Source organism: Mustela lutreola, chromosome 6 (genome assembly GCF_030435805.1).
Source record: "Mustela lutreola isolate mMusLut2 chromosome 6, mMusLut2.pri, whole genome shotgun sequence".
NCBI classification, from domain to species: Eukaryota; Metazoa; Chordata; class Mammalia; order Carnivora; family Mustelidae; genus Mustela; species Mustela lutreola.
In genome coordinates, this window is record NC_081295.1 from 45,731,126 (window position 1) to 45,875,304 (window position 144,179).

At 38.3% G+C, this 144,179-nt stretch overlaps 2 protein-coding genes across 8 annotated transcripts; both read right to left on the minus strand.

Moving 5' to 3' along the window:
• Positions 1 to 574: 574 nt before the first annotated feature.
• Positions 575 to 105,428, minus strand: LOC131833639 (cytochrome b5 reductase 4). Of its 6 annotated transcripts, none has more exons than XM_059177167.1 (17): positions 105,174 to 105,428; positions 95,264 to 95,417; positions 75,118 to 75,218; positions 70,973 to 71,054; positions 60,983 to 61,012; positions 57,499 to 57,559; positions 56,022 to 56,079; positions 54,245 to 54,338; positions 52,206 to 52,238; positions 50,213 to 50,335; positions 30,539 to 30,679; positions 28,946 to 29,098; positions 26,645 to 26,795; positions 26,248 to 26,334; positions 15,849 to 16,013; positions 1,649 to 1,868; positions 575 to 697 (listed from the first exon to the last, which is right to left on the minus strand). In XM_059177167.1, exons 2-17 carry the CDS (start codon positions 95,388 to 95,390, stop codon positions 590 to 592), a joined length of 1,734 nt encoding a protein of 577 aa, XP_059033150.1. In that variant the 5' UTR covers positions 95,391 to 95,417; positions 105,174 to 105,428; the 3' UTR covers positions 575 to 589. The 6 variants fall into 6 exon arrangements, with proteins under 6 accessions (XP_059033150.1, XP_059033148.1, XP_059033149.1 ...); XM_059177165.1 differs by lacking the exon at positions 105,174 to 105,428 and adding an exon at positions 99,401 to 99,628; XM_059177166.1 differs by lacking the exons at positions 60,983 to 61,012; positions 105,174 to 105,428 and adding an exon at positions 99,401 to 99,628.
• On the minus strand, positions 101,440 to 106,064 carry RIPPLY2 (ripply transcriptional repressor 2). 2 transcript variants are annotated; one of them, XM_059177172.1, is made up of 3 exons: positions 105,456 to 106,047; positions 105,071 to 105,135; positions 101,440 to 101,715 (listed from the first exon to the last, which is right to left on the minus strand). In XM_059177172.1, the coding sequence occupies exons 1-3, from the start codon at positions 105,810 to 105,812 to the stop codon at positions 101,568 to 101,570; spliced, it is 570 nt and encodes a 189-aa protein (XP_059033155.1). In that variant the 5' UTR covers positions 105,813 to 106,047; the 3' UTR covers positions 101,440 to 101,567. The 2 variants fall into 2 exon arrangements, with proteins under 2 accessions (XP_059033155.1, XP_059033156.1); XM_059177173.1 differs by lacking the exon at positions 101,440 to 101,715 and adding an exon at positions 101,722 to 104,668 and having other exon boundaries at positions 105,456 to 106,064.
• Positions 106,065 to 144,179: the final 38,115 nt, after the last annotated feature.

Sequence of the window (144,179 nt, forward strand, 5' to 3'; positions counted from 1 at the left end):
TTGTAGGCTGTAGAAGACGGAATGCTTCCCCCTAAAGGTCAGTGCCCTAATACTCACAAATTTTGAATATGTTACATTAAATGGCAAAAGACCTGGCAGCGGTAAGCAACAAATTTTACGACTGGGAGATTATTCTGGATTATATGGGTGGGCCCAGTTGAATCACAGGAGCCTTTCAAATCACCAAACTTTCTCCAGCTGGGGCAAAAGATGTAGTGGAAGGGAAACTGGGCAATATTCAAAGCCTGAGAGGGACTGGACCAGCCTGTGGCCACAGAGACAGCATGAGAAAGAACACAGGCAGCTTTTATAAGCAAAGACTTGTCCCCACCTGACAGCTGGGAACTGCATCCTACAACTGCAAGGAATTGAATTTGGCCAAAACCTTAATGAGCCTGGAAACACAGTTCTTTCCGAGAGCCCCCTGGGAAGAGCGTAGCCCAACAGACAACCTGATTTCAGCCATGCGAGGCCTTCAACAGAGGACCCAGCTGAGGCCCGTTATGCTCGGATTTCTCAACCATGAAACTGTTTTGGCAACAATAGAAAACTAATACATAAACCCATTTAAAAAAATTTTTTTTATTTTTTATTTTTTTTTAGAACCAAGCAAGCAACCAGAATTCTTAAGCAAATGTGACTTTGAATACAATCCCCTTTCTTCATTGCCAACACGTGATGTAGGAGTCTTGGAGTCCTTTGATCAAAAAAAAAAAAAGTTACCATCTATACTCCCACCTATGCCCTTCAGTATATGGCTGTAGACAATGGAAGTCTGAAGCTCTATCTAGAGGATTTTCTTCTACATAGTCTCTGTTAGAAAACCCTGGAGTAGAGAATGGGATTCAGTGAGATCAAGACTAACCAGGGTACCATCCTACCTAATCCAGTTGAGGGATGACAGGTGTGGAGAAGTCAGGTTGGAAAGGGAGATACCCAGACTGAATGGTTCTGAAGGGCCAAATAGGTGGAAGGTAGTCCCAGTGAATCCAAGAAATGCAAGAGAAGGGGACTTGGGGTGAGATGCTCATGGTGGGAGTTGAGTATGGGGGAGTTTGTGGAACATCCACAAGGCATCCAAGAGGTGCCTAGATATTCAATTAAAGACTACAATTTGGGCATGATTATTATATAGGTCCAGAAGATACTTATGGATTTCCTCTTGCTATAAAATACAGTAAGAGAGGGGATGAGTCAAGATGGTGGAGAAGTAGCAGGCTGAGATGACATCAGGTAGCAGTATATCAGCTAGATAGCTTATCAAACCATGCCAAACACCCACAAATCCAACAGGAAATCAAAGAGTAGAAGAGCAAAAGTTCTAGAAACAGAAAATCGACCACTTTCTGAAAGGTGGAGAAGTGAATCCAAAGCAACAGGAAGATAGACCGCAGGGGGAGGGGCCAGCTCCCGACAAGCAGCAGAGCAACGGAGCACAAAATCAGGACTTTTAAAAGTCTGCTCCACTGAGGGACATAGCTCCAGAGGCTAAACTGGGGTGATGCCCATGCGGGGTCAGCGTGGCCTCAGGTCCCGCGGGGTCACAGAAGGATCGGGGGTGTCTGAGTGTTGCAGACCTCATAGGTATTAGAGCAGGGAAGCCAGCTACAGAGACAGAGCGAGGAGCAAGCTCTCAACTCAGAGTTACCTTGAACTGTAATCCATAGCACAGGCCACTGCTCTGTGAGTGGGGTCCCCACAAGATCCGGGGAGAACCCCCGGAAGAGTTCAAGGATCTGCGGGGTTCAGAGACTCCAGGTGGAGCTGTGTGCCAGAAACAGAGATGCTTGGTCACAGGCTGGGTAAGCTTGGAGTGCAGCCGGAGGCTGGGGAGATGAGAGTGATTGAGCACTTTTCTCCAAGCACACCTGGAGGCCAGGGAGACAGGAGTGATTGAGCGCTTTTCTCTGAGGGTGCACTGCAGAGTGGGGCCCCGAACTCTCAGTTCCTCTGGGCCGAAGATTGGGAGACTGCCATTTTCATTCCTGTCCTCCGGAACTCTATGGAAAGCGTTCAGGGAACAAAAGCTCCCGAAAGTGAATGTGAGCGGATTACTCAGCCTGGCCCCTGGTAAGGGCGGTGCAATTCTGTCTTGGTCAGAGACACTTGAGAATCACTACAACAGGCCCCTCCCCCAGATGATCAACTAGAAATCCAGCCAAGACCAAGTTCACTTACCAAGGAGAACAGCGGAATTCCAGAGGAGGAGAAAGCAAAGCATGGAATTTCATGGCTTTCTCCCCATGATTCTTTAATCTTGCAAAGTTAATTAATTTTTTAAATTTTATTTTTTTCTTCTGCTAATTTTTTTAAACTTTTACCCTTTCCTCTTTTAACATTTTTAACTAGTTTATCTTAACAATACCTTTCATAAAAAAATAATAATCTTTTTGAAACTTCATTATTATAATCATATTTTATCCTTCATTTTATCTAACTTTATTTTTTATATACACATAGGGTTTTTTCTTCTAAAAAATTTGGAGTACAACTTCTAATAGATCAAAATACACCCTAAATCTAGCACTGGGCTTGTTCTAGTCTCCAGCCCAAGCAAATTCTCTCCACTTTCTTTTTCTTTCTCCCAACCAACTTACCTTATCAACTGCTTTTTTAGAAATTAAAAAAAATTTTTTTTTCATCTTCATAGTCATATTCCATCCCCTCATTGTTTTTACCCTTATATATGTTTTTCATTCTTTAAAATTTTGGGAGGTAGTTTCTTCTAAGAGACCAAAATACTCCCAAAATTAAGTGGGTGACCCTGTTCCAATTACCTAATATATATACATATATTTTTTCTTTATTTGTATTCATTTCTTAAATTTTTTTTTCTGAACTTTTTTTTACCCCCTTTTTCCCCCCGATGATTTGGGGTCTCTTCTGATCTGGTTAAAGCACATTTTCCTGGGGTCTTTGCCACCCTTTTAGTATTTTATTTGTTCCTTCATATATTCTTATCTGGACAAAATGACAAGGCGGAAAAACTTACCACAAAAAAAAGAACAAGAGGCAGTACTGAAGGCTAGGGACCTAATCAATACGGACATGGTAATATGTCAGTTCTAGAGTTCAGAATGATGATTCTCAAGGTTCTAGCCAGGCTTGAAAAAGGCATGGAAAATATTAGAGAAACGCTGTCTGGAGAAATAAAAGCTCTTTCTGGAGAAATAAAAGAACTAAAATCTAACTGAGTTGAAATTTAAAAAAGCAATTAGTGAGGTGCAATCAAAAATGGAAGCTCTTACTGCTAGGATAAATGGGGCAGAAGAAAGAATTAGTGACATAGAAGACCAAGTGACAGAGAATAAAGAAGCTGAGCAAAAGAGAGACAAACAGCTACTGGACCACGAGGGGAGAATTCAAGAGATAAGTGACACCATAAGATGACACAACATAAGAATAATTGGGATTCCAGAAGAAGAAGAAAGAGAGAGGGGAGCAGAAGGTATATTGGAGAGAATTATTGTAGAGAATTTCCCTAATATGGCAAAGGGAACAAACATCCAAATCCAGGAGATGCAAAGAACACCCCTCAAAATCAATAAAAATAGGTCCACACCCCGTCACCTGATAGTAAAATTTACAAGTCTTAACGACAAAGACAAAATCCTGAAAGCAGTCCGGGAAAAGAAGTCTGTAACATATAAGGGTAAAAACATTAGACTGGCAGTGGACTTATCCACAGAGACCTGGCAGGCCAGAAAGAACTGGCATGAAATATTCAGAGCACTAAACAAGAAAACCATGCAGCCAAGAACACTATATCCAGCAGGCTATCATTGAAAATAAAAGGAGAGATAAAAAGCTTCCAGGACAAACAAAAACTGAAAGAATTTGCAAACACCAAACCAGCTCTACAGAAAATATTGAAAGGGGTCCTCTAAGCAAAGAGACACTAAAAGTAGTAGATCATAAAGGAACAGAGACAATATACAGTAACAGTCACCTTACAAGCAATACAATGGCACTAATTTCATATCTCTCAATAGTTACCCTGAATGTAAATGGGCTAAATGCCTCCAATCAAAAGACACAGGGTATCAGAATGGATAAAAAAACAAAACCTATCAATATGCTGCCTACAAGAAACTCATTTTAGACCCAAAGACACCTCCAGAATTAAAGTAGGGGGTGGAAAACAATTTACTGTGCTAATAGACATCAGAAGAAAGCTGGGGTGGCAATCCTTATATCAGATCAATTAGATTTTAATCAAATCAATTAGACTATAATAAGAGATGAGGAAGGAAACTATATCATACTCAAAGAGTCTGTCCAACAAGAAGATCTAACAATTTTAAATATCTATGCCACTAACATGGGAGCAGCCAACTATATAAACCAATTAATAACAAAATCAAAGAAATACATGGACAATAATACAGTAATAGTAGGGGACTTTAACACTCCCCTCACTGAAATGGACTGTTCATCCAAGCAAAAGATCAACAAAGGCCTTAAGTGACACATTGGAGCAGATGGACATCACAGATATATTCAGAACATTTCATCCCAAAGCAACAGAATACACATTGTTCTCTAGTGCACATGGAACATTCTCCAGAATAGATCACACCCTGGGTCATAAATCAGGTCTCAACCGGTATCAAAAGATTGGGATCATTCCCTGCATATTTTCAGACCACAATGCTCTGAAGCTAGAACTCAATCACAAGAGGAAAGTTGGAAAGAACCCAAATACATGGAGACTAAACAGCATCCTTCTAAAGAATGAATGGGTCAACCAGGAAATTAAAGAAGAATTTAAAAAATTCATGGAAACAAATGATAATGAAAACACAACGATTCAAAATCTGTGGGACACAGCAAACGCTGTCCTGAGAGGAAAATATATAGCGATACAAGCCTTTCTCAAGAAACAAGAAAGGTCTCAAATACACACCCTAACCCTATACCTAAGGGAGCTGGAGAAAGAACAACAAGGAAAGCCTAAACCCAGCAGGAGAAGAGAAATAATAAAGATCAGAGCAGAAATCAATGAAATAGAAACAACAACAACAAAAATAGAACAAATCAACGAAACTAGGAGCTGGTTCTTTGAAAGAATTAATAAGATTGATAAACCCCAGGCCAGACTTATCCAGAAGAAAAGGACCCAAATAGGGGCACCTGGGTGGCTCAGTGGGTTAAAGCCTCTGTCTTTGGCTCAGGTCATGATCCCAGGGTTCTGGGATCAAGCTCAGCATTGGGCTCTCTGCTCAGCAGGGAGCCTGCTTCCTCCTCTCTCTCTCTGCTTGCCTCTCTGCCTACTTGTGATTTCTGTCTGTCAAATAAATGAATAAAATCTTTAAAAAAAAAAAAAAGAAAAGGACCCAAATAAATAAAATCATGAATGAAAGAGGAGAGATCACAACTAACATCAAAGAAATACAAACAATATAAGAACATATTACGAGCAACTCTGTGCCAACAAATTGGACAATCTGGAAGAAATGGATGCATTCCTAGAGACATATAAACTACCACAACTGAACCAGAAAGAAAGAGAAAACCGGAACAGACTCATAACCAACCAGTAAGGAGATTGAAACAGTCATCAAAAATCTCCAAACAAGGGCACCTGGGTGGCTCAGTGGGTTAAGCCGCTGCCTTCGGCTCAGGTCATGATCTCAGGGTCCTGGGATCAAGTCCCGCATCAGGCTCTCTGCTCAGCAGGGAGCCTGCTTCCTCCTCTCTCTCTCTGCCTGCCTGTCTACTTGTGATTTCTCTCTGTCAAATAAATAAATAAAATCTTTAAAAAAAAAAAAAATCTCCAAACAAAAGCCTCGGGCCAGACAGCTTCTCAGGGGAATTCTACCAAACATTTAAAGAATTAATTCCTATTCTCCTGAAACTGTTCCAAAAAATAGAAATGGAAGGAAACCTTCCAAACTCATTTTATGAGGCCAGCATCATCTTGATCCCAAAACCAGACAAGGATCCCATCAAAAAAGAGAATTACAGACAAATATCCTTGATGAACACAGATGCAAAAATTCTCACCAAAATACTAGCCAACAGGATCCAACAGCATATTAAAAGGATTATTCACCACGACCAGGTGGGATTTATTCCAGGGCTGCAAGGTTGGTTCAACATCCACAAATCAATCAATGTGATACAATACATTAATAAAAGAAAGAACAGGAACCATATGATACTCTCAATAGATGCTGAAAAAGCATTTGACAAAGTACAGCATCCCTTCCTGATCACAACGCTTCAAAGTGTAGGGATAGAGGGCCCATACCTCAATATTATCAAAGCCATCTCTGAAAAACTCACTGCAAATATCATTCTTAATGGAGAAAAACTGAGAGCTTTTCCCCTAAGGTCAGGAACACGGCAGGGATGTCCATTATCACCACTGCTATTCAACATAGTACTAGAAGTTCTAGCCTCAGCAATCAGACAACAAAAAGAAATTAAAGGCATCCAGATCAGCAAAGAAGTCAAACTCTCACTCTTTGCAGATGTTATGATACTGTATGTGGAGATCCCAAAAGACTCCACTCCAAATCTGCTAGAACTTGTACAGGAATTCAGTAAAGTGTCAGGATATAAAATCAATGCACAGAAATCAGTTGCATTTCTTTACATCAACAAGACAGAAGAAAAAGAAATTAAGGAGTCAATCCCATTTACAATTGCACCCAAAACCATAAGATACCTAGGAATAAACCTAACCAAAGAGGCAAAGAATCTATACTCAGAAAACTATAAAGTACTCATGAAAGAAATTAAGGAAGACACAAAGAAATGGAAAACATGGATTGGAAGAACAAATATTGTGAAAATGTCTATGCAATCTACACATTTAATGCAATTCCTATCAAAATCCCCTCCATTTTTTTCAAAGAAATGGAACAAATAACCCTAAAATTTATATGGAACCAGAAAAGACCTCAAATAGCCAAAGGAATATTGAAAAAGAAAGCCAAAGTTGGTGGCATCACAATTCCGGACTTCAAGCTCTATTGCAAAGCTGTCATCAAGACAGTATGGTACTGGCACAAAAACAGATACATAGATCAATGAAACAGAATAGAGAGCCCAGAAATAGACCCTTAACTCTATGGTCAACTAATCTTCTACAAAGCAGGAAAGAATGTCCAATGGAAAAAAGACAGCCTCTTCAATAAATGGTGTTGGGAAAATTGGATGGCCACATGCAGAAAAATGAACTTGGACCATTTCCTTACACCACACATGAAAATAGACTTAAAATGGATGAAGGACCTCAATGTGAGAAAGGAATCCATTAAAATCCTTGAGGAGAACACAGGCAGCAACCTCTTCCACCCCAGCCACAGCAACTTCTTCCTAGGAACATCGCCAAAGGCAAGGGAAGCAAGAGCAAAAATGAACTATGGATTTCATCAAGATCAAAAGCTTTTGCACAGCAAAGGAAACAGTTAACAAAACCAAAAGACAACTGACAGAATGGGAGAAGATACTTGCAAACGATATATCAGATAAAGGGCTAGTATCCAAAATCTATAAAGAGCTTATCAAACTCAACACCCAAAGAACAAATAATCCAATCAAGAAATGGGCAGAAGACATGAGCAGACATTTCTGCAAAGAAGACATCCAGGTGGCCAGCAGACACATGCAAAAGTGCTCCACATCACTTGGCATCAGGGAAATGCAAAAGCACAATGAGATACCACCTCACACCAGTCAGAATGGCTAAACTTAACAAGTCAGGAAATGACAGATGCTGGTGAGGATGTGGGGAAATGGGAACCCTCCTACACTGTTGGTGGGAATGCAAGCTGGTGCAACCACTCTGGAAAACAGCATGGAGGTTCCTCAAAATGTTGAAAATAGAACTGCCCTATGACCCAGCAATTGCACTACTGGGTATTTACCCTAAAGATACAAATGTAGTGATCCGAAGGGACACATGCACCCAAATGTTCATAGCAGTAATGTCCACAATAGCCAATCTATGGAGAGAAACTAGATGTCCATCAACAGATGAATGGATAAAGAAGATGTGGTATATATACACAATGGAATACTATGCAGCCATCAGAATGAAATCTTGCTATTTGCAACAACATGGATGGAACTAGAGGGTATTATGCTTAGCAAAATAAGTCAGTCGGAGAAAGACAACTATCATATGTATGATCTCATTGATATGAGGAAGTGGAGATGCAACGTGGGGGGTTTGGGGGGTAGGAAAAGATTAAATGAAACAAGATGGGATCGGGAGGGAGACAAAACATAAGAAACTCTTAATGTCACAAAACAAACAGGGTGGCCAGGGGGAGGGAGGTAAGGAGAGGGTGGTGAGGTTATGGACTTTGGGGAAGGTATGTGCTATGGTGAGTACTGTGAAGTGTGTAAACCTGGTGATTCACTGACCTGTACCCCTGGGGCTAAAAATACATTATATATTTATAAAAAAATTAAAAAAATTTTTTAAATACAGTAAGAGGAGGAATGAGGAAGAGATACATATAGAGATAAAGGATTTTGTGAGCTTGAGGTGATTAGAAGAGGATTGAAGAGAAAAATGTTTATAAAAGATGAGAAAAATTTTGGCTGGGGTGGAAATGACTGACATATTCACTAATAAACTACAGAAAGGTTGTGCCCAGAGAGTTTACAATCTCTCTGAGGAGAAACAGGAGGTGGCAGGCAGGCAGAAGATATAGAATGTTCCCGTTAACCAGCAGAGAGCGCTGGCAGCCAGGACAACTGGGTCCCGCCAGGCTCAGGGAATGGCAGAGGCAGGTAGAATGGGCTGCAAGAGCAGGAGGCCAGGGAGATGGGTCCCTCAGCCACCAGAACACGTGCAGCCACATCAGCTGGGGGTTTGTCATTTCAGCAATGTTAATATTGTGTTCCTGGGGAGTACCTCATTCAGTGAAGATGTGGCTATTTGTAACATTTTCAGGGAAATTGGAGACACCTCCCACCGTCCCCTTTCTGGGAAAACCGGGCCACTGTACTGAGTAAGAGGGAAAAATCTCAGTTCCTGTAGCAGCCACTTATGCATTCAACAGTTTCCTCATGAAAAGCTCACAGTGACTTTTCTGGATGTCCTTTGCTAAATCCCAGTCTGGGAAGGTACTTGGAGGCTGCAGGCAGCACGGGGTAGGGAAGAGAATGAATTGCCTACACACCAGAGCACCGAAGGGCTCCCTGCTGAACTGCCAGGTGTGCAGGAAGCAGCCAGCCAGGGAAGGCAGCATTTAGGACACAGTGTGCCTCTGGATGGGCTCAGTGAGAATTACAGTTTAACCCATCCCCAAGCTCCAAATGATTATTTTAGGTCATGGGACCAGATGCCACTTTCATGATCTTTCCTGACACCTCTAATTTTGGCTAGGAATCAAAAGAGTTGTTAAGATTCTCTTCCACTCTCTGACACATCTAATTCAAAACCGCGTATGTGAGGTGTCTCCAGAATCTTCTATTGTTGCCTTTTAAATGCCCCTTAGACACAGAATGGATATTGCTGCATTCAAACACATTTCCACCACAAGAATTAAAAAGTACTAAGTATACTTTTATTCTACTCTGTATCAATGAGACACACACACACACACACACACACACACACACACACACACACACACAAATGTTTGGATCATTTGATAAGTTGTAACATTCCAAGTTTTAATAGTATTACAAGGACATAAATGATCATTTCCTGAGTTAATAGTGCAATGTAAAATTTAATCTGTATTGCTAAGAAGACATTTTACGGCATAGAAACATGATCAAAATGATCATTTACCTTATCATGTCATAAAACACAAGAGCTTACTGTAAAACAGTGATACACTTTAAATGGTAAGGAAATTTGTGACTCATCACAAAAGACTCCTGTATGGACTTGTTGCCATGATTGATTCCAGGTCAGAGATCAGTAGTAAAATAAGTTATGGTACAAAATAAAGTCAACAAGTCATCTATATGGAAGGAACATTTGATTTCATTGAAGAAACTGAAACCTGGATTCTAGTTGACCTTTTAGTATGTACAAAAATGTGCTCTTAAAAAATCCTAAGTAATCACAAATTTAGACAAAAACAGTTGAATAAAGGACAATGACAGCTTTTCATTATGCTGTAAAACTATGGATCTCATCTTTGGAAAAGTTCAGCTCATGCAGCAACCTGAAAAACAAATACAGAGTACATGTTTCTTTGGGAAAATGTTTAAAAATAAGTAAGATCAAAGTTTATCATCTTAACCATAGTATTTTTTTTTTCATTTTCCCTGCTTAGTATGTATTTTCTAGAAAAAAAACACAACACTTCTAAAAAAATTTATTATTTTTCAGTATCAACAAATATCTAGTCAGTGTTCAAATTTTTGATTATCTAATAAGTGCCATTATTTTTAAGTTTGTTTAATGCCAATTTAAGTCTACTCATTGTGACTGGCTGATGTCTTTTAGATACCTTTTGATCTACAGTATCCCTTCTCTCTCTCTGCTCTGCAATTTCTTTGTTGACAAAACCAGGTTTTTATGTGGCGAGCCTTCCAGAGTCTTCATTTTGCCTCATTTTTGTGGTGTACTTTAATAATATGTTCTGATGCCCTCTTTTCAAAATATATGTTCTGGGGTGCCTGGGTAGCTCAGTGGGTTAAGCCTCTGCCTTTGGCTCGGGTCATGATCTTGGGGTCCTGGGATCGAGCCCCGCATCGGGCTCTCTGTTGGGCGGGGAGTCTGCTTCCCCCCGCTGCCCTGCCTGCTGCTCTGCTTACTTGTGATCTGTCTCTCTCTCTGTCAAATAAATAAATAACAAATTTTTAAAAACTTAAAAAAATATGTTCCTAAGTCCTCTTATTTCCCACAATTTAATACCCTGATCCAGAGGCTTGATTAAATACAGGTTCAATTCTTTTTTGATAAGACTACATCATAGGCGGTGTTTTTCCATCAGAAGGCACATAATACCTGACTGCTCTCTTTTTGGATGCTAATAACCATTGGTGATTTACGTATACATCCATTAATTCATTAGGAACAGAAGTTGGTGACACATACTACAATTCTTTCTTCATTTATCACCTAAGGAATTCTACAGAGAAAAACAAACTTCTGCAAATTTATTATGTAGTTACTCAGTAGGAGAGCTCATACAGAAAAGGCAAATAATGTATATTTTCCCCCTTTATTCACCAGTTTTCAAAGTAAGGAGCTGATCCCCCTGGCATTCTATCTTCATTCTCCCAAATTGAACAAGACAAGCAGAAATACTGCTCAAGTATATTATAATTCAACTTGTAAAACATATAAATAGAGACTGAAATCTTAGAAGTAGCTCTTTAAAATGCTGCTGGAAACAGAGAAAGACAACGACCATAGGGTTTCACTCATGTGGAGTTTAAGAAACAAAAAATGTACAAACAAACAAACAAGACCAAAAAAGAAAAAAAAAAAAAAAAAGACTCTCGAATACAGAAAACAAACCAGGAGTTTCCAGTGGGGATGGATGACATAGATAAAGGGCTCAAGAGCCCACTTATTGTGATGAACACTGAGTAATCTATAGAAATACTGAATCATTATCATGTATGCGTGAAACTAACATAACTATGTTATAAAAAAGAAAAAAAAGTTGCTGAAAATAAAAACATTTATTTAGTAATCACTGTATGTAGTCCCTGCGCTAATCATTTCACATGCCTAAGTATTATTTATTCCCTTGCACAGATAAGTGTACTAGCTTGGAAAGGCTGAATTGGCTCTACAACACCCACTTAGTGATTTCAAGATCACAGTAAGTGCTAGGGTTGGGACTCAGACTCAAGTTAGCAGCTTCTAGACATACACACATATTCAGACAAAGTAACAGTCTGGCACAGGAGCCATAGGACCAATGGGGTACAATAGTCAAGCCTCTGGCTGGCTGAACTCATCCAACCCTTCCAGCCATGCTCGCTGTCCCTCACTGGCTAGTGGCTTCATACTGGCCACGCCAGTCTTGTCTTTGGAATATCTGACTCCTCAGTGTGTCTGCTTGTTCCTCTACCTACCATACCCTTCTCCACTTCTGACCGGCGACATTTTGGCCATCACTCAAAAAATGGGTCTTCCTCCTCTCTCTCCAATACATACCCCTAGGTAAAAGTAAATTGTCTCTTCCTGAATTTTCAGAACACTTTGTTTTTACCTCTTGTAAGAGTGTTTGTGATATTCTGAGTCCTATTTTACTTATCAGTGTGTGTATCTGTTTCTACCACTAGACAGTGTGGACCTTGAAAGCAGAGATGGTTTTATTTATCCATGTACTCTATAAGTGGGTACTGTGTAGATGAAAGCACATTAACTGAGCAAGTAGTTATCTTGCTCTTTATCTATATTACAGTAAGATCCGTTTCTGAGTCTTTCTCTGTTATCACATCATACAAATTTAACAAATTTTCACCAACATGGAGAGTATGTTTGATATGGTTACACATAAGTAGCAGACATGAGATTAACTTTGGAGGGCCTCAGGGAGGGGGCCTCAGAGTCATTTTTCAGGACAGCAAAAACTATGATAGAATAAGAGACCCAAGTAACTTCCAGGTAAGAGATACGCTGCATCCATTAAGATGGTTAAGGCGAGGAAGTCAAAGAAATGAGAGACCTAAATGAAATGCCACAAGGGCAGGTGCTATGAATTGCAGGTACAGGCAATCTTCAGAGATACTGTGGACTTGGTTCCACATGACTGCAATAAAGCAAATAGTGCCAAAATGGCAAGGCAAATGAATTTTTGTTTTCCAATGCATATCAAAGTTATCTCTGCACTACAGTCTAGTAAGTGTGCAGCAGCACTGTCGAAAAAAACAATGTACATGCTTTAATTTAAAAAATTCTCTCCTGCTAAAAACTGCTAGTCATCATCTGAGCTCTCAGCAAGCTGTAATCACTTATCACAGATCACTGTAACACACATAATAATAATGAAGAAGCGTGAAATATTATGAGAATTACCAAAACAGAGACACAAAGTGAGCAAATGCTGCTGGGAAAATAGCACTGACAGACATGCTCTCTGCAGGGTTGTCACCAACCTCCGATATGTTAAAAAAAAAAAAAAAAAAAAAAAGGCAGTATCTGCGAAGCACAATCAAGTGAAGAGGAGCAATGAAACGAGATGTGCCTGTACTAATGTGAATCAGGCCACATTTCACAAGCAACTCCATGCAGCATGCTTGAAGGTGAGCAAAAGCAGAGGCCCATACATGACAATCAGTGACAGCCCCGAGCAATCCTAGGCAAGCCAGCTGGGGCAGCACAGAAAGATTAGCTCAGAGGTAAAGCTGAGAAACTAAAACTGGAGAATTATAGTCAATTTTAAAAATGTAGGTATATGAGGATCTTGGCTACCTTCTATTTAATTCCACACCCACCGAGGCTCCTGTGTGCAACGTAGTGGGCTAAGCCTTGCACACACGGCACAAGAATGAGAGGGAAAAGCCTGCAAATAGCCCATCATTCAGGGGAGAAAACAACCCACTTATTTAGGAGGCTGGACAAGGGATTCTTCCTCAGTCAGTTAACTGCATTAAGTGGTCTTAAAGACAGTCTCTCTTTCAATGCTGAAGAGTTTATGATTCCCATCATGTAAAAGGATTATTATGCTGCAATCTATAAAGTAAGCCTTAAGATACATCTAAAATAGCAGTGCCAATAAAGTTGAAGAATGTATCTCTTAACCTTTTTCTTCTGGAAAATTATTTTACTTCAAATCATATAGTTAGTTTTCACTATAATTTTAATAGTTTTAACTCTAAAAGATTTAAAAAGTTTAAATTATAATATTTTAAAAAATTTAAATTGAGAGTGATTAAAGAACATTTTTCTGAAGGTATTAAAATCCACAAACACACTTAAATTTAATTAAAATACTTTTAAAATGTAACATGAAAAGAAACAGTTCTCTATGTCTTTATTTATTGAGGTTAGTCTTTTTCTTAATTAAAATTAAAAATAAGATAGCAAGAGAGGAAACTATCCAGAAAATGGTTGGTGTAGCCATATTTCAAAAACAAGGAAAAACCAGGCATTTAAGGCAGTCATATTTTAAAATCACCTAGACTGGGATGCCTGGGTGGCTCAGTTGGTTGGACAACTGCTTTCGGCTCAGGTCATGATCCTGGAGTTCCGGGATTGAGTCCCGCATCGGGCTCCCAGCTCCACAGGGAGTCTGCTTCTCCCTCTGACCTTCTCCTCGCTCATGCTCTCTCTCACTGTCTCTCTCTCAAATAAATAAATAAAATCTTAAAAAAAAATAAAATAAAATCACCTAGATACCTAATAGTAGCTACATTTAATGAATTATTTTAAAGTGTCATTTTATTTATTTATTTTTAATTTATTTTCAGCATAATAGTATTCATTATTTTTTCACCACACCCAGTGCTCCATGCAATCCGTGCCCTCTATAATACCCAACCACCTGGTACCCCGACCTCCCACCCCCCCGCCACTTCAAAGCCCTCAGATTGTTTTTTAGAGTCCATAGTCTCTCATGGTTCACCTCCCCTTTCAATTTCCCCCAACTCCCTTCTCCTAACTCCCCATGCCCACCATGCTATTTGTTATGCTCCACTAATAAGTGAAACCATATGGTAATTGACTCTCTCTGCTTGACTGATTTCACTCAGCATAATCTCTTCCAGTCCCGTCCATGTTGCTACAAAAGTTGGGTATTCGTCCTTTCTGATGGAGGCATAATACTCCATAGTGTATATGGACCATATCTTCCTTATCCATTTGTCCATTGAAGGGCATCTTGGTTCTTTCCACAGTTTGGCGACCATGGCCATTGCTGCTATAAACATTGGGGTACAGATGGCTCTTCTTTTCACTACATCTGTATCTTTGGGGGAAATACCCAGGAGTGCAATTGCAGGGTCATAGGGAAGTTCTATTTTTAATTTCTTGAGGAATCCCCACACTGTTCTCCAAAGAGGCTGTACCAACTTGCATTCCCACCAACAGTGTAAGAGGGTTCCCCTTTCTCCACATCCCCTCCAACACATGTTGTTTCCGGTCTTGTTAATTTTGGCCATCCTAACTGGTGTAAGGTAATATCTCAATGTGGTTTTAATTTGAATCTCCCTGATGATTTAAATCAGGGCAAGGTGATTTTCAGACAAGATGAACACCACCACTGATATTTCATTATGTAGACTCGACTCTTGGTCTTTGCTTATTTATGTTCTAGTCTCTCCTGTCTTGCTGTCTGGCTTTCAGTCACTGTAATTTACTAGCTTTTGCCCAGTTGCAGGGAATGAAAAAAAGCCAAAAGCTACAATGAGATGAACAATGCTTACTAATCACTCTATGTTCTGAAGCTGTGGTGTAAGAAGAGGTTGAATCCTATGTCACCTAAGGCTGTGGCACCAAACTCATGAGTATGTATCCATACTGCCTGTCCTTAGCAGAGATCTTCACTCCCATTTAACTCCACGCATAAACCTGGGCTCCAACTTCCCCCCTGCATGAAGGTTAAAAACTTTACTATTTTCTTAGGCTGTAACAGACTATTGCAGTGCCATTGTGTATGAATGGGAAGAACAGAGAGTTAAGTCAATTGCTTTTTATAAATGATATGCATTTCAGAGTTTTGGAAATTCTTTTTTTTTTTTTTTTAAAGATTTTTTTGTTTATTTGATGGACAGAGATCACAAGTAGGCAAAGAGGCAGGCAGAGAGAGAGGAGGAAGCAAGCTCCCCGCTGAGGAGAGAGCCCGATGCTGGGCTTGATCCAGCATCCTGGGAGCATTACCTGAGCTGAAGGCAGAGGCTTTAACCCACTGACCTACCCAGGCACCCCTAGTGTTGGGTATTCTTTTCCCTACCACAGTACTACTCACCTTATTCCTTGTTCTGTGAATGGTGTTGGTCCACAAATGCAGATGAGGACTTTGGATTTGTCTAAACTTCTTTTCAAAAATTCAGAAAGAAGAGCTGGTGAAATGTGTCCCCGCTTGCCATTCCATTCAGAAGTAGGTGCTGAGAGAACAAATTCAACATCAAATCTAGAGAAAAGAAACATTTTTTTAAAACAGACCTGGGGATAAAAATATATGTATATAAAAAATATATGTTTATAAAAAATAAAAAATTAAAAAAAAAAAAAAATCTATTATTTTAAACATATTATTAGCATGTTTCAAGTTCATGAAAATATTTTCTTTTTCCCCCTTGAGAACAACTTAATGCAAGAAGAGTGATACACTTCTAAAAAAGCACTAGAATACATTGAAAGCAAAGACAACAAAAACATACAGGCAAATGCATATTTACTGAGGATTAGCTTTCACTACGGATAAGAAGAGTAGTCTGGCATTATTTACAGGATTCACTAGAAAGAGACTTCCAAGGGATCTCAGAGAACTCCACATTTCTATTAATAATCTGCTTGTATAACCATAAGAGACTCTTAATGTCACAAAACAAACTCAGGGGGGCCGGGGGGATCATGGTAGGTAGAGGGTGGTAGGGTTATGGACATTGGGAAGGCATGTGCTACGGTGAGTGCTGTGAAGTGTGTAAACCTGGTGATTCACAGACCTGTACCACTGGGGCTAATAATATATTATCTCTATTAAAAAATAAAAAAATTAAAAAAATAATCTGCTTGTATAAATCATAGTACAGGGCGATTACCAATGACATGTGCATTTTAACACATAAGTGCATGTGCTATTAACGACCTGAACCTCTCCAATGAATTCCAGACTCAAGGGCCTATTTGACTTCTTACTATTGCTGTCAATCACTTCAACCTTAACTTATGACCTCCCTACCACACTCCTGATGTTATCCTTATGAGTGGTGCCATTGAACTTGGTTGCCAAAGCCAGGGATTTATTCTGGATACCTTTTCCTGCCTCACCCCTCATAGGCACACCCTCGCCAAGTCCTCGCTCCTAACCGTGTGTCTATCTGATTCTGTCTTCACATGCTGCCCATCCTCTTTCTTTCTGCCAATGTTCCTACCATGCCCCACTCTTCAGTTCTTAGCTCAAGCATCATTTCCACAGGGGGAAGCACTGCAGCCCATCAGTCCTTTGTTATATGTGGTGGAGACATGTCTCCCTTTCCCTTTTCTTCAGCTTGTAAATATGTGGTCATCAAGATGACAAGTCCATGAAGTCCACCTTCCCCATTAGATCATGAGCTCCATGAGAAGAATGCTTTGGCTGTCAATGTGCCCCTAACGGCTAACACCCAGGAGGTGCTCAAACACTAAGAAATGATACACAGGAAAAAGGAAATGTACAGAATTAAAGTCAGAAAGAAGAACATCAAGCTAAGTCTCACCACGTAACTACAGACCATTTTCCCCCGTAGTTCTGTAATCTGTTGAGTGAATTACTGGTAAAGAATCACAGTAAATTAAACATTTTATGTTGTACCTGCTCTCCAAAGTAGCAAATGCCAATTAATTCTTCCCATTTTTAGTAGCATCAGATCAAATGATTTTCTACCATTTCCAGTGAATAAGATATTTTCTCAAGACCAGCAGAAATGAAATCATCCATTAATGTCAATCTTAAGAAAAAGCGGAAAAAAGTTTCCCTTGCGAGGGGGCCAAGGGAGCCAAGCATCACAAGAGAAACAAGAGGGATCTGGTGCTGCTCTCCCTCACATCGCTCTGCTGCCGCTGAGTCCCCAAAACAGACTGGCATGAAGCACAACAGACCACCTCAGAGTGCCTGCCAGGGGTGAGAAAACCAGTCCTAGCTCTCACCCAGACCCCAGCCTCTAGGTCTTATTTGCCCATGTACAGGACAAGGTGGGAGAACTCTATGATCCTTATTCTAGTATTCTGATTTTTATATTTAAGAACCCTAAAGAATTACCTTTTTTTTTTTTTTTTTTAACCTCTGAGGCTCCCAGGTAGTTTCAGCAGCACTCTAATCTACTCTGTACAAAAGAGCTTCCCAAGGGGTGCCTGGGTGGCTCAGTGGGTTGGGCCTCTGCCTTCGGCTCAGGTCATGATCTCAGGATCCTGGGATCGAGCCCCGCATCGGGCTCTCTGCTCAGCAGGGAGCCTGCTTCCTCCTCTCTCTCTGCCTGCTTGTGATCTCTCTCTGTCAAATAAATAAATAAAATCTTAAAAAAAAAAAAAAAAAAGCTTCCCAAAGACTTCCTTTTACTAACCGATTTTTTCCTTGTTAGCATGTAAAATTAAGATAGTTTTAGATAATTCTAGAATGTTGTATTTGTTTACTGCTCCATGAGGGCAGGAATGCTTGGCTGCCTTATTTAATACTGGATCTAGGCTTGGCTTGAGGAAAGAGTGCAAAAATGCCAGATGAATGAATAAAGAAATGTATTTACAAAGCCATATTGGTCAAAAATAAAAACTGTACTTTTTTTTTTTTTTAAAGAGTTTATTTATTTATTTGACAGAGAGAGAGATCACAAGTAGGCAGAGAGAGAGGAGGAAGCAGGCTCCCTGCCAAGCAGAGAGCCCCATGTGGGGCTTGATTCCAGGATCTTGGGATCATGACCTGAGCCGAATTCGGGCAGAGGCTTTAACCCACTGAGCCACCCAGGTGCCCCTGAAACTGTACTTATTTTTTAAAAATATTTTATTTATTTATTTGACAGAGGAGAGAGAAAGCACAAGCAGGGGGCAACAGGAGAGGGAGAAGCAGGCTCCTGGCTCAGCAGGGAGCCCGATGAGGGGCTCGAGTCCAGGACCCTGGGATCATGGACCTGAGCCCAAGGCAGACACTTAAACAAATGAGCCAACCAGGCACCCCTAAAAACTGTACTTAGAAGAACAAAGTCATGTGTTGGCATCTATGAAATCACATTAAAAAATGTACATGAACTTGTAAGTGCATTTTTCTGGGAAGACATAATCCTTCATCAGATTATCAAAGGAGACCCAAAACAGCTGCTGAACTACTATCTTAAGACATTCCCAATTACACATAGACAACTGGAGAAAAGATAGAAACTGCCTTGTTAAATTAAAGATAAAAAAGTGTCTCCTCTAGCTCTATTTCCAACAAGTCTGTCACTGGAACAAAACTATGAAGACATATAAATCAATAGTGGTGTCCCTCTCATCTGAAAAAAAACCTCACAATTTTCTTTTACTGAGATGTTTAAAAAAAAAAATAACAGCCTATCATTGGCATACTTTCTGCAGGTGTCCACTGAAGGGTTGTAAATAACTGAGATCCTTACATAAATGGTGTAAACTTCTCATACATTTCATATTTATTCACACAATGGTCCCTTGACTGTAACTTTTGGGCACTCAATGAAAAAAGTGAACAGTCACACGGATGCAATTTTTAGGGATATTGTGAAAGGCTACTATCTTGCTTATCCCCTTCACAGGACTAGAAGAGCTTACACTGGAGTAGGAGCCATATCAAGTTAAGACTCAAGAACACTTAAAAGAGGGACTCCTTTTTACCCTATCAAGACACAGATGGTTACTATGGAATCCTCTCTTCTGGTTTATTCTGGAAGAAGGCCAAATTGCCACCTGAAACAATTACAGTCTTGAGGCATAAGAATAAAAGTTCTGAAATTCCTTCCTGCCCTACGATTTCAAAATGCAGGAAAGGTCTAGAACTCTTGAAAATGTTACCGACAATAAATTTAGATCATCTATAAAGTGCAAAGCAACATAAAAATAGAATGAAGAGAGAAGAGACCTGCTCCTAGAAAATGCCTGTGTGTTCTAAATGTCAATGGCAGTAAATAAGCTTGTGAAAAAAATTCTTTTAGAGTAGATGGATAATGATCTGAGATGAAATATCTTGACATACAATTGTATTCATTCAGTCTAAATCCTATGCAGAGCCCGCAGTCATCCAACAACCAAGTCCCTCCTCCAGGCACTCAGCTTCTGAAACCTACCTCCTTCATAGTTCTTACATGCGTCCCCTACCCTTCCATGTTTACTACAACAACTTCACTGAAGCCCTTAGACCTCTTATCTAAAATACTGCCCTAGGGGTGCCTGGGTAGCTCAATCTTAAGCATCTGCCTTTGGCTCAGGTCATGATCCTCAGAGTCCTGGGATCGAGCCCCGCATCAGGCTCGCTGCTCAGCGGGAGGCCTGCTTCTCCCTCTCCCACTTCTGCTGCTTCTGTTCCCTCTCTTGCTGTGTGTCTCTCTCTGTCAAATAAATAAGTAAGATCTTTTAAATAATGAAAAAGTAAAATAAAATACTGCCCTAATACCCTCAGCCCAAATCTATCTGACACATCATTGCTATTAGTTCTCCTAAAAACCCTGATCCCATCTTACAACTTTGTGCTTTTGAAGCTTCCGTGATTGGTAACTACCCAGAGAATAGTATTTTAGGGTATCCAGGGCCTAAAAGAAAAATACTAGATCATATGGTATCTGTCTTTCTCATTTTCTCCATTCCCCTTACTATTATACTCTCCAGCTCCATCCATGTTGTTGCAAACGGCAAGATTTCACTTTTTTTTTTTTTTTTGTGGCTGAATAATACCATATGATTTCACTCACACATGGAATTTAAGAAACAAAACAAATGAGCAAAGGAAAATAGAAGAGAGAGTGAAACAAACCAAGAAGCTGACACTTAACTACAGAAAACAAACGGGTGGTTACCAGAGGGCAGGTGGGTGGGGGATGGGTGAAAAAGGCGATGAGGAGTAAAGAGTGTACTTATCATGGTGAGCACTGGGTAATGTACAGAATCATTGAATCACTATACTCTATACCTAAAACTAACAGAACATGTTAACTATACTGGAATCAAAATTAAAAACTTAATAAAAAATACCAGAAACAGCAAGAAGACTTGTTATTTGCACACAGGAAAATAACTCACAAAATAAATAGCTAGGGATTAAAATTTGATAAAATATATACATTATGGAAACACTTCTCAAAATGAATCTGATGAAATACTGTGTGCTTCCTGATGTTGAATGGTAATCCATGAGAAAAGGCTAACCTATCAAATGAGTTTGGGACTACTGGGTTAAGAAAACTTAAATAGATTTCTTCAGAATTTCTCAAAACCTTGCATATGCTAATTTCCCAGCAAATCTTCAAGGAGGTAATATGGCATATATTCTTTTTCAAATTTATTTATTCACAGAGCCCTTTAGCGGGGAACACACACGAACACTCTAAGAAACACACCATTTGAGGACCATCTGGGAGGAAGAGAGTGCTTAAGGGTCCAGATTAGGGGTCCACATATCTGAACACATCATAGGCTGGAGAAAAAGAAAGGGGTTCAGGCACATTTTCCATTTACTTTTGACTCTCAAATCATCAGCTTTTGCTAGATCAACTGGACTGAAACACTGCGAGTCCTAATGTGGATACCAGAGTAGAGAAACAGAGCCAGTCATTATCCGCAGAGCCTGTGGGTAATAAAGGGAGACAAGCTTCCCTCCCATGTGGCCAGAGCTTCCCATGCCCACTTTGTACACACTTACTTAATATATGAATTACACTCAAGGTCTTCCATTCCCTGATTTTAACCTACCCTGTTTCTTTGGCTGCAAAAGGAGAGGATTTGAGGTGATCACCACTAAGATTCCTTCTAAATAAATCTAATTAATGGTTTTATTTTTGCACAGAGTTATTTCACATTGTTCTCCATTATGCAATGTATATAGTTCAACAAAACTGGACCGGGCTCTTTTGCTAAATGCTAAATCACTCAACATACTGGCCCTTATGGTTTTTTGCTCCTAAAATCCTATCACCCAAATTTCTTCTCCTGTTCACAGAAATGCTAATTGCTTCCCAAAGCTCAGCTCCAAAGCCCCTTCTTCCATTGAAGTTTTGCCATCCCCACCCTCACAAAAACAGAATCACTCTATAACCTTTGTAACATAGGATTTGTACCTCTCAAAGTACGGTCTTTGCTGTTACTACTGACCTTCGGGACTTCTCCACCACTAGGTCCTCTTACTCGCTCTGTATCTTTTCCCAACATTAAGAATGCTTTTCACAGACATGTGAAGTGAGGCACATGATCCACTGGTGCCTATAACGGGGTACACAACACCGTCCTTTGTGCCCCCATTCCTTTGCTGCTTGGAATCCCTTTCCTTTTCTCTTTCCCATATGCCCTAAACATTAATCTCATCCTTTCTAGGGAAAATAGACACTAACATATTGAGTGTGTGGGGTGCAACATTCTGTGCTGGGTATTTTATCTTTCTAGAGCCCATTTGCCAAAATATATCAATAGTCTTGGTATTCTCTGACCTGTTGATTCTTTTGATGAATTTTTATCCTTTATAGAGAGGTACAGAACAACTTCTAATCTCTAGACCAAACAGCAGGGGGTTGGTTAAATAAATCATGGTATGCTTACATGATCAAATACAATGTAGCTATGAAAAATCATGGTATAGTGCAAGTTTTCCCAAGTGGCAATACTGGCCTTTGGGGATGGGTATTTCTTTGCAGTGAGAGTCTGTCCTGTGTGCTGTAGGAAGTTAGCAGCCTTCATGGCCTCTACCAACTAGATGTCCTCAGTGGTGATGATAAAAATGTTTTCAGACATAAATGCCCCCTGAAGTCATGGTGGCAGACAAAAATTACTCCAGATGGAAAACCACTGCTTTAAAGTAGTCTAATGCACAGAATAGGCATAATACACTAAGTAGAAAATGTAGTTATAAAACATACAGTCAGTATGACTACATTATTTAAAAAAATACAAAACAAAAAGATCAGTATGGGGGCACCTGGGTGGTTCAGTTGGTTAAGCAACTGCCTTCAGCTCAGGTCATGGTCCCAGAGTCCTGCGATCAAGTCCCACACTGGGCTCCCAGCTCCATGGGGAGTCTGCTTCACCCTCTGACCTCCCCTCTTATGCTCTCTCTCACTTTGTCTCTCTCTCTCTCTCAAAATAAATAAATAAAAATCTTAAAAAAAAAAAGATGAGTGTGTGTCTGTGCACACGTGTTTGTGTGTCAGAAAGAGAAAGAGCGCTTAACTAAAAGAAGGTTATTTTCTCCAAAAATGCTCTGAAAGTGAAGGAAAACACTTGTTATATTTCTATATTACAAAATGTTGCCCAGAAGTCAATCTCCTTGTCAAGCTATCCTACCCCTCAAAGATCATTCTGCAAAAGCTGAGAACTCAGAGAGCTAGAGCATTCTGCTGGGGTGGGACCTCATGCATAACACTGTTCAGTAGTCAAGAGAAAGATAAGTGAAGTTCAATTTGCATTCCAGTTTACATAGTAATTAGCTACATCCACTACCATACATATTTGCTTTCTGTTTTCTCTAGAAAAATAAATGTGTGAGATTGTGCTAGATTTGAAAAAAATTTTTTTAAAGATTTTATTTATTTACTTGACAGACAGAGATCACAAATGGGCAGAGAGGCGGGGTGGGGCAGGCTCCCAACTGAGCAGAGAGCCCAATGCGGGGCTCAATCCCAGGACCCTGGGATCATGACCCAAGCCAAAGGCAGAGGCTTCAACCCACTGAGCCACCCAGGCACCCCAGATCTGAAATTTTTTGAATGGAGTCTTAACCACTGGAGTTAAGTGTCAAGTGTAATAACATATTTAGATAAAATTCAAGTAAGCTATTTTCTGTTCAAATTCTACACTTAATGGAACTTGATTGAAATAGAAATATCCAAAAAAAGTATTTATGATATACCTGTGTTCTGCAATCCTGTGAAGTTTAGCAATGTGGGTCAATGAAGAGATATATCCCCTGGATTGCATGGGAAAATAAGCCAACACAGTATGCTGTTCGCTATTGTGCCCCTGTATGCAGGCACATGGTAGAAGCTCCCATGTATTTAATGAATGAATGAATGCTACACATATGCTAATTCTGGGTGAGGCATCTATATATACAGTACCTCACTGACCTCCATACCCAAACAATTCTATGATGTAGGTATTGATATTCCTATTCTACAAATGGAAAAACTGAGGCCTTAAATGCTAACAGAAACACAGATGTGAGTATCTAAAATAACTTTATATCAAATCTGAACTTTTACTTTCCTTTTTTGTATGGGACTTAACAATCAACAGTGCTACAAAACCCACCAATAAGCTTTTAAGGTTAGCTTTCTTATAAAGCCTCAGAATATGGTAACATTGCAGAGAGACATTCCACAGCCATCTATACATCTTTATGTCTCCAGGGACCATAAACTATACAATGCTAGAGGTCAGCCTCAAGCAAGGACAGCTGTGTCTCTAGGAAGAAGAAGGAGGAGGTAAGTGAGCAGAGAGAGAGTGAGAGCACAGAAGCAAGAGCGGAGAGCAAGAAGAGAAGGAGAAGGAGCAGAAGAGGAAGGGTAAAGGCAGGCCAGAAGTCCGAACACTAGCACTTTTCTCTGCAAGGTGGAGAGGAGCACAAGCCTGGTGAGTGCTATCAGTCCAGTCACCCAGACGTGAGAAAACAAAAGTGGGGCCTTTCCTCATCCTCAACACTTCAGCCTATGCAATCCACCAACCCAAATTCTGATCATGTACACCAAAACAAAACAGAATGAAAGGAAACACACTCTATATTTAGAGGCTGTCAACAGATTTCTTTAGACCAAATACTTCTTAAATCAAGTTTAACTCCTACTGAAAGACTAAAAGGACAAGGTCTATTCATTCAAATACTGGTAAATGGATCTTCTTGTACAAGGGAACTATCTTAAAAAATAGCTTTGTCAAAATACTGCCAGAAATACTTTTAAGAAACCCTAAAGTTAAAAAAAAAAAAAAAAAAAAAAAGCCTAGCTATGCTGTTTAAGTTATTTGATATAGGAAAACTGGAGCTCGAACAGTTAATACAGAAATGAAACACATGTAGGTAAAGTTCTTCGAAACCCAAATCCACATATCTGAGGTAGGGCTTCCCAGTTTTCAAGGCACTTATACAATCTTCTCTAGTCCTTGCATTATAGCCTTATGAAGTAAGTAGGAAATATATCATTATTTTATTTTGAAGAGACAGGCTCAAAGAGCTAAGTAATTTTTGAATAAGTTCCAAACCACTGAAGGATAGAATGAAAACTCAAAATTAGGGCTTTAGGCTTTTTGATACATACTCTTCTAATTTTCCACTTTGAAAATAGTGAAAAAGACACTTGTGAACCCAGGAACTGGTATTTCTTTAAACCATGATCTAAACTGCCATATAGCTATCTGAATCATAGTTAATATTCTTAGGTTTATGGTGTAAGTTTGTAAGAAGACTAAATACTTAAGGATAAGTAAGTTCAAGTCATCCTTAATTTGTGAATATTACTTATGAAGAGAGAACGATGGAGGACAGAAGGAGGAAAAGCAAGAGGAGGCCAAGGCTTCCCTTAGCTAGGACACTCAGAAAGTATTCAATGAGAAATGGAGCCCCAGAATAGCTGAGTTTCTGACATCTTTAACTCTAACTTTCAAAAGGGCCTAGAATTTTATCTGTACTGCATGATCCTCAACCTATTTACTTCAGATATTTTGTGTGAAGTCTTTCAAAGGACTGAATTTCTTACAAAGAGCTTCAGAAATGCTTTAGAAAGTATGACAGCTAGTCCGAGCCACTCTTCTAAAAAATTCCTTTAAAATTTCCTACCACTTTTAAATCTGTTTAGAGGACTTGGGAATATGCCCGTTTCAAAAATCTTATTTCAGCTGACAGTGCTAGGACTTTTTTTCAATGAAACAGATTTTCATGTTCTCTTGTTTTACCACAGTTTGGTCTGACTCAGACTTTTCTCTATTGCCTATTCCAGCATTTCCCAAGGTGTGTACTGAGGACCACAGTCATTAATAAGCATTAATGTAAATAGACAAAAATGAAGAAAATCTTAACACTGTATAAAAAAGCCCCCCATCTTGAAAAGTCACAGTGGACATTAGCATATTAAATGCTCTAAGAAATTTTGTACTAAAGAAAAATACTTATTTTTGCTTGGTCTATCTCATCACATTTATTTGATCTGTGCCCACTATAAAAAAAAATCTTGAAATATCGAGTTGGGTACACTACGTCATTTTCGATGAAACCCAACTCAGTATAAGTCACACAATGTAAAGCCCAGTATATATTTTATTGATACATATATGATATCATGTTAATCTTATTGAACAATACTTCTTTGAAGGAAGGGTATTAACATTACTTACACTGAGAGAATTATTGATTAGCTTATTTTGTTTTTGAAGGAGCTTCCTGGCCAATTAAAAACTCCAATCAAAGGAGTTAAGGCCTAGACTGACTACATATTTTTGAACATTGAAATGTGGAGCGAACACCAGTTTAATACCTTTTATCTTTAAATGCTAATTTCTCCAACTGGCTTCTCCAAATTATATCATCCTCTGTTTTATTGAAGAACATCAGCTTCACTTTCCTTAAAAGAAAAAACAACAACAACTCAAAAAGAACTATTTTGATTACATTTAAGATACACATGAATGGAAAAGTCTTAACATAAAGTGGCATGAAATGTTTTCTTTAATGCCGATTAGGTAACCAAAAGTATCCAAAATAAAAGAATCAAGTTAGTAAAACAGCTAGGACTGGAGGACATAGGGTAAGAAATGATATATTAGGGAATGAGCATATATCCATTAAGGTCCACTGAGTAATTAATTTAGAAGACCTTATACTAATCTAACAGCCTCACAAAGGATAGTAATTAAAAAGATAAAATTACATACCTGAGACTGGGTATGTTAGTCAAAGCATAATTCAGTATTTTAGCCATTGGTGTGAAGCCTGTTCCAGCTGCCAATAAAAAGAGATCTTCTAATTCTTGGAACTGGGATGTTTTAAAATTGCCCTCAGGATTGCTTACAGAAACAGAATCTCCTAAACAATGAAATATAAACTAAATCAGAAAAAAAAAAAAATCAGGGAAACTGAAGTTAAGCTAGTTGCATTTTGAACTCTGATGAGTAAAAGTGTGAAAGCATAACTTTCAGACTATTAATCTTAAGTCTTTTAAAATGTCTAAGGAGTTTTGAGAATACTCATTAATGTCCCCAAGTATACTTGCATTATATCATTCTAACCAAATTAATAATGCTCATTTCCCACCATTATTTTCCCAAACCATCTGGAGTATCTAATTTACAAACTACTGACAAGCATTTAAATATAATTTGTTATCAGAAAATTGATTGCTAAACTAAACTATAAGCACCTCAAAAGCAAAGTCCAAGTATACCTCCACCACTACAAGGTGGAGAATATATACTCAACTATTTTCATATTGATTCTTAGCTAGAGCAATAAAGCTAGGAGAGAAAATTGAAATAGAAATGTGTTCTATAGTCATACTTCAGTAAACGTGCTAACTTCACCTCCATCAAATCTTTGAAAAGACCTATTGATTAGAAAAACTCTTCTGAATTTAATGCTTATAAAAACAAAGGGCAGAGACCATACTTAGAGCATGCTACTTCACAATCTAGAATAAGAATATTCAAGAAAAATTATTTGCAGTGAATTTGATATAATCACTATGTACCACTCATATAAGAGAACTGCCTTTAGGACATTTCAGAAATTTACAATGTAATTTTAAAAATAATTTAAAAAAGCAAAACATTTAAAAAACATTTTAAAAATTTCAAATACTTTTCTCCCCCTGCCCGCAATGGTCATAAATCTTCCTTCTTGTCCATAGCAGGATAGTAAGAATCCTGCAGTAACTGATGAATTAAGTATTATAAAGGAACAGAAGCTCCCTGTTCTAGTTTAAAAGGACCGTTAAGATCAGAATATCTTCAGGAAAAGGTCAGTCGGTTTTTTTACTAAAGATGCCTCAAAGAATGATGCTAGCTTGAGAACTTCTGTGAGCACGCCAGTCCTCGCAATGTCAGAAAACTGATTAGACTCAGGCAAGGGGCCCGATTTTAATCAAGTTCACAAGATATTAAAGTAAACCTGCCAGAACAGTGACTGATTTATGGAAGGCTGTCTGCACCCAGCGACCTGAACCCTACACACCCCAACCAGGGCATCTCATTCCCAGAAGCAGGGCATTTGAAGAGCCAAAATCATTATTAAAGGGTTGCTTGGTGAAATGGAATTGAAACAAAGAAGTGGATAATTTCATAGGGGAGCTCATTTAGGCCGTGATGAGGCTTCGTGAGTGATCACTACCCTCTAAGTGGCACAAGTATTTGTGCTATGTCTAGCTCCCCTGGATGAAGCTGAAAAAACCACTGATCTTGTTCTTTGGGCTTTCCCTTTCCACACTCTAGGCTAATTCTCCACCCTGCTCTGTTTACACAGTCTCTATAACTAGGATATAATAACACGGGTTCACTTTCCACAGGCTGTGTTACAGTCATGTGTCCATCTACCACAAGAGGAGAGTCACTTTCACTAGATTTGCAGGCATTCCAAGATTCTTTAGACTCACATTTGACTTATGTAATCAAAGAGGACTAATCACACCCACTTTGTAAAGACTGGCTTAACTTTCACAACACAACAGATTTTCTTTATTTCCAAATTTTAGTGAGCTACTTCACTGGTACCTCGATGTTACTGGTAATGTTGTGTTAGAAACAAGAAGAGCACTTTTACTATTAAACAAAAGGCAGTGAAAAGCTGCAGATTCAGGGGCGCCTGGGTGGCTCAGTGGATTAGGCCACTGCCTTTGGCTCAGGTCATGATCTCAGTGTCCTGGGATCGAGCCCCACATCGGGCTCTCTGCTCAGCAGGGAGCCTTTCCCCCTCTGTCACTGTGAGGTGGACTCCTTAGAACTTAGTGGTGGACTGGACTTTGGAGGGAGAAAATGGGAGCCTGCAGACTGGGCTAAGGATGATCCAGTTATACTGAAGAATGCGGGAATAAGAATAGGTTGGTGGGATAAAGAGAACATGACTTTGGTCATAGACATGTTGAGTTTCACTATTTCATGGACTCCCACATGGAGGTAACTAGAGGACAGTGTAACATGTGATCCAATCTAGAATACAAATGAGGTTTAAAAAAGAATACTAACCAATCTGAAGATGATCAAGCTCTGGTGTGAAGAGTCCATCAGGATAGACTTTGATCAAAAAGTAGATGTATTTATTGTTGAGAAGAACTGGTTCCTTGAACTCTGAGAGTAAGAAATCAGATACAGGTGTATATGGCTTCACAATTTCAGTACCTAGAAAAAGTTATGACAAAGAAATTCAATTCTAAAAATCTCAAAAGCTCTGAATAAAGATGAAACATAACTGATTTTATGATGCTATCAGTACATACTTAATCTAATGTGTATATAATTCTATATATATTATAAGTGTGTGTGTGTGTGTGTGTGAAATGTGTATTTCAGCCTAAGCACGCTGAAATAATTTACACAAATCAATACTTTACCCATCATATAAACACTGTATATTTATTAAGCGGGGTATAAGATGATAGGGGTTTATGGTAATAAACTTAGACAACCATCTGTTCTATCAGGATATAAACTTTGTAACGGGCTATGAATAAAAAGGCATCAAAAGTTTACATTGTAAACAATGTAAACTACAGACTCACATAATAACTTTGATTATGCACCAAATTGTAATAATGGTTACTGATGGCCACAGTGATCATTTGGGTTTAGAAAGGGAAGAATTTCACTTTTTGCTTTATATATTTTGAATCGTTTTAATATTTTAATACACAATATATTACTTTGGCAACTGAAGGAAAAAGATATTAATACAACTACCTCTAAGAATATAATATTAAAAAAAAACAGGGTAATTTTAATAAGAATTCATGTTATATTTTAGCTAGCCAAATTCCACACAAAGAGGAGTCACCACACATTGAAAAGATCATTTTTTTACATGACTCCTTGACATATATAGAATTAATCTATGTGTAAATTCTAATCCATCGACAGTAACTGTGCTGGGGAGCATACCAGCTATGGAATGACATCCTGGTACTGGTGATGATGACAGGAGGAACGTCCTAGCGCCATGGTAATATGGTGTACCAACCAAGTCAGCTAGACTGACTGAGACTGATGTGAGAATGTGAACTTCTGCAGCTCCAAAAGGCCAAGAAAACGTTAGACGTGGTTAAGGGCATTTAAAACAAGTACATAAGGTAACTTCAGGATGAAAATGAGGGGAAAATTTCCCAGTGAAATCTTTACAGAGCTTCTTATCGCAAGGGCATGTTTAAGGAAATCATTTATAATCATCCACTCATTTTGAATTTCACAGATTCAACTCCATAAGTGACCCAAGCAGACATGGTTACTAAGAGATATGGCATGTTTTTCTAGTAGTTTCCCCCACAGGACCACTGGGCACTGCCTCACCTCTTCCCTTGAGGGTTCTGTGAGGAATATATCCCAGTGATGATGGAACCCTCTCTCCCTGACTAGCAGCAGTGTCTTTGTTCTCCACATTGCATGGTATGGCTATGGCTCCAACACATTGGAATGTTGCATTTACAAATCTAGAATTAGGCTATCACTCAATCAGCTGCCAGAAACACGTATTAATAACCTTTTAGGTTATCTCCTAAAAGATTAGTACTGATTTGGAACTGCTTATCAATAAAGAAAATGTTTCCCCAAAGCCTCTATTTACCTTACCTGTAATAGTTAGCTTGAGGTAAACATGTTGCCCAGTTGGCACCTGGAGATGAGCACTTGGTGGTAGCATCAAGCAGAAGAGCTTCGTATCATGAGTAACACCTTCCTTGGAAATTAACTGGCACTTTCTATAGTACAAACCTAGAAAGCGATTCATTTTCTCTTATTGATGAATAAATTAAGAAGTAACACTAGACCCACTAAGTGACAGCCCAGACAGATTCAGCTTCTATGCTTTTGCAAGCTTGAATTTCACTAAAATGCCTATGTACTTTGAAAATTCATCAGGGGTCTGAAAATCTTACAGTTGGAATTTCATTTTATTTCCTGAGATATCTATTTTCTAAAACCTGTCAAAACTTCAGTAGGTTGAAAAACAAACTCTACTGAGTCTTATTTCCTCATGTTTAATTACAGCATATTATAAGCATTATATTCTAAGAAATTAAAACCTAACTTATTTCTTCATAAATTCACTTTTTACATAATTTCATCTTTTAAGCCTCATGTTCACAGTTACATAAATATATTACATATGTAAAAAAATATTTTATAATCAACAAACTTACATTCTAAAGTCTTTTCTTACAGAGTGGTCTTGAAATTTAAGTATTTAACATTTAACAATATTAAGATTATTAAATTTAGAAATACTTCTTTGATAAATCCAGGAAAAATAAACAGTCTATTTCTCTATGTTTGTGAATTATAGAACAATTATAGAACAATTTAACTGTCAAGAAATGATTAAAATTAAAAAATGAACTTTTATGTTTAAGGGTGTACATTCTCAAGACCTGAAAAATTAATTTTTTAAAAGATTTTATTAATTTGAGAGAGGAAGAGCACACAGACAGAGAGGGAGAGGAAAAAGCAGACTCCCCACTGAGCAGGGAGCCCGATGTGGGGCTCGACCCCAAGACCCTGAGATCATAACCCGAGCTGACGCCCCATGGACTGAGCCACACAGACATACCTACTTGGAAAATTAAGTGAAAAATGAAAATTCCCAATCTGTGCTACTAATATACATATAAACAAAAAGGAACAAAGTGTTCTATAAATACTGAAAATATTTGAAATTAATATCCCAAGCACAGGAAATATATACTATTTTTATACAGAGTAAAATAATACCATTTAGGTTAGAAGAACTTATTATAGAAATTCTGAAAGCATTAATAGTTTCATACAGAACTCCTGTAGACATAAAGAGCATGCCAGACTACACTGATAATATTGGTTTGTTTTATTATTTCCTCTCTTATAAAACAGCATTTATAGAGATGGAAACGGATTAACTCTGATAATGTATTTCTTTTCTTTTCTTTTTTTTTTTTTTTTTTTTGGCGACATCCATGTTTTTATTTAGTTTCTAACCTCCATTAACACTAAGTTAATATTGCAGAAAATAGACACATTTGGAAATTGATCTGAAAAATCAGAACCCATTGGAACAGAAACATGGAAAGTCCCAACAAGAACGACTGCATGATACTTCGTGTTTGAAAGGCACTTCCCCCTTATCTGAGTAATGTTCATGATTAGCCAACTACTCCACGTTTCTGGTCTACCCTCTGTACCATCCACGTAACAAGCAGGAAGGGTCCTAGCTCCGGCTGTGAGCACACAGGAATTCTCTAGAAACTTTGTTTTGCATCCAAGCCCACTGGACAGCTGGCAGTGGCTGGATTCCTCACAGGACAGATTCTCAGGAAGCTTTGACCATCCATGGTGGGGCTCCTGGGAGCAAAAAGCAGATGCAGCGGCCCCACAGCAGGAATTCCAATGAAGGTGAAAATATGGGCTCCATCACTCAAATAATAAAAAGAAACGGTGCCAAGAATCATGTCCAAGAAAATCCCTAGTCAGTGTAAGTGGGGGCTCACCGAGAGAACAATCACAGGCCTGGTGCTGGCTGGGAAGAGATCTCCTTTTCTCAAGCCCACTGTTCAGAAGCCAAGTTCTGCAGATAGCAGAATGGGCCCTGGTCGATCAGCGGAGTCTCTGCAAACACCAATGTCCCATTTCTTGCTCGTCCCCATGTCCATCTCCCAGTAGTGGTGGCCAGAGGGGAACCCAGGATGCAAAGGGCATAGTAGAACCTCTCGGCTCTGGCCCTCCGGTTCTGTCTGGAATACCCACAGCGGACACTTCTCAGGTCTCAGAAACAATGAGGTAGTAGTGGTTGGTGATGTCGACATCCAGGGTCACCTCCATGTGACCTTGTGCATGTTTGGGTTTGTCGGGAGCCAGTACAGGAGGCCTACTATAAGAGCTATAAGGGACTGAATATGATTGGCTGTTCATTTAGGTCCACTCAGGTGGGAGGTGCATGAGCACTGCGGTGATTGGCTAGGCGGGCTAAGCTGCCGGTGTATATATGCTTGAATGTACTTGTAGAGGGGCGGGCCTGCCGGGAGCCAGGCCGCGCCGCGCCGCGCTGGCCGGCCGGAGGGGGCCGCAGCCCGGACCATGGCAGCGGCGGCGGCGGCGGTGGCAGGCGCCAAGGGGCGGCGCGCGGTCTGGGAGGCGGCGGCGGCGCCCGAGTGGGGCGGCGGGAGCTGCGTGCTGTGCTGCGCCAGAGGGGGAAGAAGATAAAAAGAAGCCATTAAAGAAGTTTGCCTCCACGCGTGTCTCCGAGTCGTTCTTGCGGGCCGAGAGCAACAAGTGGTGCCGAAACCCGGGAACTCGTGCAGAAGAGACGCGCGGAGTTAGGCAACGATCAGGTAAAGAGTGTACCTATTTCTGTCTAGTGACAGGGAAAGATCCTCAAGTCGAGGACGAGCGTAGAAAGCTTTCCGGGATGGGAAACGAGATGGCTGCAAAGTTCCTAGGATAAGGACGAGAGTAAAGCTTTCCGGGATGGGAAACGAGATGGCTGCATATAAAATGTTGGGGCGGCTAACTGACATTCTTAAAGCAAATGGGACCCCTTTGAAAAATAAGAAGGCTCGCTTATTTCCAAAAGAAGTGGGTCAAACCACTCTGTGGTTCTTAGAGGAGGGATTGCTTAATATTCCCCAATGGGAATATCTAGGGGAGGACCTCAGGTGTGACCCGCGCACTATGCCGGGAACTCTCGCTGTTTGGTCCTTAGTGAAGGTCTGCTTACAATCCTCCCGCGAACCCATATGCAAGGCGGTTCTACAGGGAGGAGAGATCTTAGAACAGGTAAAAGAGGAATCTTGCAAAGGATCCTCGAGATATTCCAGTTCTGAAAGTGAAAGCTTAGAAGAAAGCTCCGAGGAGGAAAACGCCTGTCTGGGTGATAAGAGAAAAGTGACGGGAGGGGGTCCCTCCGATGATCAGAGAGTGGAAGAAATGAAAATAGAGCTTGCAAAAAAGGAGGAAAAGCTAAAGAAGGCTATGGCGCAGCTCAAAATGCAGGGGGAAGTTATGGCGCAGCTGAAATTAAAAGCTAAAGAAGGAGCTATGGCGCAGTTACAATGCCCACGCGCTCAGCTCCAACAGCGCCACCTTAGGAGGGGCCTCCTCCATATAAACCTTGCTGCACCAAGGCCTGCTATTGTGCGAGCTGCACCGCATGAGTGGCTGCCATAGTAGCCTCTCAGGAGTTTGGGTGGGAACAGGATTCTCATTCAGTCCTAAAATCCCCACTTACTCTAATTCCACCTTTTTTGGCTATAATTACACCTACTAAGACCCGGCGCAAGGCACGTCTGCCCACCTCTTAGATAAGTGGCTACTCTGTAACACTGCACAAGCATGTACCGGTCTGGAAAGCCTGCACTTCCTTAATGGGTCTATATGGCACAACTGTGCATACAAGGCACACCCTAGCGCCACGTTTGAGACGAACGTTACCTGCAACTGCACCACAGCCAAAACAATATCCTATCCGCCCACATCTGTCTGCCTCAAGCCCCCTTTTTTCTTTATAGTATTCAATGCCCCCGCCACTAACTATGCTTTTAGTCTCTCTTGTGAGTCCCAGAATTGTCTGCTATCAGAATGTTGGAACACCACGGTGGGAGACTCGGCAGTAACAGCCAAGATACCGACGTATATCCCGATGCCAGTACAGGTGAACCCCGACAAGCTGCCGGTGCTGCTTCGACATAAACGAGACTTTGGAATAACAGCAGCCATTATTGCAGCTATCGCAGCATGCGCCGCCGCTGCTACTGCTGCCGCGGTAACGTTGACAACGTCAGTACAGACAGCAGCTGCACTCAACAACGTCACAGGAATGGTCGCTGAAGCATTGGCTACGCAAGAACAAATTAACGGACATTTGCATGCTGGGATCCTTTTTGTAAATCAAAGGGTTGATCTTGTACAGGAACAACTTGATATCCTAGAGTCAATTGTGTCGATAGGATGCATACATAATATGGCCGGACTTTGTATCACCCCTATAGCTCATAACAACTTATCCTTAGCAGCTAACCTCTCAAGACAGTTAGGAAATATGCTTAATGGTACCTGGAACCGTCAATTTCAAAATTTAACTAGGCAATTACGAGCTCAAATTATATCCATAAATTCTACCAAAGTAACTATTGCACCTGTTAGTGAGTGGAAAAAAATGTTACAGCAATCTGTTTCGTTCCTCAAACAGTGGGCCGGACTTGGTGCCATGGCTGTTCTCTTAATCACAGCTAACGTACTAATGTTACGTTGGGTGTGTGGCCATGTCCGTCGCAATCAACGACAATAACACCTCATGGTTCAAGCCATGATGGCTCTTGAAGCTGGTACCTCCCCTCAGATATGGCTAAGTATGCTAGATCGGTAGTCAAAGACGGGTAAGACTGATCCCACACCATAGCAACCTAAGACAGGGGCTCTTCGACCAGGGAGAGTACCCGATGACGGGTAAGCATGTGTGCTGAGGATTGGCAACCTAAGACAGGCACGATCTCAGCCATTATAAATAAATAAAAAAGGGGGAGGGTTCTTGTGCAGAATGGCTTTCTGCTAGGGCTCCAACTCCCTCATCCTCAAAATCAGCCTCCCAAGATGGGTGCTGGGCCAAAGGTCCTTCTTCCAAGAGAGCACGGAGGATGAGGGGCACCAGAAACCCTCCCCGCCAGGCTCCCTCTGCAGTGAGTCGAAGCAGTGGAAGCAGCAGGTGAAGCCACACTTCAGGTTCACCGGCGTCTCCAGGTAAGTCAGGCACACAGGTGTGTGGCCATGACCATTCAGCCCTGCTCTGGCCCCAGTTCTCCCCCTGATTGCAGTTCTCTGATAATGCATTTCTTCTCTTAATTATTCCTTCTTTTTTTAAATTTAATTAAAAATATTTAAGTAGGTCAAGATTGACTCCCGATCTTAGGAAGTGAATGCCCAACACCCAATAATGGTTTGTAGAAAACTGAAATTCACTCATAATCCTAAGAAATCATTTTGGGCATGGTTTCATCCAATTTCTCTTCTTCCCTTATCCCTTTGGATCTTAAAGACCCTGGTCACTAAATCTTTCCATCTGCCCCCATGGTAGCTCAGTATGCAGATGAATTTAGAGTGCAGCATTGCACACTGAAACCAAGGGGCATTACTGAAGTCACCTCATTCTAGTGCCAGGGCATAGCTCAGACCAAATTAAAGCTAAAGGAACGACTGTAACATTATCCTAAAACACCTAATCCAGTATTAGACTGACAATGAGATCAGTGGACACAGGCTCACCTAGAAGGACAAATGAAGGTTCAAATGATCTCCTTGTCCCTTCCTTTCTGGGACCCAGAGTGAGAACACAATCACAGACCCATATACAATATGTCTGAACATTTAAAAGTTATAAGTCAGATGAATAACTGTTAAATAAAATATGTTCTATGCTGCATCTTGAAATAGACCTTTGGGGGTTAGGTTCAAATTCAGGATTCCTGAACTCTTGAGTTCTACAAGAAGATGGCAGAGGGATGAGAGCTGTACCCCCAACTGACTGGCTACAGCCTTCTCCCAACCCCTTCTTCTCTCACCTCAGGCTCTGTCTGATACTGAGTGGAGCCTTAACACGGGTGTGGACACACTAGCCCATGTTTAAGCTCATCCTCTTGCTTTCCTCATAAACAGCCTTGGCCATTCCTTGAATGCAAGTGGATTTGGAGCCATCTGAGCAGGAATTCTGGGTTGCAGATACCTAAAGTGCAGCTGCTGAAGGAGAGGGTGAACTGAGGTGGACATATCTTGGCCTTACATACTTCTCATCCTGTGGGAAGGGGTGGGACAAGTAGCTCTCTTACAATGACAGTGAACGCATGCCCTTCTGAAAAACGCTACTGCTAGATGAAAGGTTCAACTTCTGACCTTCAACTCTAGCGTTTGCCAGAAAGGATTTGCTACCTGAAGTATGCATTTCTTTAGTTACATTTCAAACACAATGAAAGCCCCGTTACAGTCATTTACTGACACTTCTTGTTAAGTCCATAGAGTATCCTTACTATTTAACACCCAAGAGATAATTTCAACATCTTGCCTATTAGTCTGCCATAATTTTAAAGAACATCCAGGTTCTAAAAGTTTAGGAAACACTGAAGAAAGTTTTCATCTTTTAATTACGCTGCGGAGAGAGATGGTACAGACAGACAGCTGTGAAACGTATGAGAAGAAAAGACTAGGGAGGAGACACACTGACTATTTCAGGCCGCGCGGTGCCATTATTTAAATGTCAAGTCTCTGGCTTTGTAAGCATAAATAATTATATAAGATAATAAGAAACTGAAATAAATATAAGATGGTGAAACAGAAGCATTAAGACAAAAAAAATTCTGTCCCAAACACCTGACCTCTCTTAATAACACACATATGATATTACTCATGGTAATAAATATTAAGGATAACATGATTAATTTGGGCATACTCTTTTCTTCTGGTTGAAAAGAGATGGCATTTTTCCTTCTAAAGAATAGAATTTCACAAGGCTCAAGTCTAGACAGTCTTCAGTGGGAGAGAGAACACAAAAAGAACCCTGGTTACAAGTCCACACTGCCTTCCATCTGGTCTTCCACTCCTACTTGAACTTAGTACACTTTTAAAGCACCTATACACTCTACTTTCCCTACTAGAAAAAGAGGCTTAGAGAAGTTAAATAGCTTGTGCAGAGGCTGAGCTCTGCTCTCACAGAGCAGCTGGAGAAGATGCGGGAAGAGGCAAGGTGTGATTAAGAGTTTCTTGCCCCAGTTCATAGGCTTTGCTCAAAAAATATGAAAAGCCACTGTTCTAGAATAGCTTATGATTTGGTGTCTTCCTCCCTGCTCTAACCACGTCAGTTTAAGCATAAATATAGACTAAGCCTCCACCCTTTACAACCTCCTACTAACTATTTAATGTACAAATTAAGGAATCAGTTCAGCAAGTCAAAACTCACCCCAGGTATTTCTCTTTTTGAACATTTCCATTCTCTACTGTTCTCACTAACTGTACTTTTTCTTAGCACTCATTACTACTTTCCATCACCTAAATGTCATTTGCTTACCTCCTACTTTGCAATCTACCTTTATTCATTTATTCCTCCACGATCTTCTGGAACCAACGTAGGGCAACCAATTAGTGGGACTACACACTTAAAAATGCAATCCATGGAAAAGAAACAACCCCAAACACACTAACATCTATAATAGTTAAAAATGTATTTATGTACATACCTAGATATATCCACATAGGAAAAAACACAATCTATAGCCATTCAGTAAAATACACATTCCACTTAGAATCTGTCACAGTTCACATAGCAGAGACCAGGCTCATTTAGCCTTGCTAGCTATTTCTGCCAAGACAGTGATCTTGATGAGCAATGAAGTGACTGCAGGGATGATGTCCAGAACACTTAAGTATAAACTATTTCCAAGTACTGTAAAATGTTTAACATTTTGACTACTGAGAAAATAATTCAATCTTATGAAGTTATCAGACTATCTTCCTATACTGAAGATGCAACAAAGTTGGAATATTACTCTTAAAAGAATTACATAACTTCACTTATTTTTTGTTGTTTTTAAAAAATTATTGAGGCTTTTCACTAATTTTCATAAAGCTTCCACTTAATCTCTAGTAGTTTAATTTTAATATCCTCACTCAAACCCCTTTGTATATATGAATAAGAACTAGGTTTCCTGGGTGGTTCGGTCGGTTAAGCATCTGACTTTTGATTTGGCTCAGGTCATGATCTCAGGGTCATGATATTGAGCCCCACACTGGGCTCTGTGCTAGGCATGAAGTCTGCTCAAGACACTCAATCCCTCAGAAAAAAAAAAAAAAATCCACAACTTGTTGTCAAACACTAAGGATAATACATAACTGTGGACACATGTCTATTCATATTTTAGAATAAAACACAATGAAACAGAATGCTCAAATACTGAGAATTTTCATACATAATTGTTAAATTAGTATTATCAAATCGACAGGAAAGCACAGATTCCTTCTTGTTTCATATTAAGATGTTTTACTACCTCAGACTGATGGGAACTGAATCTTCCAAGGTGAGGATTTTACAGAGTTAAACTAGGAGAAAGGCAGCTCTTTCTCCAAGACTAGATTCAGTGGAGTTTTTTAGACCACACACCATTTAGGAAGATTGTCACAAAATCTGAACACCGCTATACCTAACACCTTTTGTCTCTTGTTCCGTAACTAATAATGCAGCCAACACTGTATACTCGAGTGCCTGAACCCCCTGCATTCTAAGGTTTTAAACCTCTTCCATTTTATTTTTTTAATACAGCAATATTTCTCACTCAGTTATAGCCTGCCGCATCTAGTCTGTGTTTCTTCAGATCGCACATTTGGGCCATTCTAACAGAGATGAAAAAAGACAGCAAGATGCCAAAGCACTGTATTGGTTACCAAGTTTGAGACAACTCCATGTGTGCTGGGCAGAGGAGGTAACTGAAGAGAAAGAAGCACACAGAAGTTTTTCTTTGCTACTTGCAAAACTTCTTCATTTCTCATAATTTTGAATGCTTATTTTGGGGCAGCAAAGAAACATGGATGTACAGGCAAAGAATAGGGAGAGGGATAAGGGTGGCTCTTCTGACCCCAGCAAGAAAATCTGTTCCATAGCAGCTTGCCTGCAGAATCACAGGCCCCACAAAAAGGCTCAATTAAACGACTGCTTACAGTATGTGTCCATAAGCACATTTATGAGCACAGATAGTACCTTGGTGTGTGAGTGCACACGTGTGTGTGATATCTGCAGTTAAGAAGCCATTACGACAGTATAGGTCAAACCATGTGAAACGTCAGCTTTCTAGGTTAAAAATAGTAAAATATGAACAATTTCACATAGTTCAACTTAGATTAAAAAGACTAAAGTTACAGATTCAATGCATATATTTAACACAAAGGTTTATAAGTGGCTGCTGACATCAAAATTGTGACAAAATTTTTTAATTTTTTTTAAATTAAAAAAAAATTTTTTAGAAAATTAAATTAATTTAAATTAATTTAATTAATTAAATTATGACAGACAGACTTCTTTACAATTTTGTTTCCTGATGTTCACTTACTGAGGTGTTTGTTGGCAAATCTATAAAACTAACTCTGTCTCGTGAACAAAGGCCCCACAGTAAAGGCAACTACAACTAAAATAAAATTTTAGGTTGGCTATAGAAATAGTAACCCAATTGCCTATCAGGGAATGATAAGCAAACAACTTAAAAATGGTAATCTAATTCCACTGATAGTTTATGTTATCACCTGTTACCTGTGGATTAAAGGTAAAAATGAAGTAGTTTCTCTTCTCAAATTATGTTCTTTGTTTTATTTTAAATCTTTAGTGTAAGTAAATTCTGAATTTGACATGAGAAGGTATCGCATTAAAAGTTTTAGATTTTTACATGTTTATTTTCAAAACTTCATTTAGCTAAGAAATTTTAATAAGAGGAAGGCAGGATGCTAGTATTGTAAGAGTCAATAATTTCAACATACTGAAAACCTAGGACCACATGACAGACTATGAACATTTGACATTACTGATAGCAAGTTAATCATAATAATTTGATAGAAGTATTCAGCTTTACTAGTGACTAATCGACAATTTCTGTCATGATTTAAGGAATGGAAAGAACAAAGAAGAAATTACCTTTGCTAATTCAGTCACACACATAAACGCCTCCCCTAAACTCTGAGTCATTTTCCAAAGTGGAAAACCCAATTCAATGAAAAATACCTGCATTGCTCCAATTTCAGACAAGAAACCTAAAACTTAACTGTGGGGATTCATGACTCAAGAAGAAATTTATGGCAGAGATAAAGAGTTCTTGGCAAGCCTTGGGAAATTACTGAGAAAACCTGACTGATGCCCATTCTAACAATTTCCAAATGGAGGTCACCCTTCATTCTTAGTATCATTTATTTCTTGGACTTAGCTTTTATCTGGTTTGCTATGATTTTTCAATCACTAGATAGATACTATCAGGGCAAGAGATTTCACTTTAATAATACCTCTTTTCATTACCACGGTCTTCTATCTATTTTCTTCTGATCTGCTGGATCACACTATTATTTCTCTATGTTCTTTCTCTCTTCCTAATACCACAAAATTCAGACCTCTGCTCCTATAAAAGAATTCTATTTGGCCTTTCCCCACTTGTGGCTTACATTTTTCTTTCTCTACAACTTGCAAAATGCCCTGCACAATAAGTACCTAGTTAACAATCTGAGGCTCTTCCTGGAAAACCATTCCTAGTTCTTGTTATGTGTTTGAAAGTTATTTTCACAGCATTGCTGGAAATTCACCTCGTTCAGGGAGTGGCTCCCAATGAACTCATCTATATCTGTTTGCTTGGGGTTACTTTGGAATATGCTCAGTTTGTATTACAGAACTTGCTCTGTAATACAGAATACTTTATAAGTACAGAACACTTTATAAAAAAGTATTCTTCAGTCTGTCAGTGTGTGTTCTTTCACTTGGGAAAATAATTAGCACAGTGCCTAAAACAGCTTTCTACTGACTGTGGCTATACAAATTAATACTACCTGATAAATTTCCTGAAATTAAATATCCACAAATACAACTTTATAATTTTAAAAATATTTATAATAATTTTAAATATTTAAAGATGCTAAAGTGAATACATGTAGTTAATTCCTTCTAACTCCCCTAAAATAATAACAAAGGTGTGTGTGTGTGTGTGTGTGTGTGTGTGTGTGTGTGTGTGTGTGTTTGGTTATTTTTTAAGGCATAAGCCTGCAAGGACATAAAGAATGGAAATAAGAAAAAGCAGCAAAACTCTAAGAGCTGACAAGGCAAAGAAATGACTGGTAACTGACTCAGCAGATTCAATAATGCTGATCTTAAATTAGAAGTAAAAAAAGTGAAGATTTGACTCACTTGTAACAAAAAATCCCTGAAGGCTCAGAAATTGGCAGGACCAATTATATCTGAAATCAGAGTGACGCTGGAGCTGAAACCACTTTTTGGGTGAAAGTGCATTTAAGAAATCTAGATTGCTCCCACCTCCACCTTTGCTCAAGTCTTCCCCTATTTAGCATAGCCACATGACTAAACTTCTCCTATTCTGGGAAAATATTAGAAGTGTATTCTCGAGAGTGGGTAAAACAAAGGGTCTCTGGGTTTGATATATGTTATAGGCTGAATTGTGTCCCCCTCAATTTTCCTATCTGGCAAATATAACCCCCGTACCTCACAATGAGACTACTTGGAGACAGGTTCTTTTGAAATGTGAATTAAGTGAAAATGAGGTCATTAGAGGTGGTGATCCCTAATCCAGTGTGATTCATATCCTTGTAAAAAGAGGCAATGGGGGAACAGACACAACAGAGGGAAGATCATGTGAAGATGGCCACCTACAAGCCAAGGACAGAAGCGTCAGAAAGAACAGACTCTGCCAACACCTTGATCTTGGACTTCTGGCCTCTGGACTGAGGAAATAAATTTTTGTTATCAGGCCACTCAGTCTGGTACTTTGTTATGGCAGTATTACCAACTAATACAGTATGCTAGACAACAAACAAAAAAAAATTAAGTTTACAGATACCTAGCCTTCTTTCCCCATAAGACTTCTGAAATTCTAGGTGCAAAGTAGGAGACTGTCCATTCTCAAGTCTCTGACAAAACAGTCATTGAACTTGGGAACAAGAAAACAATCCACCCATACAGTTAATATAACTGTCAATAAGTCATACCAACATTCACAATGCTTCTGCGCACCTTTTGGTTAGAGTGACACCCCCAGAAATATGATCAGTTAATCAAGGATCAGCGACCTTCAAAGAAAGCATCTAACATGAAAGATAGACTAAAACAAACAAATGAACTTTGGGGCAAAGGTTACATGGGAAGAGGGAAACTCAAAAGCTCTATCAGTAATTATTAAAAATATAAGAGAGGCTATTAAGAATAGGATACTAGGGGCACCTGGGTGGTTCAGCTGGTTAAGGGTCTAACACTTGATTTCACCTCAGGTCATGATCTCGGGGTTCTAAGATGGGAGACCTGTGTCGGGCTTCGTGCTGGGCATGGTGCCTGCTTGAGATTCTTTCTCTCCCTCTGCCCCTGCCTACACCTCTCCTTCTCTCTTAAGGAGAAAAAAAAAAAAAAAGGATGCTAAAACAAAAGAACAGAAATCAAGAGTTCTTAGAAGTTAAAAATAGGGGAGTAGAAATGAGTAACTCAGTAGAAGAGCTGAAAGATACAGCTAAAGAAATCACTCAAAAAATAGAACAAAAGGGCAAAATTGAAAATAAGACACCAAAAAATGAGCTATTTATAAGTTTAAAAGGTTTAAAGTAAGAATACTTCCACACAGGAAAAACAGACTATGAAGAGAAGGAAAATCAGTATTTCTCAGAACTGAAGGTCCTAAGTTTCCATAATGAAAACACAGCACAAAGGAGAAAGAGCCAGCATGAGAAACGAAAACAGACCCACATTAAGGCATATCAAATTGTGAAATTTCAAAATTCTTGGAACAAGTTCTCAAACCCTGCCAATTTTCGAAAAGAAAATATAGTGCCCATTTACTATACGAAAATTCATCAGGTAGAACACTTAAAATATTAATCTCCATCTATAAATGTTATACTAACATTAAAAACCTAAAAAAAAAAAGTAAAAAGGGAAATGAATGAAGAAGGAAATGAATTACATCCTTTAGGAATAAAGTGAGACAATGGTTTAGATAAGCAGAAAGACAATAAACATATCTTCCTTAATATAAAAAAATGAGATGTGTATACAAGGTATAAACTTAAACTTGGCTACACATCTTTTATAAAAAGGAACCTGAAAGAGTAAATGGTTGAACAATAGTCTAAGCACAAGTTGGCTTCCCCATTTAGGTATCACTATCTAATAACTTTGTAATGCCTAAATATTAGGTAGTAGAGACTAAAATTTAATCTCTATTAAAAAAAGAGTTTTCCAAACAAGTGAAAGCTAAAGGAGTTCATCACCACTAAACTAGGCTTATAAGAAATGTTAGAGGTACTTCATTAAGCTGAAAAGAAAGAGCACTAATTAGTAACAAGAAAATATATGAAAGTATAATTTCATTGATAAAGGTAAATATATAGTAAAGGTGGTGGATTAATCACTTATAAAGCTAGTATGAAGGTTAATGACAAATGTGATAAGAACAACTAATTGTAATAATTACTTAAAGTTTACATAAGAAAAGGTTCTTATTAAATGTAACATCAAAAACATAAAATGTGGGTGTGGGGAAAGAGTAAAAATGTAGAGCTATTGAATGCATTCAAACTTAAGTTGCTATCAACCTAAAGCAGACCATTACAAATACAGATTTTTATATGTATGCCTCATGCTAATCATAAAGCAAAAACCCACAGTGCATATATGAAAGGTAACAAAAAAAATCTGAAGTGTAACACTAAAGAAAGTCATCAACTCTTAAAGGAAGAGAGCAAGAGAAGAAGAACGGAACAGAAAACTACAAAACAGCCAGAAAACAATTAAAAAGATGGCAAAAAGTATATACCTATCAATAATTACCTTAAATGTAAATGGACTAAGTCTACTAGTCAAAAGACATAGAATGGCTGAATGAATTAAAAAACAGGATCCATCTATATACTGTCTAGAAGAGGCTCACTTCAAATGTAAGGAGACACACAAATGGAAAGCAAAGGGATGAAAAAAGATGTTTCATGAGAATGGAAACCCAAAGAAAGCTGAGGTGGCTATATCATATTACACAAAATAGATTTTAAAACAAGGACTATAATCAGAGACAAGAAGGAATTATTATATAATGATAAAGGGGTCAATCCAACAAGAGGAAATAACATTTGTAAACACCTATGTATCTAACAGAAGTTACAGTACCTGAATATATCAACCAAATATTAATAGACCGAATGGGAGAAACTGACAATACAATACAATAAAGTAAGGGACTTTCCTATACCAGATAGGAAATCAATAAGGAAACATTGGCCTTAAATGACACATTAGACCATACTGACTTGATAGATAAACAGAATATTCTAACCAAAAGTAAGTAACAGAATACACATTCTTCTCAAGTACACATGGAACATTCTCCAGGATAGATCAAATGTTAGGTCATAAAATAAGTTTAATATATTTAAGAAGATTAAAATCATATCAAACATCTTTTCCTGCTATAATGGTGTGAAACTAGAAATCAATTACAAGAAAAGTGAAAAATTCACAAATGGGTGGAGATTAAACAGTGCACTGAACAACCAATGGATCAACAGAGAAACCAAAAAAACTTTGAGACAAATGAGAAGGAAATACAACATATCAAAATTTATGGGATGCAGCAAAAGCAGTTCTAAGAGGAAGTTCACAGTGCTAAACCCTACCTCAATAAACAAAAAAAATCTCAAATAAACAAACTAGCTTCACATTTCAAGTAACCAGAAAAAGAACAAATGAAGCACTAAATTAGTAGAAGGAAGAAAATATTAAAGATCAGAGTGGAAATAAATGAAACACAGACTAAAAAGACTAAGAGCTGGTACCCCAATTAGGTAAATATAATTGACTAACCTTTAGCTAGACTCACCAAGAAAAAAAAATAGGGCCCAAACAAACAAAATCAGAAACAAAAGAAAAGATGTTATAAATGGTACCACAAAAATATAAAGGATCTTGAAAGAGTTCTATGAACAATTATACACCAACAAATTAAACAACCTAGAGGAAGTAAATAAATTCCTAGAAACATACAATCTTTCACGCCCAAATCATGGAAAAATAGAAAATCTCAATGAACCAATTACTAGAAAGAATTGAAATTAGTGAGTAAAAACCTCACAACAAACAAAAGTCCAGAACCAGATTTCTTCGCTAGTGAATTCTACCAAACAAAGTAAAGTTATAGGCTAATACTTTGACTAACATAAATGTAAAAATCTTCAACAAAATATCAACAAACTGGACTCAACAATACATTAAAGGGATCATACACAATAATCAAGAAAGATTTATACTAGGGACACAAGAATGGTTCCACATCCACAAATAAATGAATGTGAATTAATTAATAGAAATCATATAATCATCTCAATAGATGCCAAAAAAGCATTTGACAAAACTCAACACCTATTTATGATGGAAACTTTTAACAAAGTGGGTAGAGAGGGAACACACCTCAATGTAATAAAGATCATAAATGACAAGTCCACAGCTAACATCATCCTCAATGGTAAAAAGCTGATGAGGAACAAGACAAGGATGCCCCTCTCACCACTTTCATTCAACATAATACTGAAAGTCCCAGTCACAATAAGTAGGCAAGAGAAAGAAATAAAAAGCATCAAATTAGAAAGGAAGAAATAAAACTATCAGTATATTTGCAGATGACATAAAATTACATAGAAAAAACCCCTGAAGACTCCACCAAAAAGCTGTTAGAAATAATAAATCAGGGGCGCCTGTGTTGCTCAGTGGGTTAAAGTCTCTACCTTCGGCTCAGGTCATGACCTCAGGGTCCTGGGATCGAGGACCGCATCGAGCTCTCTGCTCAGTGGGAAGCCTGCTTTCCTCTCTCTCTCTGCCTGCCTCTCTGCCTACTTGTGATCTATCAAATAAATAAATAAAATCTTTAAAAAAAAAAGAAATAATAAATGAAGTAGCAGGATACAAAATGCAATCAAAAATCTGCATTTCTTTTTTTTTTTTTTTTAAGATTTTATTTATTTATTTGACAGGATCACAAGCAGGCAGAGACAGGCAGAAAGAGAGAGAGAGAGAGAGAGAGAGGAGGAAGCAGGCTCCCTGCAGAGCAGAGAGCCTGATGTGGGGCTCGATCCCAGGACCCTGAGATCATGACCTGAGCCAAACGCAGAGGCTTAACCCACTGAGCCACCCAGGCGCCCTCCAAAATTTGCATTTCTAAAAACTAATAATGAACTATTGGAAAGAAAAATTGAGAAAACAATCTCATTTACAATTATATCAAAAAGGAATAAATCTAACCAAGGAGGTGAAAAGCCTGCACTCTGAAAACTGTAAGGTATAGATGGAAAAAATTGACGATGACATAAATAAATGGAAAGAAATACTATGCTTATGAATTGTAGGAATCCATGAATTTTGTTTTAAAGAAATGTCACACTACACAAAAGAATCTATAGATTCAGTGTAATCACTACCAAAATACCAATAGCATGTTTCACAGAACTAGAACAATTAATTCTAAAATCTGTATGGAATCACAAAATCCTCAAGTAGCCAAAGCAATCCTGAGAGAGAACAAAGCTGGAGGTACCACACTCCATTTTCAAACTATACCACAAAGCTATAGTAAGCAAAACAGGATAGTAGCCATAAAAACAGACATATAGATCAATAGAACAGAATAAAGAGCCCAGAAATAAACCCATATTAATATATATATATGTATAGATGTATCAGTATGCATATACAATATAGGTGTATATATCTATATATAGATATCTCAACTGATTTGATAGATATATCAATTAACTTATGACAAAAGAGGTAAAAATATATATAATGGGGAAAGGACAGTCCCTTCAAATAAATGGTGCTAGGAAAATAGGATACTACAGGCAAAATAATAAAAATAGCCTATTATCTTATACCATACACAAAAATTAAAGTAGATTAAAGACATGAATATAAAGACCTGAAACCACTCACTCCTAGAAGAAAACAGATGGTAAGCTCCTTGACATTGATCCTAGCAATGATTTTTTGGACCTGACATCAAAATCAAAGGCAACAAAAGCAAAAATAAAGTAGGACACTACATCAAACTACAAAAGCTTCTACGTGGAAAAGAAAACCATCAACAATATTTTCAACAAACTCAATACCAAAAAACAAATAATCAGTCAAGAAATGGGTAGAAGACATGAACAGACATTTTTCCAAAGAAGACATACAATGACCAACAGACACAGGAAAAAATATTCAACATCAGTTGGTATCCAGGAAATACAAATCAAAACCACAATGGTTAAAATTAAAAAGTGAGATGTTGGCAAGGATGTGGAGAAAGGGGAACCCTCTTACATTATTGGTGGGAATGTGAACTGGTACAACCACTCTGGAAAACAGTATGGAGGATCCTCAAGAAGTTAAAAATAGAGCTTTGACCCAGCAATTGCACTATTGGGTACTTATCCAAAGGAGATTAGAAGGGGCACATGCACCTATTGTTTATAGCAGCAAGGTTTACAATAGCCAAAATATAGAAAGAGCCCAGATATCCATCAATAGATGAATGGATGAAGACAGTGTGTGTGTGTGTGTGTGTGTGTTTGTGTGTGTGTGTGTGTGTGTGATGGAGTATTACTCAGCCATTAAAAAGAATGAAAGCCACCCAATTGCAATGATGTGGATGGAACTACAGGACATTACGCTAAACAAGATAGTCTGAGAAAGATAAATACTATATGATTTCACTCATATGTATTATTTATTTAAGAAACTAAAGAAATGAACATAGGGAAAGGGAAGGAAAATAAAATAAGATGAAAATAGAGAGGGAGGCAAACTGTAAGAGACTCTTAACTATAGGAAACAAACTGAGGGCTGCTGGAGGGGAGGTGGGTGGGGAATGCGGTAAGTGGGCACTAAGGAGGGCACTTGATGTAATGAGCACTGGATGTTATATGCAACAATGAATCACTAAATGCTACCCCTGAAACTAGTAATACAATATATGTTAACGAAACTGAATATAATAAAAAAATTTTTAAAAAAAGAAAACCACCAAAATGAAAAGGAAACCTACTGAATGGGAGAAAATATTTGCAAATCATAAAAAGCTCATACAACTCAACAACAAAAACACAATCTGATTAAAAAATAAATTAAAAATCTAAAAACAAAATTCAAAGGACCTGAAGATATATTTTTTCCAAAGAGGATGTACAAATGGCTAACAAGTATATGAAAAGGTGCTCAACATCGCTAAACCACCAGGGAAATGTAAATCGAAACCACAATGAGCTATCACCCCACACCTGTGAGAATGGCTATTATCAAAAGGACAAGAAATCACACATGTTGGCAAAGATGCGGGGAAAAGGGTATCGTTATGCACTGCTGGAGGGAATGTAAATTGGTGCAGCCTCTATGGGAAACAGCATGGGGGTTTCTCAGAAAATCAAAAATAGAAGTACAATATGATTCAGTATTCCACTTCTGGGTTTTTATCTGAAGAAAATGAAGACACTAATTTGGAAATGTATGTGTACCACCATCTTCATTGCCACATTATTTACAGTGGTAATATGGAAGCAACCTAAGCATCCACTGATAAATGAATGGGTAAAGATATGGAATGTATGTATCTATAGAGAGATATGATGGTATACTATTTAGCTATTTTAAAAAAGAATAGGGGCGCCTGGGTGGCTCACTGGGTTAAAGCCTCTGCCTTCGGCTTGGGTCATGGTCCCGGAGTCCTGGGATCGAGCCCTGCGTCGGGCTCTCTGCTCAGCGGGGAGACTGCTTCCTCCTCTCTCTCTCTGCCTGCCTCTCTGCCTACTTCTAATCTCTGCCTGTCAAATAAATAAATAAAATCTTTAAAAAATAATAATAAAATAAAAAAGAATAAAGGCCTGCCACTTGTGACATGGATGGATCTTGAGGATACTATGCTAAGTGAAACAAGTCAGACATAGACAAATACTGTATGATCTCACTTACATATGGAACTGAAAAACAAAACAAAACAAAACAAACAAACCCAAACTCATAGATACAGAAAATAGACTGGTGGTTGTCAGAGGTGGAGGTGGTGGGGTGGGCAAAATACGTGAAGAGGGTTAAAAGGTACAAACTTCCAAATATAAAATAAACAAATCATGGCAATATAACATACTGCATTAGTGATTACAGTTAATAATACAGTAATGAATATTTGAAAGTTGCTAAGAAAGTAGATCTTAAAAGAGCTCATTACAAGAAAAAAAAAGTTTTTGTGACTGTACAGTGACAGATGTTAACTAGACTTACTGTGATGATCATTTCACCAAGTCTATAAATATCAAATCACTATGTTATATACCAGAAACTAGTATAATATTATATGTCAATCATATCTCAATTTGAAAAAAGGAGGAAAACTGATACCACGTCCTTTTATAACTTCTTACAGGGAGATACAAGGGCCCTTCAGCTCCTCCCAAAATAGCCTTCCAAACTCTGGTACAATTGCACTACTGACACAATTTCATCAATACAGGACTCAAAATAATAGCACAGCATACCTGTATCTTTCCTTGGAATAAGTGAATTATGATTCTCAAGGGAGTGACCAAGACGTTTCCAAGAAGTAGTCTCTTTTTTCTTTAGGACAATCTCTATTTTTCCCACATTCTCAACAACTCGCACTAAAAAGAAGATAAATTTCATTTGTATTCACTGAAACTAAATATAACACATTACTTTAAAATCAGTCTTCCTCAAACAATACAAATGTTCTGATCTGATATGAATAACAGGGATCATTAGTAAGATAAGACTTCATATACATATTTGTCAAAACTGTTTATCCCTTAAATGATATTAAATTTAACTTATTTTATTATATGAATCAAATTAACTTTTTTCAAACTAATTTATCAAGATCCAAACTAATAGGTACTGCTAGTTTTCACAGAAGCCCAAATATGTCCATGGCAAGTACTTAACACATAGCTTCAGAAGCGAAAAAAAAAGGAGTGGGCTGACATATACAAATTAATCACTGAGTGGACCTATAAAAGCAAATTTAATTTATACTCTTCCATTTCTTAATTGGGATCTGAGAAGTTCTTATGAGTAAATTCAGTAGATCAATTCTGAACTGAATAAACAAAAGAAAAAGCTTCATGAATAATTATGAGGTACATATGAATCTTAAAGAATTAAAGGTCTTTTAGGGTATCTTTTAATTTTTGACTGAGTTCAGAATATATGGATATAATATAATAATAAAATACAGACTTTTATATACTGGTTAAATTTTATGAATTGAACATGCTTTTAAGGCCCTAAAGTGTATTTCAGTCTGTCTTCAGACTGACTGAAAACAGAAAACAATCTGTTCTTCCTCAAGGTAAACACATAATTCAACAGCAACTTAATAATACTTTTTAAGACAGATCAGTCAAATACATTCATTTCAATGAGCACTGATTTGAAGCTTAACAAATACAGAAACATGATCCTGTCTTTATACAATTTACAGAGCTTGCTACCACATATAGGAAAGAGAAAGCACAGAACCAGTATAAGGTATTCTGACAGTACTTTGAAACAAGAAATTACATATATACACACAGATATATATATATATTTAAGTATATATATTTACACATATATGTGTGTACTATCTCTATATATCTATATAGTGAAATATAAGTGAAAAATAATATAAGTGAAAAACAGAGAAGAATGGTTGGCTGGGGGGGCGGGGCGCGGTAAGGGATCGTGAGAGGATGACAAAAGGGTAAAAACTTCCAGTTGAGACATGAATAAGGTCTGAGGATCTAATGTATAACCGTGGTAACTACAGTTGATAATATTACAATTCCAATTTGCTAAGACAGTATTCAAAAAAGTAAATACGTGAGGTGAAAGATGCGTTAACTCGATTGTGGGAATCTTTTTACAATGCATACATATATCAAACCATCATGCAATTAAATATATTACAATTTCGTCAATTACATGTCACTAGAGCTAAAAACAAAAGACCAAAAGAAAAAACAATCAAGAAACCACCATTCTGTGAATCTTCTGCTGTTAAACAGCTTTGTGAAATCCACACTGTACTTTTATATTTAGCAATATTATAATTTAATATGCTCTGTCAATATTACACATTTATATCTATACACCTAAGAAAAATTTGGATGGTCTAGTATATTTCTACATATTGCATGTCAGGAGGAGGGCAGAGATAAGGAGAATGGAAAGAAGAGAAGAATTTTCTTCCAAGGAGAGAAAAAGGAAGGGTAAAAAGATGAAAGGAACAAGGAGAAAGAAAAAAAAAAAAACAAACAGAAAAAACCTGAAACCAGCAAGAGAACATATTTATAAAAAAATTAATGTATTTGTTTCTATAGAAAATGTTACATCTTTGTTTTGTAATATGAAAATACACATATGAAAAAAAAGACAAAGGCTGATTTTTCTCTTTCTCTCTCTCTCTCTTCCTGTGTAGGTATGTATATATGTTCATGTATATATACACATAATTATTTTTTGGTAGCTTACCAGAAATATCTTCCTCAACTTCATGACTTAGCCCTAGGAAAGAAAAATAGTTTTAGTTAAAATCCAACTTCAATTCATACGATCTATGAACACCATGTAAGATCATCTAAACAGTTCATATATGCACTATGTACTATTTCAAATCTCTCCAGATAAATAAAACATATTCTGACAGCCAGGAGAAAGAAACTGTATACAACCAAAATGTCCAACTATCTGAATATAAAGACATACAGTTTTCAATTTCTCTCCTTATTAAAAAGCAAATACCCAATTGCCCATAAGTGAGAAGCCACTCTAGTCCAAAGACGGTCCCAGCCTGACAAACCTACAAACCAAGAAGTGAGCAGGCAGGTAGGGACGCAGCCCCTGCAGTGTGCATGCTCTAGTGTGTTCGCAAGTAGATGTGTGTACAGGCCAGGCTTGGGTCTGGCTGTTTTTTCTTATTGTTCTCTAAGGCTGACTATGTATTCAGTTATTGAAAGAAAACTATTGAGTGTATGTTATCTTCTAGGCATTATCGATACAACAGTTAATGAAAGAGAAAAACCACTGCCTTATGGAAATTGCATTCCAGAAGGGGGAGAGAAATGAAAGAAATATTTTTATAGACACCTGCTCTAAACTTCACTATGTTAATATGGTTATCTGGAACTTACAGTTCCGCATTATTTTAGTCCTTCCGACCCAATATTGGCATCCAAATCTCATATTTTTTGACTGTGGAATTTTTTTTTCTTTTGTATTGTGCGTTACATATTGTTAGCTGTAGTGGGAACAAAATTAGCCATAAAGCCTTTGAAACATAGTAGATGGTGGTGCAGAGGTTTTACTTAAAGAAAAATCAAGCAGTGCTAACAAGTAATGTGTACTTTTCTAGACATCTGAGTATCTCTCAGTGACTCTCCCAATATATATTAGATCTTTTATTTTCTTTTAAGATTTTTTATTTATTTATGAGAGAGAGAGGGCATAGGTGGGGGGAACGGCAGCAGGAGAGTGAGAAGCCAACTCCCCTAAAGAGTGGAGAGCCAGATGCAAGGCTCGATCCCAGGACCCCGAGATCATGACCTGAGCCAAAGTCTGACACTTTATCGTTGGAGCCACCCAGGCATGCCTCCCTACATGTTAGATCTTACGCTAAGAAAAAAATAGGATGAGTTATTATTTCTACAAGAAAAGTTCAACGTTCCAGTTTGATTAATCTACTAAATGGAGAAAATAGGAAAGAAAAAAACATTTATCAACTCTGATCAAATTCAAGACAAAAGGAACATCATTAATATAGTAAAGCAGTGAACAGAATCCTCAGTCAGCTGATGTCTGGGCAATCAGTCTCTGTTTTGCAAAGTAAATGATATAAGAACACCTGCTTCACTCATAATTTTCTTGTTATCATAGTTTCTATGTGCTTCATTTCTACCTTCTAACTAGAATAACATCACCTTCATTAGAGTAGAAAAGGGTAAAATCCTAAAGTCATTTGGGTGAAAAGTAGATTAAGAATCTGGTACTTTTGATTCCAGATTTTAGTCCTAGTTTGTTTCTTCTGATCTCTTAATTTCTCAAAGCAGACAGAAGTGACTGTGTGGTTTATCTCTGGTCATGAAGGAACAGGAGGCTGAGGAATACAGTACAATCTTAACAATCTCTACTGCAGCCTCTGACTTCCCATGACAGAGCAGGCAAAAAACAGGCCCATAGAACTAGCACTTGGTGATGGCTGCTCGGTAGAAGCTCATGACGGGCCTCCAGAGATCTGTCTGTAGGTGTCAAGTAAAAGACACTTAACAAAGCTAGGGCAAAAAAAAAAAAAAAATTGGATTGCATCCAATTATTTAAACTTGGGAAAAATGAGGTCATGCTGCCATTTCCTAGCCCTATCTTTAATATAAAGAAAAAACAGAGTAGAAATTGATCAGAAATGACAAACCAATTGACAATATCAGATAAAATATTATAGCTCTCTAGACTGCAGACTGAGTCATTGCCAAACTTAAAGGAAACTGGAGTTGTTTCCATTAATATAAAGTACTTACCAACATGTAAAATATATGAATAATCCTTGATAACTGTTTCTGCTCTAAAGGAATTATCCTGATGATCAACTATTATTGAGTCTAAATTAATATCCTTAAACAGAAAGCAAAAAGAGAAAGATTATAAAGTAAAATTTTTCCCAAATTTTTAAATTAAACTTTTAAGATAATCCACAGATGTTCATATGGCCCTTCTTTATAGGATCCACAAGATGAGTAAAGGTTACACCTGTTTTTTTCTCATACAACACAGTTCTCCTTCAAAACACACAGTGCAATTTTAATTATAAATTTGTCTCTCCTTAATATCTACGTCATCCACTCATCTCTAAGCTCTAAATGTATGGGACTGTCTAGAATAGTGCTTAGTACCTAGTAGGTGCTCGATAAATATTTATTGAATAAATAATTTGGAAAAAATTAGAATCGGACCAGCAATCAAGATACATGTTGATTTTAATCTTTCTACTATTATGTGATGCTGGGCAAATTACACAACCTCTGACTTCAGCTTAAAAAATTCACTAAAAAATTTTTAGATAGCTCTAATTTCTGCATAGCCTTTTCCAAGCTATTTTGGTACCTATCTTTTATACCATACATGAACACATTATTCCACATAGAAATCTTCCACCTTCCCTCAGTCATTCATCCCCTGTGCCTCACTGATACTACCAAAAGAAGTAGACCCCAACCTCCCTAGGCTGTGCCCTCTTGATTTTGGACTGCGTGAGGAGGAGAAGACAATAACAAGAGGGAGTGGAAGGGGTTCAAGTGGTGTCTCTAGCCTTCCAGGCTGTATCAGGCAGAAAACAGAGCCTGGTCACTCCACAATTCAACAGCTCATATGTGATTCTGCTATTACAGAAGTAACATGCAGTCTCAGAAATTCCTAGCTGCCAGAACTTGTCTTTAAATTTACATGGTTCAAGTGTGAGAACCTTGCCAATTGCTGAAGGATCTATTTGGAGATGTTATATGTTGTCTGTGTACTTATCTGATTTCCCAGACAGACTAATAAGTCCCATGAAAGCCAAGTATCTACATATCTGGCTCATCATTAGATCCCTGAATTCTTAAATAGTATTGCAAATAAAGTAGGAGTTTGATAAGTACTTAGTAAACCAATTGTGTCCTTAATTTTAGTTTCAAGGGGGCATTTGAATCCCATTAGTGGCTTAGTATTACTAAACCACAGTAATACAGTCTCTACTATATTCTCAAATCCCAATTCATGTGCAGGAAGTTAGTTCTTACAATAAAGTTAACTGCAATTCTCACTTTTGTTATCCATGCTTAAAACACACACACACACACACACACAGTGTGTAATATACTTCCTAGTCTAGCATTTTTTTTTTTTAAAGATTTTATTTATTTGATAGAGAGAAATCACAAGTAGACGGAGAGGCAGACAGAGAGAGAGAGAGGGGAAGCAGGCTCCCTGCTGAGCAGAGAGCCCGACGCGGGACTCGACCCCAGGACCCTGAGATCATGACCTGAGCCGAAGGCAGCGGCTTAACCCACTGAGCCACCCAGGCGCCCCCTAGTCTAGCATTTTAAAGAGGCTACAGCATGGTTGTTAAAAGAGTGTATACTCTGGAGCCAGCCTGCCTGGGTTCAAAATGCTAGACCTACCATCACTTACTGTGTGACTTTGGGTAAATTATTTAATCTACCTCATGGAGTTTCTATGAGTAAAAAGTTAATATAAGAGTGCTTAGAAAATAGCTAACATTTATTGAGCATTTACTTTTTTTCTGATTTTAAAGTTTACCTTCTGTTTAGTATATATAACAATGGTGACTAAAGAGTCTGTCTGGAACCAGTCATAGCTGTGAAATAGTAAAAGAATGAATAATTACATTGACAATCATGTACTAAAATATTAAATCATTAAATATATGACTTAAAAATATATATGGCTTAAAAATACACAATATGACTTAACATAAATATATGATTTTAAATATATGGCTTAAAATCTGCTGTAAGAAATATATTTCTCTAGGTAAACATTTTTCTAAATAACGGGGGGGGGTGTCTTACCCTTATATAAGTGGTAACTACTTCTGAATTTAAAATACCTATACTAACACATATTCCAACTTGGATTAAAACAAATAATATCCTTGACAAGATACTTTTTAGAAAGGTTACAAGTACCACTAAAATCTTTTATCAGAGTAATAACATATTTTCTTAAGAAGCATGAAAAAAATCTACATACTTATTACCTTCACTCCCTCCCTGTCACAAATATATTATTATTCAAGATATTAATTCATCAAGGTCTTTTAATGGCTCAACAATAAAACTTAAGGTAAAACTAAGTCTTCTGTTTTATAACAGTGGTTCATCAAACTGATACTGTTTTTGTACTTCTTACATATATAAGGACACCCACCGGTAAACCCTAGAGATATCCTTATGCCCTTACATTAAAACTGTATATGAAATACTTTAATAGATTTAACAAATATAGCAGGATGCTGCTGTTATAGACTGACAGTAGAGAGAAAAACAGAAAGAGAAAAAAAATGGCAAAGAATGTTTAGAACCCTGAAGGCATCCGCAATGTTAACATTAACAAAAACACATATGGATCAAATAATTTACTAAGACTGTTGCTGTGCAGTGCATTTTAAAAACAAAATATAGTAATTGAGTAAATAATGGTATGGTCATTTGATAGCAGGCAGACAAAAAATGCTTTCGCAGAACATTTAATGACATAGGAAATTGCTCATAGAACACATTGCAATGCCAGTATTATCAAAATAGAGTAATACAGAAATAGGGGTTAAATGAATCTAAGTGGGTAGAATAAACCAAATATTAAGTATATATCTAGATAGAATATGACTAATTTTATCACCTACTTTTTTGTATTTCTCCATATTTTTCAAGTTTTCTACCATGAATGTAGACTTTATAATCAGAAAAAATTTTTTTGAATAGTTTGTTAAAGTTAAAAAATATTTTTAAGTTTAAAGTTTTTTAAATATAAAGATTTAAACACCGCAGTCTTTAAATTGGATCAAACTTCAGTTATACTAAAAATTCACATTAACAGGAAACAGCTCATTCTCCAACAATGCCTGATAAATGGGACACTACGCTCTTATGTCAAAGAAGCATGATTAATATAGTAGGCAATAACTCAAAGTCAGAGCTGTTTATTTTTTTTTTTAACGTGTATGTTTTGGTGTAGAACTGATTTAGCTTTAAAAAAGCATAACAAGAATGCATACCTTGGAGAACTAGGGCCTTCTTTGACAAGTGCATCTGACACTTGGCTCTTGGGAAGCATGCCTTCACAAAGAAAAACAAAACAGCCACAGTTCATCTAGAAAGCATTTATCTTTTTTGTTTTTAGTAAAGGTATTAAAACATCATAAAAGGACACAAATCACAGATGTACTACGTAATGAATTTTCATAAAGTAACACATACCCTTGAAGTAAGTGCCATTCTCTGCCTCCTTCCAATCACCAGCCCTCCTCCAAGCACCCATTATTCTGACGTCTAGTAGCATCATTAGTTTCTGCCTATATTTGACCTTTATAAAAATGTAATCATACAATATTTTCTCTTTTCATCTGGCTTTTTTTGGTCCTGCATTACAGACCTTACATTAAATAAGAATGATTGATAGTGAGCAATAAGTCAAACCTTGAGGTTTCTGAGATTTTACCCATGCTGTTGAAGTCAACAGTAGTTCATTCCATTTTATTACTAAATATTACTAAATTGTATAAATATATAGAATTTACACATTCTCCTGCTGATGGACATTTTAGATGTTTCCAGTTTTTGGCTCTTAGACACAAATAGCACTGTTATAAACATTCTTATATATGTACATGTACATTCTTAAAAAACGTGTATCTACATTTCTGGTAAGTTTTTAAGGTGTGTGTATGTTCAGCTTCAGTAGATGCTGCTAAAAGCTTTTCTAAAGTGGTTGTACCAAATGACATTTTTTACCAGAAGTGTCTTGAGAGTTCCAGATGTTCTACAACCTCAATGACATATGGTATTGTCCTTTTCCCATTCCAGTCTTTCTTGTGGGCATGCATCAACACAGCATTTTAAAAAGCCCACTAAAACTGCCATTTTCAAATGAAAACTCTGAGACATGCAAGAACTCTGGAGATTCTGGAAGCACTAATGTTTCCCTCCCACAACTGGAGTGCATTGTTACCTGCAAGGTTCAGTTTGGAAAAAAGGAGGACTGCTGCTAAAACACTTTTGAAAATCACTGTATCGGGGCGCCTGGGTGGCTCAGAGGGTTAAAGCCTCTGCCTTCAACTCAAGTCATGATCCCAGGATGCTGGGATCAAGCCCTGCATCGGGCTCTCTCCTTGGTGGGGAGCCTGCTTCCTCCTCTCTCTCTCTCTCTGCCTGCCTCTCTGCCTACTTGTGATCTCTCTCTGTCGAATAAATGGATAAAATCTTTAAAAAGAAAGAAAGAAAGAGAGAGAGAGAAAGAAAGAAAGAAAGAAAGAAAATCACTCTATCAGTTAAATTTCTATCCCTCAAACTCAGCAGGAAAACAAATACTATGTTTAGTCTCTGGTGAGTCTTAGAATTCCCACATTAGAAGTCACAGTAATTAGATAAGGTCAGAGAGGGGAGGCACCTTTCAGACAGGCTAGTTGAGAGGTTTAGTTTAGAGGTTTCCAGGATTCTTTCGGGCCAAGAAACTTCTGTTTAAATCCAACTTAAGTGCAAGCACAGGATATCAAGCAGCCATATTTTGGGGGATGAAGCTGATCATCAGTTCTGAGCTCAGGCCTTATGCAGTTTCCATCTCTTCTTATGTAACTCCCAGGATACAATCAACTTTCAGGTAAACAAAGAAAGTCTCAGAGATTTGACATAACAAAGCCAAAGTTATGAACTAACTAGTGGTGAACCCTAAAGAAGAATGTTTTACTAGGAAACTGAAAGCATAAGAAAAGAACTATAATAATTAAAATGTATTTTGGTCTAAAATGACAAAAAAATAAGAAAAGATAACATTATTTGAAAATAATTGGAAAGATATTTTACTAAGAGATTAATGTCATTTATCTTTTGGAGGCCTTATACGAATGTATCACAATCTAACAATTTGTGTAAGAAAAAGCCATCAGCAGGATTTATAGATTGTTAGTCAATTTTGATCTTATTAGGACCTGATTAGGACCAAGAAATCTGGATTTGAGGTGTCAGCACTGTGACCTTACAAAAACAACCATTTCTGCTTCCTCAAATTCAAACTAGTAAAAAAAACCTGCCCTGCAATCTCATGAGAGAGGAAAGGAGCCAACTTCCACGCCTTCTCAAAACCTATATGGTGTCATACAAATACAACTCTTTAGAACAGAATAATGTCACAGGATGTGGAATGTGTCTTGACTTCAACATTTACCAAGCAGAACAAAACATCTTATATATAATATTCTTCTAGAAAAGTTGAAGAAATCTGTGGCAACTGTGGGATGGAGCAAAATAGTTAGGTGAACTAAATGAACATTCTTCTCCCCAGAAGTGCTGCTTTATGACTGACGTTAATTTGAAGGGATCAGGTCTCTCATGGAGCAGTTTATCTCATCCAGGATTTAAAACAGCTGTTTGAATAATGACAGTGCAGGCAGACATCACATCTGCAAATACACAGACTTACCACATACTTAAATGAGCCAAATATGGGAAGCAACTAACAAATATAAACATTACAATCTTATAGAATCCCAGATCATAATAGGTAGCTGAGCTGGCCAGATCACATGTGGAGTGTTAATATTCCATTCTCAAGACCACCTTGAACTAATGTCTAAGTTAAATGCAGTGCATCCAGGGGAGGGCAATAGGAAAGTAAAGGTTCTGGAAGCCATATGTGGTGGGAATGGAAATGCCCAGTCCATCATCAGTCTTTAAGTGATGAGTCTTTAAGTGAAGCTTGGATGCCTAGTATCACTAAAGAGTCAATCATCAGATGAAACTCAAGATGTGCCCTTCACTGAATGCAGCCAGTGTTACACTATGAGACAAAAAGCTTCTGGTATTACATCACAAAGGGCAATATGTCAGTCTACAATACACACTTGTTTTCTCAAGTTAAAAAAGAAAAGGTAATTCAGTAATCTAGTTTGTAGCTGTATTTCTATAACTTTTTTTTTATAAATATGGAGGAAAAAAATCTATAAAATAGTGCAATCAGAGTAGTGCCAGGCATTTCCTAGGAGTCAATACTGACCACTACACCATATTTATTTTGGCTTCCTTGGAGGGTGGGGGTGGGGGCGATGCATGGTGAACAAAGGTAGTTGTAATTCTGAGTCAAAGGGAATGGTTGAATAAGCCAGAGCTGCTGAGCCTGGTAAAGTAGTTTAATAGGCTACTCAGGATCTGGATACAAACATCAGTGTTGAGCTCCATGCCAGAGGGATGTGACTTGCTCAATATTGCTTCTGTAGGTAGAACTCCTCATCACTACAAATATTCAAGATGCGGGCAGATGAACACATATTCGGGGATATTACAGGAGGGACAACTTACTGTAAGAGTAATGGCTGGAAAATGGGATCAAAAATGTTCTGCCAAATCCCCTAACTTAGGCAAGTAAAGACATATTTTGTATAAAAAAAAAAAAATCTAAATACTACCCCCAAATAATTGTGTAAAACAATTTTGTATGTGAATAAACCCATGTGAATGTGATCCATTTTTTTTTTTTATATGACTTACCATTTAAGACTTTCTTTTCTTCATGATAGTCTGTATAGTGATTTAGGGGAAAAAGCCAGGTAAGAATAGTATAACATCAAAGAGAATATCAGTTAATATTATATTTGAAGATAACAGCCCTGCTTTTGAAGGGTTTTCTTTTAAGGTCTAAAGAGAAAAACAAGACTAATAAACAGTTGACCTATGTTAGAAATAAGGAAAATTCCTCTCTGAAAATTATCAGGCCACTTCTTCTTCAGGTGTTTACCTCCCACTTAACTGAGCTTTTTTCTACTTCTTTGAACATTTGTTTTCTAATACTTTGGTTAATTTCTTCAGAAAACAGATAAAAACCCAAGTTTTCCCCAGGTTATCATTCTCTAAAGTAGTCAAAATTATCCAGAACTTATTACATTATACTTTATAAATAAGACATACATGTTAACAACCCAAAAAAAGACACCTTAATTATCTTTCTTATCTAGGACAGTACTTAAAAATGATTATTGTTACTCCAAATTTAAATGGCAAAATAATAAAAATATAAGACTTGCACTGTATATACAATGCACTACAATTAGTGTTACAACCCAGGAAAATTTAACAGGTATTTTCTTTCAGGATGGCAGCCAACTCACAAACCTACATTGTATTTTGATCACCACAGATACCACACCATATGGTCAAAACAAAATCCTCAACAAGTTAACAGAGTTTAAAAAAAAAAGAAGACAAGCCAACAAAATATTCAAATAGAAAATGACATATCAATTGTTAAAGTGAACTTGTTTATGGAAAAAGAAACTCAACTACTTAAATGAAAGCTTTTAGATTTTTTTATGTTTTGATTTTCAATCAACCAGAGATCTTGTAATTACTTCCACTTCACCCAACTACCATAAAATACTCATGATTCAGGAGGCCAGATAAATAGTTATTATTTTCCTTATTTTACTGAAATAATTTCATAGCTGAAAGGGATCCTTAACAGCATACAGCAAATTACCATCTGATCCCCTCATTTAAGACTGAAAACCAGAGGTCAAGGACTTGAATGAAACCCACAGCTCTTCAGCAACAAAGACGAGGTTGGACTTTGTCTTCTGAAACTCAGCATCATATTTCTTACTATGCTATTGCTAGTGTTAATACTTAATACCTCCTAGAAAGACAAAAGACAAAAATCATTTAAATTATACCTCAAAACGAGCTTTGTTTATCAAGTGCCAAGTAAAAAGCTAGTCATTACAGTTCGCAAGGGATCCCTGATGTCACTGCTTGATCACTTACTTTTATCAGTGGGTTTCATCTGTCTTACCCACTGCATTTGTGATTGTTTTATCTTAGAACAAACAACAAACTCACAGATATAAGTAAATTAAATCTATTTTCTGTGCACCACATAGTTGGCAGTTTGAGGAATCTCATTAATCAAGTAAAACAGTTTGTTTTTAATCTAAGAGGGTCACAGATTTTGAAAAATGGCCCCAGATAATTTGTTTCTAGGGGAAAATGTACATTTATCTCATATGACTTACTTTCTGCCTGATGTGAATTGATTGGACCTGTCAGAACTTTCTGGATCCTACTAAATAGGTAATTTTTTCCTGAGTCTTTTTTTTTTTAATACAAAGAAAAAGTACCAGTAGGAAGAAATCTTCTACTTAAATAATCTAAATCATGTTTAAAAACTCTACTAGTCTTTGCAACTCTTTTAATAAACTGAGACACAGAAATAAGAGACTATTTTGTATTATTAAGCATATTTACATCTGAATCATCTTAGTCACATAAGACTGACAAGAACTCTGATATTCTGCCTAGATAATTAATTCCATCATTTGATTGGTTCCATGACAAAAAAAATTGTATTTTTTCACAATGTTGGTTAAATTGCATTACTCTGGTAAGAATCTCTGCTTTCTGGAGAGATCACAGTCATTTTGAAAACTAACACTGCAACTTATAGACTGAACTCAACTATTTTTTGGTAAGAGGGTGGATGAGAATTTTTAATTGTGACCCCAGTCTAGTTTACCTCTGCTGGGTGGAGGCATGGAGGACCCCTCCATGATAAGAAAGAAAAATTCTTTTACCAGTATGCTCATTCTTTAATAAATATTTGTTGATCATCATCTTAATCTACTGATCTTTGGTACCAAGAGCTGTTGGTATAATATAAAATCATTTTGATAAAAAGTTAGGAAAATATAAATATATTCTGTCTGCTTACTGAATTACTAAAATTACCCCAAAATTTGGAACAATTCATAATGAAAGTAGTGATGTGGTTACCTTTGGGTGTGTATGGGAGGGGAAACAAGTAGATGGGAGACAGGTATGACAACGCCACTACTCATAATTGAATCATGTGAATGTATTATTTATTCAAATAAATTAAATAAACAGAATTAAAAATAAAATGATACGTTCTTTTGAATACATACAATATGATAATGCTTTAAAAGAGGTATGTAGGTTAGGTATAGAAGCATAGAGGAGGGTATCTCTACTTGGAAGGAATCTGAAAGGACTCCATCGAGGAGGTAATATTTTAGCTATGTTTTGAAAACATGCAGGCATTTGTCACAAGGCCCTGAAGAAAAGCATTCTAGGAAGATAAAGGCTGAGGCTTTATACCTGAATGTTTTACATTTGTCATGGAGCTACAAACCTCATTTTCTTTTATTTCAGAAACCCTCCGGATTTGGGATTGGATAATTTTGGGCTGGTAATCTCCGCTGTGGGGGTCTATCCTGTGCACTATTGGGTATTCAGGGACATCACTTGTCCTTTCCTCTTCCCACTGGAAGGCAAGTAGCACCTACTTTAGTTGTGACCACCAGAATGTCTTCAGACATTACTCCCTTGTGGATTTTGGCATATATAAATATAAGTATAAATATAAATATAAATGTGCAAAACTGGATAACTTTAACGAGGTGATTCTCTGCCTTACAGAAAGAAGAATCCATGTGTTCTTCAAATGGCAGAATTCTCCAGTTGATAACTATAGTCTTTAAGTAAGGTACATATACATACAAACCTCAGTATCTTCACTTTTATTTTTATTTAAATTAAAAAAATTTTTTTGTTTCAAGCTTTTATTGAAATCCCAGTTAGTTAAAAAAAAGGGCAGCAAGTGGGAGAGGGAAAATTCCAAATTAATTAACATACAGTATCTTCATTTTCAAAGTGAAGGTGTTAGAACAGTTTCTTACTCCTCTTTCACCGGTAGTAGTCTACTGATCTTTGGTACCAAGTGCTTTATTGTAAGTAACTGCTTGAGTGAGCAGGTGTAAAAATGAAAAACATAAAGTATTAGAAACCATGATAAAGCAGTGAGAAATTAGGAAGAAACATTTGTAACACTGGAAAATATGAGTACTTTTAAAATATGACTTCCATTAAAATTTTTTAAAGTATACTTACGGTCTAAAACATTGCTGCCCAAAAGAAATATAATGCAAGCCACAAGCATAATTTTGATTCTTCAAATAACCACATTAACAATATAAAAAGGGGCAGGTTAATTTTAATAAAATATTTTTACTTAACACAATATATCCAGAACATAGAATACTATCATTTCAACATGTAATCACTGTAAAATTTATGAGACATTTTACATTCGTTTTTCCAACGAATTTTAAGCCTTGAAATGCAATATTTACACTTTTAATGCATCTATATCTGAAGGAGGCATATTCTAGCACTTGATAGCCATAGGTGGTATGTGCCTATAATAATGGCAGCAAAGGACTAAAATAAGGGTAAAAAGCAAGAACATTTTTCATCTTTGCCAGAGAATGAAGTGTTCCACATAACTAAGTAATCAAGAACCGAAGCCTTACCTTTTTAAGCAAAATTTCTCCTTTTATTCATTATTAATATCTTTCTAAAGCACAATACAAACCATAATACTTTTTAAACAAAGGATTATTTTAAAAAGCACTGATTCTTTACTTGATAAGGATTCACTAGTATTATGTTTTGGGGTTTTTTGGTTTTTGTTTCTGTTTTTTTAAGATTTTATTTATTTATTCATGAGAGAGAGAGGCAGAAGCAGAGGGAGCAGAAGGGAACCCAAAGCAGAACTCGATCCCAGCAGCCTGGGATCATGACCTGAGCTGAAGGCAGACATTTAACTGACTGAGCCACCCAAGCGCCCCACCATTATTGTGTTTTATATTCTACACAGTTAAGCTCCTGTTTTCTTCCTAGACACCCACACATTTTGCCACTGCCACACTAGAAACCACCAGATAAACTGAAAATTACCCTTCCAGAATTGGCCAACTGTAGGGATGCCCATAAAATGCCTGGATTTTGGATTCCCTTGGTTTGGGGTCTGGCACGCCACCTACCTAAAAGAGGGTGACAGGGATCTTGTATTGAAAGAAGGCGATGAATAAAATTCCTCTTTGGTATAGCCCCTGCACCCCCCCCCACAAATCCTCACGCTGGCAATAGTTTCTTTTCACCTACTGTTCGCACCTCATCTCTGGTTTCAGTCTTTATTCCTACTTCATCTGTTTTTATCCTCTGTTTCCATCTCATCTAGAAGTTCTAACCGTGGACTGAACACATGTTCTGGTTTACCCCCGTCACATGTTCTAGTATATCCCCTGTCATCCCAGCGCAATTACTAACAGAGCCTCCCTGCAAACTCAGAACCCCCCAGTTTGGACAACTACAGTTAGCCCATTCTAGTAATTTTCTTTTAATGGAAATGCTTTTTTTTTTTTTTTACTATTAGGTTAGTCACCACACAGTATACCATTCTAGTAGTTTCTATCAATAAGGCCAGCTGAGTTTGAGGATCAATCCCTGCCCAAGGGCACAAGTGGTACTTACATTAAAATGGTAGTTCACCTTAATTATCATGAATATTCCTTATTTCTGACACATTTAGATCTTCCTCTTTAGTTACTCTGTCCCTTTTCATATGCTCTACTTCTGAGGGCTAGCCTGGAGTTCAAACTGCATCTTGTTAGATCTTATGTCTCAACTATTTAATAAACCCAATCCCTTACTTGCAGTCAACACCTTTCTGATTTGTGAAATTCTTGTTTTTGTTCCCTAATGCTTTTCAAGTTGTCTCATCACTACCCACTACTGGCCTCACCCTAGCAAAACACAGATTATGCTGAGTGAAATAAGCCAAGCAGAGAAAGTCAATTATCAGATGGTTTCACTTATTTGTGGAGCATAACAAATAGCATGGTGGACATGGGGAGTTAGGAGAAGGGAGTTGGGGGAAATTGGAAGGGGAGGTGAACTATGAGAGACTATGGAATCTGAAAAACAATCTGAGGGGTTTTGAGTGGTGGGGGGTGGGAGGTTGGGGGAACCAGGTGGTGGGTATTAGAGAGGGCACAGAATGCATGGAGCACTGGGTGTGGTACAAAAACAATGAATACTGTTATGCTGAAAATAAATAAAAAATTTAAAAAACTTTTAAAAAGAATATATAAATATAAATAAATAAAAATATATAAAATATATAAAAATATAAATATAAATTTAAAAAAAACAAAACACAGATACTCTAAAAAGGCTTTAAAGCATAACACAGATCCTCTTACATGTCATGGCAATAGGAATGATAACACTTTCGTTTTCACAGAAACAGAACCATCTTTCAGGTGAAACACACTAGTCCATGCTAGTTTGTATGTAATAATTGTAGGAATACAAGAAGGAATAGAAAACGGAAGCAGCCTCAGTCCTACAGGAGTGGAGGGGCAAAGGGAGGACAGCAACCGCTAACTATCTCTACCATGTATGGGTCAGCAGCTTCTCCTGCGCTAGGCGCTCAGCAAACATGACTTCCCTGAATTCTCACAGTGACAGGAGGATATTTCGTTCTTAAGCCCCATTTTATTCCTAAGGAAAACCCTCAGATCTGCTCACTGATACCAAAGAACGTAACAGCTTATGAGTGGCAGAGATGTGATCTGAACCCATGTTAGTGTCTATGAAACTTGTACCCTTTCTGTAGATCCTCTGCTGCCTCAGTAATCAATATCAGGGCCAGGGAAAGTGTTAAAAAGGAAACTTTTAATTTATGAATACATAATACTGACTCCATATCTCATTCTGGGTAAGAAATGTGCTTGCATTCCCCTGAGCCAGGAAGAGGAGGAGGAGGTGTCACTTCTTTATGATTAGGATTTAATTAGAAAGTCTGTGTCCCAGACCCCTCAAACCCTCCTGATTTTGGTTTCCAGGTTGTTTTATTTTTCTGCCTTGTATTAACTACCTGTATTTCATCCTTATTGTTACTGAATGATTTTAAGTTGCCAATTATTTTCTCTCAGCATTTTTAAGATACTGTTCTATTGTTTTCTGGCTTCTACCATTGTTCTGATAAATAAACGGTAACAGCTAACAGATTACAGCAATGGCCACAGTCGCCAAATTGTGGAAAGAGCCAAGATGCCCTTCAAAGGATGAATGGATAAAGAAGATATGATTCATATATATAATGGAATATTACACTGCCATCAGAAGGATGAATACTCAACTATTGTATCAATACGAATGGAACTGGAGGAGATTATACTGAGTGAAATTGTCAAGCAGAGAGAGTCAATTATCATATGGTTTCACTTATTTGTGGAGCATAAGGAATAACACATTGGACATTGGGAAATGGAGAAGAGAAGTGAGTTGGGGGAAATCAGAGAGGAAGACAAACTATGAGAAACTGTGGACTCTGAGAGACAAACTGAGGATTCTGGAAGGGAGGCGGGTGGGGGTTGGGGTGAGCCTGGTGGTGGGTATTAAGGAGAGCATGTAGTGCATGGAGCACTGGGTGTGATGCATAAACAATGAATTCTCGAGCACTGAAAATAAATTAAATTAAATTAAATTTTTTAAAAAAGGTTACACGAATTAGCTGTCGATTCAGCAGGCACTGGTTTGTTAGAACATCTGTCTCTTGTGGCTATTTCCAGATCTTCTCATTGTCTTTAGTGTTCTGCAGTTTTACTACAAAGAGTCTATGTATGGGTTTCTTTTTATTTATCTTGTTTGGAATTGCTGAACTGGCTGAATTTGAGGATTTATGACATAATTTCTGGAAAATTCTTAGCCATTATCCCTTTAAATATCCTCCTTCTCCCTACCACTCACTACTGGAAATCTGAATACAAGTGTCAGATCTGCCACGTCTCCTGACGGTTTTTCTACCCATTTGTTTCTCTGTGCCACATTCTGTATAATTTCTGCTGCTCAATCTTGCAGTTCACTGAGCTCTTCTGCTATGTCTAAACTCTTTGGCTAATTGTGCTATGTAGTTTTCACTAGCTTTATTTTTCATTTCTAGAAGTTCTATTTATTTTTATTTTTTTTAATCAACATGATTCTTTTTAATCTTGCTTTTTACTTGTTACTAATACATTCTTTTAAATGTAATTCTTTTTTTTGTTTGTTTTGATCCAAATATTATTTATTTTATTTTATTTTTTTTAATTAAATTTATTTTCAGTATAACAGTATTCATTATTTTCTCACCACACCCAGTGCTCCATGCAATCTGTGCCCTCTATAATACCCACCACCTGGTACCCCAACAAATGTAAGTCTTTTAAATATGTTTCTGATTATATTTATTCTGTATGCGAATAATGAAGTCCTGGGGTAAAAATCTGCTTGTTTCTTCTGCCCCACTTCCTCATGTTGTCTAATTTATTATTTGTACTAATAATTACCTGTTGTGTACCTGTGGAAATTTTGAGGGTTTTAGGTTGAAAGGTGTTTTGCCATTAAAGATTTGTATATACCTCTGCCAAACAGCCTGGGAAACCACTAATGATAGGCCATTTTACTTTTGGTTTGAGGTTTCTGAGACCACATAGATGGAACATACTTGAATTTCTAATTCTTATGTAGGCAGGGTTGTGTTTACAAATTCTCAGAAGAAGTCTCTTTCCTCTCCCCTATCACCTCATAAACAAGGTCAGGGAGGACAAGATAACTTAATATCTCCCTTGTTGTTGGACAGGGTTTGTTTTTTGTTTGTTTTGGTTTTTTTGTTTTTTTTTTTTTAAAGCTTTCCCATTTCACTGACCATCTAGACCTTCAACAGTCCAAGCCATAGGCAGGAGTCTCAGTTCTACTCTCTTCCTTTACAGACCCATAGTCTGGTCTCCCATCCTGTGTGGCCATTAAAATTCCAGTGTGGCTCTTAAGTTCCTAATATCTAGATCATTCCTGGAGGGAAACAGAGGTAGCTTATCACCCTCAATTGCTGCTTCTACTTACTCTTTTTGTATGGAGAAATATCTGGAAATTTCCTTTTGAAGTCATCTGCTTATTTTAAATGGTATTTGTTGTATTTGGTGAAGCATTCTGAGGATGATCTGTCTTTCATTTCCAGGGAGGTGGAAGGAAATCAGTAAAGTCCTTTTACTAATTTCATGTCTCCTATGGACTAAAAACCTAAGGAGCCTGCCATACTTTCTGATTACCCTGAATGGTAACACAGAAGAACACACATAGCTAGTACAAGATTATGTAAATGAGATAAACAACAGTCAGGATGAGGTAACAGCAGTCATTTAGAAACTTCAGTTAATATCATGTCTCCTGCTAACAGTGAATCGGTGAACTTAGGAGTCAATTAAAAGGAGAAAGGAATTGGTTTACAAAAGGAAACGGATTTGGGCGCTTGGGTGGCTCAGTCAGTTAAGCATCTGCCTTCAACTCAGGTCATGAGCCCAGAGTTTTGGCACCAAGTCCTGAGTAAGGCTCCCTGCTCAGCAGGGGAGTCTGCTTCTTCCTCTACCCCTCCCTTGCTAGTGATCTTTCTCTCTCTCTCTCACAGACATACACACACACACACACAAATAAAAAATCATTAAAAAAAGAAGTAAACGGGTTTTCAAGAATTTCCACACACTAGAGGAGAGACAAGGTCAGACTAGTATGCCTTTGTTATACACACATATTGGTTTGTGTGTAGGAAGATAGGAAGAAAAAGAATCCTTTCTGAGCATCTGTTACAGCAACAAAAGGAAGTTCACTCACGTTAATTCTTAGCCCTATGTATCATTATATAGATTAGAACTGAAGCTCAGAGGTAGAAACTGGCCCAAAGAAGGCACAGCCAACAGGCCATGGAGCCAGGGTTCCAGTCTAGGTATGCCTGTGCTGCTTCCACACTGCTGATGGAGGCCTCTGGCAACAAGGCCTTGAATTATGAAACTCACCGAACTAATAAACAGAAGATTCAGGTCAAACAAGCCGATTTACTTCTAATTTGAGTGTCAAAGTCAGGAGTTATTCAAAAGAAACAACTACCATTTCTTCCATAGTAAAGAATCAAGCAAGACAATTCTGCTATGCCTACTGCATGTCTAAAACTTTCAGAGAGTGCTCTTCTGAAATAAGCTTGGGAGGTAAAGAGAGGATCTCCAACACCACACAGATTAGAGAGTCAGGTCAGAAGGTAAGGGGAAGAAATTGGTGTATTTTAAAAGCAGCTTAAAATCAGAACATGGGTTTTCCATACTAAAGGAGGGAGAAGGTTCAAGGCAAATGAGAGACAAATTTTGGAAGGAAAAAATTCACTATATAACTTGATGTATTTTCTGATTGAGTCATGTGAATATATTGCATATTCAGAAAGCAAAATTCTAAAAAACTGGTCTAAAAGTCAACTCTAACGAAATGTCCTGGCTAATCTATATAGCAACAGAATAAAAGACTAATGAAAACTATCTGAAGAGTAAATAAAGTTGGTTTACTTCCATATAATGCTCATTCCTCACACTAGGACTGTTTCCTCAAAACAGTCAAAAACAGGTCAAAATTAAGATAAAGTCATTGCTTCATTCTAAAGAACTAAAGTACAATCTTTACAGTCGCTAGATTGAGAGGCCAGTGAAAAATAAGAATAATACTGCAATTTATTTAAAACTGTCTGTTGAAATCTAAGTAAGGGAAAAAAAAGGTACATGCTAGTCACATGTCCACCGCCAGGTTAGCACCGGGACTGCTTACCTTTAGAAACAGCAGGCTTAATGGCCATTCTGCCAACCAGGCATTCTTTCAGCATGGATTCGTAATTGACCCAACGATGAACCTGGTATGGGATATAAATGAAAGAAAAGCAACATGACTCTAACTCCATGAGATGCTCTAATTTTATTTGCAGCCAAACTAACCATTCTTACATAGACTGCTCTGGAAAATTAAGAAGCAGGATTCAATTAGCCACTAAGGGAGCAACAGAAAGGCAGCATTCAAAGGGATTCCTTAGAACAATGTTTTCTAAGTGTTGTCTGCAGATCTCTGGAGGTTCTTGACACCCTTTCGGATATCCATGAGGTCTCAATTAGATTCATAATAATACTGAGATGGTATTTGTCTTTTTTGCTGGTGTTGACGCTTGTACTGATGTGGAAAAAGCAACGGTGGGTGAAACTGCTTGGATGTTGGCATGAATCAAGGCAGCGGTTTCAATCTTTATATTCTTCACCATCATATTAGTTTCATTTAAAAATATCTTTCATGAAAGGGCACCTAGATGGCTCAATCGGTTGAGTGTCCAACTCTAAATCTCAGCTCAGGTCTTGATCTCAGGGTCATGATTTCAAGCCCTGTATTGGGCTCCACGCTGCACATGGAGACTACTTTAAAAAATATCTTTCATGAGGTAGAAAAATGATTAATTTTCTTAAATCTCAACACTTGAGTACAGGTCTTGTTGAAAAAATGAGTTCTCAAAAATATTTCTGCTCAAAGTAAGATGGTCACCTTGAGGAAAAATACCGAAGTAATTATTTCATTTGCAAAAATGAAATGAACTTTTGTCTCAGAAGTCTGTTTATATGTAAAAGAAAGAAAAAGACTGATAAACAAACTGGTTATTCAGACTTGGGTATCTGACAGACATTTTCTTGAAAAGGAACAGACTGAGACTGTCACTTCAAAGAAAACAACTGATAGTATTTGTTGCCAGACTCACCAGTGGGAATTAAATTTAAATACCCCCTGGAGGACACGTTCTCAATATACATTAAAAGCCTCAAAAAAAAGTTAAAAGCTCTTTCATTAAAATATTCACATATACACAAAAATGTGGGTACCAGGATATTCATCATAGCAGTATTTATACTAGCAAAATACTGGAAATAATCTAGAGTCCAACTATAAAAGACCAGTAAAGGAAAACTAATACATTATTCAATAAAATATTAGCTCATCAGTAAAACAATCAGGTCAAATAACACTGGCATGAGAATCTTTGTATATGCTTCTAAGTAAATAAATATATGCTCAAATAGCAAATACATACTATATAATTATAAATGGGCACTCATTTATTAATAGAAATTAAAATTTCATTTACCAAATATTTATAGAACATCCAAAGACATGTAAAGCAATATCCCTGGGGCTATAGCACTAGGTAGAATTTTGCAGATAAAAGAAGGTGAAACATACTCAAGGAGGCAAAAATATGAGGTTTGTGAATCATGGAACTAGTGATTTGCTCAAAGCACTTCAGTTTGCTCAAAGCAAAATGCATGTTGAGAATATTTGCCTTAATACAGTCTTTTAAGGCCTCAAAGGCTACACTAAGGACTTTCAATTCATCCCACTGTCAATGGTGCACATCTGAAGATCTGTAGAATGAGGTGCTAAGATGACTGTCTTAAACAACACTCATCCAGCTGTCATGTTATTTACATTGGTACTGAAGGCAAAGGATCAGGACAGTATTAAAATAGTAGGGCCAGAGAAGGTGATGATGACTTCATCTAAGGCAGCAGGAAGAGAGAAAAGGATGTAATGTTTACTGGATTTCGCCAGTGACTGGATATTGGTGTGCAATGAGGAAGGCAAAGATTATTCAAGTGGCTTCAGGTCCCCATTACCAGAAACAGGAAACAGCGGAGGAATAAAAGGGAAAAAGATGCATTGATATAATTCGAAGGCAAAACGACTACGTGCCTATGGGTAATCAAACTGCCCATCAGGCATTTGGAAATAAAAACACGAGGTCAGAAGCGCGATCCAAAGTAGAGACAGAAATCTGACAGTGAAAAGATAATTTAATGTTTGCTATACAACTCAAATACTAGCCCTGAATAAATACTCAAATATTTAAGGATATAAGAAGCTTGCCCACAGTTTCTAGAATATAAAGTTGTTTACTTCTGTAGTAAGTAAAGTCTTAAATAAACATCACTGGTCCTGTTAAAGGCAAATGGAATGCAGTAATCTGATAACTAACATACTGTTTAAACTGCTAAAGAATTTAACAGTACAGCAGTTCTTGTGACTTCTCCAAAACTTAAATAAGGTTTACTTAAGTAAGTAAGTATAACCTCACGACTGAGATCACCTCTGTAACGTCCTGAGGCTGAATATACTCTTCCAAAAGAAGAGTTTTCCGTAAAATCTTGGTTATAGAACAGATATAAGAAAAAGGTATGGCAGACAATTTTCACACAAATGTTCCTAAACTTTTCTACTTAGCTTGCATTGCTAGACAATAACAAATAACAAATGACAATGGGAATTTGCCTTAAATCAGCGTTAAGAACCTCCCAAGGGGAATGCTATTATGACCAATGGCCAAACACGACTTTCCTCCAACACATGAAGAACATGAATAGCAAATGAGATTCTGCTATTTAAGTAGATGCACTTCAGCACATTTAAATATAAAATAAACTTTATTTCTGGCAACCTGGTCAAAAAATAAATTCTAAAATAGATGAGAAGGTAGGAGGGACAGGTATCAAATTATATTTGTTCAGGAGTCAACTCGGGGTACCTAGGTGGCTCAGTCAGTTGAGCATCTGACTCTTGGTTCAGCTTAGGCTGGGATCTCAGGGTCATGAGATACAGACCTGTGTCAGGGTCTGTGCTCAGCAGAGTCAGCTTGAGGATTCTCTCCCTCTGTCCCTCTACCCACTCATGCTTGCTCTCTCACTCTCTCTCTCTAATAAATAATCTTTATTTAAAAAAAAAAAAAAAAAGAAGTCTACTTTTAAAATAACCCAATCTCATTTCACTATCTTAATGGTAAAATCCCAGTACTACAACATGGATCATCATCATTAAAATACAAAGTAAAACTTATGTGAGACAAAGACAAAGTTCTATTCTTCTCAAGATTGTTGTTTCAAAATAACAGTTCAGCCGACTGACAGTAGTTAACATAAGGATATTACTATATTACATAGGTATATATGTTACATATGTACGTTTCATCTATGTAACTTTTAAATAGTACAAAAGCTAGTATTTGTTTTTAGTAAATGTAAGGGGAAATATAAGGGAAAAGATCTAATATAAATATCTTTTGAAATATACATACAGATTTTCTGCTACCACTCTAGAAATAGATTTTATCTTATAAATTATATATAAATATATTTTGTTACATATAAAATGTATATAAAATATATAAATTATATAAAATATTATGAATTTTATATAACATAAATTATATATTTCTATTATATAATCTATTTCTATTAATATCTATAATTTATAATATATATGTAATATTATATATATAATATTAGATATGTAATAGTACATATATACTTATATACATAAGTATACACATAATACTTATATACATAAGTATTACATACTTACATATGTAATATTACATATATATGTATATTATAAATTATAGATATTAATAGAAATAGATTTTCTATTCATTAATCATCTAACTTTCTACATGATATGCAGACTCAGTATAGCAAGACAGGCCAGTTACTTAACATTCCCCAAAGGAGAAAAAACTGAGTACAGAGAAGCTAAATTTCTTGTTTTTTCTTCTAACCATTACTGCCTCCCATGACCCAATCATCATCATCATCATCAAAATCAATCCAAATTGAGTAAACAGCTGCAAATAGAGGAGAGAGAAAGCACTTAAGAGCAGATGCCCAGATACAGATTTGTTCCAAATCTGTACAGCTCTAAAATTTTAGTAAAATCATTCAAAGGCAAATTAAAAAAACAGTTGTTACTTACGAGCATCTTCCTACCTTTCAAAACTCAAGCCAACACGTGTGAGAGTTGTGCAACTATTTTCTTTTTTTCTACAACAGTCATACTGTTTAATCTAAGAAAACTTTTCCCCTGTGATACTAGGATTACCTTCACCACCTTACCTGATCGAAGAGGTCAGTGCCATCGGATCCTGCTGCTCTCATTAGCTCATCTTCTCCACCAGGATGATACTCCATATATGGGCTGACGTTATAAACAAAACCTATCCAAACAAGGGGAAATGATATCCTAAATGGACTTCGTAAAAGTTGTACAAACAAGAAGTGTAAGTTTCTTTTTTTTTTTTTAAAGGTTTATTTATTTATTTATTTGATGAGAGAGAGAGAGAGAGAGAGAGAGAGAAAGAGAGAGAGATCACAAGTAGGCAGAGAGGCAGGCAGAGAGGCAAGCAGAGAGAGAGGGAGAAGCAGGCTCCCTGCTGAGCAGAGAGCCCGATGTGGGGCTCGATCCCAGGACCTTGAGATCATGACCTGAGCTGAAGGTAGAGGCTTAACCCACTGAGCCACCCAGGCGCCCCATCAATAAATCTTTTCGAATACATTCTATTCAACAAATCATTATTATTATTTCAAAGCAGTAAGTACATCAAGGGTCTAAGATTTCACCAGACTCACAAGTTAACAAGTTAGCCTGCCAGTTTCATGGGTCCTGGTCAGAAACTGTCAGACATAAAGGCTAATTTACTACACACATCACAAGCAGTAGCACGTGCATGAGTTCTCCGAACCCCAATTCCTACAGACTTATGTGAAGAGGGCCAGATAATTCCTGTGCGCAAATGTGCTGTACGACAGGAAGGGAAGTCTGAGTTTAGGAAAGTTGAATCTTTTATAATGAACAGGAAGTACATGTGCCCTCTGTTCTGGGTGGGGGAGATATTATCTTTATTATACTAAACAGTAGGCAAGCCTGTCCTCTATACTCTAGTAGGAGTCTCGAGTTCTACTATGCAAAGTTGTTTACTATGCCAACATCCTCAAAAAGACTGCCCCTACTTATAAGATGTGCAGGTTATCTACAAAACCTAAAAAAAAAGCCTCCTAACACAAACGAATAATGAAACACTGTTAATGATTTTTCAAAAGTTCTCTCTCTCTCTACTCCATCCTTCTTTATAGCCCTGGTACGAAAATCTGATGAGAAGGAATCAAACTGTCACCCATGTGTCTGATCATCTCAGCAACCACTGGGCAAGCAAGGGTGACTGGGCCACTGAGATACGCTCTGAGAAAACAAGCACAATCCTTCCCTGCAGCTGTCCAAGGAACAAAGATTCTTGCTGAGGTCTTTTTTTTTCTTTTTTTTTTTAAGATTTTATTTATTTCTCAGAAAGAGAGAGATAGGGAGAAAGAATGAGTAGGGGGAGTGGCAGGCAGAGGCGAGAGCATGCTCCCAGGTAAGCAAGAAGCCCAATGTGGGACTGGATCCCAAGACCCTGGGATCATGACCTGAGCCAAGGGCAGCAGCTCAACAAACTGAGTCACCCAGGCGCCCTTATAGCTGGGATCTTAACAATCCTTTTATCTTCTCCAAACATTTATCTCATCTGTTCATACATTTAAATGTATCTTTATCTTTAAAAAAAAAAAAAAAAAAAAAGGAACAACAAATGGAGGAAAATTCACTCAATGAATAGCCTTCCCAAGGAAATGAGTTACTTTTTAATACTAGACAGTAGACAAATCCAGCCCTGAAGATATCTCAAGAGTACAATGAGAATAACTGGTTTTCTTATACCTAGGACTATTCCCTCTTTATATTATGACCTCCATGAATTTAAATAACTTTAGGTAATTTAAAATTTTCATCCTATATGATAATCTTGGGACGAAAGAAGAGATTGGATTTCAGCCCCAAAAAGGTATTGTAGTTTTTCCATATAAGTTTAATTTTAGAGAATAACCAACTAGGTAGATTTCTTTATAAGATGGCTTAAAAGCAACTTAGGCAACAAAAATAAGTAAATTCACAAAATCTCTTTCAGCCAGTCCTCCAAATGAGTCTGAGAAAAAAAAAAAAAAAAAAACCAAAATGACTGCTAGAGTTCTCTCCTTTCTTCTTCCCTATCCACCTTCTCTACCAAATTTGGAAGGAATTTTTCCTACTGTTTATTGCTTAAAATCCACAGACCACAAATGCCAGAGGTAATGATTAGGATCAGAATTATTCCCAATAGGTTTTCTGTTTTGTTTTGTTTTGTTTTTAAGACAGAATGCCTTACTTGGAATTTCAAACTTTCTCGGCAACCAAACCTCAACTAGAGTTTCTCAAGAACATGAAACCTACAACACACAATCATGAACCTTCTGTGACAGAATTTCATGTTTCAGCAACTGGCAGAAGGATAAACGGGGCTTTGCCAGTTGTCCATAATGAGCATATAAAACCTAGAACATCCCATATGTGTTCTCTTTGACCTCTCAATCCTTTAGATTGACCCTTATCCTCTCATATTCTCACTCCAGACCTGAACAGCTTCCATGCCATTCAAATGGACAAATCTAGGAATGCCTACAAAATCCCTCACTGTAAGGAACTGAGAATGTTAGTGTCTCAGTCCAAGGAATATTAGAGCCAACCACACTTGGCAGTGTTTGTCACTGTTTTTTATGAGACGGAGCTCCCAAAATGCAACTGATGTTTTTCCTCTGGTGCAAAGGGCTCTTTCTTCTCTTTTTTCCTTCCTCTATCTTATCTCCTTCCTCTTCCCTTTTCAAAAGCATTTCCTAACACTAAAACTTCAATGTGGCAGAAGAAAACAAATGCAAAGAATCTAACTTTATGATTTTCTTTCACGCTTGGTTGTATTCTATTTGTACTATACCTGGTTTTTAGGCAGTAATTTCTTACATATAAGCCTCTAGCCCCCTATGGATTCTTACCACCTGGTTTTTGAAATTAATTTTGCTTGCAACTTCCTAAATTTTGTGATGACAGAATTAACTTCTTCCTATAGCTCTAGTTGCTCAAGTATGGCAGATTTATAGAACCGACTTCCCATTAAATAAAAATACGTGGTATTTAAGGACCCACAGGCATAATCTCAACTTAAAGCTAGGCTATTAATAAATTCTGCACAACCTAAATCCTAATAATGACATTAAGAACAAAAATGGGCAGGAAGATATTCATAAAACACCAGCCTTGAATGGCACAAAACTGCTATGACCAAGATCCCCTGGTCACAGACCAACAGGTGCTTTCAGATCATTTACATGGGTCACCTTCAGTTGCAGAGGGGGAGATAGGGAGAACATCTGCTGACCGATCAATCAATCTACCTAAGTATCCACCCACCCTCCCACCCACCCATCCATCCATCTTATCTACCCAACCTGATATTTTATTTTTTGTTTTGTATTTTATTTTTAAAACTCTAACCAGGAGTAGATAACAAGGATTGACTGAGTACTGTTAAGAAGAGCAAGTTAATTTCAAAATATACAGACATACCAATCACAATGTTGTACACCCTAAACTTATAAAGTGTTATATGTCAAGTATCTCTCAGTGTAACTGAAAAAAAAAAAAAAGATAAAAAAGAACTTATTAAAATTAAAATACAACAATTTTATTAAGAACATCTACTCTAAGGTTTAAAAGACATCACTTTTTAAATGCCCTGGCAATATTCAGGAGTACATTTTCTAGCTAATTCATACTATCTGAGCTGCAGCACAACCAAAGGCACACATTCAGAAAAACAGCTACACTGAGTTCTTTAGGCAATGTACTGGTAGTACCTGTTCTAGTATTTTAACTCTAAATTATCTCGTGTGTTACATATCTAGAACTCTGAGCTCTCAAATAAGTTATTAGAATAAAAATTACTCACTTTAAAATTACCACTTAGTGCTTTGTATTACCAGAAACTTATACAGCTAATTTAATCACAGAATGAAAGAGTCTCAAGATTGGGAGAGCTCTAAAGGTAATTTTGAGTCTGATTTCTGATCCAATACAGGACTTATCTCTATAAGATCTACAGATAGACCATTGTTCGGCATCTGCTTGAATAGTAATAGTGTCTAGGAGCTCACTGCTTACTTAAAAACTAATAGTTTAAGCATCAATATCATTTTTATACCTAAAACCTAATGTTGCCATTTTTCACATAGAGAACTCTTCCTTCTTGGTAAATGCTGCCCCTAGTTTTTCACATAAACTTTTTATATTGATTGTAATTTAAACTCTAGCTGTTACACAATGAAATATTTGTGTGTAAAAATTTTAAAAACCCACAACAAAATGTGTAAAAAGAAAATATACTAGTCACCTAACCCAACTAACAATGTTACCACGATTGAGCATTAAATGTAATCCTGAACTTCCTAGAAGCCAAGGTTATAAAAAAACACTAGTAATACTGGTTGCATTGCCTGATCTTAAAAATTATTAAAAAGAAACAAACAAGGATGTGGAGAAAGGGGAACCCTCCTACACTGTTGGTGGGAATGCAAGCTGGTGTAACCACTCTGGAAAACAGCATGGAGGTTCCTCAAAATGTTAAAAATAGAACTGCCCTATGACCCAGCAATTGCACTACTGGGTATTTACCCTAAAGATACAAACGTAGTGATCCGAAGGGGCATGTGCACCCAAATGTTTATAGCAGCAATGTCCACAATAGCCAAACTATGGAAAGAACCTCGATGTCCATCAACAGATGAATGGATAAAGAAGATGTGGTATATATACACAATGGAATACTATGCAGTCATCAAGAGATGAAATCTTGCCATTCGCGACAACATGGATGGAACTAGAGTGTATCATGCTTAGTGAAATAAGTCAAGCGGAGAAAGACAACTATCATATGATCTCCCTGATATGAGGAAGTGATAATGCAACATGGGGGCTTAAGTAGGTAGGAGAAGAATAAATGAAACAAGATGGGATTGGGAGGGAGGCAAACCATAAGTGACTCTTAATCTCACAAAACAAACTGAGGGTTGCTCGGGGGAGGGGGGTTGGGAGAAGGGGGGTGGGGTTGTGGACATTGGGGGGGGGTGTGCTTTGGTGAGTGCTGTGGGGTGTGTGGACCTGGCGATTCATGGACCTGTACCCCTGGGGATAAAAATATATGTTTATAAAAATAAAAAATTTAAAAAAAAAGAAACAAATAAACAAAAGGAGACTCCTTACTTCTTCTTTAGAAAGGAGAAAGCCCTTTGAGTTTTTGACATTGATATTGTGTTGAACATGAGTTCCTACATAAGGGTCACTGACAAAGCAACAGATGATATGATTTAACAATATGCAGAAACCTTCTTCAGGCAGCATTCCTACCAGCCTTCCCAGCCCTGCATTACCACAAATGTACATTCTGTCTTTTGAGACTTGCAAATTTAGGGCATTTCATATAAATGGAAGCAGACAATATAGGGTCTTTTGTTTGTCTTCTTTCACTTAGTATAATATTTTCAAGGTTCATCCATGTTGTAGCATGTGTCCATACCTCATTCCTTCTTATGGCTGAAAAATATTCCATGTATGGATACAGCCCACTTTGTCTACCTGTTTCTCTGTTCATTGACATTTAAGTTGTTTCCACTTTGGGGTTATTACGAATAATGCTGCTATGAACATTCATGTATACATTTTTGTGTGGACACATATTTTTATTTCTTTTGAGTATATACATAGGAGTAAATCTGCTGGGTCATATACAATTTATGTTTAACTTTTTGAGGAACTGCCAGAATGTTTTCTGTTCTCAGCAGCAATGTGGGAAGTTTCCAATTTCAGAGCACTCTTTTCTAGTCACCACTCTAACTTCCCATAGACAGAAAAAGTCTTTTCCCACCTACAGAACCTGAATCACTTATCTCAGATAACTGAACTAACAATTGGATTGCAACAAGCTCCAACTCACTCTTAACCCCAGCCCCACATCTCACATCACAATGTAAGCCTCAAGTGACAGTTATACCTATTAATCTATCTCCCAGATGAGGCTCCACAATTTTTCAGGATAGGTAACCACATGTGAACCATAGTAGCCCACTGATAGGGACTAAATTGCATCCCCATGGTTCAAGGTAACACCCCCAAGGATAATTTGACATTTTCTTTGTTCTATTTTACATTAGAGAGTCTCAAAGCATGATCCAGACCTTCCTAAGGGAGCTTAAAAGTCTTTTGATGGGTGGTCCAAGGCCACAACATTTTTGTAGTAATACTAACAAGATAAGATGTCATCTGTCTTTTTTAAAATCTTTCTTCCACAAGTCTATAAGATTAAGTGCTGAACCACTGTTGATTTTGTTGGCTCTAAAGTCAATGAAGGAAAAAGGTGTGTTCACATAATAAAGTCATAGCAATATTTCTCTGTATTCAAATGTACAGATCCATTTTTGCAAGTACTGTGACCACCTTGCCATCTTGTGTTCACTAAAGAAATAGCACAGTATTTTAATTTTAAGTCTACTGATATTTACCTAGTTCTATCAACTGCTGAGAGAGGGTGCCAAAATATGCAACAATAACTGTGGATTTTAATTCTACTTTTCAATACTATCAATGTTTGCTTCATATTTTTTGCAGCTTTGTTATAAAGCATAAACAGTCTTCATAATGAACTCTTAACATTATGAAATGTTTTTATCTCTAGTAACATTCTTTGTCTTTGGGAGTATACTTTAACCAATATTAATATAAGCCAACCTTGTTAGACTTACTGTCTAGATAGTATACATTTTCCTACACATATACTTTCAACCTCTCTGTGTATTTATATTTAAAGTGTATCCTTTCTACAGAGCACCTAAATAGACATTTCTACAAAGACATAAAAATAGCCAACAGACACATGAAAACATGCTCAACATCACTCATCATTAGAAAAATGCAAAGCAAAACTACAATAAGAAATCACCTAAAAAAATTTTAAAAAGAAAGAAAGAAATCATCTCATACTGTTCAGAATGGCTAAAATAAAAAACACAAGAAATATCAAGTGTTGGCAAGGATGTAAGAAAAAGGAACCCTCATGTACTGTTGGTGTAGCCACTCTGGAAAACACTAGGAAGGTTCCTCAAAAAAAAAATTAAAAGTAGGAATACCATATAATCCAGTAATTCCACTATTGGGTATTTACCCAAAGAAAACAAAAACACTAATTTGAAAAGATACATGCACCCCTACGATTATTACAACATTATTTAAATAGCCAAGATATGAAAGCAGCATTAGAGTTCATCAATTGATGAATGAATAAGACGTGGTACATATACACATTAGCATATTAGTCACAAAAAAAAAAAAAAAAAAAAAAGAATGAGATTTTGCCACTTGCAACAACATGGATGAACCTAGAGAGTAGTGAAATAAATCAGACAGACAGACAAATACCATATGATTTCACTAATACTTGGAATTTAAGAAACAAATCAAATGAACAAAGAAAAAAAGAGGCAAAAAAACCCTGACTCTTAAATACTAGAATTAACCAGTGGCTGGCAGAGAGGAGGTGGGTTGGAGGATGGGTGATAGATAAGGGGGATTGAAAGTACACATATAGTGTTGAGCACTGAGTAATACACAGAACTGCTGAATCATTATATTATATATCTGAAACAATGTAACACTCTACGTAATTACACTTCAATTAAATAAAAACAAAGAAAGAAAGAAAGAAAGAAAGAAAGAAAGAGAATTGACTTAAGTAATTTTGGAAACCAATGTTTTGACTGGGAATGTAAAACCAAAGACAAATAATTATATAAAATGCTGCAAAATAAACAAACGAAACAAATAAATACAGTGTATCCCTTCCAGCCATCATGTAGTTAGGTCTTGATACACATAAACACACAATCTCTATCTTTCAATTCAAATGACTGTTCCATTTAGGCTTAATTACTGACAAGGCTGAATTTAGAGCTACCATTTTATCAGTCTTCACCCTTACCCTCAAATTTTCTTTTTCTTCTTCCAAGTTTTCTGTCCGTGTCTCTATACGTCTATCCCTGCCTTCTTTGGGGTTAACAAAGTATTTTTTTAGCATTTATTTTATCTATTGACTTTTTTACTATACCTTCTCTCATTATTTTTAAAATGATTGTTCTAGATGCCTGGGTGGCTCAGTTGGTTAAGCAGCTGCCTTCAGCTCAGGTCATGATCCCAGCGTCCTGGGATTAAGTCCCACATCAGGCTCCTTGCTTGGCAGGGAGCCTGCTTCTCCCTCTGCCTGCCACTCTGCCTGTGCTCACTCTCGCACCTCTCTCTCTGACAAATAAATAAATAAATAATCTAAAATAAAATAAATAATAAAATAAGATGATTGTTCTAGGGATATCTATATATATCATTAACTTTAACCAGTTTACTTGAGGTAATACTGTACCCAGCTAGGTGTTGTATAGTAGAGTACCTCGGGATTTCAGAATTAAAAGCATTCCTTTGTTTCTTACCCTCCTGAAAAGCTTCTAAAATGACTGGAAAGGGTAGATAACACTTAAAACCAAAAAAACACAGAGAGCAGAAGAGGAGATGACTGCAATAAGCCAAATGGATGAGTGATAATATACTTAGCAGAATGAAGAAAGGTGAAAATAAAGCCTGTGTAAGGTGGAGGGGGATCTATAAAAGCCAATGTGTGCAATAGAACAACCCCCCCCCCCCCCGTAAGTGTAAGAATCAGGGATTCCAGGTTAGGGGGCAGGAAGATCTTGAATTCAATAGAAGCAGCAATACAAGCCTAATATTGCCTTTACTATCCTAAATACCAAGCAAGCAGCCCCTTCCCTACCCTGCAAGAAGTGTACATTTATTCTTAGGCAGGATGAACCAAAGAAACATTACACCGAAGGAAACATGCTTGGGAGTAGGGGAGAGGTTTGAACTAAAAACCAGAAGCAAAAGTCACAACATTAAGATCCATGTCCTACCACCACCATCCCAGCAGCTTCCATCCCAGATAACCTTCAGAACACTTATCTGCAGATGTCTGGGGGTGAGGGAGGGAATTCCAGCCCAAAAGACTGCTTGCATACAGTCTGTTGGGGACACCTGCCAGTGCAGCCAAACCCATGCATAAAAGAGTTCTGCCCACACACATGGAACTTCCATTTAGCTCTCTAGTTCATCCCTCTCAAAATAAAAGGACAGACGTTTAAAGAAAAGCCCTCTAAAATTAAGATTAGTATCTAAGCAACTTAAATTGTGGACCTCTGGTGTGCAATTTTAAAAAGAAAAAGAACTATGAAAAATGAGACCAGCACTGCCTCACAGAAACTAGAAAAGAGAGAGGTAGCAACTGTCCTGAATATAACTTGGAGCTTCTAACTCCACCAAACAAATTCAGTGATGGTGAGTCCAATTTACAAAAGAGCTAAGACAATCGGAACTGAATGCCTCAGTCTGCATGGGGAAATTTAAATAGGATGTGATAAAGTCCTCTATATACTTCAGAACATCAGCAGGGCATAATTACCAAAGATAATCTTATGCGACATTCGTATCACAAAAAACAGCCATGATATTTAACTATGAAATTGATTTAAAAGGAAATTGATCAATAAAAGCATTAAAAATTAACCAACAAACAGTCTGAGGGATCAGTTATACTCTAAATATTTTGAAAAAAATTCACAAACCTCTCCTAGGGAGAACAATGACCAAACATCATTAGCAACAGCCACATTTACTATACTTAGGGTTGATTTACAGTTTATGTCAATATTAAACAAGACACCCTCTCTCTAAAAATTAGTTTTCCCTATTCCATGAGATCATTTCCCTCTGTCTGCCTATGCCTTAGGTCTACCTCCGACAGCTACCAACCAGCCCTTGACTGCACTGCTGTTAATTATGTGGGCGGAAGAGGAGCAGATATGTCCTTGTGTTTGGGATTATTTCTTATTTTCCAAAATAAGTTAGGTGCAAAGATTATATCAAGAAAAATGTGTTCCTACCTTTAACCAAAAGAAAAACCAGGAGTGCTTGAGTAGCTCAGTTGGTTAAGCATCTGACTTTGGTTCAGGTCATGATCTTAGGATCCCAGGATAAGCCCCACCTTGAGTCCCACATCGGGCTCTGCGGTCACTGGGGAGTCTGCTTGTCCCTCTCCCTCTGCCCCTGCTCCCTGCTTGTGCTCTCTCTGTTTCTCTCTCTCAAATAAATAAATAAAATCTTAAAAAAAGAAAAAAAGAAAAAGCCAGACAATCCATAAAAACCATAAGTTTTTGAGCCCATCAAGGAATGGAGCATACAAGGTCATAAGGCAACAAATAATCTAAAATCCAGAATGATAAGCCGGTCTGAGGAGATGGGACACATGAGTTGTTTCATCTTTGATAGAGCACAGGAAAAAGAGACATTGCTATAAAACAACTGAAATTTTACCACACTCTTTAAGGGCCAAATGTGCACTGATGCTATTTTAGAACCCTGAAGGCCTCAGAAATGGGATTCTGTACACACCCACTCACAAATTTCTTTTTCACACTTTCCCACCTCATGAGATGCTCATGAAAAGTATGAGCAGGGCAGGTCTGAGAAATGATACTGTTGGTTCTGGTGTATAATGCCTGCTCCAAGATTTGCGGGTAGAGCAGGAGTACCAAGAAGTCAAATTACTCTTTTGGACTGCCCAAATCATCAGCTACTGGTGGGGCAGAAGCAAGAAATTCACCCGTGCTTCACAATGAAACCCCGCATGCAGCAAAAGTTATTCATTTGCTGGGAAGGTACAGTAAAGCCTCTCATCCTTGAGTTCCTACACTGATACCAGGAAGAAGTTAGCTGCTGCTGGAAAGGGAAGGAAACAACACATCCCCCTGTGCTCTGGTCTGACATTAGGCAAATGCAAGATAAGCACTGGGGGAGGCACCCAAAGCCTCCGGGGCTCGGGGCTCTGGGCTGATACAAAATGGAGGACTTCTAGCACTGGAAGGGAGGCAGGGCAATTGCTTACAGCCTTCTCCCTCTGCCCTGTCCTCCACTCCAACCCTACAGATAGAAGGCAAAGCTCCGCTGTCAGGAGAGGGGTAGGTTGGGCAGAGGCAAAAAAACCTGTCTGCGTTCTAGATCTCGTGCTGAGGATGAGGCAGAAGAGAATGTCCACTGGGGAACTGACACAAGGACTGAAAAGAGTTCAGTCTCTGGGGCTCAAGTGCATAGAACCCATCTGAGCTGGAGGTTCAAATAAGAAAATTGCACAAACACTTCTGCCTCAACCACAAGTCTTACACCATGTAACAAGCAAGATCATCCAGGAGCACAGAGAGAGCCACCCCTACACAGGCAGTCAGGCAGGCTGTTGGCTAAGAGTGCAATAGGAACAAGGAGAAAGTCCTACCACTGCAGGACCCACACAACAAACAAGCCTAGCAGCAACCTGATCTGGAAGGAATCTGAAGTCTGTGGTATGCTGGTGGTAACAATGGCAACAATAAACCCCCTAACCAGCTCAACTGCTACCCAGACTGACTCAATTGAATTGTCTGCCAGAAAAAGTGTACTCGTTTCTAAGTGTAAATACCTCAGGTTCTACTGTGCACATTATGCAATGTGGGACATTCAATCAGACATTACAAGTCACACTGGGAAAAAAAAAAAAAAGACAAGAACCCATTGTCAAGAGAGAAAAACAGGGGCGCCTGGGTGGCTCTGTGGGTTAAAGCCTCTGTCTTCGGCTCAGGTCATGATCCCAGGGTCCTGGGATCGAGCCCCGCATTGGGCTCTCTGTTCAGCAGGGAGCCTGCTTGCCCCTGCCTCTCTGCCTACTTGTGATCTCTGTCTGTCTGATAAATAAATAAAATCTTTAAAAAAAAAAAAAAGAGAGAGAAAGAGAAACAGCAACACAATCAGACTTTAAGGTGGTGTATATGTTAGAACTATTAACACAGGGATGTTAAAATAACTATAATTAATATCTTTTAAAAAGTCTATTAGAGAATGTGGATGACATTTAACAAGGTAAATTTCATCACAGAGACAGAAACTATAAAAAGGAGTTTAATGGAAATAGTGACACATTTTAAAATCAGGCTCAAAATTCAATAATGGACCATGAATCTATATAAGAAAGCTATCCAGAAATAACAAAGTTTCAAACTGATTAGGGAACTCCAGGGACCAATAATCTAGAAACATTATATATCAAGTTTCTCAACTGGTTACTACTTTGTGAAATAATTAAAACCATACCATGGTTTAAAACTCCTACACATATCAAAATATACAAATGCTTCAAGGTACATTTACTGAACACTAAACCAGGAGCCGTGCCCTCTGCTGGAAGCTAGGGGTAGGGTGAGAAGCCGTATATTAGTATTCCCAAACTCAATTTAAATAGGAGAAATACTAAAAATGGTCAAAAATTTATAGATGTTCTCACAGAAGTCCAACACCAAGTACTAAAGAAGAAAGTTCAGGTATGAAACACAGTCCGAGAGGGCAATGTCATGAAGAGATTAAAGGACAAAGCTGTTGGCAGAAAGAAAGCAAAAAAGTAAAGGGTATTAAATAGTGCTAGACAGACAACTGCCCAAATTCATGAGGCGGCTGGAGAGGGTTGATAAGAGCACATAGAGATGAGCCCTAGGAAGGAAAATGGTCTTAGAAAGAGTGGGATCTTTGAAAAGAGTGTGTCTTGGGAACCCGGGAGACTCAGTGGCTTAAGCATCCACCTTTGGCTCAGGTCAAGCCCCACATCGGACTCCCTGCTCCATGGGGAGTCTGTTTTTCCCTCTCCTTCAGGCCCTAACCCTGCTCATGCTCTCTTTCTCTCTCTAATAAATAAATATAATCTTTAAAAAAAAAAATAAAGTGTGTCTTTCCAATACAAAGGAGAGAACAAAGACAGGAGACATCAGTAACTTTAAGCACCTTCTATTCAAGGTGAACTCCCACATGTGTGTATGTGATCTCTCTCTCACAAGATCACACCACCCAGCCTTTGCACAAGCTCCTTCCCAGAGCCCCGGAGTGCCATTCCCATTCCTCTTTGCCTAGTTAACTCTCATTTAGTTTTCGGATCTCAGTTCTATCTTCTGTAGTCATCAGTCGGCACAGTGTACCTCTCCTTCACAATCCTTGTCAGACTTGATTTAATGCTTTGTGCTCCCCACCACATTATAAATTCCCTAAAATCAAAAGTCATCTCTGTTTTATATTTCCATGTTGTCCCCAGAGCCTCATAGAGTGCATGATGAGAAATATTGATTAAATGAGGGAGCCAAGATAGAGCAAAAGTTCAAAACTATCTTCTCTATTTGTTTATGAATGACAACCACACACAGGTTAACAAAAAAAGCAAAAGCTATGCTTCATTAAATTACTAGAAATAAAAACTGTCCCAGAAGGATATCCTATATGGCTGTTAATTAACATAAAAAAGAAATACAAGTAAGAGGCACCTCATGGTAATTTCTTAATGAATTAATTTACATATGCACTCAAAGTGAGCAACACACAAATGCTAAATCAGGATTCAATCCAGAGTTAAATATAATAAAACCAGAGAAAGTATACTGTAATAGTTTACGCATAAAAGCTTAGAATCAGGTAATGCAACAAGAACACAACAAGAGTAACTGCAAGTTATCTCTGTAAATATATTGATGCCAATTCTGCAGGAAAAAGAGTCTTAAAATAACCATCTTCCTAACTATGATAGGAGTAAAAATTAATGAAATAGAAAATGGACAACCAACAAAGAAAATCAAAACCAAAAGTTAATAAAATTGATAAACTTCTAGTAAGACTGATCAGTTAAAAAAAAAGAAAAAGAGAAGCCCACAATAGCAATATCCAGACTGTAAAAGGGTTTATCTCTACAGAACCTAAAGACACAAAAGATGTAATAAGGGAACGTTGTAAACAACTTTATGTCAATATGGTCAATAACTAGAATTAAAATGAACAAATTCACTGAAAAAAATATAACAATTGACATAAGAACAACAGAAAATTTGAATGGCCCTGTATCTCTTTTTAAAATTAAATTTATTATCAAAAACATTCCCACAGAGGAAAAAACTTCAAAACGTTGGCTGAAGTTTGTAAACTGCTATGTCAAGCAAACAAAAACCCTTGTGGGTCAGATGAGGCCCCAAGACCACCAGTTTTCTTCCACTACTTAATTTTTAGTGGATGAAAGGGAGGGACGGAAAGAAGAAAACTGAAAAACAAAAACAAAAGCAAGGAAAAGACTGACAGTTTAGGAGATAAAGAAAGCAAATCGTCTTCGATGTCAGCAGCACAGAATGATTAAAATCGACAAGGTTGAGATTACTTGCATTTCATAGGGGAGAACAGACAACATGAAAATCTATGAATCAGATTAGAAATGAGTAACAGGAAATGTAGCTATAAAAAAATGTTGATTTGGATTTCCTAAGCAAGCAAGCGATAGCAGAAGAGAGGTGTTTGGCAATCTGCTGTCGAGAAGTAATGAGGACTGCGTACAGAAGACTGAGCTACCTGTAACAGTAAGTACTTTACTGCTCGGATACGCTCTGTACAGTTGTGATAATACACTGCATTTAAATTAAAAGGTCAACCCAAATTTGAAAAGCTGTTCTTAGAAGAACAGCTTTGCTAGAGACAAATAATACTGTAGTTTCTCAAAATAAAAGTGAAGCAAGGAGCTAAGGAGACTTCAGGAAAAGAGCCTACTGTTGGAAAAATCAGCTCTCTTCTTGGCAGACTTGAATCTAACCCCAAAAGTATAAAACTTATTTTATTTCTGGAGTATAAATTAAAAAAAAAAAAACAGCCTAGTTGGTTCTCTTTTTTCTTGGCAGTTACGTTCTACAAAGTCACTGTGAACACTGAATTAGCAAACAGGGAACCATTGCTTCTTGGAGGAAAAAAGGCAGCATTAGGTTCCTGCAAGCCTCTGGTCACATTTTTGTCAAACGATACATAACCACGGTGCTCAAGGTGTATTTCTGTTTAAAGACACCTTAGTCAATATGTATTGTGGCTTCATGAACATTTAATTCACAGCCAACAGCACTGAACTCATGCCGGAACAAAGCTTATTTAACATATTTTCTCTGTGAGGCACAGCACAGTCTTTAGCACTATACTTGGCGGGCTCTTTAAACCAAAAACATCAACAAAAAACACAAAATATGAAAAACATAGCACTAAACAGACCTCGAAAAAGATACATCTTTACAGTATGAGAGTAGAAACAGGAAGGCAGAGCATCTCCTTGTGCAACCTCAAGTAGGAAGGGCCAAACACATTTTCCCCTCTGCTGCTCATGTCTGCAGATAATTATGAAAACACTGTGAGTATTGATTTCTGGGGTTACAAAGCAATTTTAGTGAGCAGGCAAATTTGTAAATTTGGAATTCACGAATAATGAGAATTGACTGTATGTATATAAATTCACACTACCATCCTACAATGTAAAATTTAAAAATGTTTACTATAAATGTATCTAGAAATCTAGGAAGCTGGACTAGAAATATAATAGGACAAAATATTTCTCAGAATCAATTTACCAAGATTTTCTTTTTCTTTTTTTTTAAGATTTTTTATTTATTTGAGAGAGAGAGAGCAGAGTGAGCCAGAGAAAACACAAGTTGGGGGAAGGGCAGAGGGAGAGGGAGAAGCAGGCTCCCTGCTGAGGCTCGATCCAGGACCCTGGGATCATGACGTGAGCTGAAGGCAGACTCTTAACCAACTGAGCCACCCACGTGTCCCTCTTTTTTATTTTTCTTTGAGAGAGAGAGAGAGCGCGCGCATGCGAGCATGGTGGGGAGGGGTGGAGGGGGTGGAAGAAAGAATCCCAAGTAGGCTCCATACCCCACATAGAATAGAGGCAGGGTTCGATCCCAGGACCCTGATATTATGACCTGAACTGAAATCAAGAGCTGGTCACTCAACTAACTGAGCTACCCAGGTGCCCCAAGATACTCTAAATAGTAAGGAAACACAAAAGTATGGACCCATTTGAAATCACTTTTACAGTGATCTCAAGCAGGCCTCTTTAATTTACTAGGATATGATAATCAGCATTAGGAGAAATCAAAGCATGTTTGTTTCTAAGCTATAAATGAAATCCATTAAATCCCTTATGAGTAACTTAATCTAATAAATTATTTAAAGATTTTACTTATTTATTTGAGAGAGAGAGAGATGGCACAAACATGCGCAGCATGTGTGTGTGCGCGCACATGCGCACGCACTTGCGCGCCAGTGGAGGGAGGGGCAGAGGGAAAGGGAGAGATCTCAAGCAAACTCCCCACTGACCACAGAGCCCAACCCAGTCTACTGACCATAATCAAATTTTTCTAAATACCATTCATTCAAATGGTTGTTACAGAGTATCAGGCTGCACTCACTCTCACTGAGATCAAAGGCCATATACCATGCTGCCAAAAAATGATTTCATAACAATATATCATTACCCACACTGACTACATTCTGCAATAAAATATACTACAGGGGAAACAAAGTCTGATCTAAGCTCTACAGAGCTTTCACAGATGAGTGATTCAGATGTTTGCTCAGTTTCGCATACTTGTAAGTCACCTTTAGTTCTCGAGAACGAAACAGCAATGGAGGAAACCACGAAAGTATGCCTTAATGGTAAATTCAACAAGATTTTTAAAAAAGCATTATCACTCCTATCTATTCCCTCAACATTCCAATTCCTTCTTACTGCATTACAGTAATTACATACTTCACAGAAAATGGTGATTAACTGAACAAACTGGAAACCCCATACACTGCCTTGCTGATCATCCTAAGCCAGTACTCTCATTTTAGTTTACATTTTACAGTCTGCTGCCAACCAAGTGTTATTTACACAGTATTATTTTTAGGAATATAACTGGGCTCAACACACCTGAACATGTGCATAAGTACTGATATATACTCAAGAAAAGAAAATAATCTCCATAATATTAGCCATAAAAACCCATACCCAAATGTATATTGTCTAAAATCTCTTAGAAAAAACTGTGTCTACCTTAACCCGATCAGCTGAAATTGAAAGCGATCTAAATATGGGGCAATTGTCAGACAAATGAGAAATTTAATATTTTATCAAGGAGTGAAAAATGATACCATGATACCATGTTTCCCTGTGATACAGCTTTGATTAAAACTTGAGCCCAAATATTATCTCTGACCTTTGAAGCTACATTTGGCATACATTCCCCTTTTAAGAAGATATCATTTATATTTTAAACTAGAACAATAAGAAAAAGATAGTAACATTTAGTCATATGCTTACTCTAAATTATGATTGTTTTAGAAATTACCAGTAATCTGTTTAATCTTTTTGCCTCACATCTATCCTACTTTCCATTGTCTTTGTCAACATCCTGGTTCTCCCAATACCACCTGAACTTCTATAATGAGCTAAATGCTTTTTGTCCCATTTAATGCACCATACCCACCACAAGACTAATATTTCTAGGGCATACCCTTTCACATTGTCCCCATATCCATATACCTTCTAGAGCTCATACTGCCATCTAAATTAAGGACATATTTCTCAGCCTGGCTTCCAAGATCCTTTTCAATCTGACCTAGCTCACCTTTCTAGTCTTCTTTATAACTGTCCACTAATTCACCTAAGTCCTAGAATATATCTCAAGCTTTTCTGTGTCTGTAGGTTAGGATTTTCCCTCCACTTTGATGTTCTTCCTCCTTATTTTCTGATGAAAACCTGTCCACAGCTTCTAAGCTATCACTACCATAACAGTGTCTCTGTTTTTCCTAACCCACACATTTCCCTCCTTCCAATCTGATGTCATTTTCTTGATAGCTTCTTACGGCACTCTCAGATGTGTCCCCTCATCAGTCATTTATCCTCTCCTATTAGCGGGTAAGCTTAAAGAGCACCACGTAAATTGAGTGTTTCTTGATGATATAAACTGAACTCATCAAAAAAGGGGGGAAAAAAGACACTTAACTTTTTGCAAAGGGGAAAAAAACCTTACTATTAACAGAATAACAGAGACTTTAAACAAATTTTATCTTCTAATAAACAACCTTACCAGAAGAGGTGCCATATATTCAATCCTTATAGGAAACAGTGTACATATTACTTCCAAACACAGCACACTAGTCCCTTATGTCTATCAATACACCAAATGAATAATAAAGTATGACTGTGTTATATCAATGCCTCATTTATCTAACATCACTAAGACACAAAGGGTTCACATAAGTGAGTTTTCTGGAGAAGCGGCTTCCTACTGTAGAAACAGAATTCACATGCCTAAGCCTGGACCAGCTGAGAGACTCTTCTGGACACTGACCTCCACCTCACCCAGCCTAGCAGAAAACACTCAGGCAGAGTATGGTGGTCATTTTCTACCAGATACTTACACCTGGTAAAAAGAAAAAAAAAAAAAAAAAAAAAAAGGCCAGTATGGAAAAGAGCAAGAAGAGTATTCAAAACCCTATGGAATGGCAAAAGGAAGGGGGCCTGGGTGGCTCAGTCAGTTAAGTGCTTGACTCTTGATTTTGGCTAAGGTCATGCTCTCAGAGTCCGGAGATGGCGTCCCATGTGTCAGGCTCCAAGCTCAATGGTGAATCTGTCTGTCTCCCTCTCCATCTGTCCCTCCCCGCTCTGAGGCACACACATACACATGCTCTCTCTTTCTCTCAAATAAATAATTTTTTAAATTACATAAATAAATAAAATAAAATGACAAAAGGAATTTTTAGTATCTAGCAGAATCCTCATTCCAAGCTACGAGTACTATCCACAGCTGTAGAAACTCTGAGGAGAACCTTTGAGGGAACTTTGGGGAGAAACTTTGGGGAGTTGAGCAGCTGTTCTTCTATCTTAGAACGAGCTATGTCATCACCTGCTGAAGAATCCACCCCCTTTGCCACTGAAAAAAATTTCACACTCTGTGTCTTTTATGGGTTGAACTGCGTACCCTCCAAATTCATATGTTGAAGTCCTACCCTCAAGTACTTCAGAACGTGACCCTATTTGGATAGAGGTCAATGCAGATATAATTAGATGAGGTCATTCTTGAGTAGGGGAGGGTCTTAATCCAATATGACTGGGGTCTGTATAAAGATAGGAAATTTGGACCCAGACAAGTATACAGGGAGAATGCAAAGTGAAGTTGAAGGCAGACGAGTGTTGCTACTATAAGCCAAGCAACTCCAAAGATTGGCAGCAAACCAGCAGAAGCTAGGTGAGAGACACAGACATTCTTCTTCTCACAGCCTTGTGAAAAAAGCACCTTGATCTCAGACTTTAGCCTCCAGGATGATGGGGAGGTAATTTTCTGTGGTTTAAGCCACCCAGTTTGTGCTGTTTTTTCTGGGCATTCCTAGCAAACTAATAGTGCCTACTGATACCTTTCCATCTTTCCAATCTACCATGACAACCACACAACCTCTTTAAGTACCAAAATTTCTTTAAAATGTTAAGCAAATTCACTCAACAAACAACACATATTGATGACCTCTATGTGCCAGCCACCAAGGACAGAACAGTCTGACTGCCATGACAGGGTCTCTATCATCATACAGGTCACAGTGTAATCAGGACAACTGACAACATACCATAATTATACAATAATAAAATTACAATTGTGTAACACCAGTGAAGGACTGACACTTTAAAGACCGTGGCATATTTAACCATGTCTGGATGACTCAATGACATTGCTACAGAAGCCCACTGCACATTCCCAAGCCCTTCATTGCCTTTGTTCCATGTGAGATGCGAGGTTGTTGATTACCATGAGGTCTACTTTTATCAGCTACTCTCCTATCTCTCTGCTCACTCTCTCCAATCCACTCATTTCTACTTCGGTGCTTGTACTTTGCTATGGGCTACAAAAATCAGGTAATCAATAAGCTAAGAAACTTACATTAAATAATAAAAATGGCTTCATGCAAGAACTTAAAATTTGGCTTACACACAGGCTTTCTGATTTACTTTCGATTCTCAGAGACATTTTTTTCTGGCATTTCTGGCATTTGAATTTCTCCCATTCAAAATGATTCTGTTATGAGGCACTAAGGTGGGACATGAATGTATATAAACTAGTGTTACTGAATAACTGCCTGGCAAGCACTTGCTTTCTTGCTAAGAAAGTGCCAGTATGCTATGTAAACAGGTACCTAAGAACAAAATACTGTCGAAATTCAGAACTATTTACTTTGTGGCCCAGTTTAAGGCATATTTTTGTTATCTAATTGTGAATCTTATCATCAAATAATAGGATCATGAAGTCATATGGCATTACAACTGAAAAGTCCAGCCAAAACTTTTTGCAGTACATAATAAATACCACATACCTCTTATGCATATCCAACAATCATCTTTCTTGTTGTGTTTTTTAAGTTCTTCTTCGGTTACTTCAATTAACCTGCCTTTTAATCCCGTTAGATCCTTTCCACTTTTGGTGAGGCGAATCCAATCCATAAGACTTCTGCCCTGTTTTAGAGGTACCTGAAAAAAAAAACAGGGAAGAATTCAATGTGGCTTGAGTCAGCTGCTTCCCCCTGCCCCACCTGCTGCTTCTCTGTGGGCTGCATCATTTCTCTTACTCTCATTCAAAAAGATAAGAAAACTCAAATACAACAATTCTACAATTTTTTTTAACAGATCTAGGTGATTGTCAAAATCATCTCTGCTGTATTAGAATTATAAACAGAATGATATAAAACAAAGGACTATGAGGTAGGGCTTAGAAATTCTGGCACATAATCACCATAATGGTATCTAATAAAACAAGAGCAGTATTGAACCTGGAGTCAGAAAACAAGTTTTGGTCCTGGCTCTGCTTTGTCACTAATATGTTGAAGTCACCTTACCAACTTGGACCAAAATTTCTTTCCCTTAAAAATCACAAGAGATTTAACAGGGAAAATATAAATGGCCAGTTAAAGTTGATTTTCTTTGTCAATATACATAGAACATTAGAAATCATGAGGCAGCAATCTGTTTTCTAAGAATTCGTAAAGAAACAAAGTTCTAAATAATGGGTGGGGGGGAACTGTAACACTCTAGGGATGGGTTTGGCAAACTGGCCCATGCCTGTTTCTGTATCACCCTGGAGCTTAGAATCATTTTCACACGTTGTGGTGGTGATGGTGGTAAAAACGCTGAATTGTCGTGTGGCCCTAAAATATTTATCATCTGGCCCTTTGCAGAAAAGCTTTCCTACTCCTGCACAGAAGATTTGGTAAAGGATGTTTGGTTTTGATAGTTTTTTGCTTTTTCAAAATACACTTTAAAGGCTTTTGGATGGGAGGTATTACTAATATTTTAACCAATTAAGACAACTTAGTGGAAATTTTTCAAGGATGGGATTGAGCTACTGTCTGAACTTGTACAACTCATTTGTAACATAGTACCAGAGGAATGTTTAATGTAAAAGAAGGCCTATTTGAAGAGATATATTGCTACAGAATGACTGACTATGCCCCTCCAAAATTCATGCTGAAATCCTAACCTCCAATGTGATGATGGTATCAGGATGGTCTCTGTCAGGTGATTAAATCATAAAAGTAGAGCCTTCATGAATGCTACTAATGCCCTTATTAAAAAGGCCTCAAAGAGCTCCCTCATCCTTTCTGTCATGTGACGATATGTGGAAAAAATGGCTGTGAACCAGGAATCAGGCCTTCATCAGACACCAAACTCATTGGTGCACTGACTTTGGAATTCCCGGTCTCCAGACCTGTGAGAAATAGATTGCTGTTGTTTATACTCCACTTTATGAAGTATGCCGTTCTCTGTTATAACACATTGAATACACTAAGATATTTATATACTTCATTTTCTGGAATCTTGTCTATTGTAGACATTCATTTACCCCCAAAATAACCAAGTTAATAGGTCTGCAGTACCACTGCAATTTTACCTTCCTTCCTACCAATTACATCATCCCATTCTCACCATCCTGAAACTTTCTAGGTCTCTTGGTTCCCATAAATGAAGTAAAGTACAAGAATATGATCGTTCCCATCCCAAACCAAAAGCACTCATCTCTTCTCTCGTTTGTGTGGATTCCATAATCCACTGGGTAGTTAATGCATAATCTTCAGAAAATGCAGATCTAACTATGGGCCCTCCCTCTTTTAGTGGCTCCCCACACTACTTTATAATAATGTCTCTAAATTCCCTAGAGTGGCTTACCAGGCCCTTTATATCTGCTCATAGTTTACCTTGCTAGCTCTGAGTTTTAATTTCTGCTCCTTCCTATTAAATACTTTAGCAAAATAGGAACTGATTCCTTGACTGCTAAGAAACACCTGCTCCTTGGCCTGGTCCAATTCCTTCCCTTTCTTCCACAGACAATGTCTCCTCCAGAAGCCTCCTCTGACCGCAACCGCTCTGTGGTCATAACACACAGTTACAGTACATACGACACTTATAACCAACTCTTTATTAGTCTGTACAGCCTATTAGACTAAACTCCTTGGAAACAGAGATCACATCTCCAGCATACGGTAGGTTTTCAAAAAATAATTATTTACTAGTGTTAGTAGAATAATAAAAAATCATATGTAGAATATATACTCCATACCAGACACTGTGCTCAGGGCTTAATACAACAACCATACAACAATCCATGGAATCTGAATGAAAGTCTAAGAGCAAGTAACACAGTGAGTGCTTACCACATACCAAGAAACATCACATTTAATCCTATGAAGGGCCCTATAAAATGGGTACTATTATTCTCTTTTACACCTGAGAAAATTGAGACTCAGAGACTAAGTCACAGGAGTTGGGAAAAAAAATCTGGGTCTTTCTCACCCAAAAGTCTATGCTTTTCACTATTATGATATACAACTTCCTGAACCGGCTTCTATTTTTTTCAACCTCTTCCTATTTCACACAATCCTGAATCAGGTTCTGATATGTGCAAGATTACCTCATTTCATAAAGGGGGACAAAAAGTTTCAGTTTCCTTTCAAATTGTGCAATAACTGTATTTCGTTCTCTTTTTGGATCCAAAGACTCACCTTTGCCATCACCTCCTGTGGACCTTCTGTCTTTGCCTCTGAGCTTTCTCCTTTAAAAGGATGCTGAGAATGCGGTTTGCAGTTTTAATACAGAAGGCCAGCAACTCTTATATTTTAATTCAGAAATTTTTTCTCCAAAAAGACTATACTATGAGTCAAGCATTTAGTTCAAGGACAGAAAAGGTCAAACATCAAGAAGGAGGGGACAGATGATTAGAAGCTGGATGATATATGGATCTATGGAGCAATAAATGTGATATATATCACAGAGTCACATCACATCAAACTTTTAGGATCCAAAGCAACATTGCTTAACCAGTTCTCTTTTCTGTGATATAGAGATAACAAAAGCAACCATTTTGTGGGATTATTGTAAAGGTTAAATGAGTTAATACACTACACATGAAGCACTCAGTATACTTAGAACATACATACATACATACTGTAAGCACTCAATAAATCCCAGCTTTATTATTCTTATATCTGGAGTTACAAACCTCTGAAAAGCTAATGAAAGCTACAGATCCCTGAATCCACAATTCTGATTTAGAGTCAACTCCAAGTTTAAGTGGAGAGGAAAAAAAAAAAAAAAAAGAGTCAGCAAATACCCCAAATTATTCTAAGACATAAGAGTCCAAAAATGCGGGGTTGGGGGGAGTAGTCCAAGTAGGTAGAAGTTTCAAAAAGAAAATATAAACAAAACATGAAGATGAACTTACAGAACGAGGAACTAACAAATAACTGCACAAGAGACAATTTTATTAAGTTTTATAAATATAAAAACACATTTGCGTTCCACCTGTTGAACTATGTTCAACAAAAAGAGTACTATATGAGCTTCCAAGTCAGCAAGAGATATCAATAGTAAAGGCAGTGTGATAAAACAGGTACCAGAAGAAGAAAGCCAGCATGACTCGGAGAAGTGTCCGTAAGACCACGGGAGGATTGTAGACATTTGTTCTGGCTCCCCTCATTCTCCCTAGCTCTGGGAGTCCCCACCTTTGGAGGATGGTCACTGGTCAACGTCGCTGCCGCCCAACCTTTCCCTTCGCCTAGGGAACCCAGATCACTCACAACTCCTTTCAGAAAGGGCAGTACGAAAGACCGAAGACGGGGATCGATTGAGGGAAGGGAGCTAATACTGAGTACCTGTGGTAACGGCAAAAGCACGGTGCTGGCCCTGTCATTTACAACTCAGTTTAATTCGCGGGAAAAGACTTCCCAGAAGGGGAAAAGAGGATGAGGAGGAAAAGGGGCCAGTGGGTGAGAGAAAGGGAGGTTAGGATAGTGCGAGGACTGCAGACGGCCGGGGAAAGAGATAACCAGCAAGGGCAGGAGGAACGAAGGGAGGAGGACAGGAGGTGGAAGAGGGGGCCGAAAGAGAGAATGGACCGTTCGGTAGTACCGAACGCCGGGCGGGCAGCGAGCTGAGAAAGAGGCACGGTGTCACCCACTTACCTTGCTACGCCCCCCGGAGGCGACGCGCTGCTGCGAGCTGGGGGCCGGGAAAGACTGGGAAGGGACGTTCAGCATCCTGGACCCCTGGCCCGGGCCCTGCCCGGGGTCCGCCGCCTGACAGGATCGCTCAGCTCGACTCCTCTACGGTAACACCTCCCGCTCCGGCTCCGAGGCCGGGCAGAGGCCAAGCCCCCAACCCACTTCCGGGGTCGGCCGGGGTGAGGCGCGCCATGACGCAGCACGTCGAGGCCGCGGGGGGCGGAGCCAATGGGAGGAGCGCCGCGCCGGCAGGGGAGGAACCCGACAGAAGTACGCGTGCGGCGTTAGCCCTGCACCCTGAATTTCAGCACCGTAGTGAGGTGACAGCTATTCCGTGGAAGGGTTAAAGACTGAGCGAAGCGGTTCCTTAGCCTTGGTGCTGACAGAATCGGAGTATAAATTTTTGTAGAATCGTCTTAACCCAGAACGCAAGTGTCTGTTGTTAAGCACTACCCTCACACTACTTGAAATACGGAATAAAATAACACTATCAAAACATTTTTATTTCTCTGAAATTCTCTCCTCTAAAGCACCCGGCTGCATAGGAAAGCGAACTTTTAGAGTTAAGGCGTCAAATGCAAACAGCCACAGCCACTCTTATGAGGTGAAGCTTCACCTTCAAGAACCGCCGCTAATGACAAACGAATGAGTCAAAGAAGTTAGTCAAGTCTCCTGCTCCATTCACCCACTCACAGGTTCTTCCTCCTCATCCAACTTCCTCTCTTCGCTGAAAGCTACAGGGAAAGTGACAAAGTTATGTCAAAGAGGTTTAGTTTGAATGCCATCTCTGCACTTAATAAATGAGCAGGCTTGTGCAAGTTATAAGTATCTCAAAGTCTCGTTTTCCCTGTGGACTTAGGTTTCAGTAAGAATTAAACAAGATGTCATATGTAAACTACCTAGTACAGTGCCTGGTTAATAGTAGGCACTCGATAAATGGCAGTAGCTCGTCATACTATTCGGACAGATTGAAAGAAGCTCAAATACCGAGCACCTAAAAGAAGTCCCTAATGATCAATGTCGAGACTGGTGACCTGGTGGGGTTTTTTGCATATCCCTTGCAGAACACACACACACCCCGCGTGTAGAATCCAGTGAGGGGAAAGCTTTCAGAAAAAATACAGTTCTAAATAACTCTCCCTGTTCACCTGCCATTGATTTGAACTTGTTCTATTTCATCTGCCTCTGTCATTAGATTGCCTGAAAATCAATCTTTGTAATATCTTTTCAATTAGAAGGAAAAGTGTGTGATCTATGTAGCCATTCAAGTAAGAGGTATTTCTTAGCCAGGTAACCATCTCTGACCTTCACCTCTACCCATCATCATTCTGGGATACTAAGAATCATTTGCAATTAAAATGTTTATTGTGAGACCGCATTTGAGTTAAAGAACTCCATGACCATAGTCTACGTTACCTCTACTTGCAATGTGCTCCTGTTTTCTCTGTCACTAAATGATCATATATTCTTCTGTAAGTCTACATTTAAAAAAACTAGTCACTGAGAATGTCTTATTTCACTTCCCACGAGAAAATCTGTACATGACGATACCAAGAGCAAGGAGCCGGAACAAAAGAGGTGATGCTATAGAAGAATGTTTCATATCTGCTAAATGTCTTAGCTCCTCCTTACACAAAAATGGAAAAAAAGATCAAATTCTAGCCTTTTGACTCTCCTTTTTTAGATTCCATACAAGTCATGTTCATGTAAACATTTTTTTTTTTAATTCTGGGGGTCCCTCAATGAAGTGCTCTAATTATTGTACATCAGTGCTATTTTACTACTGGATTTAAGGGCAGCAGAGGAGTATTAAAGTGAGTATTACTTGATTCATCATTCATTAAAAATCCTTAAGATTTAATAACCATGGCATTAATTCCCATTCTCAATTATGGGCAATGATTTAAAGTGTTTTCCACCATCTGCTAGCAAACACATAGTATTGTGTGATTGATAGCATGACTTATAGTGTAAGGGTAAAAAAAAGCCAAACTACTATAGAATTACAAAATATTTAATTTTATTAATAATTTATATACAAATAAATTAGTTTGAATGATTATGATACATTTGTACACTAAATTTAAATCCTATAAGCTTTGAATGTCATCACAAGTAACTAATCAGGTTAATTTTCACAGATCAGCTCCTCAATATCATCTTCGCTATCAGAATCTTCATAAAATGAAATTGTGGCTTGAATTGGAAAATTTTTCAGAAGAGCTTCTGCTTCTTGATATAAGTAATCATAACACTTTGACTTTGGCCAAAATAGTCTGAAAGAAGCAGACAACATAATATGCTTTATTTTTTTTTTTCACATTCAGAATCCTTATACTCATGAAATGTTCAAATTTTAAGAGTTCCATATACTTAACAACTGATGAATGACTTTAGATAGTTTAAAATTGCTCAGGTGTCATGGAAGTCTAGTTGACAAAGTATCAAAAACTAGTTAATCATTTTAAATCTTTATCCAAGCTGTAAACTGGATCAAAAAAATTCACACCCTTTGTGGTAAATATTTAGCTCACTTCAGGTGTTATATATATATTTATTCTTAATAGTATACAGATGAGGAATTGTCTTCCAATTTCCAAAATCCTTTGGAGAAAAAAAATGAATCCTACAATTATATTAAAAATTCTCAAACCCAACTTTATAAAGACAACAAAATATTATGCACCTTCCAGAAAAGCAGAAATCACCTAGTATCTTAAAACTCACAGATTTAACTGTTAGTTGCAGATGTAGCTAACAACATACATTTAGAAGAGTACAAAAAGCAATATTTTAAAGTTTTTCTATGTACTCACACCAGGGCTATAAGAAGGCTTCCTCTGGGACCAGCCTTGATCCCATCTCCCTCCCCTTTCCCCATACAACTGAATTTGGAACACTATTTTGGGATAGTGAGAATAATTCTGGCTTTATACAATTTGCATATAACAAAATTGCCTCAGAATTTCAAATTTTTCACAAATATTAATTTTGCCATCTAGTCTTCCTTTATTTTCCTCCAAAGCAAAGAAGGAAGAAGGATATGGCTGACCCACCAACAATACTACATTTTAGTGTAGGGTAGCTAATCCCATGTACCCATTTGTAACAGAGTGCTTCTAACAGAGAGGTCTCATTATGCTCAATATACTCCATTGTAAAGGGCAGAAAAGTAAGCAATGTAGTTTATAAATGTTTCTAAGCGAATGACAAAAAGTTTTAATTTTGGTGCCTAAATAAGCAACCATCAATAATTCAGTCATTCAATAACAATTTTAGTAATCTCTTGTGCCAGATGAAATTCATAATTCAAAGATGAAAAAAATCCCAGTTTCTATCCTTAAGAAATTGACAACTGAGTAAAAAGAATGAGAAATACTCAACAGTATTCAAGATAGAAATTAATAAAAATAAAATTAAAAGAAGTACAAATAAATGGCTATAGTAGTTCAGAAAAGAAAGGGATTTCTTATATAGGAAACATGATTTTCTTTTTTTTTTTAAGATTTTATTTATTTATTTGACAGACAGAGATCACAAGTAGTCAGAGAGGCAGGCAGAGAGAGGGGGGCAGCAGGGTCCCTGCTGAGCAGAGAGACCAATGTGGGGCTCGATCTCAGGACCCTAAGATCATGACCTGAGCTGAAGGCAGAGGTTTAACCCACTGAGCCACCCAGGTGCCCCTGAAACATAATTTTCTAATGCTTAACTAGAACTGTCAAACCCAAAGAATGTTGTTTAACTGTAACCACACTCTGCCCAGAATCTCTGAGTAACCACTTCTCTTTTGGGGACTTCACACTTTCCTGAATTCTTCCCTGTTCTGAGTGATATTTCTCAGTATCTTTCGAAGATAGCTTTTTCTCTGTATACAGGTTGGTATTGTCCTTCCCCAGTGTTTTATCAAGAGTGATCATCTCACCTCTCTCACTCCCCTGGAAGACTTGGTCTACTGACATGATTTCTTTAACTGTTCATTTATTGAAGACTCCCAACTGTCTGTATTTCCACTTAAGATGTTGACTCCAGGCCCCTTACGTGTGTAGGTGCACAGCTCCTTACTGGACATATCTATTTTGAAACCCCATAAGCACATTAAATAGAATATATGAAAAATTGGACTCATTATCTTGTTCCCCAAATCTGTTTTAAGCCTTATTTTCCACTCTGTTAATACAGCATTCATCTGGTCGCTAGCCACAAACTCGGAAGCCATTCTGTCTTTTCAACCCCTCCTTACCTACCATATCCAATACATTATATATACATAACCTATTATGTCACCTAAGCATTCCCCAAATTCACCCAGTCTCATCCCTACTTCTAATGCCTTAGATTGGCTTTTTATCATAGCTTGCCTGAATTACAGTAACTTCCGATTTCATTTTGGTTTTCTAACTAATTCTATATACCATTTTCTTAGTGCATTTTCTGAAACATAAATTGATCATACTAGCTTTGAGTAACCCCCGGTACCATCCACAAAATAAAGGCCATGGATTCCCAATGCCACACTCAGGAACAGGACAAAACTCTACAACACGGTGTAGAAGATGTGGCCTATGGCTTACCTGCTAGAATGATCACAGCTTCATGCACCCAATTCCAGGTCCTTGAGGCTCCCATTGGGAACCATGTTGTTCCATGACTCTGTATCCCTTCACCTATGCTATTTCTTCTGTCCCATTTCCCCACCTACCATCCATCTGGCTAACTTCAAGGTTCAGCTAGGTAACCACATCCTGTCATACACACTTCCCAGATCTTGCCCCACTCCGTCTGGCCCAGTTAGGTACTTCTCATCCTTTACATACTGCTAAAACTGACCAAACTAAACTATTACAACACTTGCCAAAGGGGTGTGGTTATTTTTTTTCCTGTGTCCATCACTACATAGAAAATTAATCAACATTCATCGAGCTCTATAAGCTACTTATAAACATATACATACAAATACAAATACCATGGGCTGTGCATTTCACAGCCCTCTGAAGCCAGCAAACTGCAGAATGAACCTTTCACCTGAGTAAACGCTTACAAAGATTTCCACCGAAAGGCCGACTTCCCGCGGCTAGCAACGGGGAAACTAGCTCTTCACTGTCATGTTAAGTAACCTCGATCCCTTTTAGGAAGCTTCTTGATCTTTACGATTTTCATCACACTCCATTTTCTCTTCCACGTCAAGCGCGATCTGCGGTAAAACTGCAACTATGAACACCATTCTTCCTTCTGGCGTGCAAAAGAGTAAGAATATACACACTCTGCACGTTGTGAAGTCAATTTCTTTCGAACCCTTTAGCATTAAACAACACAAAACTGGCTTGCAGACACAAGATGTCACCGGTCGGCTTGGACGATGCCAACCACTTTCCCTCTTTATAACAGACTGAATGGGCACGGATTAACAGTTTACTTGAAGAGTTTACTGAGCGGGCACGGATTAACAGTTCTTTTAGGTGAGAGCGTGAACCACCTTTATCAATTCGATGAGTAAAGAACCTCTGGGGATCCCTGAAGACAGATTTTCCCAGAGAGAAGAACCGCAAGGCCGGCCAGGGACCTACGCGGGGAGATGCCGGCTCTACCCTGCGCTGGAGGAGCGGGAGCCCTTCCGTGAGGCCTGTCACTCACCTGACTGGGTGTCTGTATTGGGAAGGCTTTCCTGAGGCTTCGGTCACCCCGGCGTCGTCCGGCATCTGGGGACGAAAGAAAATCAATCACCGTGATCACTCACCTTCTAGAAAGGGGAAAAGCGGTCTAGTGTTCCTCGCGCTCGCGGGGAACGGTGACCCCGGGGCTCTGAGCAGCCTCGCTCCCGGCCGGATCCGTGCGTCGGTGGCTCTGGAGGACACCCTCGCAGCATCAGGACCCACGGGGCCTCCCGTAGGGCCCCGGGCGGGCGCGAGCGTACGCGAGGGGCGGGCGGGGCATGTGTCTCCCTCGGGCAGGGCATACCCAGTCCCGGTGGCTCAGCCGCCCTCCGGGGAGGCACGGCCCGGGGCGCGCGCTCACTCACCGCCCCCGCCGCGTGCTGCGACGCCCCCTCCTCCTTGTAGCCTCTGGTGTCAACCCACGGTCTCCAGAAGCTTGCAGATCTGCGGGCTGGGGGGCCCGAGGCCCGCCGAGGAGACGGGAGCCCAGACCCGGGAGGACCGCCCGCAGCCGAGCGCGGCCCCGGGGCCGGCGGGGGGCGGAGAGCGGAGGGGAGGAGCTGGGGAGACGCGAGCGGTAGGGCCGGGGTGGGGGAGGCGCCGCCGCCGGAGTCCGCGCCCCGGCGCCGCGGCGGGCGATCCCGGCCCGCGGGCGGGAAGCGGTGGCAACGGCGGGGCGCGCACTCGCCGGCTCCGCTAGCCGAGGGCTCCCCGGTTTCCATGGCGCGGCGGAGCCCAGCAGAAGGCGGCTGCCAGCTCGCGGGCCAGCCGGGCCTCTTCTCTCCGCCAGACCCGGGACCCGAGCTTTATATATATACCCCGGCTGCCTGCTGCATACTGAGAGCTGCGTCCCTCTCCGCCCCTCTCTCCCCAGCTCGCCGCATAAACAAAAAGGTTGCGCGTGAAGGCGCAACGGGCTGAACCCCGGGTGCGAACGCGTGCAACTCCCAAATGGCCCGGGAATGGGTTTTGTTGAGCGAGTGTTAATCGCTCTTCGACACATGGCTGCGGGGGGAAAAAACAACATTCGCCCGAGCAGCCAATTTCCAAGTGAAGAGTCTAGGAGGAGATAAAATTAAGCAATTCTACACGTTTTGTGTATTTCTGCAAAAAAGGCCAAGTGGCTCGTCATTGTTTGACTCGAGGCTTTTTGGGATGTGGTCAGTGCAACAAGCTCTGCATCCCGTCAGCTAAACACTGGGATGCGGACCGAATTAAAAGGAATGGGCTTAACTCCACTTGGGGCAGAATGAGAGCTGGGAGAATGAGCAGACTCCTGTCGAAAGAAAATTTTTTGTTAATGTAGTGACAGACTAGGGTCTGCCTGTTGTTATTTGTAGGTAATAATTTTTAAAAATAACAAAAGGTAAATTGTAAAAAGACTGAATATTCCAGCGGCGAGATCCTAAGATTGGAGTCATGTGATTTAGGCTTAGAGGTCTATATTATTTTCTATTATTTTTGTGATTTTCCTCAACATCTTACCAGTGTCCCTTGAAGAGAAGCCTTAAATTTCCTGTATACACAAGTCACGACTTGGCGTTTTGTTCCTCAGTGATAATTAGAAATTATTTTGTGGAGGCAGGGTGTGTGAAGAATGATTATGAAATCTTGAAAAGTTTATGGGACAAGTTGTCAGCCTCTCTGTGACCCTGTTTTTTCTTATTTCAGTTGAACTTCACCTATTACAAAGGCATTAAACTTGATAAAAAGTGTTACGCTTCAAAGGAAAGATGATGTATATAAATGCCATAATTTTTTTCAAACTGTTTTAAATAATAGAGCTGAACTTCTTAAAAGTTGTAGATAAAAGCTTTTAATGTAAGTTAACAGTGTCCCAGCTGTTCATTCAGTTACTGTGTAGGAAAATAATTTATCTAATTAATACTTAAGGATCTATACTGATCTACTCAACAGGAAAGTGAGATATGGTTTGTTTCAGGTAATGAAATCAGTAAGGACAGGTACCAGTACATTTCTCAATGCCCTGGAATTATTGTTGGCAAGATAAAATAAAACTTAGCAGAATGCTTTGCCTACAAGGCCTCACACATAAGAAGCTTTCAACAAATTTTAAGCTATGTTGAAAAATGAAAGTCCTTAACAAATGTTAAGCTACCCGATGAAATGTTCACCATTTCAGTTTCATAAACATCTTTTACGGAGTCTGTAATGTGGTAAGTACTGTGCTTTCCAGGTGTAATGGTGTAATGGTGAATAAGATATCTACCCCACCCCACCCCCAAGAAGGTTACAGCCATTGTGATCTATGAGCATCACAGTGGCCACATAAGCAAAAGATTTTAAAAAGTGCCACGTTCAATAACAAAAGAACATTTTAACCAGAGAAGTGGTATAAGGAAAGGAATTGGTAAGTCTTTTTGGGACAGCCACAAAAACTTTTTAGAGTAAAAGAAATCTAAATTGGGTTTTCTAGAAGGATGAAGAAATGGTGTGGTCTGTGTGTGGTGCAGGAGCAGAAAGAGAAGACAGGAACGGTGCTTCTAGCGAGTAAGGATTGCTGGAACAGAGATGTGGCTGAAGAGATAGAAGGGCTTGAGCTAATAGGAGCTTGATGTACCATAATAAAACATTTTGGATTTAATGTGTAAGCAGTGGTGAAATATTTTAAGGAGGAGAATGGAATGGTCAAAGTTTTCATTTTTTAAAATATTATTTATTTATTTGACAGAGAGAGCACGTGCACGCCCACACAAGCTGGGAGACTGGCAGGTAGAGGGAGAAGCAGGATCCCCACTGAGCAAGGATCCTGATACAAGGCTTGATCCCACGACCCTGGGATCATTATCTGAGCCAAAGGCAGATGCTTAAATAACTGAGCCACTCAACAGCCCTAAAGTTTATATTTTATAAAAGTCTCTCTAGCAGCCATATGGAAGACAGATTTAGGGAAGGCTGATACTGGAAACAAGGAAATCATTTACAAAGTCATTGCCATAGTTCAGGCAAAAGGTGATGAGAAGATGTATAGTAAGGATGGGAATGAAAGAACATATCTGAAGGATACTTAGGAAATAAAATCTACAGTACTATCTGCATCATAAAATGTGAGGGGATGAAAGTGGAGTCTAGATATGCTCCCAGGTTTCTAACTTGGTTAACTAGGTAAATGGTGACAGCTCAAACAAAGACAGAGAAGACAAGGAATAGAAGAGGAAGAGCAGGTGAGATGCTTGTAGGTTGTTTTATTCCATTAATAGTGTTCAGGGAAAAATAATGAATTTGGTTTTGGATCTTGAATCTATCACATCAGGCTGGGCTACACAGCAGTAACAAGGAACCCCAGCTCTCATGGCCTTAGAATATAGAGATTTATTTCTGACTCATGCTATATTCCATTTTTGGTGGGTAGGATTTACTCCAATCATCTTCACTTTAGGATACTAGCTGACGGAACCTCTTTCCACTGTAGCAGTGCCATTTGTCATAACGCAGGGGGTGGGAGGGGGGAGAATAAAATTAACCGGTTTTTAAAGACTTATAAACATGTAGGTGGAAAAACTATCCAAGGCACAATCAGATATGAGGTTTCAGAGTTCAGGAGAGAGTTTAGGACTAAAGATTCAAATGTGGGAGTCATAAGAAAAGAAATAGGAATTTAAAACTGTAGGGACTGATTCATTTTCCCAGGAAATTTTGTAGCTTGAGAACAGGACCAAGGACAGAGCTTTGGAGAGCAACATTTGATTGTGAAGTGAGAAGTGCAAAACAAAATAAAGCAAAACAGAACCTCCCTGTAAAGGAATGGTGAAGGTAGTAGAAGGTGCATTTGTACAGCAGGTATGATGGGACCATGAGCTGAAGGAATTCCAACAAGACAGGAAAGGAGGAAAGGCCTAAGGCATTAAGCGTCACCACTGGGTCAAACAAGATAAGGATGCATGTTCATAGAATTTGTCAAGTAGGAGTCATAAGTGACTTTATCTTTTTTTTTTTTTACAGTAAAGTGAGCTGAAAAATTAAAATAGTAAGTTGAGCTACCTTTTTGAAAGGAAAAAGGGGAGAGAAGAGGAACGTTGGGTCAGTAGAGGGGTTTTGTTTTTAGAGGACAAGAGGCAAAAGAATGTTTATAAGATGAAGAGATGAGGCAGTAGTGGAGAGGCCTCTAGAGAAAGACTGCGCAATGGCTCCAGGTCCCCTAGGAGGAAAGAAGAAACGAGATCAGGAGCTGTGGGGAGGATTCTCACGCAGTTGAAGGGTACGAACCAGTGACTACTCAAGAAACGAGTTTAATCAAGTTGGCTGGATCTGGCATGAAGAAGGAGGGGGTAATGGGATGATGAGACATGAATCTGAGTGAACACCGATTGTCTTAAAATTGTGAAAAAAAATGAATTACTAGAAGGTCAAAAGGGAGAGCCAATTAACAAAAGTATGGTAAAATATATATTTGATCAAATTTTGGTAAACTGAGAAGTGGAAATGCATATCGCTGGAACGAGACTGTTTATATATTGATGCATCTGCTCCCCATATTTATACAGATGCTGCTGCTCATTTCTGGTGAGTACAAGACCAAAAGAGCTTAGTCATGTTACATTCAAAATTCATTTAGAAATCTATAGGAGTACCACTAGTGCATTTGAAACATGTGCTTTTAAAAAAAATTAAGATATAATTCACACATAGCATTATATTCATTCCATGTGTACAACATGATGATTCAGTATGTGTATATATTATGAAATAACAAGCACAGTAAGTCTAGTTAATGTCTTTCACCACACATAGTTGCAATTCTTTTTCTTGTGATGGAGATTTTAAGATCTACTTTATTAGCAACTTTGAATATACAAAAGATTATGACTAACTATAGTCACCAGGCTATAGATTACATCCCAGGACTTATTTATTTTATAACTGGAAGTTTGTACCATTTGACAACTTTCATTCATTTCATGAACACCCATCCCACCTTTGTCAACCACCCATCTCTTCTCTGTATTTATGAGTTTGGGCTTGTTTGTTTGTTTAAAGATTCCACGTATAAGTGAGATCAAATGTTATTTGTCTTTTTCTGACTTATTTTATTTAGCATAATAATGCCCTCAAGTGCCATCCATGTTGTCCCAAATGTCAGAATTTCCTTCTTTTTCATATCCAAATATATATATAACATAATATTATGTATATAATATATATATTATATTTTGTTTATCCATTCCTTTACTGATGGGTAATTGGATTGTTTCCATATCTTGGCTTTTATAAATAATGCTGCAGTGGGTGTGCAGATACCTTTTCAAGTCAGTGTTTTTCTTTCCTTTGGATAAATTCCCAGATATGCTATTGCTGGGTCATGTGGTAGTTCTATTTTTTATTTCTTGAAGAACTTGTATATTGTTTTTCATAGAGTCTGCACCAATTTGCTTTCCTACCAATAGTGTACAAGTGTGTCCTTTTCTCCACATGTTTGATAATATTTGCTACCTGTTTTTTTTTTTTTTGTAATAGCTATTCTAACAGATGTGAGGTGACACCTCATTGTGGTTTTGATTTTGGTTTCCCTGATGATAAATGATGTTGAGCACATTTTCATTTACCTACTGGCCACTGGTATAGCTTCTTTGGAAAAATGTCTATTCAGATCTTCTGCCCATTTCTTAATTGGCTTGTTTGCTTTTTTACTATTGAGTTGTAAAAGTCCTTTATATATTTGGGATATTAGCTTCTTATCAGATGTATGATTTGCAAATATTTTCTTTCATTAAGTTCCCTTTTCATTTTGTTGATGGTTTCCTCCTCTCTAGTTGGATGTGATCCCACTTTTGTTGCCTTTTAGTGTCCAATAGAAAAAACTCATTGTGAAGACTGATGTTGAGAATCTTATAGCCTAAGGTTTTTTTTTCCCCCTAGGAATTTAATGTTTTCAGATCTTATGCTCAAGTCTTTAAACCACTTTGAGTTAATTTTTGTATATGGTGTGAGATATTGATCCAGTTTTATTCTTTTGCATGTGTCTGTCCAGTTTTCCCAACATCACTTATTAAAGAGACTCTTTTTTTCCCATTGTATATTCTTGCCTCCTTTGTCATAAGTTAATTGATCATACATGCATGGGTTTATTTCTGGGCTCTCTGTTCTCTTCTAATGATCTATGTGCATGTGTTTATGCCAATATTGTATTGATGAGTAACACTTTGTAATATGGCTTAAAATCAAGAAGAATGATGCCTCCAACTTTTTTCTTCTTTCTCAAGCTTACTCTGGCTATTCAGGGTCTTTTGTGGTTCCTTACAACTTTTAGAGTTGTTTGTTTGGTTTCTGTGAAAAATGCCTTTGGAACTTTGATAAGGATTGCCCTGAATCTGTAGATTGCTTTAAGTATTATAAGGATTTATACAACATTAATTCTTTTAATTCATGAACACAGAATCTTCCCATTTATGTGTGTCTTTTTCAGTTTCTTTCACTGGTATCTTAAAGTTCACAGAGTGTAACTCTTTCACCTCCTTTGTTAAATTTATTCCTAGGAATGTAATCTTTTTAATACATTTGTAAGTGGGAATGTTTCCTTAATTTCTCTTTCTGATAAGTTGTCATTAGTGTATAGAAACCCAACTGATTTTTATGTATTAATGTTGTATCTTGCTACTTTACTGAATTCATTTATTAGCCAACATTTTTTTTTTTTTTTGGAGGAGTCTGTAGGGTTTTCTATATATCATGTCATCTTCAAATGGAGATGGTTTTATTTCTTCCTTCGCATTTTGGATACATTTTATTTCTTCTTCTTGCCTAATTATTATGATTAGGTTCCAGTTCTGTGTTGAATAAAAGCAGCAAGAATAGTTATTCTTGTCTTATTCCTGATCTTGAAGGAAAAGCTTTCAGATTTACACCATTGAATGTGATGTTAGATATAAGCTTGTCATCTATGACCTTTATTATGTTGAGGTATGTTCCCTCTATAACCTTTTTGCTGAGAGTTTTTATCATAAACGGATGTTGAATTTTGTCAAATACTTTTCCTGAATCTTTTGAAACGACGTGATTTTTATCCTTCATTTTGTTAACATTGTGTATCATGTTGATTGATTTATGGATGTTGAACCATCCTTGCATCCCTGGAATAAATCCCACTTTGTTATGGTGTATGATCCTTTTAACGTATGGTTGAATTCAGTTTTTTAATATCCTGTTGAGGATTGTTGCCTCTATGTTTATCAGAAACACTGGTGTGTAACCTTGTCTGATTTTGGTATCAGGGTAATGCTGGCCTCATAAAATGAAGTTGGAAGTATTTCTTCCTCTTCTGTTTTCTGAGAGTTTGAGAGAGATTGTCATTAATTCTTCTTTGAATGTTTGGTAGAATTCACCAGTAAAGCCATCTGCTCCTAGACTTATTTGTTGGAAGGTTTTTGGCTACTGATTCAATCTTCTTACTAGTAATTGTCCTTCAGATTCTCAATTTCTTCATGTTTCAGTCTTGATAGATTGTACATTTCTCGGAATTTATCCATTTCTAAAATATGTACTTTATGTAACATATTGATACACTCTTCATAACATAGCAATGAGGTAGACAGATCTACATAATCTTTTAGGATTAAAAATATTTAAAAAACCCTCATTCATTCAACAAGTATTTATTGAACACCTACTATGTGCCAGGTGCTGTTCTAGGAGCTTGCCAGGGAGCAAAAGAAACAAAACTCCTTACCTTTGCAAAGTTTATATACTAACTGACATCTAAGCCACCAATGTTTGTAATTTACTAAAAAGAAAGTATTATAAACTCACCTTACACATGATGCCTATGTGTCTGACATGTTCGGGGTCTTTTTTGTTTGTTTTGTTTTTTTAGTTTGGGGATTTTTGCATGACTATAAGAGAAGGGAAGAAAACCCTGGAGAAAGGATGCTAGGCAATGGTCCTTGAGGAGGATGAATGGAAAAAATCAAAAGCCCATAAAAACGATGAGTATGTGCTTCTTTGTTACCCAGAAAATAATATTAAATGAAAAGATAAATGAGAGCTAGAACTAGGTTCCCATTTTTAATGTAACCTGATGTTGCTCCAACCTTTTCAATGGACAGGATGACCTCAACTAGAGTATGACTTAGTCTCTACATAGAGACTAAGGTGAGAAACAGAAGTGTGAAAGAATGAGAGGAATATAATGACTCACATCTGCTATTGCCACCCTGTGCCTCCCAAATGCCACTTTTGCTTGTATGAAAGCAGGGCCAGTCTCAGTTTATGCACATCCTTTTTTATCCATGATTTTATGAATATTATTTAAGGAAAATTATAACATATGCTTTAGAAGCTAGACTCCTTTTTAAAAGACTGTACATATAAAGTGTGCTCCTTTCTAGGATAATTATTCATTTGTGTCTGAATGCCAACAGAGTCAAATTTATTAAATTACTTATTTGGGGTATTTTATTTTGGTTATGTAATTATGTCTTCATGGAAAAAGATAGTGAAAAATTCCAACACAAAACACATAATATGTATGAGGGATCTTTTTGGAGTGACGGAAAGGTTCTAAAATTGGATCACAGTGGTAGTTGTGCAACTCTGTAATTTACTAAATGTCATTAACTTGTTCAGTAAAAATGGGTGAATTTCATAGTGTGCAAAATATGGCTCAATAAGAGAACTTTAAATATGACATTAAAGTATTGTTTCCTAACCATACTCAGTCTAGGCTTGAGAAACTAAACACTGCAGTCAGAATCAAGCCTATTGGAGGTCTTTCTGATTTGGGGCTTTAAAAAATATGCATCTTGGATAGAAAAAGTGGTTGTTACAATGTCTGTTATAACTTTGGAATTTGCTTTAAAGCATGTGTTATATTCACACTGGCCTGGACAGTTCTAGTTTTATTGCATTGCAGTCTCTGTAAGGCTCTACATCAATGTTTTGATGCCTGGTGATCAGAGCAAAATCTTTAGAAAAAAATGTCCTGGGTCTACAGTAAGGACTTAAGGCCTCCAAACTATTGAGTGCAGTGACAAACTATCTGTCAGGTCTCTGTCAATAAATTCTCCACTATTGCTGATTTGTCAGGAACCAGGCCCTCATACTGAGGCCATTATAAAAGAAATGTCTGCATCACTTCAATTTGAGATCAAACTAAAGAGCAAGCAAATGTTTTCAAGTAACTAGAATTTTAATTGTGCATTATCAGAAGGCTAAACACTTGAATGTGTTCTGAACTTATTAGTAAGCTAAAATACTCTTTTCCCCCCTTACAGTTGGGTTGAAACTTCTGTGGTCAACCCTTTATGCCCATAAAATCTTATTTGAGATAAGTGATTGCATAGAGGTCTTTTTTCAGTTCGAAGATTAGATTCTTCGTGAAAGGTGGCATTTCCAATCTTCAGGCATTTGAGGCTCTTCCCAGGTTTCAGATAAAGATAACAGTGGTGGTAAAACTGACTTAAAACTGAGCAGAGCTCTCGTGTGTTGTTTTAAACCAAGAAGGTGCTCACAGATGGCTCAGAGAGAGATTTAGCAAGTCTGTGCTAATCACACTCATACATGGGAATATCTCCATTGAAAACAGCCAGATTTCATTGTGCTCCTTAAGCAACTTTCTTACTTGGTAAATAATAACAGTAAAGTATAATATGTAATGGCCTAAAAACTATATGATTTATATTATAGTTAGATGTATATTATTAGAGCCACAGTGAAAGTTTATGAAAGGTGATTCTAATTCAAAATATACTGAAGATACAAAGTATTTGCAGAAGTTAAACTTTGGACAAGTAAACTATTCAGACTTCTTAATGGCTTCACTTCTAGACATTTCTAAACTTCTATGCTAGCCCCAAAGAGACTAATTTCTCCTACCTAATCAATTACATATAATAAAAACACAATATGTAAAAATATATTCACTTGACATAAAAGGAGATTGATCTTCTCATTATAAAACTGTATTTTACCAAGTTTTGTCACTTCTGACACTTTATGTTAAATGTCATTAACTATGCAATTTTAATATCCTATATTATTAAATGTCAGTGGCCAAAATATAATAAACCATCAAGATTTAGTTTTAATTTTTGTTTTTAGAATTTTTGTTTTAGAATTTTTGTTTTTAGAACAGAGGATTCAGAAAAGAAAATTAAATTCAGCTAAACATTTATTGATCAGCCACTATGTATCAAGCACTGTATTAAGCATTAAGCATACAGTTTGAATAAGACCAACATGTCTTGTTTCCAGCTTTCATAGTGCTTGTATTCTGGCTGGAAAACAGAAAATAAATAAATGAAAGAGATAATCACAGATTTGCAAGAGTGCTATAGACAGAATTGAAGAGGGATTTAATACAAAGTAATTGGAGGAAGCTTCTCTTAAGAAGGATGGTAAAAGAAGGCATAGGAAGAGATGACGTTTTGGCTGAGCTTTGAATGAAAAATGAGACAGGGCCATTTTCTAACTGATCTATAAATCATTTGTGCTATATCCAGACCATATAAAATCATAGCAGAAAATACATATCTTTCCTGGTTGGTTCATGCTCTTAGTGGGAGACCAGACAGCTGTTGGTTGTATCAGATAATGAAAAATATATTGAATAGAATTTTTCTGTATTTGTTTCTGAGTCTTATTAATTACTTAGAGAATTACTTGGATTATAGAAATAAATTCATTTTTCTTAAATATGTAAATAACTCCCAGTTTAATGAGGAGCCAAATCTTAACTAAAAGTATTAAGTTTAAGAGGTGTCATACTAAAATATGGCAGCAACAATATATGCATGACATTTTAGTAGAGAAACCAAAAGTTAGTAGTATGAAATTGAGCAGAATTGAGTTTTTGTTATTACTGAATTAAATATATATGAAAATTTATAGAAAGCTATAAGGTAAGAATGAACTATCAGTGAAGATATAAGAAAATGAGACTTTGTACATCTTTAATGCTGTTAGGCATTCATTAGGCTCTTGGTGATGACTAATTAATTGAAAGAAGAAAAGTAGGCAAGTGTGGACTTCACAAAACTTGTCTAAATTTTATCTTGTCTTGGTTACTACAATGAGATATTTTCCTTGTCATGACAGTTCAAGAACATACTGGTTGCCTATCTCATAGCTCTTCCTCACCCCCCACTCTCATTCTTGCTAAAAGAACCCCGATTTTGTGCAGATATGAAGAAGTCAAGTGCTTTGGGAAAAACTAGTCTCTTCCTCAATTACAAAGAGAGGATCATGATGTGATCTTGCCAGTGACTAATTTAGGCAGTCACATGACCCAATTCTGACCAGTGATGTTTAAAAAATAGTCTGTATTATGGTGGCAGGTTGATCGTGGGAAAAGTCTCTCTTACTGCCTAAAAGAAAAGCATGGGAGGAAACACACCAGTCCTCCATATTCTACCTCTCAGTCCTGTATTTACTTTTGATACCAGGATTTGGGGCTCATGAAAGCTTATATGGGCTAAGATCCTGAAACTAGTAGATTGGAAGGATGTAAACATCCTGGGAACATTTTGATACCCATCTGTGGAAATATCCAACATCAGGACTTTTGGTATGAGAATGAATTTTATTATTTGAATTTTACCCCCTAAAAAGGTGTTTTTGTTTTTTGTAGCTGCATATATCTTCATTCAGTGACTAGTTCTATTTTCAGGTAATATTCAATAGATTAACTGAGTGTACTCTTTTGTAATCCAAATAGCCAGTTGATTTGAAATTTTAATATAGGCATGCCAAACTACTCTTCCCAGCAATGAGATATGGTTCCACAATGCAGTGCTCCTTGAGCAGGTAAATACAAATTGTTATCATTATCCCACTGATCCTTAAAATCTTCATTGTAGAGGAAGTGCTATTTAGTTGTTCTGTCTTTTTAAAGTTTACACTGAAATTTAACAAGGGGGTATTATCTAAGATGGTGGTTCTTAAACTTGTTGTCCTTTAAAAAAACAAAAAGCCAATTATTTTACCAGCAATATGAGTTTCTTTGGGAACAGCAGAAAATTGCAATTTAAGCAAAACTATGGTGAACCCTGGACAAGCCCAGAAAACAAAAGAGAGGGGCTTGCTTTTATAGGGGAAAGGAGGAAGCTAGAAGGTCTATTACAGCTTCCCATTGGCTGAGTGTGGTAATTTCCCATTAGCGGAGCTGCTGCTAGTCAAAGAGAAATTCTTCTATCCTCCCACCTCCTAGGTAAAGTAAGCTTCTTCCTGTTGGGGAATGCAAACTATGCTTCTTATTGTGAGTGGTAGTGCACAAAAGCTCCCCACTCCAGGGCTTCCTGACTCAATTTTAAATGAGGTTTCCTTTAATTTACTTTCACAAGGCTTTTAGCCTCAGGACCCCTTTAAATACAAATGGCTAACAGACACATGAAAAAATGTTCATTATCATTAGCCATCAGGGAGATTCAAATCAAAACCACATTGAGATTCCACCTTACACCAGTTAGAATGGCCAAAATCAACAAGACAGTAAACAACAAGTGTTGGAAAGGATGTGGAGAAAGGGGAACCCTCTTACACTGTTGGTGGGAATGCAAGTTGGTGCAGCCACTTTGGAGAACAGTGTGGAGATTCCTCAAGAAATTAAAAATAGAGCTACCCTGTGACCCTGCAATTGCACTACTGGGTATTTACCCCAAAGATACAGATGTAGTGAAAAGAAGGGCCATCTGTACCCCAATGTTCATAGCAATGATGGCCACAGTCACCAAACTGTGGAAAGAGCCAAGATGCCCTTCAAAGGACTCCATATACAATGGAGTATTACGCCTCCATCAGAAAGGATGAATATCCAACTTTTGTAGCAACGTGGACGGGACTGGAAGAGATTATGCAGAGTGAAATAAGCCAAGCAGAGAGAGTCAATTTTCATACGGTTTCACTTACTTGTGGAACATAAGGAATAACACGGAGGACATTGGGAGAAGGTGAGGAGAAGTGAGTTGGGGGAAATCAGAGGGGGAGACAAACCATGAGAGACTGTGGACTCTGAGAAACAAACAGAGGGTTTTGGAGGGGTGGGGGGTGGGTGAGCCTGGTGGTGGGTATTAAGGAGGGTAGGTATTGCATGGAGCACTGAGTGTGGTGCATAAACAATGAATTTTTGGATCACTGAAAAAAAAATAATAAAATTAAATTTTAAAAATCATTGAGAATAATTACTTCAAAATGAAAAGTTAAATGAAAATTATTGAAGACCCCAAAGACCTTTAGCTTATGTTGATTATATCTATCAATAGTGTCTTTATTAAAAATTAAACTGAGCAAATTGTAAACTATATGTTTATTAATTCCTTTAAAATAACAATTACCCTTTGCATATTAACATGAAATATGTATTCATATAAAAGTGACTATATTTTCCAGAACTATTTTCTTTTACAGATTTCTTTAATGTCTTGCTTAATAAAAGATGACTGGATTCTCATGTCTGTTCTGCATTCAATCTGTTGCAATATGTTGCCTTCATTGAAGTGAAGGGAGAAAATTCGGTCTCCACAAACAGGTATGTTAGGAAAAGGAAGCATTATGTGAACCCTTAACTGCATTCTAGGGACACCCCAGGAGTCCTGCACGCTTAATGAAGCACCGATCTGAGATAACAGAGACTACACTGACTTGACAGGACTTTGAGAAGTCATGTTGTTTTGTTTTTCATCAGCCGGTAGTTACAAACAAACACTGGCAGATTAGGAGAGTTAGAGCTAAGTCTGTATTTCCTCCAGAAAATTTTACTCTCTATAATCGTAATAAATGGAGCTGGGTATTCTATTAACCAATCAGATTTTTCTTATATTTAAAAATTACTGAAGGCATGGACCCCTGGGTGGCTCATCGGTTAAGCGTCTGCTTTCAGTTCTGGTCCTGATATCAAGGTCCTAGGAAGGACTCAGAGGGGAGTGTGCCTCTCCTTCTCCCTCAACCCCTCCCCACTGGTCGTTCTGTCTTTCAAATAAATAAATAAATTCTTTAAAATCTTCTAAAAAATAATTGAAGGCAAATTCAGGAAAAGACTGAAATGAGAAGATGTGAGCTCAGAATTAATTATGCAATCTTATGTCTGATAATCGTTAGTGTTCTCCACTAATTCTGGAATGCTCATCCTGGATATATAGCAGGATGCCCTCCCTGCCCCTTGAAGTCAGGTGTGGCCATGTGATTTCTTTAGCCAGTGATATATGAGTGGAAGTGAAAAGTCTCATTTCTGATCAAAGTCACAAGAACAAATAAGTAATCTGTCACTTTCCTCTTCCTCTTGTCCAGATGGAGGGGATTCCATCAGCTGAATAAGAAAGATAGGGAGCAGGACCGTCTGCTAAAGAAAACCCTTGTGGTTTTAAACTAGTGAGATTTTGGAATTGTTTGCTCCTGTAGGATAACTCAGCCTATGTTGCCTAATTCCTTTTACTTTATGATCCATTAAAGAAAAATGCCATGAAAGCAAACAGTATATTCATAAAATTCTGCATTTAACAAGTTGAAATACTAGATGAGGATTGCATCTCTTTTGACCAAGATTCATAGGGAAAGAAAAATATTTAATGTGATCTTTGAAGCAAATTATAATCACCAAAACAATACCAAATTAGGATGAATTACTAATGTTACCATAGGCAACATTTTGGAGTTATTTTTACAAAAAAGAATTTTCGTTCATCCACAGAAATATTCATCACCTAAAGTTATGCTAGGCTCTAGAGTGAGACATTGATGGGATCCACCCTTATGAAATGAATCATTTCCTGAAAACTTTATAGAAATTATTAGTCTAAGTCAGATCTTAGCCCCTTATTTAAGAAAAAAAAAAAAAACCTTTTGTTTTATGACACATAGTAGAAACTTGAATTAGCAGTGACTTAAACAAAATGGATGTTTATTTTTTTCTTGCATAAAGTTTACTAGATAGATATTCCAGGGTTGGTATGATAGCTTTTTTTTAAAAAAAAATTATTTATTTATTTATTTAGAATGCCAGTGGGGAGAAGAGAAGCAGGCAAGGGAGAGAGAGAATCTCAAGTAAACTCCACACTGAGCGCAGAGCCTGATGTGGGGCTCCATGTCATATCCCTGAGATCATGACCTGAGGTGAAATCAAAAGTTGCCGCCTTAACTGACTGAGCCACCCAGTCGCCCTGTGAGAGTTTTTTTTAATGAAGGACCCACATGGGTTCCTTCTGTCTCTCTGTGCCATCATCCCTAGGACATAAATTTTGTGGTTTTTTGCACAGGATAGCTGGTGGAAATCCAAACATCAATTTACACTGCAGGCAATATTTTGTTAGAAGAGACAAAGAAGAAGGGAAAAAGGGCCAAAGGCATATTTTAAGGAGGTGTCTTGGAAGTTGTTCTGTAATTTTTCCTTTTAGGCTCTTTGATCAGAATTTAGCCATATAGCCACACCTAGCTGCAAGGAAAGCTAGAAAACACAGCTTTTATTGTGAGCAACCCTGTCCCTACCTAAAAACCAGGAGGTTTGTTACCAAGAGAGAATGGATATTGGGGTAGTAACTAACAGATTGTGTCATACTCTTCCACATCAGGTACAACTTAAAACTACTTTCAAGAAATTTAATCAGAAGAATAATTCATAAAACAGTTGATTCCCTTCTTCATCATTACAAGTTCAGTGGACTCTGGGAGTCTGGAGCTATCTTGCTTTTGATCATAGCACTGGGTATAGTTTGAAAGCAAGTTTTCTCTAAGTTTCAAAGGTGAGATGGCAGGATGAATTGTTCTTTTGGGATCACCCTTAATCACTGAATGCTAACTGTAGAATATTATATCCAGGAGGCAATCTTTTGGCCATGGTATATTTATTTTTTAATAACCTTTAATATTATATCATTTCAAACTTACGAAAAGATTGCAAGGCTCCTATATTGTATGCTCTTCACCCACGTTCACCAGTTGTTAAACATTTTGTCCCACTTGATTTATTGTTTTCTTGTCATACACCCCGCTACCCCTTCCCACATTTTTTTCTCAATTATTTAAGAGTAAGTTGCAGACTTCATGCTCCTTTATGCCTAAATAGTTTGTGTGCATATGTTAAAACCAAGGACAATTTCTTTTGGAAACAAAGCACAATTAACAAAATCAGGAAATTCTACATTGATACAATAACTATTATCTAATCCCCAGTCAATACTCAAATGTCACTAATTATCCCAGTTATGCCTTTTATGCCTGTATTTCTTTTCCTGGCCTAGGATCCAATCCAGAATCATACACTGAATTTAGTTTGCCTGTCTCTTTATTCCTCTTTAATCTGTGGCAGTCCCTCAGTCTTGCTTTGTCTTTCATGACCTTAGCATTTTTGAGAACAATTATTTTGTAGAAGTCTCCACAAATTGGGGGTATCTGACATTTCCTCATGATTAATTCAGGTTATGTAGATTTGGGGGGAATAACTCAGCAGTGATGTTTTATATCTTTTAGGGCAATCTAATAGGTGGTACATGGTATGACTTTGTCTCATTATTTGTGATATTAAACTTAATCACTTCCTTAAAGTAGTATTTGCCAGGTTTCCCCATTGTGAAGTTATTTTCCCTTTATAATTAATAAGTAGCTATGGGGAAATACTTTGAGGCTATATAAACACCCTGTTTCTCACTAAATGTTCACCAATGGTTTTGGAATCCGCTGATGATTCTTGCCTAAATTAATTACTATGATGATGGTTTCAAAATGACAACTTCTTGCACCATCATTCCTTCCACCTGTATTAATTGGCATTTTAGGCCACAGTGTTTTGATTTTTTTTTAAATCCAGATATCCTATTATTCAGAATTCTGTTTGATATTTAAGTCTGTGGGCATGGAAAGGATAAAGCAATCCATGGTTTTGTAAACAAAGTGTCTTAGTTTAGGCCTATTTGACAAATTGCCATAGACTGGGAGGCTTATAAACAATAGAAATATATTTCATACAGCTCTAGAGACTAGAAGTCTGAGATCAAGGTGCCAGCATGGTTAGGTTCTGGGGAGACCCTCCTTCCTGTTCGCAGACTGCCATCTTCCTGTATCCTCACATTGAGGAAAAAGTTGGGGATCTCTCTAAGGTCTCCTTTATCAGGGCACTAATCCCATTCTTGAGAGCTCCATCTTATGAACTAATCACTTCCCCAAAGCCCCATTTCCTAACAGCAGCACATTGAGGGGTTGGGATTTCAACGTATGCATTTTGAGGCAGCACAAATATTTACTCCATGAATGGAAGTTCTTAAAATTCTGTCTTCTAGCACAGTGTGATTTTGATGGGTGATTTTTTTGATAGAAAAGCCTGAAATCTTATAACCACCAAAGAGTTGGAAGCATTTTAAAAATTCAGTGATGCTGAATTTCAGTGCTTTGTCTAAGATCCCTTAGTGGTTAACTGGCAGAGCCAAAGTTCAAACCCAAGCAACTCAGCTCCAGAGATTGTGCTCTATAAGCACTGTCTTATAAAGAACCAACGAGCAGAGCTGAACCCTAGAAGTACTCACAAGAACGAACAGTTTCTGGGTGGCTGGTCTATTGAGCAGGTTTCCTTTCCGAGGCTGGAGACCATGATTATGAACTCATCCTGTTCCCAGAGCAGAGGATTACCAAAAGCAAGGCAGGACTGAGTCCTACAAGAGCCCAAAGTTTTATATATATATATATGTATATACATGTATACATATATATGTTATATATACATGTATATACATATATATATATAAATTAAAGATTTTATTTATTTATTTGACAGAGATCACAAACAGGCAGAGAGGCAGGCAGAGAGAGAGAGGAGGAAGGAGGCTCCCTGCTGAGCAGAGAGCCTGATGTAGGGCTCGATCCCAGGACCCTGGGATCATGACCTCAGCTGAAGGCAGATGCTTTAACCCACTGAGTCACCCAGATGCCCCCCAAAGTTATATTTTAAATGATAGTTAAGAAAGACTATGTTGAAATAGACTCTTAGATAGTGAAAATGGTGAAATTTACATGACAAGTAATTATTTATAGCCTATCTAAAGTTTTTAGAATGTAAGATGCTTCCTTGTCAAAGATACATTTAACCCCCATCATGTCAGTCTAGCGCCTCACCCAGACCTCAGCTATACCCGTTGCCCTCAAATCTAGAACTTATCAGGGTTGACCTTTCTAGCCTTCAGCCCTGGTCAGGGAGGGGTATTTGTCTGGTGCCTATGCTGGGCAAGGGGTGTCTAACTGTGACAGACTTTCAACTAATTCTTCTGTTTCCAGCATCACCCCCATTCTCATCTCCAAAGATGATGGGTACCGCAATTCTTGAGACTGCCCAGGGGTCTGCAGCATGAATCAGCTTGTTTCTGGGTGTTGTTTTCTTCCACTGTTCGCTCAGGTGTCAGCTTTCTTCAAACTGATGACTCAGTTACTAGTCCTCCATACTTTCCTTCTCTTTGCCCTTGAGCATGTGTGCTTTTTTCCACTCCTTCACCATCATCTGAGTAGGGTGTTAAGAGAGACAAATGTATGACCTTTAATTATATCATTAAAGGTCAAGTTAGACTGAAGCAGACCCAAGAACAAGCCATAGGTTGGTATAATATCGGGTGTATACTTTTCTTCTAATACAACAATTACTGATAAACTGCTGTGGCAGAAGTTTGAGGGTTTCTTTTTTTTTTCCTTCATGAATGTTAATGCTAGCAAGTTATGCCAGAACTGGTTTCTAGAGACAATTGAATTCTCCTCAGCCATATAGCTGCCATAATACCCATAATGCGTACATAATACACACATTATATACTGGATATTGAATCCAGTGGAGGGTGGAGTCACATGATGAGTTCCAATCTGTTTAGAAGGGGCAATGGTGTTACTCCTCCACCACTCCCCACACTGTCTTCTATTTGTTCACTGATTGTTCCATCAGCCTCGAGCTATTTTAAGGAAAAGGGAACTTACTGAAATGGGATCAGGGCTCATAGACCCAAAGGAATGCTGGAATTCAAGCGAAAGAATGATGAGAACCAGGAGACCCGGGAAGTAGAGAACACAGACCAGCACCCAGGAAGAACAGCCCGATGAGAATGTTACCGTTGACACCTGCTTTCTAAGCTGGATCTTCAGAGCGCTTCTGTTTGTTTGTGCTGTACTCCCTGGGGATTCAAGGTCCGGGCTGTCCTTCACTCTACTTAAGCCACCACAAGGGAATGCTATCAAGTTGTTCACAACCACAGGAAACTGAATCCTTGTCAGGACTTTCTGTTGTGTACGGCCTGCCTCCCAGAGTCAGCCACTCTCTGACCAGGTGTGTTTACATCGGGGAGAAGACAGATCTATAGCTTTGGCTTTCAGCTTCCAGGAAATGGGAAATAGGAGCCAGGAATTCCTGCCCTCCAAGAATTCTCCATGAAGAGATCAGGGTATTTTGGTAAGGAGACTCTCTATCAGATACCTGTTGGGGCTGCCTCACACCCTCTCAGCCTCACTGCTTTTCTCTGCCTTGACTTTGGAAAACTGCTTTGTGGGCTTCCAGGAGTTTCCTGCAGATGACACATTGCCTTCAGCTCGCCCTGAACATCTTTTGCCACCTGCCTGGGGCAGCTGTTCCAACACCATGGGCATCCGCTAGGCTTGCTACCCTGCACAGCCCGGAAGTTATGGGAGTTGTGGCCTCAGCCAATGGGTTACCAATCAGTGTTTCTCCCTGTAAAATCATTTGGTAGCAGTTCTGAAACTGTCTAAATATTTCTCAGCAGGCATTGGTGGGCTCAAGCCTCAGTTGCCAAAGGTAAGTGAATAACTTCATAAAATATCCTTGTAGTAGTTTTTTCTTCCCGGCTTTATACTTTCTAGTCCTTTACTGTCGTTCCCTGTGACCACATGCTAAATAAACCTCCTGTGCACAGATCTTTGTTTCAGGCTCTGCTCTGGTGGGGGACTCAGCATAAGAGCACATACTACAGAGTCAAAGTAAGGTTGGCTTCAGGGATTAGGTCCATGAAGGCATTAAGCAGCATTTATGTGGATCTTGTTTGTTCTAATTTTAAGAAGAAGAAAAAATTCAGCATATCCAGCTGTGGGTAACTGCTGTCCTAACTTAGAGGTCCCTTGCATGGCCTGACTTTGCAAGTACAGTTCAGACCCCTCAGTACAGATCAGACCTTCCCACCACCCCAGTGTTTTACCAAGTGGCTAGGATCTGAACCCACCACCCCAGTGTTTTACCAAGTGGCTAGGATCTGAACCCTCTCGAGTTCACAGGCATCCTGGGGTGCCATGGCCAGGGTGGGGGAGAATGTCAACCTAGGGACAATCAGAAAAAAAACCAGAAAATCAAACATCTTTCCAAATGTCCTACCCAGTGTAAACTTATGGGGTCTGGTGCTGGTGTCTGCAAAGTGACTTCTCTGAGGGACTCAAAGTACAATCAGTTGATGTTTAAGTCACGATGGGCAAGGTCATGCTGTATTAACAAATATACCCCAGATTTTAGTCGCTTAGATAATAAACATTTATTTCTCCTGTATGCAGAGTCCAATCACACAACCTTCAAGGATGGGTGTCCTCCAAGTTCTTCCTATCCTATAGATTCACTGTCTTTTAACTTATGATCCCCAGGGTGCAGTGAAAGGGAAAGCAGGATCAAACATAGGTGCTTTCCAAAACAAACTGAGGGTTGCTGCGGGGAGGGGGGTTGTGACAGGGGAGTGGGGTTGTGGACATTGGGGAGGGTATGTGCTATGGTGAGTGCTGTGAAGTATTTAAACCTGATTCACAGACCTGTACCCCTGGGGATAAAAATATATTATATGTTTATAAAAAAATAAAAAAAATAGGTGCTTTCTTAAATTCCAGGTCTGGAAGTGGCACTCGCTACTTCCATCCACATCCCATTGGACAGAACCAGGCACATGGTCCCACCTAGATGCTGAGGCCTGGAGAATATAGACTTCTTGTGTGTCTAGGAGGAAAAATGAAATGACTTGGTGAGCCTCGGGAGTGTCTCTGCCTTATCTTACAAGGAATTCTTGTTCAGTGCTGGCTGGGCTGTCATAAAAGAGGACAGGAGAGGACTTAGGTCCCTCCTCGGGCCCATTCTCTTAGTACTAGGCTTTTCCCTTCTTGGGCCACTTCCTCCAGATGAATTCTTAGGCATCTGGGGTTCCATATAATATGCCCATTTCTTGCTCCTTTCTTCAGTCTGCTTATTCCCACAGCCTCTCTACCCCTTCCATGCCCTATGCTCACTGATAACAGACCCCAATGACTCACTAAATCTAGAGCCTAAATCGAAAGCATCCAAAATAGTCAAATCGCTTTCTCTAAGAGCATGAAAGTCCTGGTCTTTGAACTCTCTCAGAGGGTAAGAAATAATTACATTCCATCCCTCTATTTCAGCAAAGAAAAGGTTGAGAAAGAATAGAATAGTGAAAATTTCACAGTCAGAATGATCGAACATTTACATTCTACTATGTTCCATGCCCCTTTTTCTCCTTAGACATCGTGCCCTTCCCAGTTCCGATCCTCACCAGCTTCCACCTGGACTTGTCCAGAATCTTTGCCTCTACCCTACAGACATTATCTTTTAACATAAAAATCTGACCAAGTCATTCTACAGTATAGAAACCCATGATGGAACTTGATAGTCCTACAGATAAGCTTATACTCAACAGCATGATTCCTGTGGTAGGCAAAATGATGCCTCTTCACCCTCACTCCTCAGTCCCCACTGCAAAGATGTCCATATTCTCATCTTCTGGATCTTTATGTTTTGGTAGTATCCCCATAAATTGGAAAGTGTACAAGGACTTCAGGACAACATAATAGCCATAGCAAAGAGTGAACATTTTAAGCAATTTAAAATCTCATATATAGGGTGCCTGGGTGACTCAGTGGGTTAAGCCTCTGCCTTTGGCTCAGATCATGATCTTAGGGTCCTAGGATCGAGCCCCATATCGGGCTCTCTGCTCAGCGGAGAGCCTGCTTTCCCCCCTCCTCTGCCTGCTGCTCTGCCTACTTGTGCTCTCTAAGTCAAATAAATAAATAAAATCTTCTAAAAATAGTTTAAAAAATAAATAAAATCTCAGATTTTAACAAGTTAAGTCTGGCTGAAAGATAAGTTTTATGTAGACATTATGAACAGGTATAAGCTCATAACATCAAACATCACCTTGTATTATCTAGACACAGCTGTTAAGCTGTTAAGCTGTTGTCTTAACCAAGATTGGTTAATCTTGGGCAAAGCTTTCCAAACTTCTGACTTAAAAAATCAGAACTCTAGGTGGCACCTGGGTGGCTCAGCGGGTTAAAGCCTCTGCCTTCAGCTGAGGTCATGATCCCAGGGTCCTGGGATTGAGCCCCACATCGGGCTCTCTGCTCGGCAGGGAGCCTGCTTCCCTTCCTCTCTCTCTGCCTGCCTCTCTGCCTATTTGTGATCTCTGTCTGTCAAATAAATAAGTAAATAAAAAATCTTTAAAAAAAACCCTGCAAAATCTAGAGAAGGAAAATTAAAAAAAAAATCAGAACTCTAACTGTTTATGAAAACATAACTCAAGAAATTTTGGGGCTTCCCTAGTGTTAAGCCATCCAAGAGAGACATACTGGGTGACATGCTGCTATAGGAATCTGACCCTTCTGGAATTTACAGGAAGAGCAAGAGGCATTGCACAATAGCAAATCCGTCTACAGTCTTAACAATCCTGAGGACTCAGGCTGGCAGTATTTTTCATGGTAATTTACAGATAAGGAAGTTGGCACCAGGAGGCCGAGCAACTTCACTGCAGATCCTAGAGCTAGTAAATGACTGTGTTGGGATTTGAGCTCAGGCAATCAGGCTCAATGCCTGTGGTCTCGAGTATGCGTGTGTCTATCACTCGCTGCTGCCTCCAAACAGGTTCACCATTTCCTAGGTAACCTCCTCAGCAGGATGGTTTCTAAAAACCCCAGTGATAACAACGAGGAGGAAGGGGTTGCACTGGACTAACCAGAACATAGCAGATATGAACACTCCTGTCTCTCTCGTTGGCTGAGGCTATTCCAGGCTGTGAAGTTCTGACTAAAAGTCTAGAGGCTCCAGGCCCCTCGGGAACGTCTCTCTGCCTCACGGCTGACTTTATAATTGGAGATTCCATCCCCAGATACATGAGTGGTGCTTGGTAGTGCTCTTCCTGTGAGAAATAAAAGATTTTAGACTTCACTCTCCATGGCATGTTTACTTTGTAATATTAGATTTAACTATTTGAATTTTTTTTTTTGAGAGAGAGAGAGAGGGCGTTCCCAAGAGCGAGTGGGGGAAGGGGGAGAGGTAGAGGGAGAGAGAGAATTCCAGGCAGGCTCCACGCCCAGCCCAACACGGGGCTCAGTCTCATGACCCTGAGATCATGAGATGAGCTGAAATCAAGAGACGAATACTTAATGGACTCAGCCACCCAGGCACCCCTGAAATTCTTAATAACAATAGTCTCCTCATAAAATGAAACAGGAAAGTGTTACCTTTGAGAAAAGCCCCACCTTGATCAGGTTCTTGTCCCAAACCACATTTCTGGTTCTCTCTTTACTGTTAGTCTTGACAGTGGAACCAGGGGCGTCTGCTTAAGAGTCTCTCTTCCTCTCCTTCTGCCCCACCCCCACGCGCACATGCTCACGCTCTCTCTCTCTCTCTCTGTCTTTCTCTAAAGTAAATAAATTTTAAAAAACCACTCTGAGGCAGGGGTTGAAATGGGGCTGAGCCTGGTAGCTTCTTCTTCATCTGGCCTTTTGAACTCTTTCCTAGAGGAGGAAACTAAGCTGCGTAGAGCTGCACAGGTCTGTGGCCATATATAATAGTTCCTATATAGAAACAGACAGTCTGGGCTCTGGGTCTGGCCAGGGGTAACCTGCCCTACAGCTCCAAGCATTTAGCCACCAGTTCAGCAGAGGACAGGCTGCAGTGTGGTGACTCAACCCTCTTCTCCCGTGGCTAGAGCCCTGAATAGCTCTGCTCCTATTCTCTGGTTTTAGAGTAAGCATGGGGGAAGGCTGTCGGCTGTCATCTGCAGCTTTCCCAAGAATCCTGTCCTGTCATTTCTGAGCATGGGGAATGGTGTCTATTAGAGCACTTTATTTTGCCCTTGGCTCTCTTTTTTTTTTTTTTTTTTTTAAGATTTTATTTATTTATTTGACACAGAGAGAGAGAGAGAGAGAGAGATCACAAGTAGGCAGAGAGGCAAGCAGGGGGGAGAGGGAAACAGCCTTCCTGCTGAGCGGAGAGCCCAGTGTGGGGCTCGATCCCAGGACCCTGAGACCATGACCTAAGCCAAAGGCAGAGACTTAACCTACTGAGCCACCCAAGCATCCCTTGCTCTTGGCTCTTCAAGGGAGAGTGAGACCTGGTTAGTGAGAACTGTGTTCTCTGCATAGGACAGAATGTTCCCTGAGAGACATAATGGAAAATGGAATCCATATTTTACATGTGGCTAAAGGGAAGATATGGAGAAAAAGCCAGAGCCTCTTACTCACAAGGAGCATAAAAAAAAATGAAAGGATATGCATAAGTAAAGAAATGATGGCATAAACTGTGCTACTTCAGAACAGAGTTTTTTCAACGTGTGAGGAATATCTGTCAGTACCAAAAAGTAAACACATCTGTGACATGCTTTTAAGGGAAAAAGCAAATGATACAATTTAGGTTTTAAAAAATCCTATACGTGTATATGTATAACGGCGTGTTTTTGTAAAAACACATGTCTGTAAGGTATGTGTAAAAAAATGTATCCGTTGGGTAGAAGATAATTTTCACATTTTTGTTGTTCATAATTCTATCTTGCTTAAATTTTAAACAAGCATCTTTGTTATTTAAAAATGAAAAATGGAAGAGGGACCCCTGGATGGCTCAGTGGGTTAAGCCTCTGCTTTCGGCTCAGGTCATGATATTGGGATCTTGGGATCGAGCCTCACATTGGGCTCTCTGCTCAGCAGGGAACCTGCTTCCCCTCTCTCTCTGCCTGCCTCTCTGTCTTATGATCTCTGTCTGTCAAATAAATAAATAAGATCTTTTAAAAAAATGAAAAACTGAAGAAAAACTTAACAGAAAAAAAGAGAAACAGTCAAAGAAAATGAAAAATTTTTCAAAGAAAATATGCAAGTTGCCATTCACCAAAAATTCTAAATCTATATTTTAACTAATTTTAAGGAAAAGCAACCTAAAGTAACAACAAAATGCTATTTCTGGCACATCAAAGTGGAAACTAGTTTTCTAACCCTATTAAGTAGTATGGATGAGAATGTAGTGAGAGATACAGGCACATTTTTTTCCACTGGTGGTAGAAGTTTATAAAATTTATATTGGCACCTTCATTCAGTACAATAAAGGCAAAATCTGTTTGAACTTAAAGAACTTACACTTTCCTATTACTCAGCAATTCCATTCTAGAACCTATGGGAAGGAAATAATTTATATATCAAAAAATTTATGTAGCGCAAAAATGAACTATTGGGATTTTATCAAGATCAAAAGCTTTTGCACAGCAAAGGAAACAGTTAACAAAACCAAAAGACAACTGACAGAATGGGAGAAGATATTTGCAAACAACATATCAGATAAAGGACTAGTGTCCAAAATCTATAAAGAACTTAGCTAACTCAACACCCAAAGAACAAATAATCCAATCAAGAAATGGTCAGAGGACATGAGCAGACATTTCTGCAAAGAAGACATCCAGATGGCCAACAGACACATGAAAAAGTGCTCCATATCACTCGGCATCAGGGAAATACAAATCAAAATCACAATGAGATATCACCTCATACCAGTCAGAATGGGTAAAATCAACAAGTCAGGAAATGACAGATGCTGGCGAGGATGCGGAGAAAGGGGAACCCTCCTACACTGTTGGTGGGAATGCAAGCTGGTGCAGCCACTCTGGAAAACAGCATGGAGGTTCCTCAAAATGTTGAAAATAGAATTGCCCTATGACCCAGCAATTGCATTACTGGATATTTACCCTAAAGATACAAATGTAGTGATCCAAAGGGGCACGTGCACCCGAATGTTTATAGCAGCAATGTCCACAATAGCCAAACTATAAAAGAACCTAGATGTCCATCAACAGATGAATGGATAAAGAAGATGTGGTATATATATACAATGGAATACTATGCAGCCATCAAAAGAAATGAAATCTTGCCATTTGCAACAACGTGGATGGAACTAGAGCGTATCATGCTTAGCGAAATAAGTCAAGCAGAGAAAGGCAACTATCATATGATCTCCCTGATATGAGGAAGTGGTGATGCAACATGGGGGCTTAAGTGGGTAGGAGAAGAATCAATGAAACAAGATGGGATCGGGAGGGAGCCAAACCATAAGTGACTCTTAATCTCACAAAACAAACTGAGGGTTTCTGGGGGGAGGGGGGTTGGGAGAAGGGGGTGGGGTTATGGACATTGGGGAGGGTATGTGCTTTGGTGAGTGCTGTGAAGTGTGTAAACCTGGCGATTCACAGACCTGTACCCCTGGGGATAAAAATATATTATATGTTTATAAAAAATAAAAAAATTAAAAATTAAAAAAAATATGTAGCAAAATACTTACCATGAATCATTCACAACAGAAATTAAAAACAATCTATTTAATAATACAGAAATTACTAAAGGATAATATCAGGGAGCCATTTAAAATCTTATGCTCAAGGAATATTTAGTGATATGTCAGATTCTCATTTTATAATTCAGTGAAATTGGGGGCAAAAACTGCTTACAGTGTGAAATCAGCTTTGTAAGTAATCAAATATCTTTGTAGGTGATCATACTTATCCAGACATAGACAAGAGACTAAAAAATAGACCAAAACATTAAACTTTGTGATAGCTGGGTTTGCAATTATAGGTGATTTTATTTCTTTATAATTTTCTACACTTTCCACTTTTGCAACAACATTCTGATTTTCTACTTCTCAGGGAAACTAGTGAAGTTAAACCAAAATAACATGAAAAGTAAAAGGGGAAAAACGTGCTATACTTCTTTGTGACTAGCAGCAAACAGATACACTATTAACTCTGTTTATATGGTGTACGATTCTTAGTGAAGTATGTTTTAGGGCAGAGAAGATATTTTAAGAAGTCAGTCATGTCTACTTAGGATTTTCCATTAGCTTTTAATATAAAATAACTTGTGTTTTTCTTTTTTTAATTTGGAATCGCATAGCTCAAATAAAACTATAACTGTCTTTGAAAGGTCCATAAATATTTTTATATCTGTGGAATTTAGATAGATTTGGCTGGGTTGTACCTGCAATGTACAGCCAGTCATATATATAAAGATTTTGTTACAAAGAGTCTGTGCTTTCACTGTTCAGCTCCAACTCTGATTAAGCTCTGCACCAAAACAGGATTTAAGGCATCTGTATTTTGGATCCAGAGGATAAAAGAGCTCACTTTATCTCACCACACTCTCCAAGCAACAAATGCTCCAGATACGAGGCCTGGCACCAGCAAATGCTCCCTGGTTGTTTTCACTAATGCCTTTTCTTTACACAAATGTTACTTTTGCTGGGAGTTTTTGTTTTTTGTTATTTAATATGAGGACAAAAGATTCTGGGGGCTGGGTGGGGAGGGTGGATATTTTTTTTAAAACACTTGCCTGAAGTATTTCTTAAAAACATAACTCTGTATACCTTAAATGGGTGATTTATACAGTCACAATCCTTGATAAGAAAATTCCTGCCAGTTTCTTCATCTTTCCTTGAAAGGCACAGATCATAGGAGAGAAGGTGGTAGGAGAGAAAGATCATAGGAGAGAAGTGACTCTCCCACTGTTTTCTGTCCAACACTGTTCTCTCTACATTGAAACACTTTTGAGAAAGAAATCACAACCAAACTCATTTGGTAAAGAGAGAGTTGAGTCCAGATTTGGTAAACATTTATACTTTGCACCTCCTTTAAAATAAACAGAAAACTCTGGAGATCTGCTTCTGAGTGCTAATGAAAACATCCCACATGGTCCAGGTGGCATGTGACAGGCAAGTGTTACTCACACAATTACCTGGGAGAATACAGTGCTCCCATATAGCAGGTCCAGTAAGCTTTGTCCATTAATATGATTTGCCAATATACTTTAAAGTTATTGACATTAAACCTTTGCTGTCTCTAGTCCCAGTGCATATTTCACCTTCGTCACTGATTGTGCCATACATCACTCTAATATCTCATAGCAAGTAAAAGATAATTCAGTATTTGATGTCAAGTAGACTGGAACTTAAAATTCCCTTTCATTTGGCTCAATCTCCGTGTGACTTTAGGCATCTTTTACTGTGGCAGAAGGCTCTTCCTAGAAACTACTATATCAAGGGCACTGTGTAGGAGCTTTCGTTCCTATGTACACATTATTTATCTTTATTTCCAAATTATGTAACCAATGGCAGAATAATCTAAAGGCAGGGCAGTAAACCAAGATACATATGAAATTTTACCAGAGGCCAAGGCCACGTGGCATGCCCATGACCAGTCTGTGGTGCAACCGTCTATGCACAGACATTCCTCTCACGGGCTACTGAGTTGGCCAGTCCATGGGTTACAAGGGTCCTGGCTTCAAGGCATATGTTTTACATTCACTTGTCCTGTTCCAAAGCTCTTTGAACATCCTGAGTGATCAGAAGCTCTTTGAAATACAGTCTGGATTCTGTTCCTATGGGGTTATGTAAGTCTAACTTCTTCATCTTTTATATCCTGACCTCAATGTTCTAGTTAATCAAATAAAATGGCATTTTGTGAAAGAAATTAGATCTCGGTGCAATTATGACAGGCTACTTCTTTTTTTCATAAGGAGAAACAAAATGGAAAGGAAAATTGCCAACAGCCTACAGAGGCTCCCCTAAAGCCTCCTTTGTGGAAGGAAGCTGATCACTTTGGCCAACACATTTAACAACTAGCTCAGCAACCCAGCTATGTGTGGTTCGTCCTCTACAACTGACCTGCCACATGGGTGAGTTGCTTTCAACATGCTTGTTGGAAATTGTGCTGTCCCTGGAAGTTTTTCTTAACATAGGAGGTCCAAATACTCCTCAGTAGCCCAAGTCCATTGTTTTCCAGGCTCATTTCCCTTAGATCTCTTGAATCTGATTCTGCCATGCCTAAAGTCACACGGAGATTGAGCTAAATGAAAGGGAATTTTAAGTTCCAGTCTACTTAATTTGTATTTCATCTTAATTATAAAGCCTCAGTCTACTCATCTGTAAAATACCTGTTGGGTCTATGGTAAAAGTTAAACAACATAAGATATTTATTTTAAAGATTTTATTTATTTGAGAGAAAGGGTGCATGTGCACATTGTGGGGGAGGAACAGAGAGAGGGGGAGAGAGAGAATCTTAGGCAGACTCCATATGGAGCACAAAGCTGGACATGAGACTTCTGAGTCTTCTGAGTCTTCTGATCTCATGACCCAAGCATCATGACCTGAGCCCAACTCAAGAGTCAGACACTCAGCCAACTAAGCCACCCAGGCGCCCTGAGATACGATATTTAAAATGCTCTCACAAAGACCAATAAGCACATGAGAAGGTGCTCAACACTATTAGTCATTACACAGATACAGATCAAAACCACAGTGAGATACTACTTCATACCACTCAGGAAGGCTAAAATTAAAAAAAAAAAATTGAAAATAGCAAATGTTGGTGAGATATAAAGAACTTAGAACCCTCATATGTTTCTGGTGACAATATAAAATGGAAACTGTGAAAAACAGCTTGGCAGTTCCTCAACAAGTCAAGTTGAGTTAAATCAGGTGACCCAGTAATTCCACTCTTGAGTATATACCCAAAAGAACTGAAAACAGGTGCCACAAAGAACTTGAACATGAATATTTAAAGAAGCACTATTCCCAACAGCCAAAACACAGAGAGAATCCAAATGTCAATCAACTGATAAATGGACAGACAAAATGTGGTCTTTCCATACAATGGAATATTACTCAGCCATAAAGAGAAATGAGGTACTGATACATGCTATGACATGGATGAAACCTTGAAAATACTATACTAAGTAAAAGAAAGGGGATCCAAAAGGCAACATATAATATGAGTCAATTTATATGAGGAATCCAGAGTAGGCAAATCTATAGAAATAAAAAACAGATTAGTAGTTGCCAGAGACTGATAGGAGAGAAGAATGGGGAGTGTCCTGGGTATTGGGTTTCCTCTAGGCGTGATGAAAATGTCCCAGTACTAAATAGTGGTGATGGTTGCATGACACTGTGAAGATACTAAATGTCACTGATGGTAAATTTTATATTACATGTCATATTTTGCCACAATAAAATGTATTTTGAGAGTAAACATTCAATGATTACTAAATAATTTTGACATTTTTATGTATTCTCAGAACAATATTACTTGACAGTTATTATCTAGTAATATTGTGCACTGGGTTTTATTCTATTAGTAGAATTATTGTCTAATTGATATAATTCTTATTTCCAACTGAACTGCGTGCTCTATCATATCAGGACAGGACCTCATTACTTTCCACCAAGCCATTCCTGCTTACAGGCAGAACTTCCTGTGAGAATTAACTTCATCGGTGCCAAACATATTATCTACCCTTGTGATTTTTACCCCATAAGCCACGTTGTACAATGAAATTCCATACCAGAAGTTCTCTTGTATAAGGCCCTGTGTCTCTCCCACTGGAATAATAAACTGGAAGAGTTACTACAATGTACCAACGGATCAGAAAACTTAACACCCTAGCAAGGACTAAGCCAGTGAACCAAAAAAGCTCAGAAAAAAACAGGACGTTGCACAGGAGATTTGGTGGGGGCTGACTGAGGTGACAGTCAGTTTTAACTGTTAAGGTGAACTCCAGTGATTGGCTCATAATCACCAGGGCAGTGGGAGAAAACAATACTCTGGAGGAGGACAGCTGAAAGGAAGGTAAGAAGTTTGAAAAGGAAATTTCACCTAGGTGAGTTTTTACCAAGCGCTTGTGTTGCGCCTAAAGCCATTATACCTGTCCCAATGCAACAGGCATTCAGGTGCTTTTCTTTGAATGAAGATATGAGTGCATGGCTGATGTCTACAATAGATTTTTAAAGGCCCCTTCCCATACCCCTCTCTTTTATCCCAAGCTATAACTGAAATAATAAATAATAACAATAATCACTTATAGGGCTTATAATGGGCTAAACAATTTTGGGACGCCTTGATGGCTCAGTTGGTTAAGCATCCGCCTCCAGCTCAGGTCATGATCCCAGGGTCCTGGGATAGAGTTCTGCATCAGGCTCCCTTCTCCACTCAGCAGGGAGTCTGCTTCTCCCTCTACCCTTCCCCCCTTCCCCCCTGCTCATGATCTCTCTCTCTCTCTCTCTGACTGACAAATAAATAAATCTTTTTTTTTAAGGATTTTATTTATTTATTTGACAGAGATCACAAGTAGGCAGAGAGGCAGGCAGAGAGAGAAGAGGAAGCCGGCTCCCTGCTGAGCAGAGAGCCTGATGTGGGGTTCGATCCCAGGACCTTGGAATCATGACTTGAGCCGAAGGCAGAGGCTTTAACCCACTGAGCCACCCAGGTGCCCCAATAAATAAAATCTTTTAAAAAATTTATATTATTGCACCCGAATGTTTATGGCAGCAATGTCCACAATAGCCAAACTATGGAAAGAACATAGATGTCCATCAACAGATGAATGGATAAAGAAGATGTGAGATATATATATATATATATATATATATATATATATATATATATATAGGAATACTATGCAAACATCAAAAGAAAATGAAATCTTGCCATTTGCAATGACGTGGGTGGAACTAGAGGGTATTATGCTTAGCGAAATAAGTCAGTCGGAGAAAGACAACTATCATATGATCTCCCTGATATGAGGAAGTGGAGAAGCAACATGGGGGGCTTGGGAGGTAGGAAAAGAATAAATGAAACAAGATGGGATCGGGAGGGAGACAAACCATAAGAGACTCTCAGTCTCACAAAACAAACTGAGGGTTGCCAGGGGGATGGGGGTAGGGAGAGGGTGGTAAGGTTGTGGATATTGGGGAGGGTATGTGCTATGGTAAGTGCTGTGAAGTGTGTAAATCTGGCAATTCACAGACGTATACCCCTGATATATTATGTATTATAATACATAATGTATATATTAACATTAATACATTATATGTTAATTTAAAAAGAAAATAAAAATAAATAAAAAAATTTTTAAAGAAGTAAAAAAGATTTGTATTATTATTATTTTATTCACTCTGCCCTTAATCCCATGAGACAGTTACTATTATTACCCCAATTCACAAAAAAAAGGAAACTGAAACTTTGAAAGGATGAACAACTCACCTAAGTTACAGCCTAAGGGAGCCAGCTTTCAACCCATCCAGAACCTCCCCTCTAACCACCATGCGGACTGTTCAAACGCCCTCTGTCACTCTCTCGGTGGAAACATCAGCAGGGGCTAATTGAGTCTAAGAAAATGAGTCAGAGCCAACAGTAGCAAAGAGCAATCATGAACACTGCGGGGTGGAGGGCCATTTTGATAATTTCCCCCTCCGCCTCTCCCAGTCCAGTCACCCCACACCTCCCATGTGGGCCTGGGGGCTTTAATTGTTACTATCAAAGCAGGATCATCACAGCCCCCTGTGAGAGCATATCAAGTGCTCATTCCAGTTTGAGTTGGCATTGTGTGTGTGTGTGCGTGTGTGTGCGTGTGTGTGTATAAAACAAAACTAAGCAAGAAGGTGTATTGAAATAACGGGTAAGATTTACAACACTTACTGGTTGTTAAGTGATATTGGTTGCAAGTATTAGGTTTAGCTTGTGTGGAATATCTACAGCTCATTTTCTTTTATTGGGTTTCAACATATCTACAGAAGGGCCATTCATGAATTAGAGTGGCACAGCTACTCTGTCATCTTTATATTTACTCAATGATATCTTAAGACCGTTTTCTGATCAGTAACTTCAGACAATGAGAAACGTAAGCCTGATATTTCCTAGCTTCCGCCCTTACTTTTGTATAAACTGGGCCACTTCTCTTTACACTTATGCAGATTTGTTTACCACATTCGTGTACTTTCAAAGCAATTGCAAGGAAGTCTTTGGATCCAAAGCGTAGAGTGTAATATAACCCAATAATCTGGTAACATTTGGAATTTTTCACTTTCCACAGTAATATTTAAGCCACATGTACAAATTAATCTGCATATGCCTAATTTGGGAATACATTCAGAGGCAAGCCTATTTAGCAATCTCTGTTCCTTTTTCTATGTATCGTCCTCTCTGATGGCTTAAAATCAGTGCAGCCATTATTTTCCTGATCTGTAGAATTTTTCTTTCGGAGCTGAGGAATTTGCTAGGCTATAGCTTTTCACCCCCACAATTGTGAAACGTTTCTCTCTTCCAACCTGTGATACTCTCCAGAGGCAGCAAGCAAGGAACAGTATCAGAGTTTAAATCCAAGAGCGACGTGACCAGGAGCATCTGACCGTCTCTTACTTGAGCAGCGGGATGGAGCCACTGGGTCCACAGTAAAAACCTCAGCACGCACATGTGGTAACGTGTTACTCCAAACACCTGACGGTCCTCCACTCCCCCACCCACCCCTCGCTCCGCACACACAAACCCACATGCTGGCAAATGGCAAAATCAATGCAACCAGATGGGTGGCGACCTGGGAGTTGCTGAGACCATATGATGCAATCAGAGACTTGACTTGCTGGAGATGTTAATTACTTTGTGCTCAGATAAATACTATCATGCACAGGAAAAGGACTATTATTTGGAGTTGAGTCCTGTTTTAAAGCATGGGCTGTCATGAGGCTGCTCTGGTTGGTCGCTTCAGGATCTGCTCTCTCAACAAGGCTTCCTGAAAAGATAATTAAAGGACTCCCAGCTCAGCTAAGCACATAATGTTTACATCAGGCAGAGAGCAACAAAAAAATTCAAAATTTGTATTTTGGCTTCTGAGCTTCTGCAGAAATCCACATAAAGTGTGTTAAATGTATATGTCTAGTAGCTCTCGTTGTGTTTGTTGAACCTTTCTTACTTTCAAAATAGGTAGCTTCATGGGATGCTGAAATGGATCAAAACAAAGGCAGAAGGTGAGGGCTTAGGGAATGCCCTGAACAGCAGTTAAGGATTCAACAATCAAACAATTACCTGGCTGCTTGGCTGCTATGTTTTCATGATCGTACTGTGCACCCTGGGGAATAAAGACGTTATTTCTGAGGAGACAACAGTAGAGCACAAAAATACAAAAGAAGGGCAGACACTAACAAGATGCCTACTCAAGAGGCATTTCTTTCTTTTTCCCAGCAGAACTCTGGTTTTGTTTGGGTAGCAATATGCCTTGCCCCAAGTGGCGAATTATTTAAGTCAATTTTGGCATTCCTTTACTCCTTTCGCAGAATACTTTTGTTGTTGTTAGCTTCTCTAACTAGGGACGGCACTCTTGTCATTGGTACTTTCTTTTAAACTCGGGACACTCATGTGAAGAGGAAATGCCTGGAGCTACAGCAGCCATGTTGTGATGGTGAAGCAAAGAGCACATAGGTAAAAATCCAATAGTCTGAGAATGGTGACACTGAAGTGTTTTTCGACTTGATGAAACTTTAGAAATGCACAATAAATATACTTAGAGTTTAACCTTCCATTAATGTGGTCTTCTATGATATATAATCAAAGTCTTTCTAAATTGATATACTATATATTCATAAACTATTAAACAATAGCAAGCTCTAAAATCTATGATGTTGAGGCACCCGGGTGGTTCAGATGGTTAAGCATCTGCTTTCAGCTCAGGTCACCATCTCTAGGTCCAGAGGTCAAACCACATGTTGGGCTCCCAGCTCAGCGGGGAGTCTGCTTCTCCCTCTCCCTCTCCCCTTACTTGTGCGCTCTCTCACTCTCTTTCTCTCTCTCTTCCTCTCTCTCAAATTAATAAATTAAAATCTTTAAAATAAAATAACTAAGATGTTGAGCACAAGAGCAAGGATAACTAAGGTAGAAATATTTATTAAACACTATTGTGCCCAGCATTCTGCTTGATGTTATTAGACATACACTTTGGAAAAGCACAACAAAAACTACCTCTGCTGTAGTAGAAGGGATAGAACTTGAGCTAGGCCCTTCAGGGTAAGGTAAGGAAGGAGATCCTTCTAGAGAGGAAGAGCAACATAAACAAAGGTGAAGTGGTATGAAAGGTCATGACTTCCACAGGAGACAGGAAGTAGGTCATCCTGAAAAGAGGAGAGGTAAAGTATTGGGTGCAAAGAATGTCAGGTTGAGTAGGAGGAGCTCCATTATTGAAGGCCATGATAGACAGAGGAGTTGGGGCCTGACCATCAGATAATTTGGGAACCATGGAAGGCCACAGGAAGTACCATGAAAAAAAAAAAAAGATTACAAAACTGAATGCAGGTTGGAATGGAGGTGATCAAGTCTGGGGAGAGATGGACCAGTCAAAAAACCCTTATGAAATAATAATATTAATATAATACTATAATAACAATAGCCAATGATTTAGCATTTATTAGGTGCCAGAATCTCTTCTAAGTGTTCTACATTTGATCCTTAAATAGCTCTATGAGATAGGTGTGAATACTTTTAAAGATGAAGATCTGAGGTACTGAGAGTTTCCTAACTTGCCAAAGGTAACACAATTTTTAAAAAAACAGTAATAAAATAATTAAGTAGTATTAGGGCTTAGATTAGGGTGGTATATCAGGGAAAAGAAAAAAGTCAATCTAGTAGACTCTCTAATCTTAGCAGTTCCCTTCCTGTCCCTGAATTTATTAACAGAAGTTCATAAAAGTTCCTTTGTTTTAGACCCAGTTGCTTCTAGAAACTTGTCTCTCAAACCTGCTTACTCTGTCTTGCAGGTTCTACACTACAAAACTTTCCCCATATTTCTCATTGTTGTTCTCAGTCTCCTCCCAAAGGCTTGCTGCCTTGACCTCTTATTAATTCATGGAACATGAGCCCAAGTGCTCTGTGCTTTGGTCACACACCATGACCAACCCACCTCATTCCCATAGCCGGTCTGTCCTAGCTCTTAGAACCCTGGGCCTCCAGCTTAGCCTGTAGAAAAAGCAGGCGAAGTGAGTATGGGACACATTTACAGAGGAAGAACTGATGTCACTGAATTGCTTTCAGGGGATGAATGACAAGATAATGTTATAAACACCAGTATTTCTAGTCCCAAGAGTGAGAGAATAGTGTTAACACCCACAGAAGGTAAGATGTGGAAAAAGGTCAATGATAAGATCAACTTGGTATAATATGATAGACGTGTAGCCTAATAGTGTCAGAAATTATTAGAGGTTTTTGAACCAAATCCTCCAATATTGGGTTTGTGTGTGTAACATTCAGGCAGGAAAAATTTTAGTAGCTGGGATGAAGTAGCCTAATGTGAAGTCTGCAGCTCAAAGAGCTGCTTTGGAAATCAAAAACAGAGTTATGGAGTGAAAAGTGAACGAAGTGAAAAATGAATAAAGAAACTGAGTAGAATAAGCAGATATCAAGGGAAGAGTCCCTCCTAACCCCCCAACCAGGGAAGAGACCTAAGGACTCAGGGCACAAAGCCCCAGATAGGAGGCACATAAAAAAGAGGAACCAAGGAACCAGAAATGGAGACTGAGAAGTAATAGAAGAGTAGAAGTAGAATCAATTGAGAGCCAAAGAACTCTGTAAGAGGAGAGACTTTCAAGGAATTTTTAGCTGAGTCAAAAGCTGAATTGAAAAAAAAAAAATTTTTTTTAAAGGATATCCAAATCTTTAGAGTTAGCTCCTACTTTTAAAAATTTAATATATTTTCAGATTATGTCCATTGAATTTATCCATTCACTTACTGAAGGATATCTTGGTTGCTTCCAAGTTTGGGAAATTATGAATAGAACTGCTGTAAATATCTGTAAATATTTACAGCAGCTCTATTCATAATTGTACAGGTTTTCGTGTGGATAAAAGTTTTCTACTCCTTTGGGAAAATACCAAGCAGTACTATTTCTGGGTCATATGGTTAAGAGTATATTTAGTTTTGTAAGAAACTACCAAACTGTCTTTCGAAGTGGTTGTACCATTTTACAATTCCCTATTAGTAATGAATGACAATTCCTGTTGCTCCTTATCCTCGTCAGCATTTGGTGTTCTGAATTCTGGATTTTTGACCACTCTAATAGATGTGTAGTGACAGCACAGTATAGTTTTGCTTGTTTGTCTTTTTGTTTAAAGGTTTTTATTTATTTATTTGACAGAGGGATAGAGCACAAGGAGGCAGAGCAATAGACAGAGGGAGAGGGAGAAGCAGGCTCCCTCCTGAGCAGGCAGCACAATACAGGTTTAATCCCAAGACCCTGGGATTATGACCTGAGTCTAAGGCAGACACTTAACCAACTGAGCCACCTAGATGCCCCTCACTATTCTTTTAATTTGCATTTCCCTGATAACATATGGTGTAGAGTATCTCTTCATATGTTTACTTGCCATCTCTACACCATTTTTGGTGATGTATCTCTTAAAGTCTTTGGCCTATTTTTTAAATTTAGTCTGGTTGCTTGTGTTCTTATTGAGTTTTAAGAGTTCTCTGTATATCTTCAGTAAAAATTCTTTACAATTATTTTCTCCATGTCCATTGATGGCAGCAAAATCTCTAATTTTATCTCAACTCTGCTACTCCCATGATTTTTCTCTCAGGCTAAAAAATGAGCTTTTCCTCCTAGGACTATGTTGTCTGATATGGTACCCACCAGCCACCTGTGGATATTTTAATTTAAATTAATTAAAATTTAACAAAATTTCAAAATTTCAAATTCTGTTTTTCCATTGTATGGCACAGTTCTGGTGCTATATGTACACAGTGGCGCTACTGTAATGCACAAAGCGGATGTAGAACATTTCCACCACCGCACAGAGTTCTGTTGGATAGTTCTGTTCTATAGATTCAGGAGATCATATCTGTATAGAATAAGAACAAGCTACATTTTCTACTTGCAGATCAGAATGTCTCCACATAGTGCCAGAATAACCTCATATTTTGTTCTTTTTCTCCTGGCATTCATTAAACTTTCCACCTAAGCGGATCATGGTTATAAATAGTTAAAGTCATTTGCCACTATTCCCAGATGTTTCTGGCAATTGCAAATGTCAATAAAGTTGATATTATATTTTCATAATATTTATTCATATTTAAGGATCTGAATTCCTTGGGTCGCAAGTTCCAGTTTAGGCTGTAGAAGAAGGACATGAGTGTTCACTAAGAAATCAAGATTTGGTGCTCATCCTTTTGTCTGACTTGAATGTTGAAGCATTTTGTAGGAATAGCATGCTTGAGTGTAAATAAAATACGATCTCTATTTTAAGTACACACCTAAGAGCCAGTGTCTCTCAGACTAGAGAGGAAGAGACATGTGTATGGATCAAATTAGCAAGAACATTATATGAATAATTGATATAGCATCAACTAAATAACCGAGCATAGTAAATAAATAAACCTTAAATTGGCAGGATTTTCTTAGTAACCCTAAATCCAACCAATGTTTGCTGCATAACAGTATTCTTGTTGCAGTTAAAATGCAGTAGTATGCATATGTTGTATTCTACATTTATATATATATATATATATATATATATATATATATATATATAAAACACAAATGCATGCTGTTCTACCATCATAAGCTATATCTTTATATACTGTAGAATTTCATGATGTTTCTCTTTGAAGATGTAAAAAAGAAATGCATAAGAAGTCTAGTGATATTTATAAGTTTTGTTTTCCCAGTCTTATGCCCCTGCCTTTCTTTCATACACACACACACACACTCACACTCACACATACATACACACACACCCTGAAGTTACAGCTGAAAAGAAAACCTCCTAACAAATCCACTTAACAATATAACAGAATCTTTTCATACTTCACATTGCATAGACAAGAGGAAAATATCAGTATTTCTGCCGTCTTCAGAACTTGATGAGGATTATCAAGTGGTGACTGTGGGAAGACATTTTCTATCTTTCTTTTATCTCCTCAAATCTCAGGATGCTCAAAAAAGTGTTTTATGCTTAGTTTTCTGTTTAAAAATCATCCAGTGTTTCCTGTGAGTCATGAGCCAGAGGGGTAATGTGATTCCATCGTATGGCTGAGTAAACACAGAGATCTGATTTCAGGCTAGGGAC

What these genes read in the sequence shown, in the direction of transcription:
- LOC131833639 (XM_059177165.1), bottom strand. Translation starts at nt 99,475, where the DNA reads ATGCTGAACGTCCCTTCCCAGTCTTTCCCGGCCCCCAGCTCGCAGCAG. An exon ending in CCTCCGGGGGGCGTAGCAAG is followed by an intron (nt 95,418 to 99,400) that starts GTAAGTGGGTGA and finishes TTTTTTTTTCAG; the next exon opens with GTACCTCTAAAACAGGGCAG. An exon ending in TTAGCATTTAAAGATAAAAG is followed by an intron (nt 16,014 to 26,247) that starts GTATTAAACTGG and finishes TCTTTTCTCTAG; the next exon opens with ATTTGATGTTGAATTTGTTC.
- RIPPLY2 (XM_059177172.1), bottom strand. Translation starts at nt 105,812, where the DNA reads ATGGAAACCGGGGAGCCCTCGGCTAGCGGAGCCGGCGAGTGCGCGCCC. An exon ending in CGCAGCACGCGGCGGGGGCG is followed by an intron (nt 105,136 to 105,455) that starts GTGAGTGAGCGC and finishes TTTCGTCCCCAG; the next exon opens with ATGCCGGACGACGCCGGGGT. An exon ending in CAATACAGACACCCAGTCAG is followed by an intron (nt 101,716 to 105,070) that starts GTGAGTGACAGG and finishes TGCTTCTTTCAG; the next exon opens with ACTATTTTGGCCAAAGTCAA.